The following is a 144,179-nucleotide window of genomic DNA, read 5'->3' on the forward strand; positions in this document are numbered from 1 at the left end:
CATTTGCTAATTGGAATCTTCTGAAACTCTTTCTATTCATGGCTGCTATTCTCAGTGATGTCAGTGCTTACTGGAAGAAGACTTCTCCTCTTTTCTCATCCTCCCGATACCTCTTGTTTCCCCCCTGCTTCCGCATACACACGTACTCATACCACGTGGGCGTTGTAGCTGTCTTGCTTTGCCTCTACCCGCCTATACGTTGCCATCGAGTTTCATCAGAGATGTCACGTTTTGGTCTATTGATCTTGTTATTCAACTGGTGCTGCTTATTTTTTTACTAGAGGGGTAAGGAGTTTCTGGAACTCTGCCAGTCTTGCCACCATCTTCCCAGAATTCAGTGGAAGCCTTTGTAATATTTTTGAGTGCTACGTGGCGCAAGCTGGGTCACTCTCTCACTCCACCATCTTTTCTCAGAAGATGTTGTTTATTTTCATTCAACAAATATTTATTGAGTGTCAGGCACTTTTTAGGCACAGGAGATTTAGGAGAAGAGAAAACTCATAAAGCTGAAATTCTCATCATGGATGATGGAAAACAAGAAAATAAATAAGCACCTGCATAATATGTCAGAAGCTGATAAGTGCTGTCAGAAAAAAAATAATAAATTAGGTACATGCAGAATCACGAATATGGAAAGAAGGTAAGCTTGCTACTCAAAATAGGGTGGGCAGGATGGACCTCCCTGATCGTTTCATATTCAAAAAGAGATCTGTAACAAAACAAAACAACACAAAAAAACAAGTGAGAGAATGAGGTCTGTGGCTCCCTGTCTGCACAGTGAGTGAAAATTCCAGACAGAGGAAATAGTAAGCCAAAAGGCCCCGAGGCTAGTGCATTCTTGAGGAACAGTAAAACAGCAAAATATCCAGTATGGATGAGGAAGAGGGTGTGAGAGACAGAGTGGGGGAGGAAAAGTCCTAGCTGTCAGCGTGTGAATCATTCAGGGTCTTACAGATTTTTGCAAAAATTTTGGATTCTTTGCTGATTGAAATGGGAAACAACTGTAGAGTCTTGTGCACTTTAACAACAGGATTTGGCTGATGTGTTAAAAAAAAAAAAAAAAGATGATCAGTTCTTGAGAGAATCAATCTGCTCAGGAAAGCAAGAGCCAAAGCAATGCAAAGCAGGGAAACCAGTCATCAATCCATGGCAATAAACCAGGTGGGAGATGATAAAGCTTGGATGAGGGTCAAGGGGAGGCAGAAGAGATGAGAAGGAATGGTGAGGATCTTGATGTGTTTTGAGAGTAGCACACTGAAGGTAGTGATCTTGGTCTCAGAGAGTAGAGCTGAGGGTTGGACCTTCAGACCCAAAACCCACATGGAGGCCCTATGTGGAAGCCCATTAGTGGTGTCAGGCACACAATTCCAGTCCTTGTTCTGATGTGCCTTTGAATCACTCAATCACTCCAAGAAAGACAATAATAACAATCCTTGCTTTGCATTCAGAGTAAGTCTCAAAGGTAAATAAATCACTGTGCAGCAACCCTTCTCATACCGTTTTCTTTCCTCCCAGATGCTGTCATTTCTATACCACTCTGAAGCCTCTAAATTTTCACCACTCGGAAGGCTCTTTGGCCATTCCTGGCTCCAAGAGGTTCCCTGCTTTCCTTTTGCTCTCTGCGTCAGCTCCCCACTAGCCAAATGGATAGTTTCCTTCACTCAGGCTTCCCTCTCCCGCTGGCCTTTTAACCTCCTGGCTCCTCTCTATCTTCCGATCATCGTGCATTTCTGTGGAGCCAAAGAGGGCATACTCTCCAAGGTCGAAGGTCGCAGCCATGGGAGCTGTGGGAGCCGGGCGCCAGGCACAGAGGAAAAGGGGGAAGGCAAAGTGAGATAACCTGCTTTGCTTCATGCAGGGGCTGGAGGTAGAGTGGGATGTTACATATGAATCATGTCCTTTCTTTCTTTCCTTTCCAATCTATCTTGCCATTCTTTCTGTGCGGCACAAGGAAATCATTTACGACAGTGTAACGATTTGAGAAATCAAAAAGGCATTCTTGCTTCCTCAAAATCGTCCCATATACGGACTAATGGGGGGAGGAGTGAGATTCTGCAGTGCTGTGTCAAGAACACATAGGAACTGTGGGTCAAAAAAGATTAGGGACAGCCTAGAACTCTGGAGTACCCACATCTCTGTTGGCCCCTCATGTTCCCACGTGCCATGTGTGATGTGTGTGATTAAGATCCACACATGAGCAGACAGTTTCAGGGGAGGGGCGAGAGGGAGCAGGATTGCATCTCTGGGCTTCAGATCCTCTCCGGCCAAACCTCAGGAGGGACCAAGAAATTAGGAAATATGAAACAATTCCTTTTGAAGGCAATGGTCTCCAAGTAGAGAATCCTACTCAGCGATCACCGCCGAGTATCTCATGACAATGAGATGTGAGGGCAAGGTGGTAGCCTTTTCCTGGGAAGGACACAGTGGCAACTCTGTGAACTTTAGAAAGGAAAGAAGCCGGTGTTCCATCCAACCACAGACCTAGTGAAGGAGAAAAGTGAAGTTCGCTAATGATGAGAAGGTGGCTTATGCCAAGGGTTGATGTCACCTTGAACTTTGCCTGAAAGCGTGCAGCCTAGGACTTACACATGCTACTTCTGTTCCTTCTGCAAAACCTTCTTCAAAGCCTAGCTACATTTTCTTGCTGTCAGCTAGAAGAGAGGTTCAAAAATGTAATTTCTAGCTGGCAGTTGAAGTGTCAGTTGAACTCCCGGGTCCTCTTTCTTAGGGGTTAGGAGGACAAAAGATAATAATGGGAATTTTAGCCATGTCTGCCCCAAACAGAATTAGGCAGAGAGAACCTGGTACATTCTGAATGCATGTATTTACTATATTGCTTAACTCACATAAAGTTGTGAATTCAGAATCATAAATTATGTTTAGTTCAGGAATAAGCAAAATAGCCTCCTTGCACATCAGGCAATATATGTGAGGCGCAGTCCTGGATAGACTGTTAACAGGATACATATTCTAATCCTAGGGTGTGATATTTTTATGCCAGATGATCTCTGAGATTTCTCATTTGGGGAGAAAAAAAAGATATATATCTTTAACTTCCACAGAATGTCTGAGGTCACCTAAGTGGGCATCCAGCGAAAGTACTTATCCATATTAGTCATGGAGGTCCAGTGGGAAGAACTTGGGTATGTCCACAAATGGGGTCCAAAAATACAATGGCTTTACCAGTGGAGTGGGAAGGGAATTAAATGGGATCAAAGACAAGATAATGGAGGCCCAGTGAAAAGCCTCTGTGAAGGGCTTGGCACTTGAAGAGAAAGGTCTGGACTTTCTAGTCAGAAAGGTGAGTATAAGATGTGAAGAGGCAGATGATGTGAGAACCTCTTACCAGTGAAGGCAAGTATCTTGGGCCATCAGGAAACAAGGTGAGTCATTGGTTTCTTACGAGAATTGCTTCCCACGTGAAAAGCCTGGTGGTACAGGGCTGCCTGGAGACATGAGAGCAGGAAGGAAAGCTGTGCCCTCCTGACCGTCATCCATCTTGGATTGGACTGATTCATCGTGACTTAATACATGGGGGTTTCTTCATAAACATTTGAGCTGGGAGATTTAGTTCTGATATAATGACTCTGCACCACAAATTTACCAGGGTTTCAAGTTCTATCCAGATGATCACTCCACCATCTCTGGGAGGCTGTGTTCACTCACACCGTCAGTCCCACAGCCACATCACGGGAATCAGGAAGGGGCCACAGCATGGGCCCCTGCAGCTAAAAATGTCATCCGTAGGGAAGTCTCTTCCCCAAATGCAAATATCCAGCATCAGAAAAGAGAAACACAGATCAATATCCATTCAGTAGAATAAAATAGTCTATATTCGTCTCTAAAAGAATTATACCATGAAAAAATTTCGCATATTCTGGTTAGCAGAATGTTAAATAAAATATATAAAGCATTCTGCAAAGGAGCGCCTGGTTGGCTTGGTCGGTTAAGAGACTGAACCTTGAGCTCAGCTCAGGTCTTGATCTCAGGGTCTTGAGTTCAAGCCCTATGTTGGGCACTACACAGAGCATGGAACCTACTTTAAAAAAAAAATTGGGGACGCGACTCCTAGGTAGCTCGGTCGATTACGGGCCCGACTGTTGATTTTGGTTCAGGTCATGATCTCATGGTTCCCTAAGTGGGATTCTCTCCCTCTCTCTCTCTCTCTCTCTCTCTCTCTGCCGCTCCCTCTCTTTTTCTCCTCTCTCTCAAAATAAAGAAACATTAAAAAAAAATTAAAGCATTCTGAAAAGTAAGAACTCAACCAGAGTGCTAGAAAGAGAAAGAGAGAGAGACTAGAGCAGGGGTAAGGAGGAAGAGAGAGAGAAAGAGAGGCGTAAATGTAATTGAAGGTTAAATCTGGATGGTGGGGCTCTAGATGCAAGTAGCACCTGTTTTTTGCAAGTTTGTCTTAGGACACTTTGTTTTTTCCAGAGGCCTGTATCAGTACCCGCTTTCACTACTCAGAAAGAAACCCGAAAGGGATTTTTGCTTTTACTGGAAAAGGCAAAAAGCAACGATTATGTCCAGTGTTGGTTTTGCAGCTGGCTTTGTAGAGAGGCTGTGTACACAGAACACCTAACCGGGAGTGGCGCCACCCAGCGGCTTCCCCCCCGGAACCACACCCAGCATCTCAGCGTTTAGTCCCATAGCTTTGAACTGTGTCTGTGGGCAGCTGGGCTTTATCTGGATGTATTCTGTTACCTCCATTACCGAGATGCATCTTAAGGTATCAGAAAAATCTAAGAATGGCGATTTTGGAGGGGGGGGGTCTGGAAATGCTCAAATTTTTTTCATATGCATCTTTGCTCTATGCCATTTCAGCTAATTAAAGGTTTCGTAAGAATACTCTACTTTTAGATGGTGAGGGAAACCTGCCTATGTAATTTTCAAGTTTTCTTTTTGTGAGAGTAAAAATGTGTTTCTCTTATACTGAAGATAATCAATGAGTGCTTCTTTAAAACTTCTACTTCTGCCTTTCCCCAAGATACTTGTTTAAAAGACAACATTTTTAACATGGAAATGGAAGCTTATTTTAACATGTCTTCATCATCCCGTTTCTTCATTTGTTGGCTCAGAGGTAGTAAGATATGAATATTTCATGGCAATTTTTTGGGCAATTTTTATATATGGAACAGCTTTCCTGCCTGATCACTTGACATCTATAATTTTGGACATTGTCACAATTATGGGACATTTTCAAAAAAAAGTCTCACCAAGGTATACATGTCCTACGTGTTTGCTAAAAATAAATAAATGAATAAAATGGCAAAGAGGAAAGGAAAAGGCACATGAAGATCAAAGTCAAATAAGGATACCTAAATTAGACCTTAATTCAATTTTCACAGCTGCGATTACGCTGGCAGAAGCTGAGTGATTTAAATGTTCAGGATGCATTGATATATTTGCAGAATTCAAGTGCTTCTTGTCTTGAACCCACACACATAGTGACCTTACACCATGTTTTTCCCTCTGATTAGGGCGGGCGTCAGTGTCTCACTAATAGAAATACGGTCTGAGAGAGGACCCTAAGTAATAGATAATTCCCATGCTGCCCAAATGCTTAAGTGAATTTGAGGCATGTGTTCAGCTTGAAAGCCATTTGGGTAGAAAACCAACCGCACACCATTGCTAGGACATGACACAAGGGAAAATGCAGAAAATGAAATTGTTGGCAAAGATAATTACTGTGAGTGCAGTCTGATAGCAGGATGCTTTATGGGATACCACGCTATTGTGAGCCAGTGAAGAAAAGACGTGGTGCTTTAGGTTGAATTTGGAACAAAGAGACAATAGGACGAGACTCCTTAGTGGATTGGGTACTAAAAGTGTGAAGGTTTTTTTTTTCCTGCTAAGGTCACCAGGAAATTGTAACCTGTGAGAACTGGCTCAGTGGGCCGAGTAGTAAGTGTTGAAAGGGTGATAATCCTGCAGTTTCGAATGGCATTGTTTTGGATTGGGGAATACTATTGTGCGACCTCGGGATGTTCCTTTCAATCATCTGAGAAAAGAACAATGGAAAAAGGTAGAATAGCAGCATTAAGAATATGGGATACAAACAAAAATACAGATAAGATTGCACATTTGAGAAATGATATCATACTTTTCAATATGGTGGAAAATGAAGAGAGAAAATTGAATGAATGCTGAAAATAGAGGTGGTCATGGGTATTATATTCAGAATGTGTCTATTATGAGAATTTCAGTTAAAATGAGCTCGTGGGCAAGATAAAAATAAGCTAGCAGACACATTCTAAAACCAAGGACAAACATTTTAAAAAATACTGGATGGATAAATCATGATTGATAAATGATATTTGGATTTTACCAAAAAATAATAGTTTCAGAATCTATGTTCAGTTTATTTATTTATTTTTAAATGTTTATTTTTAATTTTGAGAGAAAGAGACAGAGCAGGAGTGTGGGAGGGGCAGAGAAAGAGATGGAGACACAGAATCCGCAGCAGGCTTCAGGCTCTGAGCTGTCAGCACAGCCCCCGACCTGGGATGTGGCGCTCGAACTCACGTGTTGTGAGATCATGCCCAGAGCTGAAGTCAGACGCTTAACCAACTGAGCCACCCAGGTGCCCCTGGAATCTATGTTCAATATAGATCATCTGTCTGAAGTAAAATATTAGCAGGTCACCAATGAAAGCAAGTCCCAGATCCCTGCATAGAAAAGAGGATCATTTAAGGGCAACGTTGGGGTTACCATGATTCATAAAGAAAGAGTCTTATAAATAAATAAATTTTTAAAATATAAAAGTAGGACATTAACTCATCCCTCTGTGCTGAAATTCGATAATCCACAATTATTTATAAAATGAGAGGAATTTTTATTTTTGTTTTTGTTTTTGCATTCATGGGAATTGATTTATAAGTCAGAAAAGTGGAAAGGCTCATCATATGGTTGATAGAAGATGTTGTGATGAAATATTATTATTTTTTGCTTCCCTTAAGGCCCTATAGTGTTGAGCTGCAATGGTACAGCCTGATATATATATATATATTTTAATCCAAGTAAATGATTATTTTCAAATATCCTGTCAGTCCACCGCCTGTTTCCTACTGCCTCATCCCAACAATTTCCATTCAACATGTAGTCCAAATCTCTAGTCAAAAGCCAAGAGCCCATCTATCTTAATTATCGTATTCATCAATGAATTTGTTTTTGCCCCTATCATTATTATTTTGATTTCCCACTAGCGTAGACACAGTTGATTGTAAATTTTAGAGATGGATTTGGGACCCAGGTTCAGAAAAGCTGATGGGTACATCTTTCTTCACTACCAAAATCCAACTAAAATGAAAGAACTGTAAGAATAAGTGATAATCCATAGCCACTAGGAAACCTCCTTGGATACCATTAGTGGACCTAAAAAAGGAAGATGTACAAAAGATAGAAAGAAAAAGAGAATTGAATTGCTGAACTTGTAACCTACAGAAAATATGAGCTATGTGTGTATATACAGGAAAACCCTTAGACAGAGACAACATAAACCAAGATAAATAACCCAAGGGCAAAAGAGAGGGAGACCAGAAAGAGAAACAGAGGAAGGTCCCCAGGTAATTTCCTGCCACAGCACACAAGGGACATCACCTCACCAAAAGCCAGATCCCCTACAACTCAGAGAGATCCCGACCAGCCTCACAGGCAAGTCTGCTTTCCACAGCCAGGGCTCTAAAACCTGGTGATCTTAGTTGGATCACCAGGTAACACCAAGTACTGCAACAGCCCAGGAAGCCCATCCCACTTGCCAATAGTGATGTAGACTCTCACATATACCCATTAACAGATCAGCAAGAGTCAAAAACCATTTGAGGAGAAGAAGTAATAAAGTAAAGGTATAAAAAGAACTACCACAAGAAATAGAAAAAAAGAGAAACTTTATAAAATCTGTTCCTTCTAGTTCTATCTATTATAGTTCTAAAATGAGAAAGTTGCGGGGTGTCTGGGTGTCTCAGTCAGTTAAACATCTGACTCTTGATCTCGGCTCAGGCCATCATCTCACGGTTCGTGAGATTGAGCTCTGGGTGGGGTTCTGCACTGACAGCTGGGAGCCTGGTTGGGATTCTCTTTCTCCCTCTCTCTCTGCCCCTCCCCTCTCAAAGTAAATAAACTTTAAAAAAAAAGAAAAGAAGAAAGTTGCTAAGAAGAGACAATTGTACACATTAAATCATAAGAACTACCGTAGCCACTAAATTGAAATATTTAATACCTGAACAGATCTGGCAGAAGTATTGATTATCATGATGATGAAGTTCATTTGCCTAGAACTAAATTTTAAAAAGTGAATGAAACAAACAACCGCCCCCAAATAAAACACATATAAGAGGGGGAGTATGAGGAAACCAAGGCGCGTATTCAGAAACTGCAATATTTACTCCAGAAAGAGAAAACAAAGAATGAGAGAGAGCGATAATCAAAGTAGATATAAATTCTCCAATGTAAAAATGACTCATGCTTCAGATTGAAAGTGCTCCTATAATGTCTTCCAAGAGTCAGTCTTTCCCAGACGGGTTTTAGGTGTCCGGAGAGTTGGGGATGGGTTATCTGGTTTCCCCCAGGGCCTTTTGCTGCCTGTGTTGGGCCAGAGCTGGAACAGATGCTGTGCAGACTACCTGATAGCCAGCCAGGTTTTGTCCACTCTCCTTCTGGACGTTCTTTGATGCTCCTTGGTCAATGAGGGTAAGCTTCTCTCTCTCCGTCCATTGCTACATTTGTGCCCACAATACTGCCTTAACCACGTTCTGTTGACTCATTCTGAGTATGCTCGTGTCTATTCCTTGGTCAAAGAGACCAAACTGTGATGTATCCTACTTGTAAAACTAGTGAATACCTGATCATGATACAACAAAATGTACGATTGGAAACCGAAGGCGATGAATCGGAGGCCACTGTTTGAATTTCTCAAAAACTCAGTGCGTATAAGACACATACTTTGGGAAAATACAAACTTGAGGGGAAATCGACTCTTCTATCTGAAAAAAAAAATCCCTCAAATAAGCAATTACAAATTACATAACCCCGGTGTTTGTGTTTTCAAACAGTCAGGTTTATAGAAATGAAAAGGATAGAAATTATATAGAAATAAATGAAGGACTTTGGCCTACGGTGTATTTGGTCACCATATATTGTATTCGCAAGAAATATATTAAAATTTTGTTACTGTTTAATTTAAATCTTTCAGTTTTCCTCTTTTTCCAAAAGTGTAAAAATTTCATCGATAGCTTATCTTCTTAAGGATAAATTACATTTGAAAATTTTGCTTCATTTTATGAGGAATCTTAATGTCATAATATAATTAATGAAACATTAAAGCTATTGATAAAAATGTTGAATACAGCAGGGCTAGTTTTTTTTAATCTCTGAGTTATGATACTTATAAATTGCCTACATCTAACTATAATTGTCCAATTTGCATTGCCATCTTATTTCCAATAATATCATAACATTTCTTATTGAATGTTTTGATGAACTTAACACAGGAAGCATGCTGAGATGAAACGAGATATGAAACCACATGAATTTGTGCTACAGCATTTCCATCAGTACAACCTGTAGTACAATGTTAACATTTCCAAAACCCTTCCTTTCCTCATCTACAAATGTGAACTGGGTCTGAGCCAGGCCTGTGATTTGCTTTAACCCATAGAAATGGGTAGTAGGGATACTGGGCCAGTTCACACCTAAGCCTTCTATTCCAAGGTCATAGTATCTGACTTTTCACTGTAACATTGTACATTTCCCTTCAGCCCCCATACCTCGGGTGTAAGCCCTTTTGATCAGTTCAACAAATCTGCTTTCAAACACTTATACCCTGATCTTTATGGAAAGCACTCTGTGCCTTGTTGGGAGATTATCTCTCTGATGTCATAGACCATGGTCTAGAATATCCAATCTTGTTTCATGAAACCTACAAACATTATCCATGTGTTCCCTATATTCCCTTTCATTTTTCATCAGGAAAAAAGAAGTATTCTGCCTGTACATCTAGTCTTCTGGTTTATGAGAATCACCCTAAAAATAAATATATACTCTCCCTACTCCCGTATTTGTCCAGGGGAATCAAACATATATACTAATTGACCAATATCATCTCAATATCCTCATGATGTGTCTGTCACGTGTGCTACAGAAAGTTTTCCTATTACTCATGTCAAGTCAGCAGAGTCTTGTGTCCATGCTCCTCAGCAGGTATCATTAAACCCTGCTCTCAAAAGCATAGGAGCAGGGAGGGGGCAAACGAACCATTTTCCCAAAGTTGCAGCTTTTCAGGGAGCCTGAGTGACTCAGTTAGTTGAGCATCGGACTCGATTTCAGCTCAAGTCATGATCTTATGGTTCGTGCCATCAAGCCCCAAGTCAGGCTCTGAGCTGGCAGAACTTTAAAACTGAAAGGAAACCTAGAAACCATCTGATCATGTTCATTCTGAAGAAACTGAAGGATAGGAAGCTGATATGACTTGCTAAAATAACCCAACAGATTAGTGGAAATCGGAGGCGATTCCAGGTCTAGTGTTGATTCGAGGCTCACTATTCTTTTTTTTATTATTATTTTTAAAGTTTTATTTTTTTTTTTTTTATTTTGAGAGAGAGAGAAAACATGAGTCAGGAAGTGGCAGAGAAAGAGTGGGAGAGAGAAAGAATCCCATGCGGGGCTCGACCTCACAAACTGCGAGATCATGATCTGAGCTGAAGTATGATGCTTAACCGGCTGAGCCACCCAGGGCCCACTATTATTTAACTGTTAAGGAGCGCTTTATGGATTACCTTGTTAAAAGGGTGTAGAAACATTTTTATTTTCCAATTCACAGAGGATAAAGGGGTGACCACGAAACCTGCTCATCCTAAGGTTGTTAAAAATTCCTGGCTAGTTCAGAAAAAAAAAATGCAACAAATATCATTACAGACAAGACAATTTGCTCACTGTGTATCCTTCTTCAATCCAGAGAAAAACTAGTACCCATGGACTTCCTGCTGAACTACCAAGGTGAAATATTACCTCGATCTGTACCTGCTCAACAGATCCTTTTGAAAACTGGGCAGAGTGGATTCTTGAGAGAGCTGTCCTTAGAAAACCAGCTTACAGCCATTGCTGCCCCTCTTCTGTTCATCTCTACTCATTTTCTAAGAGTGTCAGTAATTACCAATAGCTAGTACCTACCTGGTAGCAGTTCCAGCCTCTTTCAGCAAATAGCACAACTTTTGAGAGCAAAATGTCCAAGTAATCCACTCTTGCCATTGACAGTTGGCATTTATTGCTGACCTTCTGTATTCATTTTTGCAGAAAGCCATTGTTCCTCAGTGGGTGTTTTATCCCTTTCCTTGAGACTCTTGCATTTGTCAATAGATTTATCCCCTTTTGTGGAACTTGTATGATTTTCATGTAGGATAGAATCCTAAGACAGTGATTTTCAGAAATTTTCTTTCTCGCACGGCAAATATTTTGTTTATTCATTCTTTCAGCACACAGTTGTTGAGTACGTATGGCCATGGCTTGGGACCAGAAGGAGGAGAAAAATAGAGAGCGACAGAGAGAACGAGAGAGAGAACGTGCAAGAATGACAATACCCTTGACTTTCCGTGGCTTTCAATATCTTACAGAGATAAATAGAGAGTGTCATAAGTAATATAATAGGAGAAATAAAAAGTACTAGTAAGGAATAGAGTGGTGGCAATTTACCTAGTTTTAGAAAAATTTACCTAGATGGCATGGTTTCTAAACACGCTACTGGGTCGTGTGTGTGTGTGTATGAGTGTGTGTGTGTTTCATGAATTAATTATCAACTTTTAAAATGTGGGAATGTTGGATCCACATCATCAAACATTTACACTCGGCTGCAACAGAACCCGTTGTGGCATTTGCATTCTTCATATCTAGTTTGCACTTAAAGAAGCCAGAGTTCAAAGAAGTCAAGGTAAAGGATTAAGAAGGTTAAAGCAGAAAAGCCACTGGAGTCTACATTTCAACCCAGATCTTTGACCTCAATTCTCATGTTTTTCTACTATATCCTGTGAATCCTGCAGCCATCGTGTGGAAATACTACTAAAGTTTACAAAAGCCTTGTAAGTTGCTGAATGTAGCATACTAGTCAGTGACAAAGCCAGAGACAGCTACACAAGAAATGTGTTTTTTTTTTTTTTCTAATAAAAACAAACTCCTACAAAGTCCAGGTTTATGGAGGGTCCGATCTTCCTATTTCTTCAGCTGTGGTCCAGCCAACCCTCTCTTCCTAAGGAATATTATTTTCTATAGCCAACCATGACCTCCCAAGATCTTCCTCAACCTCTAGTGTTTGTTAAGTTTAAGAATGATCTTTATTCTATGCCAGCACCAGGTCCCCAGAGAAAAACATCCTTCCCAATTAACCTCCTCTATACTGTTAAAAAAAAGTAGCCAATAAAGATCAGGATGCCTCTATTAATATTTACATCCATTCATTATTTCTTAAATAATTACATCTGGGGCTCATGAGACAATGGTTCCAGGCACTGGGGAAATGGTGATGAACAGACAGACAGTGTTTCTGCTCTACAAGGGCTCGTTTTATGGCAGGGGAAGGGAGAGAATAGAGACACAGTAAAAAAAAATTTGGAAGTGAGTATGTTCTTGCAATAAAGAAGTCAAGATGGGGGAAAAGAACATGGTGGCAAGAGCAAGTGAAATGGAAATGGAACGCAGTTGGGTGGTCAGGGGAGGCCTCATTAATGTGGCACTGTATAACCTGAGACCTGAATATAAAAGACTGTGTCATCTCTGGATGGCAGCCCAATAGCCTGGTCTTTCTTTTTCCGGGCCCTGGTTGCGTTTGGTACCATGAGATCCTGTGCCACAGGGGTCCGACCCACCACCGGTGGATAAATCTAACCTAGTTTAAGATAATGCGTTCTCCCAAACCATACACAGCCTTAGGCAATGAAATGTCAAGGGGCATCTCCTGGAGGCCTCTTCAGAACATTTCCTTCACCGCTGGAAAGGGAGGCATGTTCTGAGCATGTCATCAGGCTGCATCTGAAGAAGCTCCATCCCCCCCGTGAACATGAGGCGGGCTGCTTACAGCTCAGATGGAACACTGGGCCAGATAGAAAAAGCACCAGTTCTGATGACATCGTTAAGCATTGGAATATAGAAGAGTCTGTGTCGGATTTCTTGCTGCGGAAGAAATAAACCTCTCCTTGCTCAAATCTTTGCGATGTGAACCACCCTACCTGATGCAGAAACGATGTAATGGTTTGAGCATATATGTGCATCTTTGTGAATACATGGGAAGTGATGTCCCTCGTGGGGCCAGTCATTACCCTTTTATCTAGCGACTATAAACAGTTCTTAGGGCAGATAGACAGCATGGTATGAGAGAGAGCCAAAAGGAGAGCAGTGTTGGGGTCCCAGGGTGGCTCAGTCAGTTAAGCGACCGACCCTCAGTTTGGCTCAGGTCGTGATCTCATGGCTTGTGAGTTCGCGTCCCGCATCAAGCCCTGCGTCAACCTCCACACTGACAGTGCAGCGTCCTACTGGGCATTCTTTCTCTCCCATTTTCTCTGCTCCTCCCCCATTCATGTGTGCGCTGTCTCTCAAAATAAATAAGTCAACTTAAAAAAAACATGTAGAGAAGAATTGAAAAAGAATTAGAATATGCAGATGATGTGAAGTGATTGGAGCTACATGACTAAGGAAAACATCAGTAGATGACGCCAGCTAAAATTACGTGATCTGGTTTATAATGTCTTATGTAAGAAACCATCATGAATCTGGACAATCTCTTTGGGTCAAACAAGGATTCTTTCCCCATATTAGTTAGACCACTTAAGTAGTGGGGTTATTTGTAAGCCTGCAGCAATTAATTTCCATGAATTTAGTTGGGAGTATGCCATATTCACAATTCTACTTAAGTATGTGTATTTAAAAAGAACTAATTTTGTTTAGGATACATACATATATAAGGAACACCAGTAACTCTAAATTCCACTCCTATAAAATCTCTGAAGTCGCCAATGACAAGCACATCACCTCAGTCACTTCTGTTGACAAAAGCTGAGGCCTATTTCTAAATCAAGACCGATAGCTTTTTCAGCAGCATCTGAGAACATTCCTCATACCTCCTCCCTCTGTCTGGAGAGCTACAGAATCCTTCTCATGATTAAGAATGCTAGGCAACACCTGAAAATAGGGGTATTTATGCCATCTACTGGAGTTTTTTAAAAAATGCTTTTCCAAATACCGGATGTTCTCTTCTTTTACAAATGTGGAAACATAGGCTATTTTGATTTTTACTCAGAGTACCAAGGCACCTTTAAGTTCTCTGAAAATTTGAGAAATGTGAATGCACAGCTCAGTTTTCTCTTGGTGGTAGTGCATCTAGATGTTATGAGATGGCAGAAAGCCATCATTATATCATTTTCAAAAATGGGGATATACCTAAATCATCTCAAGTGTCACTTGCTTTTTGTCCATGTTAAAATCCTTCCCCCCGTGAAGTTGCGTATTTTTTAACTTCTATTAGCTTTTGATACAAAGAGGTCAATATGTTCACTATGATTAAATGAAATGTTACTTCCTCTGCTTATAAGCCTCACTCACCACATACCTGATCTTTATGGCTGTGTCCCCATCGATTATATCTTCCTAGCTCGTAGATTTCCAATCTGATATGTATCTTTTCATCAGGCTTTGAAAAAAAAAATCCCAAAAAACTCCTTTCCATCAAGTTGGGAAAAAAAAAAGTTCTTTCACTGGGTCTTTTTTTTTAAAGCGTAGACCAGATATTCTAGACATCATGTACTTTTGTTTTAAATAAAGGCATTGTGGATCTGATATATACCTACACTTGTGGCTTATAATCTGGTATATCTTTTCCATGTGAAAGACATTGTCAGTAGAGTGAAAAGACAATCCGTAGCTGAGATTTTCCAATCACCTTTCTCACAGAGAACTTATATCCAGAATAAAGAACACCAAAACTCAGCAATAAGAAAATTAACAACCTCCCCACCCTGAAATAAACAAACTCTTTAAACAGACACTTCAACATAGCAGGTGTACCGATGGTAAAAAGGCATATAAAAGATGCTCAAAACCAGTAGTTATTAGGTGAATATAAATGGAAGCTACAGTGATATTCCAGTACACTCTTAGTAGAATGTTTAATTAAAAAATATATAGATATTGACTAGGGTGCCTGGGTGGTTCAGTGAGTTAAGCATCTGACTTCAGCTTAGGTCATGATCTCATGGTTCATGGGTTCTAACTGTGCTGACAGCTCAGAGCCTGGAGCCTGCTTTGAATTCTGTGTTTCCCCCTTTCTCTCTTCCTCTTCCCCACTTGTGCTCTCTCTCTCTCTCTCTCTGTATCAAAAATAAATAAACATTTAAAAAAATACTGACTATAAGAAGCAATGGTGAAGATACAGGCCACTTGGGGCTCTCTCATATTAATGCTGGGAATGCAAAACGGCATAGCCATTTTGAGGAAGACAATATAGTAATTCATCATACAGTTAAACATACATTTTCTTATGACCTAGAAATCCCACACATTGGTATTTACTTAAAAGAAATGAAAATGTATGTTTATACACAAAAATTGCATGTACATATTTATAGCTACATTATTCATAATCAGTTAAAAGTGGATAAAATTCAAGATGTTGTTCTGGTGTATGGAAAGACAAACTTTATAAGGCACAACTATACACTGAAATCCGAGTCAGCAATAAAAAGAAATGAATTATTGATTCATCAAAGAACTCATCTTCAACTCATTTTGCTATGTGAAAGAAGCAGGCCCAAGAGCTACATATTGTTTGACTCAATTTATATAATTTTTTGGAATAGGGAAACTGTAGGAACAGAAAAGAGATCAGTGGTTGCCAGGGATGGGAGTGGGGCTTGATTAAATATAAGCAGTGGAAGAGAATATTAAAACAAATGGAACGCACAAAGAATGAATTGTACTATATGCAAATTAAAAAAATCAACCAGAATATGGAATGCAAGATGGAATGCAAATATATGATATTGAAAAAAAAAAAAGCAGAAAACATGACCATTGAGGGTAGCAAAGAAAATAATTAACCTAAGTACTTTGGAAATCAGAATATGATTAAATACTCTAGGGCTTAAAAAAAACTGCACTGTACATAAAATCTATATTTGGGTTAATAAATCTGTTTTTCTAAGGAGTATGGGTATCAGAATCCTGAAAATACTTTTTGCTTATATTAGGATCAAATAACTAAGTGCATATATTATATGTATTGAGAGTCAAATTTCTTACTGTTAGAGCAGATATGGATAAAAAAAGAGAAAGGCTATAATTAACCCCATGTAGGAATTAAATCAGAGGTATCATTGTAAGGCTATGATTTTTAAAGATAGGTACATGGATAATAGATAGATGATAGATAGATAGATAGATAGAAAGATAGATAGATGATAGATAGATAGGTGATGTCTGTATCTGTGTTGAATGGTATAGACACATATATTTTCTTCCTTTATCTGCTGAGGTCTATATTCAATGACACTGTATTAGCAATGAGCATACTTAGAGCCCAGACTTTGTATCTAAATATCATTCTCCAAATTAAAACAAACAAACAAACAAACAAACAAACAAACAAACAGGATTCCATGAAGAAGTGGTTGATTCCAGGGCTGGTGCAGAGTAAATGCATGGAATTAGATGTAGCTCTGGAAAGTAAGGAATTACTCAAATAAATAAATAAATAAATAAATAAATAAATAAATAAAGTTAACTATGTGAGGTGTTGGACATGTTAATTAGATTGATCTTGGTAATCATTCACAATATATGTGTATATCAAATTACCACATCGTACACTTTAATTTGTCGATTGTACAATTATATTTGTCCATCATCATCATTAGAATAAGAAAATAAAAAAGGCAAGGGGAATGTTGAAAGGGCATAAGAGTCAACCTGCAGCGGCTCCCTGTCGCCAAAGCTGGAATACTTTAATCCACAAAATCATGATGATATTGGATGAAATTCACAGAATAAAATAAGAATTTATAAGTTCATACTGATGAAAGTATATATTTTAACAACTTAATGAGGAAGAAGGGACACTTCTCACTTACAGAAAAACTTCAATGGATAAATGTAGGAAAAAATGAAGAAAACAGAAAATCACCATTAACACAGCATGGCATTGTTGCAGGAAAATTCTACCAAGGAGTGCTAAATTTGATAGGCAAGACTGTGAGTACAATCAGGATATGTATTAATTACAAAGGGAAGAAGAGTAATTACCAGTAGAGAAACCAAGTAGACACCACCTTAAGTCATCAAGATTAAAACAATCAGTATGAACATCATGTACTTCCGATGCACTGAGAAAGACAAACATTTCTATGGTATTCTTGCCAAAAGTGTATAATCTCCACCTAAGCATGAGAAAAATAAGATTAACCCAAACTGAGGGACATTCTACAAAATAATGTACTAGGCCTCTCCAAAAGTGTCAAGATCATGAAAAACAAGGAAAGACAGAGCACTTTGATGAGCTGAAAGAGACTAAGGAAATACGACAAGTAAATGCAATGTACTGAATCCTGGAACCAAAGGGTAAAAAGTGGAAAAAGTAGTGAAAAGCCAGATAAGTCTTCAGTTCAGTTTGTGATATTACATTCATGGGAATGACACAGTTTTAATGAAGTTATGTTATGGAAGAGGTTACTATTAGAGGATGCTGGATCAAAGGCATATGGGAAATTTCTGTGCTAGTTTTACAATTTTCCTGAAAATTCTAGTTATTTCAAAATTAAATTTAAAAATAGTGTAAACTCCTACTTTTTTTTTTTTTTTTTTTTTTTTTTTTTTTTTTAAGGATTTTATTTATTTATTTATTTATTTTTTTTTTTTTTTTTTTTTTTTTTAAGGAATGATTATTTTTTTTTTTTTTATTTTATTTTTTTTTTTATTTATATATGAAATTTATTGTCAAATTGGTTTCCATACAACACCCAGTGCTCATCCCAAAAGGTGCCCTCCTCAATACCCATCACCCACCCTCTCCTCCCTCCCACCCCCCATCAACCCTTAGTTTGTTCTCAGTTCTCAACAGTCTCTTATGCTTTGGCTCTCTCCCACTCTAACCTCTTTTTTTTTTTTTTTTTTTTGTTCCCCTCCCCCATGGGTTTCTCTTAAGTTTCTCAGGATCCACATAAGAGTGAAACCATATGGTATCTGTCTTTCTCTGTATGGCTTATTTCACTTAGCATCACACTCTCCAGTTCCATCCACGTTGCTACAAAAGGCCATATTTCATTTTTTCTCATTGCCACGTAGTACTCCATTGTGTATATAAACCACAATTTCTTTATCCATTCATCAGTTGATGGACATTTAGGCTCTTTCCATAATTTGGCTATTGTTGAGAGTGCTGCTATGAACATTGGGGTACAAGTGCCCCTATGCATCAGTACTCCTGTGTCCCTTGGATAAATTCCTAGCAGTGCTATTGCTGGGTCATAGGGTAGGTCTATTTTTAATTTTCTGAGGAACCTCCACACTGCTTTCCAGAGCGGCTGCACCAATTTGCATTCCCACCAACAGTGCAAGAGGGTTCCCGTTTCTCCACATCCTCTCCAGCATCTATAGTCTCCTGATTTGTTCATTTTGGCCACTCTGACTGGCGTGAGGTGATATCTGAGTGTGGTTTTGATTTGTATTTCCCTGATAAGGAGCGAAGCTGAACATCTTTTCATGTGCCTGTTGGCCATCCGGATATCTTCTTTAGAGAAGTGTCTATTCATGTTTTCTGCCCATTTCTTCACTGGGTTATTTGCTTTTTGGGTGTGGAGTTTGGTGAGCTCTTTATAGATTTTGGATACTAGCCCTTTGTCCGATATGTCATTTGCAAATATCTTTTCCCATTCCGTTGGTTGCCTTTTAGTTTTGTTGGTTGTTTCCTTTGCTGTGCAGAAGCTTTTTATCTTCATAAGGTCCCAGTAATTCACTTTTGCTTTTAATTCCCTTGCCTTTGGGGATGTGTCGAGTAAGAGATTGCTACGGCTGAGGTCAGAGAGGTCTTTTCCTGCTTTCTCCTCTAAGGTTTTGATGGTTTCCTGTCTCACATTCAGGTCCTTTATCCATTTTGAGTTTATTTTTGTGAATGGTGTGAGAAAGTGGTCTAGTTTCAACCTTCTGCATGTTGCTGTCCAGTTCTCCCAGCACCATTTGTTAAAGAGACTGTCTTTTTTCCATTGGATGTTCTTTCCTGCTTTGTCAAAGATGAGTTGGCCGTACGTTTGTGGGTCTAGTTCCGGGGTTTCTATTCTATTCCATTGGTCTATGTGTCTGTTTTGGTGCCAATACCATGCTGTCTTGATGATGACAGCTTTGTAGTAGAGGCTAAAGTCTGGGATTGTGATGCCTCCTGCTTTGGTCTTCTTCTTCAAAATTACTTTGGCTATTCGGGGCCTTTTGTGGTTCCATATGAATTTTAGGATTGCTTGTTCTAGTTTCGAGAAGAATGCTGGTGCAATTTTGATTGGCATTGCATTGAATGTGTAGATAGCTTTGGGTAGTATTGACATTTTGACAATATTTATTCTTCCAATCCATGAGCAGGGAATGTCTTTCCATTTCTTTAAATCTTCTTCAATTACCTTCATAAGCTTTCTATAGTTTTCAGCATACAGATCCTTTACATCTTTGGTTAGATTGATTCCTAGGTATTTTATGCTTCTTGGTGCAATTGTGAATGGGATCAGTTTCTTTATTTGTCTTTCTGTTGCTTCATTGTTAGTGTATAAGAATGCAACTGATTTCTGTACATTGATTTTGTATCCTGCAACTTTGCTGAATTCATGGATCAGTTCTAGCAGACTTTTGGTGGAGTCTATCGGATTTTCCACGTATAATATCATGTCATCTGCAAAGAGCGAAAGCTTGACTTCATCTTTGCCAATTTTGACGCCTTTGATTTCCTTTTGTTGTCTGATTGCTGATGCTAGAACTTCCAGCACTATGTTAAACAACAGCGGTGAGAGTGGGCATCCCTGTCGTGTTCCTGATCTCAGGGAAAAAGCTCTCAGTTTTTCCCCGTTGAGGATGATGTTAGCTGTGGGCTTTTCATAAATGGCTTTTATGATCTTTAAGTATGTTCCTTCTATCCCGACTTTCTCAAGAGTTTTTATTAAGAAAGGGTGCTGGATTTTGTCAAAGGCCTTTTCTGCAACAATTGACAGGATCATATGGTTTTTCTCTTTTTTTTTGTTAATGTGATGTATCACGTTGATTGATTTGCGAATGTTGAACCAGCCCTGCATCCCAGGAATGAATCCCACTTGATCATGGTGAATAATTCTTTTTATATGCCGTTGAATTCGATTTGCTAGTATCTTATTGAGAATTTTTGCATCCATATTCATCAGGGATATTGGCCTGTAGTTCTCTTTTTTTACTGGGTCTCTGTCTGGTTTAGGAATCAAAGTAATACTGGCTTCATAGAATGAGTCTGGAAGTTTTCCTTCCCTTTCTATTTCTTGGAATAGCTTGAGAAGGATAGGTATTATCTCTGCTTTAAACGTCTGGTAGAACTCCCCTGGGAAGCCATCTGGTCCTGGACTCTTATTTGTTGGGAGATTTTTGATAACCGATTCAATTTCTTCGCTGGTGATGGGTCTGTTCAAGCTTTCTATTTCCTCCTGATTGAATTTTGGAAGAGTGTGGGTGTTCAGGAATTTGTCCATTTCTTCTAGGTTGTCCAATTTGTTGGCATATAATTTTTCATAGTATTCCCTGATAATTGTTTGTATCTCGGAGGGATTGGTTGTAATAATTCCATTTTCATTCATGATTTTATCTATTTGGGTCATCTCCCTTTTCTTTTTGAGAAGCCTGGCTAGAGGTTTGTCAATTTTGTTTATTTTTTCAAAAAACCAACTCTTGGTTTCATTGATCTGCTCTACAGTTTTTTTAGATTCTATATTGTTTATTTCTGCTCTGATCTTTATTATTTCTCTTCTTCTGCTGGGTTTAGGCTGCCTTTGCTGTTCTGCTTCTATTTCCTTTAGGTGTGCTGTTAGATTTTGTATTTGGGATTTTTCTTGTTTCTTGAGATAGGCCTGGATTGCAATGTATTTTCCTCTCAGGACTGCCTTTGCTGCGTCCCAAAGCGTTTGGATTGTTGTATTTTCATTTTCGTTTGTTTCCATATATTTTTTAATTTCTTCTCTAATTGCCTGGTTGACCCACTCATTCGTTAGTAGGGTGTTCTGTAACCTCCATGCTTTTGGAGGTTTTCCAGACTTTTTTCTGTGGTTGATTTCAAGCTTCATAGCGTTGTGGTCTGAAAGTAGGCATGGTATGATTTCAATTCTTGTAAACTTATGAAGGGCTGTTTTGTGACCCAGTATATGATCTATCTTGGAGAATGTTCCATGTGCACTCGAGAAGAAAGTATATTCTGTTGCTTTGGGATGCAGAGTTCTAAATATATCTGTCAAGTCCATCTGATCCAATGTCTCATTCAGGGCCCTTGTTTCTTTATTGATCGTGTGTCTAGATGATCTATCCATTTCTGTAAGTGGGGTGTTAAAGTCCCCTGCAATTACCACATTCTTATCAATAAGGTTGCTTGTGTTTATGAGTAATTGTTTTATATATTTGGGTGCTCCGGTATTCGGCGCATAGACATTTATAATTGTTAGCTCTTCCTGATGGATAGACCCTGTCACTATTATATAATGTCCTTCTTCATCTCTTGTTACAGCCTTTAATTTAAAGTCTAGTTTGTCTGATATAAGGATGGCTACTCCAGCTTTCTTTTGGCTTCCAGTCGCATGATAAATAGTTCTCCATCCCCTCACTCTCAATCTAAAGGTGTCCTCAGGTCTAAAATGAGTCTCTTGTAGACAGCAAATAGATGGGTCTTGTTTTTTTATCCATTCTGATACCCTATGTCTTTTGGTTGGCACATTTAATCCATTTACATTCAGTGTTATTATAGAAAGATATGGGTTTAGAGTCATTGTGATGTCTGTATGTTTTATGCTTGTAGTGATGTCTCTGGTACTTTGTCTCACAGGGTCCCCCTTAGGATCTCTTGTAGGGCTGGTTTAGTGGTGACAAATTCCTTCAGTTTTTGTTTGTTTGGGAAGACCTTTATCTCTCCTTCTATTCTAAATGACAGACTTGCTGGATAAAGGATTCTCGGCTGCATATTTTTTCTGTCTAGCACACTGAAAATCTCGTGCCAATTCTTTCTGGCCTGCCAAGTTTCAAAAGAGAGATCAGTCACGAGTCTTATAGGTCTCCCTTTATATGTGAGGGCACGTTTACCCCTTGCTGCTTTCAGAATTTTCTCTTTATCCTTGTATTTTGCCAGTTTCACTATGATATGTCGTGCAGAAGATCGATTCAAGTTACGTCTGAAGGGAGTTCTCTGTGCCTCTTGGATTTCAATGCCTTTTTCCTTCCCCAGTTCAGGGAAGTTCTCAGCTATTATTTCTTCAAGTACCCCTTCAGCACCTTTCCCTCTCTCTTCCTCCTCTGGGATACCAATGATGCGTATATTATTTCTTTTTAGTGTATCACTTAGTTCTCTAATTTTCCCCTCATATTCCTGGATTTTTTTATCCCTCTTTTTCTCAGCTTCCTCTTTTTCCATAACTTTATCTTCTAGTTCACCTATTCTCTCCTCTGCCTCTTCAATCCGAGCCGTGGTGGTTTCCATTTTGTTATGCATTTCGTTTAAAGCGTTTTTCAGCTCCTCGTGACTGTTCCTTAGTCCCTTGATCTCTGTAGCAAGAGATTCTCTGCTGTCAGCTATACTGTTTTCAAGCCCAGCGATTAATTTTATGACTATTATTCTAAATTCACTTTCTGTTATATTATTTAAATCCTTTTTGATCAGCTCATTAGCTGTTGTTATTTCCTGGAGATTCTTCTGAGGGGAATTCTTCCGCTTGGTCATTTTGGATAGTCCCTGGCGTGGTGAGGACCTGCAGGGCACTTCCCCTGTGCTGTGGTGTATAACTGGAGTTGGTGGGCGGAGCCGCAGTCAGACCTGATGTCTGCTCCCAGCCCACCGCTGGGGCCACAGTCAGACTGGTGCGTGCCTTCTCTTCCCCTCTCCTAGGGGCGGGATTCACTGTGGGGTGGGGTGGTCTGTCTGGGCTACTTGCACACTGCCAGGCTTGTGATGCTGGGGATCTGGCGTCTTAGCTGGGGTGGGTAGGCAAGGTGCACGGGGGCAGGAGGGGCAGGCTTAGCTTGCTTCTCCTTAGGTGATCCACTTCAGGAGGGGCCCTGTGGCAGCAGGAGGGAGTCAGATCCGCTGCCGGAGGTTTGGCTCCGCAGAAGCGCAGAGTTGGGTGTTTGCGCGGAGCGAGCAAGTTCCCTGGCAGGAACTGGTTCTCTTTGGGATTTTGGCTGGGGGATGGGCGGGGAAGATGGCGCTGGCGAGCGCCTTTGTTCCCCACCAAACTGAGCTGCTCTCCTTCCCTTTGTCCTCCAGCCTTCCCGCTTTCTGAGCAGAGCTGTTAACTTATGACTTCCCAGACGCTAAGTCGCGCTTGCTGTCGGAACACAGTCCGTCAGGCCCCTCCGCTTTTTGCAAGCCAGACTCGGGGGCTCTGCTTGGCCGGCGAGCCGCCCCTCCGCCCCGGCTCCCTCCCGCCAGTCCGTGGAGCGCGCACCGCCTCGCCGCCCTTCCTACCCTCTTCCGTGGGCCTCTCGTCTGCGCTTGGCTCCGGCGACTCCGTTCTGCTAATCCTCTGGTGGTTTTCTGGGTTATTTAGGCAGGTGTAGGTGGAATCTAAGTGATCAGCAGGACGCGCGGTGAGCCCAGCGTCCTCCTACGCCGCCATCTTCCTCTTGTCTCAACTCCTACTTTTTTAAAGGTAGTTGTCTTATCAATATTTAACTACCAGGGTGTGTGTGTGTGTGTGTGTGTGTGTGTGTGTGTTGCATGTTAATTTCAAATTTAGAAGTCTGTATGTTTTGAGCCATTTCATCCCAATTTTCATACTTCTATATTGGCATACTTAGAGTTTTTCCTTAATTTTTTTTTTTTTATAAATTTTTTTTTCAACGTTTTTATTTATTTTTGGGACAGAGAGAGACAGAGCATGAACGGGGGAGGGGCAGAGAGAGAGGGAGACACAGAATCGGAAACAGGCTCCAGGCTCTGAGCCATCAGCCCAGAGCCTGACGCGGGGCTCGAACTCACGGACCGTGAGATCGTGACCTGGCTGAAGTCGGACGCTTAACCGACTGCGCCACCCAGGCGCCCCTCCTTAATTTTTTTAATTTGTCATATTTTCTTTTTCATTTAAGATGTTAATTTTTAACTTCTCTTGATTTTTCTTGACTTTTTGAAACGTCAATTTGATGTATTAACTCTCTGGAACCAACTTTTCATTTTATTGATGAATTGGTTTTGTTTTCCATATACTTAACATATTTTTACATACGAATTGGCCGCACTATATACCACTCCGTTTTGGTTTTCCTTTTTATTTTCTTAAATCCATCAACCTAAATCAAGAGGTAAACCAAGGCAAGTCCAAACTACCAGAAATTGAGGGCTTTTATTTTTTTGGTGGGGGGGATAGTAGAGGAATACAATTTGGGGAATGCATGCTGTAGCAAGCTACAGGCCGTCCATCGAGGTCTGGGGATGGCCTGTATTTATGGGCAAGGAAGGCAAAGAGGGGGAATGTCTCTCCATAGTTCAAGCAGGAAGTTCATAGGCTTGAGGATGAGGAGAGATTCTTGGTGGATGTTCATCGGTCAGAAGACAAGTATCTGTCTTCTCTAAATGAGGCATTTATCCGGCTCTCAGCTCTTAAGTTCAGTTCTCTGGAGGACACCTGTGTGAGATTCATTTCACATCCTCTGGTTCCATTTCATTATTTATTTATTTATTTATTTTAAAATTTTTAACGTTTATTTATTATTGAGAGACAGAGCATGAGCATGGGAGGGGCAGAGAGAGGGGGAGACACAGAATCCGAAGCAGGTTCCGGGCTCCGAGCTGTTAGCACAAAGCCCGTGGCAGGGCTCGAACCCACAAACTGTTGAGATCATGACCTGAGCCGAAGTCGGACGCCCAACAGACTGAGCCACCCAGGCGCCCTTCCTCTGGTTCCATTATAAGTTGAAATCTTTTCGAAAGTTAAAACTATAAATATTCCTGAAATTCATTTTTTTCTAGTCCAGAATTTTTGATGAATGTAGCGTTATCATATTGTTCTGTTCTAGATCGCTTGTCATTTCTTTTTAATTTTCGAGTCAGGCAGAATTTGGGGTATGTTGAAATTTCCAAGCATCTGACCTTTTTGATTATTTCCTAAGTTTCACATTTGATTTCTACTTTATGGCACTGTGATTAGTAAACATGGCTTACACGTATTATTTTGAGGAATACCTTAAGATTTTCTTTTTTCATCAATTGCATGAACATTTTTGCAAATATTTTCTTTGTGTCTGCTAACACACATATAATGCTTTTCAACTGTGTCGGTTAAATTGTCTATAGTTTTGTACTTGACTTTTCTTTTCCTAGAGTTGCACTTAAAGATATTTACAATGATTATGAATTTCTCAGGTTCTAAATCTAGTTTGGTTAGTTTCTGCATTTTGTAGTTGGAGATTATGTTATGTCTTAGATGTACAGTGATTCTTCCAGTTTCCTGGATGCTTTTTTTTCTAGACTGGAGTTGGTAAAAACTGGCCAGGTATAGGATTGTGGATAATACTTTAAAAATATATTTTGTCTTCAAGTCTTTGAATATATTATGTTGTAGTCTTCTTTATACAGTGTTACAGTCAAAAGTTGGATGTCAGTTTGGTTCTTATTTCTCTCTGGGGATTTTTTTTTTCACCCTAGGACCTCCTAGATTTTTTTTCCTTCCCTTATCCTTTATCCTTGAGGATCTGATATTTGCCAACATGCTGGTTGTTTTTAATCTTTATATTTTGCTTGCCTCTTGATGGACTCTTGTGATCCGAATACTCAGGTATTCATTCTTTGGAATTCTCTCCTATGATTATTATTTTTTTAATTTTTAATATCTACCACTTTCCATTTCTCTTCTTTAATTCTGTAAGGAGGCAGATTCTGGGACTTGTGAGCTTTATCTGACCCTTATTCTTTCCTTTTTACCCTTCCTTCTCTATCATATTTGTATTGCATTCTGGGAAAATTATGGTTTGATCTTCCAGATGATAATTCTTTTTATTCGTATCCACTTAGACCATCTATTCATCTTTAAAAAGATATCAGCAACACATTTGTATACGTAAATATTTTTTTTTTTAATTTTTTTTTTTTTTTAACGTTTATTTATTTTTGGGACAGAGAGAGACAGAGCATGAACGGGGCAGGGGCAGAGAGAGAGGGAGACACAGAATCGGAAACAGGCTCCAGGCTCTGAGCCATCAGCCCAGAGCCTGACGCGGGGCTCGAACTCACGGACCGCGAGATCGTGACCTGGCTGAAGTCGGACGCTTAACCGACTGCGCCACCCAGGCGCCCCATGTATACGTAAATATTGATACACAATACTTACATTATTTTTAGTCGGCAGCCTTATCTTGTTTCTTGAACAAGAAGATACCTGAAATACCTCAGTAGCCATTTTTCTGCATGTGAATGCTTTTGTTATTTTCAGGGTTCACCACACATTGGGAGTAATGTCCTATCCTTTTAACGGCTGCTTCTTCCTGGATCGAGGGCAGAAGCTACCAATCACCTTGTTGCATGACCATGGGGCTTCTCTGGTTTCCGTATCTATCTCCTCTGTGCATCGAGTAGAGGAGATGCTTTCTAGGCTCGCCCTTAGTGACTGGACTCAGCTGTCAATTCTAATCTGTTATTTCCCTTTCCTGCCAAATTCCACTTCTTGTTTGCTACTTTGGCTCTCCATGAACATACGCACGAGGGGGTACATATAAGTGTTTTATAAGTGCTTATTGTCATAGGTTTTCCAGGAATGGAGAGCTTACAGAATGTGTTTAGCTTATCATCTTGAAGCAAATATTGTTTTTCTAGAGACGACTCATAAGAAATTGCCATCTTTTATGGCTCAAAAGCAACTGAGTATTAGTAATTTCATATGGTTCTAAGGGATAATTTATTAATCGTTCCCTTCCTTGTAGCATAAATTTTCTGTATGGTTTGCATTTCTAACTCAGTTATCAGGTGGTAAAAATGAATGCTGCCAATATATACCAGCCACTGTTTTATTTTCCGAAATGCTTATTTGATTCTTTAGCAGAGTAAGTTCTTGAAAAAGCACAGCAATAAACACAAGACCAATTTTTTTCCACGTATCTGTGTGGATATGGCCCAGTTAGATTCCCACATTTGGGAGATGGTGTCTCCAAAATGAACACAAGCCTAATAAAAATGTGGGCAAGGTAGCTAGTCTGTGCTATGGTATATGGGGTTCAACTCATGCCATCTTCCACAGTGCATCTGCCTCAATTTACCAAATGTCCCAGGGCTATAAATATTTGGGGATCCTATATTTCATGGGCTGTTCTATGACTGCACTGATTATGCAGTAAGTCAGGAAAGTCGCCATTCTCTCAACCTGCGGACATTCTAGAGTGTCCCAGCCAAAGAGAATTCCTCTGTTACTTCCTTCAAGTTTTGTAACATGTTGTGTATAAGGATCTTATAAGCTCTTGGTCTCTTTCTCTTACAGCCTGGAGCCCATCTGGCCCATCTTCGCTTCTTATCTGAGGAACTGAGTTTTGGGGAAATTTTCCCAGCTAATGTTGCACATTTTCACCCTGGAGAAGTCCTGTTTCCCCCAACACTCCCTTCCCACACATGGGGAACTTAAGTCAACTGTGTACGTATTTTTCCCCGGGGCTCGGCTCACTCGCTTCTCCTTTCTGATAACGTCTTTCAGTCTCTCTGGGTCTAACTACAGATGCAGAACACTGGAGGCTGGAAAGGTCACACTTAGTAGTACCTATTTCTCTCTCAGCTCAGAGGATGCAGAGGTCTTGGTTGCAAGACTAGACTTGAAAGTAACCGAAAATCACCGAATTACAGGATCTTCTACAAGTTACAGCCCTGCAAAACAAATTTCTGGTAACATTTGCTCGGGGTTTTTGCCACTTTCCCCTTTTATCTCCCTTGGCACCAGCCGAGAAGTCTAAATGAACTCATTCCAGAAACAGAGAAATTATTTCACTTCGCATTTTCACTTGGAATTTTTCATTTCCTCCTAAAATTCACCTACTGTTTACGTAGAAAATGGTCTCAAGGGCCAGAGTCCCACATTTACAGTTCTCCTTGTCAAAAGTGGATTTTCTGATTCTAAAATGACAATAATACTACTGCTTCTCATACAACCGGGTAGATTCAGGGTTTGGGGAAGCCGGAAGCATAGGCAATATTACGTGTTCTTCTCAAGGAAAATAATGCAAAAGGACAATCAAGAAGTTAGATTAAAAAGGAGAACCTTTACAATCCGAAAAGGAAGAAGAATTACGATTTTTAAAAAGCTGACAGATTAAAAACATCACTAAGTCACAAAAATATTTTCATTTTTCACTGCCTGACCTCTCCAGTCTCTTCTCCCCTAATTCTGGGGCTCGATGCTTTCATCACTGTTCCATATGATAATTCGCATGTATTTATCATACCTGATCACAATATAGTTTTTATTATTGCTAGCTCAGAAAATTTTCAGTCGTATCTTTTTTTTTCTTTTCTTTTCTTTTTTTTCTTTTTTTTTTTTGCTTTGCTTTTTTGAAAACGCCGCGTATATTTTTAGGATGGCTATTTGAGAGGCCCTCGGTCAGGGTTTTTCCACCTGTGATTGATTTTCTTGTGTGCTGGACGTTTTGCAATTCCTGACAGGAATTCCAATTAATTCTGTTTTGCAACATTCCCGTCCAAAAGGATTTTTTTTTTTTTTAAGATGTCCAGCACATTCTTGCAGGCACCTTGTTTTAAGATGCCTTTCTCCAAGGCGAGAACTTCCATTTTGACTCGGTGTTGAAAACCGAATCCACCACGACCTGTTTACACTGCTGATGAGGGAGGATTTTTTACCAGCTGCCTCCCGACTTCACCCATTCCAAGTCTGGTTGCTCCCTCACCGCCCTCGTACGTCCGGTGCCAGGGGCTGGAGGGCGTGTTCATTTCACGGTGCATCCTTTGGGCCAGAGCCAGCCTGCTCCCCTGCAAAGTGAATTGGCAGGGACTCTAGACATGTTCACGGAAGCCCTTACACCCTGGGAAGGCAAGCGATAAATTATGTCTGCTGAAAGTAACGATGAACTATGCACAGAGAATCCACTAAACCCTAGCTCAGGGTAACCTCTCATCAGCCTCTGTTTGTCGGTTTCAGTCGTACTTCAGTCATTCCAAAAGCATTGGGCAATGGGTACGTATGAGAGCAAGGGGGGTTAATCAAACGGAGGAAGAGGACAGACTTAGTCAAGTGTGGCTAAAATACCATACCCTTGCACATTTCACATGCTCCCGGGGTATCTCCCTGGGTACCTTCGTGACGATGCACTTGAGTTACAGCAGCGTTACCTAGATTTAAAAGCAAGAGCAAAACTTTAGTGTTTTCTCGCTCCTGTCTGTTGCACCTCCCCATTCTCTAGAAAGAGCTGTTCCAGTAAGAGTGGATCACATGGGCTATAAAAATTCAGCCAAAGGGAATGTAATGTGAGTTGTTTTTGTAGGCAGCAATTTACACACTTCAAACAACTCTCTTCATTTTCTGGAATTCTTAAGTTAACGCTGGCAGCCCTTAACAAGGTATGCAGGCATTTGTTACTATTGGCTAGAGCTATGGTAGGTTTGGAAAACTCCACTTTAAGGTCCTGTCATCAATAGATTACAGGAGGCTTCAGAGAATACCTGAAGAAGTTGGGAAAATGCACAAACACCATTGCACTGTCTCTTTGAACTAATTCTCTCGTGCGGCATTTGTGATTATTATTGTGAATGTAAGCAAAGACTATTCACTCTAATGCTAACTATGTTGCTATTATTAATGGCCAGTATTATTCCAACTATGGGCCAATTTTCAGCTTGTGTAATTATACTCTATCTGATTATAATTATCATACAGATGTAATTTAACAATGCATAGTTTCAGTGCCCTTTTCTAAACTTTTGAATAGCATTGTGGTTTATGAAGCATTGGTGTGAGGTGATTCCTGATAGCCTGTGGCAACTTGAAATGCTTGAAAAGAATGTGAAAAACATATATATCTAATTTCAAAACTCAAGCTTAAGATCTTGCTGGCATTATAATAGTGTTTTATTCTTCCGGATTGCATAGTGATCCCGCGGATCCCTTAAGCCTCTGGAATCTGCAAATCTCTTCTAACAGGATCTTCATTTTTTACAAAAGCTGCTTATTCAAGGCTACTTCCAAAGGAGTATTTTTCTATGACATAATAAGAATTAAGTAATACCCTCAAATAATGAATATCTATTTTGCTCAAGGCTCTTTTCTGTTCTGTAGACAATTAGATTATCATTCTTGATCCCTAGGATCTTCTAACCAATGGAAGAAGATAATGACACAAAGGAAGATACAGATGTGCTTCCTTAACATGTGTTTATGTTGTTAAAAGACCAATAAAGAAAAGGAAAAAAGAAACTGTATTTGATAACATTCAACATAGGTGTTCTTTCTCACTTTTGCTTCTCTCCCTCTACCTTTCCCTCTCCCTCTCTCACTCTCTCTTTCACACTCACACACACACACACACACACACACACAATTACATATAAAATCAGGATCAATAAAAAGGTGTTCACTAGCACCACTCTTATTTAATATTTACTGGGCATTAAAGTCAATGCAAGGTGGCAAAATTAACATCAGAAGTTAATATTAGAAAAAAAGCCACATTATTGACTGCATATGATTTTACTGTTTACCTCTAAACTCCTTAAACAGCACTGCAGAGGAACAGGAAACTATCAGAACAATAAAATATAATTAGAACCAAGAAGAAAAGCCAACAACTTAAATGGATGCAAATCAATATAAATATCAAGTTCACTACTATTTCTAGAAATAACAAACTAAAAATATGATGGAGGCAATATTACTATATCTAATAAGGACAGAAATATAACAAATTAAAAAGCCTAACAAGATATGGGCAAAACTTATACTAAATCTTATATATATTTGAATAGTTAAGGAAATAAATGCAAAATAGCTTGTGTTTAGATAAGGAAATTAATAATTGTGTTGTCAATTTTCCTCAACAAATCATTCTTTCATGTGAATCTAAATTTAGTTCTAAAATTTGAGGACCGAAATAATCACACAATCATGAAAAAGAGTTGTAAAATGTGAGATTCATGGAAAATATTAAATGTAAAATCCTCATGATTAAAACTCTTTGCTACCGAAAAAGAAATCAGCCTTATCTCAATGGGTTACACGGAACCTAGCAATAAATTGACAGATTTATTCTGTGAAATATTGTCATCTCGCATCAGTGGGAAAGTATGGTTTACATTTTTACTTGCTTCTTAATACGAAATAAGTATTTAAAAATGAATGCATAGGGGCGCCTGGGTGGCTCAGTCGGTTAAGCATCCGACTTCGGCTCAGGTCATGATCTCGCGGTCTGTGCGTTCGAGCCCCGCGTCAGGCTCTGTGCTGACAGCTCAGAGCCTGGAGCCTGCTTCAGATTCTGTGTCTCCCTCTCTCTCTGGCCCTCCCCTGTTCATGCTCTGTCTCTCTCTGTCCCAAAAATAAATAAACGTTAAAAAAAATTTTTAAAAAAATGAATGCATAAAGATAGTTGGAGAATAAAAGGGATGACAAGGAGCGTGGAAGGCTTCTTTAACAGTACCATGAATCTAGAACAACACACACACACACACACACACACACACACACACACACACACACATCTTTGATTTTGACTACCTAAGTCCTGTGTATAACAAAAAATACTTAGGCCAACTTCAAGTTTATTGGAGCAAAGGTGTTACCTCAATAGTTTGTCAATAAATTAGAGCAATTATTCTCATCCTGTGTGCACTTCACAAATAGAACAACTTCAAACTAAAAGGTTGGTGTAAAAATTGTTTGCTAAGCGTCTGATAAACACATACCAAAAACTCTTATTTCTGAGATTTAGGTTGACTAGATCTAGATCTAGATTCTCATCAGGGAAAATAGCAATCTGATGTTCAATTCAAATCCTATTCACTGCACCTTGGGAAATTCCCTCCATCAGTGGTGAAAAGAATTATTTTCTTAAAAAAAAAAAAAGCCACACACATTCAACTACTTGTACAATTCTCCCTTTGCACCCACGACAGCTTCATTAAAGTTCTACATTTCCAATATTCCTTTTATGTGTCCTCTTCAGGTGTTTCAAACATTGCAAAAAAAGAACAAAAAAAAAAAAAATGGTAGCTGTGAATTCTTGGAGAATGAAAGATGCTATCTATCCCCATACAAGGTATATGGACAAGGTTAAATGCTATTAGGGAGTATAGATTCCTGTAATCTCTTAATAATCACCAAAACAATATGGATATGTTGTCAAGGTTGGGTTTTTTTTGTTTGTTTGTTTTTTCTGTTTTTTTTTTTTTTTTTTTTTTTTTTTACCACCAAACCCTTAATATCATAACAACGACTTCATGTTCATCAGCATACTCTCTTATCATTTCAAAACATGTTCATAGGAGTTGAGGACATCTGACGTTTTTCCAAAGAACTTTTCAATTTTCCTGAATTCTTTGGCCCGGTTTGCTCACAGTTATCACTTTAACTGAGTTTCAGTGTTGGCAAAAACTCTTTGACCTTCCAGTTAAAAGTCCATTGACTCCCTCCAGAAGACCCTTAATTCATAAGTAGGCACAATGTGTCTCTATGAAGTTGAAATGATGTTTCCATCCCCTCAACACTGTGCAAAAGTAAATGAGACAATCACCTGTAACTGCCCCATCTGCAAGCCATTATTTACATTCCTAATCCTTCCTTCCTTTTGGGCCTGATAACAGTTTCAACAGTTTAGGAACAGCCATATATGGCTGATATATCCTTGATCTAGGAACTTGCTTCCTTGATATATCCTTGGAAGATATATCCCTGATATATATCCTTGATATATATATCAAGTGATATATCCTTATCTAAGAAAGGGGGAAATGCATTAAAACAATCAGGGAGATTAAAAACAAAACACTTGTAGATTTTCCTTGAAAATTGTAGTCATATCATGGTTTCAGCAGTTTACCAAGAAGATAGAGCAATAATTGTCATTTCTGGCAGCACATTAGAAACACCTGTTCAGAGAGTTTACCTATTGGATCCCAGGCTCCACCCAGACCAAATGAATCAGAATGTCCAGCATGAGGGCTTATATATATATATATATATATATATATATATATATATATATTTCCAGCATGAGGGCTCATATATATATATATATATATATATATATATATATATATATATATTCCAGCATGAGGGCTCATATATATATATATATATATATATATATATATATATATAACAAATCATTCCTGGTGATTTTAATGTGCACTCATGGCTGAGAATCAGGAAATTAGATATATTACAGAGTTCATCATTCAATTAAGATAGTTATCCCTGTAGAATATAACCTATATCTGCTCCATACTTTCTATATCCAAGTTAAATGTCATCATTTTCTCCCTCTTGACAAACACATTGCCATTAGCAGTCACCACACCCATGTCTGTATCCCCAGCAGATGAGAAGCGCATGATGAAATTGAAGGATTCCGATTTTCTTTGAGGCAGCTCTGAGGGTAAGGAATGTGTAGGCATATTATTCTTAAGCCCCCATTTCACATACCTTACCTTCAACTTATGAGAAAGTTCTATGGGTTCTATGTAGGTGGCATGGGGTCCCACCCCCCATGCCTCAGAAAGGCTCTTTTAAGACCATGTGTGGCTGGCAAAGAAGCTGACATTACCTCCATGAAGGAACACCCTAGCCTTTTGGGTCTTTGTTCTTTATTTAGCTTCACTTTCAAAGAATTTACATCTGAGAACCATTTACTAATTTTAATGTGGATTATTTAACTCTGGATTCTCTTGTAAAAATCCCTGTGCCCCCATGAAAATACATTCCTAAATCTGTATTGTAAGAACCAGCTGCAAACTCTCCTGTCTGCCCTGGTATAGACTGGTTAAATCCAGTCTTTTTTTTTTTATTATTTTTTTTATTTTTTAAGGTTTATTCAGTTTTGAGAGACAGAGACAGAGCATGGGATGCGGAGGGGCAGAGAGAGAGGGACACAGAATCTGAAGCAGGCTCCAGGCTCTGAGCCATCAGCACAGAGCCCAATGCGGGGCTCGCACTCACCTTGTGAGATCATGACCGCAGCCTAAGTCAGACGCTTAACTGACTGAGCCACCAAGATGCCCCGAATCCGGTCTTATTTGATTAGGTTCGTTGGTTTATTTATTAGAAAGTGTGTTTCTTTTTCTAGCTCATAAAAGTCTCTTATTGCTTGTATGGAAGGAAAGGAAGATGATTTGTTAACCTGAGGTGCTGTCTAGGGTGAAACTTTAATCTTGACACTCAGAGATACCAATTCCTTTTTTTCCATCTGCTGCAAATTTTAAATTACTGCTCTGCAGCTCGAAGTTATTGCTATATATTACTTCTCAACAAGGATGGCACATTGCATAGAAGGTTGACCCAAAAGAAGGTAAACCAATATTTTCTTATCAAAATGTAAATGGAGGGCAGTTTCTTAATGGTTTAAAATACTTACGGCTTCACAAAGGGGGAATTTACAGGACACAATAAAATTTTTCCTAAAAGAAGTTCTGTTGCAATTAAGATAGACATCACTGGAATGAGTCTATTTTTTAATGCCACCCTTTCTTCCTTTCAGTGGTCATAGTAGAGTTCACTTTTCTTTTTATCACAGCTTTAGAACTCTGACATAACGGAAACAAATACAACTTCGTGTCCCCACGTTGACATGTCTAAAACATGGACATCCAAATAAGTGAAAGGAAATTGTAAAGATGAAATATTTTACCGACTCTTTGAATTACACTCATCCATAGTTTCTCTCATTTTCTGATACCTTATAAGTTGGACATTTGGGCAAGGTTTTTCTTTCTGTGCTTTGTTATGAGCATATGACAAAGTTTAGTGTAGAGGCATAGACTACTTTATGTTCATAGTAAACATTCATACATAATAAATACACAGTAAAGTATTCCAAGGCAAAATGGTAAAGTACCACAATGAAGAATATTATTGGTGAACTGAATGAACACTGATCTCTACTGCCTAGGAAAAAGCAGAAGCATTTTTAAATCCAAAAAAAAAAAAAAAAAAAAAAAAAAAAAGTGGGCCTGGAGTGAAACAGGGAATTATTTGAATAAACATCTTGATTCAAATGGTAATGTCGGGGCGCCTGGGTGGCGCAGTCGGTTAAGCGTCCGACTTCAGCCAGGTCACGATCTCGCGGTCCGTGAGTTCGAGCCCCGCGTCAGGCTCTGGGCTGATGGCTCAGAGCCTGGAGCCTGTTTCCGATTCTGTGTCTCCCTCTCTCTCTGCCCCTCCCCCGTTCATGCTCTGTCTCTCTCTGTCCCAAAAATAAATAAACGTTGAAAAAAAAAATTAAAAAAAAAACAACAAAAAAAAACAAATGGTAATGTCACTAAGAAACTTTTATTTGAAAATCACAAGTGGTATTACCATTTGAATAAAATGATAATTTTATTTTATCGGTAAAATGGTTTGTGTATATTATTTGTAATGGCTTTGTTATTAAATTATAAAGCTATTTTAATTTTCTGGACTCTTCTGGAAGCACTGCAGATTAATATTTAAAATTTCAAAAGGAAGTATTTGATCCTATGATTAATAAAATTGTTATCACTTAGCATAAGGGATTCTAACCCCTTTCTCACCAGTATTTTTAAGAGAGATCACGTTTAACAGCCAGTGCTGTAAATAACACATCTTCATATAAATTTAAAGTCTTGCTATAGTTGCAGTAATATAAATTTATAATACTGGATACTGGCATACTATTTGAAACAGTAGTTAGACACAGTAATCTGTGGGACAAAATGCTACATTTGGTTTGCAAACATTGTCTAGAGCCTTGAAAAGACACTTGGTTTAACCAGAGAAAGAGCATGGGTTTATTGAATCCAGGCTCTGTAACTGTCTAATCCCATAACCTTGGATTTATTTAGCCTTTCACCTTATTTATAAAACAAGAATGACAGGGGCGCCTGGGTGGCGCAGTCGGTTAAGCGTCCGACTTCAGCCAGGTCACGATCTCGCGGTCCGTGAGTTCGAGCCCCGCGTCAGGCTCTGAGCTGATGGCTCGGAGCCTGGAGCCTGTTTCCGATTCTGTGTCTCCCTCTCTCTCTGCCCCTCCCCCGTTCATGCTCTGTCTCTTTCTGTCCCAAAAATAAATAAAAACTTGGAAAAAAAATTAAAAAAAAAAATAAATAAAACAAGAATGACAATACCTACCTCATAAGCCTGTGGTAAGGGATTTGATAATGTCTAAAAATCCTCAAGGAACCATGAATATCAAAGTAGTTTCTTATCTAGTATTATAATCTCAGTTCTGTTGTCTAATAAAACATTCCAGTGTGGGATAATTCTGGATGGTAGTGATTTTTTTCCACTTTGTTTGTCAGCGGCCTTTCTTATTGCAAACATGACATTGTATTCTCTTGGCCTCAGAGGTAGAGAAGGAAATATCTGAAGAGATACAGTATGTATGCTCTTATCTTCTAAACAGTTCATTTACAGTGTATCCATAAGTTTCCCCTTCATGATGACAATTCCGATGAACAAAACAAGAAAACATTAAAGAAACAAATAACCCAGCAAACAACTAAAAGAGGGAGTAGGAGGGAGGTGAGAGAGAGAGAGAGAGAGAGTAGAAACCCAGTAATTTAGGGGGAACATATTAGCTGAGTCCTTTGCACTCCATCATCTTCACTGGACATCAAGTCAATAAAAGAGTGGAGGTTGCCATTTTCATTTTTTCTTACTGAGTCTAAATGATTAGCAAGATTGACACAAAGCTCTCGGTTTAATGTAGTTCCACTACAAAAGAATGATTCACATACATCTAAGGCTTCATTATAATGGGTTCCTGTGAAGCATTATATATTATTTAACTGGAGTATTAGCCATTGCTCATCTGAATTATAGAAATAGTCCAAGAATCAACCAGAGAATGAATGTCCTCCTGAGTCAGCTTCCAGCCTTTGGTGCTGGAGGGGCCACTGTTCCTGACGCCATTGTGTGTCTCTGCTCAGCCTTCCTTCCCTGGGTATGGATGACTCAGTAACTCCTGATAAACAGGGGATTTGTGGTCTTGGAGCCTGTACTCAGAGAAGGCAAGAACTCTCAACCTTCCTCAGCGTCTGATCATTTCTCCTCTAGGCCCATGAATAGAGCTGATCTCCTCTCTTGGCAAATGGATCTCCAGTCTTGTATCCACTCATAAGCAAGGCTACCTTAAACTTACATACCCTGCCCCCTTCAGTAAGTGACTGTAACAAATCCTAAGAAACCATCCCTTCTAAGGATGTTGTCTTTAGTGTCTTAAAGGTGAATAAGGAATGAACTAATAATTTCTAACTATAGCTGGACTTTCTGGATTCCTGTAATGACCCTAATATACTTTCTTTCTTTATTAGTAGAGGCTAATAGTTGTTAGTGTATTGTTTAGCTTTATCTTCTAATATTTTCTTTTTTATTAAAAAGTTTTACAATTTATTTATTTATTTTGAGAGAGAGAGAGAGAGAGGGAACAGGGGTGGGACAGAGAGAGAGGGAGACAGAGAATCCCAAGCAAGCTATGTACTGTCAGTGCAGAATCTGACACGGGACTGGATGCCACGAACTGTGAGGTCCTGACCTGAGCCAAAATCAAGAGTCGGACACTTCACCGACTGAGCCACACAGGCGCCCCTCTAATATTCTCTATTATTTTCACAAATACCTCATAGCTCAACCACCAATCAACATGCCTAAGCCTATATGTACGTAAACACATACACACATCCACACCCACACCCACAAGATGACTATCCAGAACAGCCTTGTGCTCATTTGTATAAATCTCTGAGAATCTGTACCTTGGAAAATCATGCACAAAATCTTGAAACCTGGGCCAACAGACTTGTTTCTAAAGATACAGTTTCTGTTGAAGACTTGATCAATGAACCATGTTGATTTTGTAGATATCAGTACATTTCATTTTGTTGATAAAGGAAGAGTAGAAAACAGAGTCAATACATGTCCTTTATAATGCTGGTTGCGTGAATGTTATAATTTGGGAACTTTTAAAAATATATCCTGGAATATGGGTCAAAAGCAAGACGAAGTGGGAGTTTTTTGCTGTTGTGCTGCCATCTCTAATGATGACCACCAAAAAAACACCCTTGGAACATTAACTGAGTATTATATTAATGAATATGATACATTTTTATTTAAATGTATACAAACACATTATTTTCAATGGTTAAGTGTTTAAATATCAAGATTCAAGAATACTGGATGGTATTGTGGCCGCAAAATCATTTTTAAAGACTGACTTACGATTGCATCGAGTAAATGGGCCCTTTAAAGAACAAAGAGAACAACGAGGCCGGTATGTCTGACTTTGAACGGAATCAGAAGATTCATTTGAGAGACCATTTCATTCTTGTTGGACACGTCCAGATTATTGTCCCAGCAATCTAAGCTTCTGCCTACTTTTGTTTGATAGAATATACAAACGTAAGCACATTATGGTCATTTGGTTTTAGAAGAGTCCATCCGTTACAAATGAGCACTAGAGACACAGAACATGTTTGCCCCCTGGTGTGCATGCAGCTGAATTACAACTCTATTCGAAGATGGAAAGTGAATATATGAAGTGATACAAGTAAAGAATCAAGAAAATGAATAATCAGACCACATCTTTAAAAATTTTTTTTCAACGTTTATTTATTTTTGGGACAGAGAGAGACAGAGCATGAATGGGGGAGGGGCAGAGAGAGAGGGAGACACAGAATCGGAAACAGGCTCCAGGCTCTGAGCCATCAGCCCAGAGCCTGACGCGGGGCTCGAACTCACGGACCGCGAGATCGTGACCTGGCTGAAGTCGGACGCTTAACCGACTGCGCCACCCAGGCGCCCCAGACCACATCTTTTAAAATAGTTGGTAATAACCTAAAGTATATAAAGTATTTTATAAAACGACTATCCCCTAAGGTATTCATAGGAGTCTGGTAGAGTTGATATAACAAAATATCACAGACTGCGGGGGGTGGGGGGCAAGATCTATTTTCTTACAGTTCTGGAGGCTGAAAGTCCAAGACCAAGGTATCAGCAGACTTGGCCTCTCCTGAGTCCTCTCCTTAGCTTTTGAACCGCTGCCTGCTCGCTGTGACCTCACATGCCTTTTCTCTGTGTTTGCACATCCCTGGTATCTCTTCCTATTCTTATGAGGACACTCGCCATATTGGATTAGAGCCCATTTTAACTTACTCACCTCTTTTCAGGCCTTATGTCCAACTATGGTAACATTCTGAGGTACCGAGGGCTGGGATTTCAAGATATGAATTTTAGGGGGACACGATTCAGCCCATGATAGTATTCAATTCTAAATTTAGGGTGAATACATAAAAATCAATATAAATCACCTTGTAAGACAAGACAGCTTCTCCATCATCTATCTCTTTTCAGGGAACGTAGAAGCATTGCTCTGTGTGTTGTAAGTCTCCACCAATGCACAGAGCTCCAGGCATATAATTTTTTTAAATAAAAGAATGAATACCATGAGATTATTTAAACTTGCCTAGCTGATTGCCTACTCCCATTGATATCTTCCTTCACTGCTATGTGCTTCAGAAGCAAATTTCATTCCATTTTCTGAATCTGATAGAGAATCTTTGAAAAGAGTTGGGGCTGAAGGAGCTAACAACAACACCAACAGAATTGAAAAGTAGATACAAACATACGTCTTCTTTTTTGAATTAAGTAACATAAGCACCATGGAAAGTGTAATCAGCGACCTGAAATTTGAAATGAAATTTCACTTTTAGAATTTTGAAGGCATAGGAGTACAAGATGTAGTGGGAAAGAACACGTTCTTTTAGGGATGGGAGATGCTGTCTCTTTTTTCTCCCTTTGACCTGGATTTCTGTTAAGATTTTTATTTTTTTGGGGGGGGGATTCCAATTGACATGTGACAAAAATAGAGAAAAAAGTAAAATAAAACTTTTTATTATTATTATTACTGATGTCTAAAGTGAAGGATAGAGGATTTATGTATTCTTCCCAAGTCAGAGATGATTTGAGAGGTAAAGAGACAACCGAGCGTTATATTCTTTGGGATGAAGAGAACAGGTGCACTCAGGAGAGGACCACAAGATACTTGAAAGTGTGTGGAGATATTCCTTCCCTAGACTGAATGATAGTTATATGGGTGTCCTTTGGTTATCACTTTTTTCAAGTCACATATGTGTCTTTGATATTCACTCTAAGGTGTAAAATGCTTTTTCATGTGCTACTTTTTTTTTCTGTAATTGTTGACTGAATTAAAAGATCTTAGTACTAACTCCAGAAAAATCATAAAGGAGATATGAAGACGTTGGCAGGTTTTTAAATACCTTTTGAATGTTTTAAAACGTATTTTTTTTAATGTTTATTTATTTTTGAGAGAGAGAGAGAGAGAGAGAGAGAGAGACAGAGTGCAAGCAGGGGAGGGGCAGAGAGAGAGGGAGACACAGAATCCGAAGCAGGCTCCAGGCTCTGAGCTGTCAGCACAGCGCAGAAGCTGGGGGGTGGGGGGCTTGAACTCATGAACTATGACATCATGACCTGAGCTGAAGTCAGATGCTTACCTGACTGAGCCATCCAAGTGCCCCAAATCTCTCAGGAATTTTAAGTCAAGTCATGGTGCTGCGGAGCTCTGCCAGCCCCTGTCTCTGGAGTATCCTTGATTTTTTTTTTTTTTTTCCCATCTCCCCTAGTGGGGATGGGATCACAGATATGCCCGGAAGTGAAAGTGGCACTCTCACTTGAGCCTGAGGTAGAAACAATCCTTCTATCCCTCCTCCTCTTGCCCACAGCATGGAAATCAGCTATATTGTTTACAGCACTTGGTCCATGGTTTAGAGTAAGAAATATAACATACAGAAACTCAGGTCTGCCTTTCGTTCACATCTGCTTTGCAGGGCCCTCAGCTATGCCCTGGCTTCTCACGTCGCCTTACCCACTTATAAGGCCACAGTGTGTGACAGAAGACCCTTTCAATCTGCCCACGGGCAGGATCTCACAGTCCCGGAGTCCTGAGTCCAGGTGCAAGAGAGAAAGGCCTAAGGAGAAAGCACAAAATCTCTCCCTCCCTCCATCCCACCTCGGCTTAGGATGCTTCTATGCGAGCATTCGCTCTCCACTCCCATTTCCGAGATTTGCCTCTTGGCAAAAGGTTTGAGAGCCCGTCTTCTGGGAGGACCCCTGTCCCTTCCGGCAGGTCGGAATGCACCCCCTCCTTACAGAGCAGTGCTCCTACCCTTTGGCCAAAAACGGGCAATCTCTTCAGAGCTCAAACACTTAACATGATCATGAAAGATCGTCTTCCGCTGCTTGGCAAGGCCCCGTTTTAATTTTTTCTTAAATCTCTGCCAGTCTGAATGGTTCTGAATTAAGCACCACCGTGCGGAGTAAATCACTGGTCCGGTTTGAGCTGCACCCTGCACGCTTCTGACCTCCTTGTCACTCTTCCTTCAGGGTATGTCCCTGCTGGCCTGCGCATCATCCCTGTGATCTCTGTGCTCCCAGCTCTGGGCCTCGGAGCGACTGTTCCCGATAGCAGATACTTCTCCCCACAAAAAGCAATGTGCCTGTACAGCACACTGTATGTCATAACAAGGAAGGAGAAAGAGGAGAGGGGAAGGGAGGGGAGGGGAGGGGAGAGGGAGGGGAGGGGAAGAGGAAGAAAAGTGAAAAGAAAGAAAGGGAAAGAAAAAAAAAGAAAAGAAAAGAAAAGAAGGGAAAAAAGAAAAGAAAAGTAAAGGAAAAAAAAGAAAAGAAAAGAAAAAAGAAAAGAAAGAAAAGGAAAGGAAAGAAAAGGAAAGAAAAGAAAAGGAAAGAAAAAAAAGAAAAGAAGGGGAAAAAAAGAAAAGAAAAGAAGAAAAAAAAAAAAGCAAAGAAAAGAAATGCATTTCTCCAAAGTCCGCATAGGCGGGAGATGCCACTTTGTCAGTCTAGAGCCCTTTTCACATCATCGCATCATGGTCTGGACACAGGTTTCCAAGCGTCTCTTTCACGGTCTCTTCCATTGTTTGACTTTGGTAAATCTCAGTGACATTTCATGTGACTTTCTTCAACGTGGGCTGTTGGCACTAAACAGCCCAGATTTAAGTTGTTGCACAAATCCCTTTCAGGTCGGAAATTTGGTAGATGTGCCCTGCTTCATTCACGCAGGTAAAAGTTTGAAAAATTAAGGGCTTATGCGAAAGTTGCCCTGCACCCCATCTTCCCAGCCGGCGCGAAACAGATGAACATTGCACGGTAACAAGGCTTGGAAGGAAAAACACAGCCTTGAGATGTTACCAGAAAGTTTTGTTTTGCCTCGATCAGCACTTTGCAAAGATCGCTTTCTTTTCCTTGTGTTATTGGTGACTGAGCTTTCTGCCGTGTCCATAGGCAATTGGACTGCAGGCATATCTGAGACACCTGATTGCAAAGAAAAGCATAAATTAGCTATATACATACTATCTTGTCTCCTTTTCCCTTTTATATTTTCTTGAAATATAAACAACCAGATGCAACAAAATGGCTCGATAATTACAGAAATGCGCACGTACCCCCAAAGTGCCTAGATGAAACTCTGGGCTGGCAGACAGAGGATGTTAACGTCCCACCCAATGCCCCTCATGAGGGTTAACACAGTCCACGTTGCAAGCAGCCGAGGCCACTGGTGCCTCTGTGTAGGGCTTCTGTCATCCAATCCTTTCATCAGTCCCCCTTGCTAAAGACGGTTACTAAATACCAAACACACCCATCTCCTCTACGAGTACAGAGTTGTTCTGAGGGTGACAGCAGATAAGAGGAGAAATGATTACCGTGCTGGTCAGCCTGAAGCTGGGTTTTTGCAAAGTAGGAAGGCAGGAACTGTCAGGAGTGATTAGTGTTCAGCAGAGGGAATCGTCCTAGGGTCAGAAAGCCGAAGAAGTGGAGGGGAAGAATTTCAGGCTGAGTGAGCCGGTCTACACCCAAAGGCAGGGGCGGCCGAGGGGGTGAGGGGGCATGCGGGCAACCACTGATGAAGCAGCTGGAAGACAGGACTCGTCCGAGGGGGAAGGAGGGGAAGGAGAGCCGACAGATGATATGTCTGAAAAAGTAAGCCACGGCAGGATGACGGGGTTGTGCCAATTTTCTGGAAGACAGTGAGGCATCTTCGAAGCTAGGAATTAACATGCCGGGCTGTGCACTAGAAACATTCTTCTGGGGGAAGAATGGAGGGGTGCTCGGAAGAGACAGGGGAGATATTTAGAAGGAGGAACCTTCTGCTTTGGCAGATACCCACCTCCCTGCTCAGCCGGAACGTTTCACTGATGGTGGCTGGCACCCTTAGAAGCAAACAAATCATTCCTAACATGGCTTTTGAGGCCTTTCACGGCACCGCCCTCATTAGGCCCATTTCTTACCCCTCCTAGTTCCCCTCTCTGCTTTCCTCCTACTGCAATGGGCCCCAAGTACTACAAACTCATTCAGCCGGACAGCTGTTTACACTGCTCCCTTAGCTGGGGTTTTCACAGAATATTCTCCCTTTCTTCTCTTTCCTCTTTCCTCCCCACTTCCCCTAGCTAACGTCCACTATTCTTTTGAGGTTTTAGATTGCATACGATTTCCTGCATAAATCAGAGGATTTCCCAACCCCCAGCCTTATTATTATTATTATTATTGTTGTTGTTGTTGTTAGTTTGGTGGGGTGGGCCCAGGTGACCCCAGAGTCCCCTGTCCTATCACAAAAGGTATTCAGTAATGTATGCATCTGGATCTCAATTCCTGCTAATCAAAAGTTAGGAAGAGGCCTATCTTGCTTGCCGCTTTCTATCAGCACTAACATGGAAACATGGAGCATAAATCCTAGTGGAACAGGGGCGCCTGGGTGGCGCAGTCGGTTAAGCGTCCAACTTCAGCCAGGTCACGATCTCGCGGTCCGCGAGTTCGAGCCCCGCGTCGGGCTCTGGGCTGATGGCTCAGAGCCTGGAGCCTGTTTCCGATTCTGTGTCTCCCTCTCTCTCTGCCCCTCCCCCATTCATGCTCTGTCTCTCTCTGTCCCAAAAATAAATAAACGTTGAAAAAAAAAATTAAAAAAAAAAAAAATCCTAGTGGAACAAGGATTGAACAAGTTATAGTGTTCAAGGCCTAATGAACAAGTTATAGTGTTCACACTTTATTAGAAAGGTCCCTGTCCCCACTGATTATTATAATTTAAAAAATGGCACCCTTGGTGTTAAAGTCTCCCGAGTGGTCAATGAAAGAGTGAAATAACCAACAAAGTGGGAGGGAGATAAAGGGCAGAAAGATACGTTATGCTATGATAATATGATAATGAAGATATATACTAGATATATAATAAAACATATTAGAATATGGAAACATAACAGAACACAAAATCAATTAGCTTGACCACCCTAAAAGTTCTTCTTGTATATAAAACGTTGGACAAAGAGATACCAAGTTGGATATTTATTATAAGACCACATTGTGAACTCATTATAAGACAGTATTCGGCACATTTTAAAGAGTTTCTTAAAAAGGAAAATAGAAATCAATGACTTATTATAATGCGATATTATACATGTTTTATTTAAAGTTTTAAATTTGCAGTCTAGGGTCAATGCATGTTAAAATCAAATTCAGACATTGCGGATAGTTCTATCTAGTAACCATTGACTAATTTCAACGCACACAAAATGTTAATCATATAGCCCAAATTATTTTTTTTTCTTTTCTATTCAAGAGCCTAAGTACAAAATTAGGAAAATAGACTTGAGGGTTTAAGGAGACTCTGAACCATAAGGATTGAAGTCAAAGTGTCTCAGATAAATCCTCAGCTATAAGAATATATGAGCTCTAGTGCTCAAATGGGCTGATGTTTGGACTTGTACTGCTGAACTATGAAGAGGAAGAAGCATGCACAATTTCACACTTAATCAAATTAGAATCAGTGACATTTAAAAATTTTCAAGTATTTCTTTGCGTAGTAAATTGTTTCTATCTTCATAGATAAACTATATTAGGATATTTTCATAATAAAAATTATTTTTCTTCTAAAATTTGGGATTAAAATATTTAATGCAATATATTTTATATTTATAAAGCTATTCAGAACTCATGCAGCACTGACATTATTCTAACATTTTGTCATATAATATTTTATAATTATATAAATTATATATAATATTATATGTCATATAATATTTTATAATTATATAAATTATCTAAATTATTTACTGGATTCCAGTAAATACGTGTGTAAATCTCAAAGTAGCTGAGTGCTTCAATAAATAGTGCTATCCTTTGAGTATGGCAATGCAGAAATGCTCAGATTTCATGTATATTTCCTTGTCTGTTATGTTTGTATGTGTGGGTGCATGTGAATACTGTGAGTACGTGTAATCTACTGTACTTTCATTTTGACATGTCTCATTTATTTAAGGAAGGGAAACTCTTTCAGCCTCTTTGCAAAAGTTCCTTTGTCTGGGGCTATGTTCCTGAATCTGTAGTTAAAAAATACGGTATTTTTACTTCAAAATGTGCCATGTGCAATGGTCTACGCCTTCCTGATCTGTTCCCATCAAGTATGTACTGGAGAATTGATCTCTTTTGCTCTTTTTTTTTTTCTTTTGGTCACATAAAATGAAGGCATGTGATACATTAGCATTACTGACACAACAGTTTGTGTATTTTTTCAAGTTGTATTTTTTTATGTAATGCTGCCATCTTGTGGCCACTCGATCAATTTAAAAAAATTCTGTTCCTGGACAGTGTTTTTCAGAATGACTCCCAAAACATTACATATTATATCTTGCAGCATCATGGAAGATATTTACTCTTATAAACAATATCCTCTTAACTATCTCTCAATAAATAAGTCATGCTAGTTATTTTTTGGCATTTGAACGTTTTATATAATTTACCTAAGATTCCCTTCCTTCATTTGATATTAAATTCTATGCAAATCGATATTAACATATGCTTAGAAAAAGAAGAAAACACTTTTAAATGCTGTCTTTATACTTTTAAGTACTGTCTTCACACAAATATATTTTATCATGTATGTTTTATCGTGTGCCTGTGTAAAATAAAATCAAGTATATTAATAAGTTAAACAATCTCACATTCTTAGAATGGACGTACAAGGTAAAGAAAAATGATGTCTGGATGTAGAGATATGTGGTATATTATAGATATATATAGATATTATATAGGTATATATAGATATTATAACCTAGAGCATGTAATAACCTAGAGCATGTAATAACGTGCTCTAGGTTATAAAGTAATTAAGATATTTGGCTAAATTTCCTAATTGACTATAAAGCCTACAATTAAGAAAGCGTTTAATCCTATTTTTCCCTAGATTAGGCTTTGCATAGGCCGGCCCGACCCCACCATGAACACCCTCCCCAATGTCCATGTCCTCTGGAAGAGTGGGACATGTGTGATAACGGATGGATCTACATTAACACATCATTGTCACCCAAAGTCCATAATTTACATCAGGTTCACTCCTGGTGCTGTACATTCGATGGATTTGGACAGATGTATAATAACACGTATCCACCATTATGAGATCATACAGAATATTTCCCTGGCCCCAAATCTCTGTGCTCCACCGATTCATCCATTTCTTCATCTTCACTCCTGGCGACTGATGATCTTTTTGCTGTCTCCGTAGTTTCGCCGTTTTCATTTTTCTTTCATATTACAAGCCAGATATTACACACCGTAGTTAGCAGAGCGCCTCTTCGTCACTTCATCCCGGAGACGGCACATGGAGCAGACGGCAACTTTGAGCCCAGACTCGGCTCTCCTGAAACGCCCGACGCCGCTACAGATCGTGACTTTGTTCACCTAGATTCTGGCTGCCCATGCCTCGCTCTCCATCAGGATGGCTGTTCAGTCACACCCCGGTTCAGTCCCTGGTTGGGTTTCGCATCTTTCTCCTACAATGAAGGGGCACCTACCTCGTGGGAGATTCAGCTTCAACGTTAGTTCCGTCTTTATTGCCTCCCAGTTCTTCCAAGAGGAAGCATAAGAATAATGGGCTGGTTTTGTCACATTGCTCCAAACGTTTCTAGAAGCTTCTGCTTTTCATTCCGTCAAATATGCTTCTAAACCCAACAATATATATATTTTAAAAACACAGCGTAACGGTTCATTGCAGTCAACAGGATCATAGATGATTATGCTTTATTTGGTAAGCATCGGTACAGTTGGTGGAGAGCCAATAAAACAGAAGAGAAAGAGGGGCGCCTGGGTGGCTCAGTCGGTTAAGCGTCCGACTTCAGCTCAGGTCACGATCTCGCGGTCTGTGAGTTCGAGCCCCGCGTCGGGCTCTGTGCTGACAGCTCAGAGCCTGGAACCTGTTTCAGATTCTGTGTCTCCCTGTCTCTGACCCTCCCCCATTCATGCTCTGTCTCTCTCTGTCTCAAAATTAAATAAACGTTAAAAAAAAATTAAAAAAAAAAAACAGGAGAAAGAAATCGCTAAATAGAGATCTGGTTACAGATATGCATACACACACACACACACACACACATACATATATATATATATATGCTCATGATGCAAATATTAATACTGAAAAATAGCAGCATACTTAAAATTCAGAACATATTAAGCATTAGGAACATATTAAAAAGCGTTCCAGTGTAACTTACCAATAGGTAAAAAGATATAATGTACTTGAATTAAAACAAACAAAAAGGGGCTCTGGGGCGGCTCGGTCAAAGCCTCGAACTCTTGATTTCGGCTGAAGTCATAATCTCACGGTTGGTGAGATCAAGACCCACACTGGGCTCTGTGCTGACAGAATGAACCTGCGTGGGGTTCTCTCTCTTCCTGTTTCTCTGCCCCTCCCCTACTCACACACATGCTCTCTCTCAAAAATAAATAAATATTAACAAACAGACAAAACACAGATGAGTTTACTGAACTATGTTCAGACTTTTGTCCTTCCTTAGTAGAAGTACAATAATTTTTCATTATAGGATGAAATTGTTCTGAAAGCAGACTTTTTCTAATTTGTGCTATTCAAGTTCAACTTCAGGGATGCCTGGGTGACTCAGCTGGTTGGGCGTTCGACTCTTGATTTCGGTTCAGGTTATGATCTCTCAGTTTGTGGGTTCGAGCCCCAGGTCGGGCTCTGCACTGACAGTGTGGATCCTGCTTGGGATTCTCTCTCTCCCTCTCTCTCTGCTCCCCCCTCCCACTCATGTGTGTGCGTGCTTTCCCTCTCTCTCTCTCTCTTAAGATTAACAAACATTAAAAAGCATGTTTGGTCAGTCCCTGATCATGACAAGGTGTGGCTAGTTACCACCGGCGTTCACTTGTATCTTGCTGTTTCTTGCTCTGAGAACGTAGCAAGTGAGGTTACTGTCCCCAGTACCTTAGGATTAGGCAAGACATGACCAATGGGTTCTAGACAGGTGGCTTGTCACATTTCAGGTCTGAAACACTGAAGCTCAACATGAGGTCTATGCTGCTACTGTTTCCTCTGCTGTATCGACCGAGGGTGTCACATCTTCCACCCGCTACAGTTTCAATGTGTTTGCTTGGATCCTTGCGTGGAGGCAGGGAAATCCAAGGCCATGGGGTATCGCCTGAACGAAAGAGAACTTTGAGTCAGCCCAAAACAAAACTCTGTGAGGTAAAGCCACTAAGACGTGGGGGAGTATTCTCTTCTTATAATGTAGCCTGCCGTGACTTACACAAAAGACTGAAAATTCATACATTTGTACCTATTTCCTTAACCATTCTTTACACAGTTTGACACAAACCGACATTAGGATAAAATGATTCTGTTCTCCTCTCTCCACCGAGAATTTAGCACAAAGTATGATTCATTAGGGCCTTCCTACTCAGTAACCATGTGATTTTCTCATTAAACACAGTGGCAATCGGGGGCATCAGAAAAGAAAGGATTCAGACTTTGAGAGAATAAAGGGACACTCACAAAGGGAATAGACATAAGAATGACAGTAGGAGGAAAGGACCAGGAGTCTTAGGCTGCCTCTCCATTTCCTCACCTCATTCAGACGTAAGGAATCATCCTTCCCCTGAGATCCTGCAGTGTTTCTGATGCCCAGGACCTGAGATAAGTAGCTTTGGTTCTGGGATTACTCACAATTAATTACTTTTTTTTTTTTTCCTCTTTCAGTAGGTCTCCCTTGCTCCTGAATGAACTTTTCCTTATCAACAAGGATAGTTGACCTATTTTCTTCTCTTGGACACTCCCGGAAGTCCATGAGACCTAATCTGGCCTAGCCATGAACTCTGAATATAAAAACAGCAATTATAAGTGCTGGTATTTAATATGCTATTAAATTCTGGCACATCATTAGGGCACCATCGGTTGAGCAGAGACTTATTAAGGCCGATGTTGAAGAGACGGTCCTTCTCAGTAACGATAGCAAATTGAACAATTTAACTTAGCCTCAGTGAGAATGTTTTCTCACTAGTAAACTTGTAATATAATATATGTTGCTGGCATAATACCCATAACTCCTGTGTTGCACAACTCCAAGGGATACCCGTTACACTGCAGTCTGTATTAATGGCACGCCCTGGCACTCAAGTCATGTAAGAATACATTTTTGTGACTCATATAGTTATGCCATATGGTGGCCCTAATTACTGGGCACAGAGAAAATACTTGATATGGATGCTTGTTAGTTTCTTCATGTTTTCATAGGCTTTTATTTGATGGCGGAGGGACTTACTAATATTTTCTCTTTTGGGGAAAGCAGATACCAACTGGGACATATTTGATACATTCTATGCAATCAAAAAGTTGGCTTGGGGCGCCTAGGTGGTTTAGTCCATTAAGCATTCAACTCTTGGTTTCGGTTCAGGTCATGATCAAGTGGTTTGTGAAATCGAGCCCACACCTAGGGCTCCACGATGACAACGTGGAGCATGCTTGGGATTCTTTCTCACCCTCTCTTTCTCTGACCCACCCCTGCTTACACTCACACTATCGCTCTAAAATAAATAAATAAATAAATAAACTTTAAAAATTTGCCTCAGTTGTTCTGCTAAGTGCTAATTTGCAATAATTTTTATTCTGTTCTGAAATCTTTTCCAAGTTCATAATATTAGCTCACACTTACGTAACAAAATATATACCAGATGCTGTTTTACGGTATTTATGTATAATAATTTAAAAAGTTGTATATTATTAGTATTGCTGCTTCCTAGATTCTGGAAGTGAGGCACAGAGAAATTAATTGCCCTTTTCAGAATCACAGAGCACATGAGCATTCAAGTTACCATTTGATCTGAGCAGTCTGGCTTCAGAGAGCCTTCCCCTCAGTATAAATGCAATCTTGCTTCTGATATATTTGTCTTGCCAACTGTATTCCTTTTCAAAATTCTTTTGCTGTTAGAAGTTTAGTGTTGGAAATGTGGCTATAAGGAAGCAAGTCATTTGGTTTATTTCTCCAAAATAATTAATAAACAGGTTATTCTACCCTTGTTATCATGCATACATGACCCATTAATAGGTCTAAGAAATGCCTTATGAGATTAAATTTGATAAATACATTCAAACATATAAAAACGAACATATTTTCAAATTCTCACGTTTATTTTCACTTCTCTAATCATCTGTGTTTATAAACAGAATGCATTCACTCTCTTTGTTTCCATATGCCTCTAAAATCAAATCCAATCATATGACAATTTCCTCAAAATGTGATGTTTGTACTTTTAATAATAGTAGAATATATTTACTTATAGAGTTTCCTTTTACGACCTAAAGAGATATTTTGTAAAACATTGCCGACAACAAAAACAGACTCAGCTTCGAAGGAATCACCTGCTCGTTTATACTCCAGAGAAAATAACCAGGAAAAGCTCACAGTAGGATATCCCACCAGATATCCTGGTGGGGTCAGACCCACGGCCGTCTCCAAGATTTGACACACTTGAGATGTGCTCTGTTTTGGTCAAAGGAGGCCTGAAGAGGAGAGTAGAAAAGGGGCCTGAACTCAGTACAGCAGGCAGTTCTTGAGCTCTTGTGAAGTCTTTGCAGAGAAAAAAGGAGTCATGGTCCGAGAGTTTCACAAGAAATTTCCAAGACGTTGGGCGTAGAAAGTGTGGCTTTATGTCAAGATTACAAACAGCTGCATTAAGTTAGGGCAGAGATTACTTGTGCCAATACAATTTAGAGTTAAGAGTTGTTGTGGAAACTTGAGATTGAGTGGCTTTGAGGAATATCTAGAGAGAGCACCTTTGGTGGTTGGCATTGAAGTCCATACTCTGAAGGCACACTGCGGGGCGTCATGATGCCAGGGATGGGCTTCCAGAACATCCAGACTTCAAGGAGGAATCCAGAAGAGGAGAAGCAAGTATGGATGTTTGTGGAGTGGTTTGTTGAGGCAGGGGAGGCAGGCATGGGAGTTTCTCAGACATCTTTGGTGAGGTACAGTCTACTGTGGTTAATCCAACATGAAGTCTCATTTTCTTCCCTAGTAGCACAACTCTGATTTTTGGAGTCATATTGCCATTCACAAGAAAAGATTACACTTTTCCTCTTCCTTGCCACTCAATGTGGCCATGTCACCGAATCCTCGTCAATGAAATCTAAGCAGATGATTTTTATGAGGCTTCTGGAAATGCAATTAAATGAACTCATTTCTTTAGGAAGAGGTTTCTTAAATTTCTTCTTTCGGCCTGAAAAATGAACGTCATGGCAGGAATCACACCATTTTGAAATATGAGTTGACCTTGAGAATAAAGGTCAAATACCGACTGTGAACAGAAACTCAGGTTCCCGAGTCTCTGATGAATACAATGTATTTAATCTATCTTTCTTGAGCTGCCTATCTCTGGACTGCTTTTATGGGAGTATATAGACATAATGTCTCCTGATAAGTTAGTGTAAAAAACATCTTGGAATTCCTAATGAAACAATTGGAGGACCAAGAATCAATCAGATTAATACAATATCTTGTGTAGCCACAGCCTGACTAAGCATAATAGTGTTTTGACTATGAGTATTATAAACAATAATTAGATTATAAGTCACAAAACTGGCCTGGAGGGGTTATCATTCAAACAACAATTACTAAGAACCTAAGTGATGCCCAATGCAGACATGATAGGTGTGGTCAAAGAAATGAATAAAACGTTGTGCCTGTTCCTAGGGTCACACTATGCACAAGAAAGACATGCATTTTATAAATGACAGAATTTTTTTTTAAACTAAACTTTATTTTTTTAGAGCAGTTTTTGGTTCACAGCAAAATTGAACAGAAAATATAGGGATTTCCCATACACCCCCTGTCCCGACACATGAGTATCATCATTCCCATTATCAACATACCCCCCCAGAGTGGTACATTTGTAACAATCCATGAACCTCCACTGACATGTCATTATCACCCAAAGTCTATGGTGTATATTAGGGTTCACTCCTGGTGTTGTACATTCTAAGGGTTTTGACAAATATATAATGGCATGAATCTACCTTTATGATGTCAGACAGAGTAGTTGCACTGCCATAAAAATCCTCTGGGTTCCAGCTTTCAAAAATTTTAGAAGTGCTCTCGGTGCACAAAGAAGTTATATAATGGTTGGAGATCTCAAGTGTTGAGATATGCCGGTGATCTCATTTATATAAATGTAGAGTCCGTGATGTGTCCTTGGCCTGTCTTCCTGACAATGTCAAGATAATAGAGTGTCTGCAAGTCTCTAGTTGCACACAAGCCAGGTGCCTTCAAGAATTCATGAAACAGTCTGTAATGCATTCCTTGGGCTAACTCCAGGATATTGTTGGTAATTAGGTAGTCAGTTGATCGACATAACATCTTTGCATTTACTTTCCGGATTTGGATTCCAGACTTGCCCCTTAGAGCCCATCATCCCGTCCAGTGCTCTTTCCTACAGTATGGCGCTGTGATTACTTAAACGGTATCGGTCATATTTGATCTGTGCAGTTCGAAAGAGATGTTAGCAAGCTGCAAAAATGACAGTCATTCTCAGGCACAATTTCTAAACAGATTAATCAACAAATTTTTCTGTGGTATTGGAACACACAAAGAGAGGGAATGATCACTAGAAAGCAACACAAGTTCACTGAGGATAAGACCAAAGTGCATTAATACCCTGTGAGATAAGGTGAATGTTGAAGATGTGCCAGAATGCCATCGGCGGCAGCATATTTTCAGCTTCTCTCTTTTTTTTTATTGTTATTGTTTTTAAGTTTATTTATTTTGAGAGACAGAGAAAGAAAGCACAAGCAGGGGAGGGGCAGAGAGAGAGGGGAGAGCAAGAATCCCGAGCAGGCTCCATGCTGCCAGCGCCAATGGAACTGACTGTGAGATCATGACCTCAGCTGGAGTCGGACCCTCGACTCACTGAGCCACCCAGGTGCCCCAGGGTCTTTCTATTCAGTAGCCCACACTGGAAAATCTTACACTGGATAATGGTACCAACCAGAAAGATTTACATCTAAAGGAATGATTTGCGATTTCTAAGAGACTCATTTCTTTCTTAGTCGGAAGTTGTCATTTATAGCGATGCATGGACAAGGGATACATTGTGACTAGTGAAGTAGGGGAAAGTATAATGGGAATACAGATAAACATTTTTCACAAGGAAGGGATGGAAATAGGTAACCACTCACAGGAGTGGTGGACTTGGTTACCTGAGGGTTGAATACAGCAATACTTTTCCAGTGCAATGGTTTCCTGTTATTTGCATATGACTAAATCCGACCAGAGGACTCAAAAGAGAGATATCAAGACATCAAAATCATCTAAAATTATGGTTGTATAATTTTGCCACATCTATGTTTCTGTGTTTCTGAGATGGAATTTGAATCACCAGTGGAATTTAGAATGTGTTACTTGTCCTCAGTCTCATATAACCTCTGTAAGGCTGAATTGCGATAGCCATGATTAGGCAATAACAATGGGCAATAACAATTGTTTCTAGGTCTAGATACTTGAGATGAAACTTTACATTTTAAAGAAACAAGCATACTCTTTGACTGATGTATGGGGTCAAAAGCATGCACTTTTCTTGTTAAGGTTAAAGTATTTGAAACTAATCTAAAAAAGCTATTCTTAGTTGAAATTCATTACTGTCTACCTATACCTTTCATTAAAGTATGCTTATTGGAACTTATATAATGTTATATGTCAGTGATATCTCAATAAAGTTGGGGGAAGAAAAAAAGATGTTCGCTGAAGCTTTCAACTTGTCAAACTCAATGTATGTGAGTCTCATTGTGGTTACCTTTTGTTCCCCAGCAACATATTCCCTTCATCCCCTTATTAAAACAACAAAGTATTAAAACTGGTTTGTTGTCTCGATTTTATTTTCTCATTTTGCCATTATGGGTAAACTTAACGTTGACCTCTAGTTCATAATAAAAGTTGTCTTTTTTCCTTTCTCATGAGACCTAAGCTATTTTGTTTCTTCCTTATTTCATTTGCTATTTTTGCCTTCTCTTCCCCTCAAAATACAAAAGTAAGTTTTTAAAGTAATCACCTGCATATCCATTTTTGTCATGTGCGTTTGGGCCAAATTAGGTGTTTTTCTCTTCGTCACCTTTTTGCTTTCCACTCTCCTTCATGGACATAACCTCTTACAGGGCACGGCTTTAGTAGGGTAAAACATTTCTCCAATATACACTATTTATTTATCCCACAGCATTTTGTGTGCTATTTATTGTTTCTTAAGCTTATGTTAAATAAGGTTGATAACGAGCAAATTGAAAGGAGCAAAAACTTAAAAAAAAATTGCACAACTATTTGAATTTGGAGTTGCATAAAGAGGGGATGAATGTGACCGTGCAATTAGAAGTCATTTTATGATTAACATTTTATATCCAAATGTCTCTTAAAGCCCCTGACTTTACATGACGTGTAATAAATTCTGTTAGTGTTAGGACTAAAATCAGTTATACCATAAACTGTAACATCAAGAATGAAAGCTTGGGGTGCCTAGGTGGCTCAGCAGGTTAAGTGTCTGGCTCTTGATTTAGGCTCAGGCCTTGATCTCCCCTTTCATAAGTTTGAGCCCCATGTAGGGCTCTGCACTGACATTGCAGAGCTTGCTTGGGAATCTGTCTCTCTTTCTCTCTCTGCCCCTCCCCTCTCTCAATAATAAATAAACCTTAAAATAATAATGAATAAATAAATAGCTTAAGAAAAGAATGAAAACTGAGAGGTAGGCAGTAAAGTAAGTTCATCGAGAATCAGCATATAATCCAAAGAAATGAAAAATTGTTTTCTCACAATCAATACTTTTTTCCAAGTATCTTTTTTCTCTCTTTTTTTTCTTCAGTTGTTATCAGGTTTTATTTTATTCTGAAAGTAGTTGAGTGTGAGAGGAGAAATAGGTCTTAACTTCATTAGGAAAAAATTCTTTGTGAAGTTATATATTCTGGTGGAAAAGCTGATAGATCTGAAGTTTATAATAATTTCATTTACACTCTGACTTGAGTAAAAGGTATGTCTCTATAGTTCCTGAGCGCACACTATATAAACATGTAGGAAGGCTACCAAAATCTGTGTGAATTTTTTCTCCACCTTGTGTCCTCCCTCCATTTAGCTTAATGTTTGCAAAGATCAATTTTGCATTTCTTGTAGCATAAAAGATAACGTGTAACCCCTCTGGATGTGACGTTCCTTCTATAATAAGACAATCGGTTATTGTCCCTTCACTCCGCGTTTCTGCCTGCCCTTGCTAGGACCTGCTCACACTGACATTTTGGGATGCGTTCACTGCTCAGTTGACTCCAAAAATAACACACACTGCCTGTGCATGAGGTGCGAGGCTTGGCTTTTTCCAGAGGCCTGCATTTCCATGGAAACCAGACAGGCAGAAAAGAAAGGATAAGCACATGAAATCACTCAGCGCTTAGAAACAAAGCTCAAGGCAGACCAACCGCCTCATCTGAATTCAGCCGGTCAAAACGGGAGCCACCTGACCCTGGACTACTAAAGGGAATCGTGCCCCATGCTGGCTCCAGTCCATGAGAAACACAGCTCTTCCTTACGCTGGGTATTTTCAAGGCTAGAAAGGCAGGATTTGAAATCCAAAAGCCTGGTTTGTTCCTCCTTTATGCCCTGCTTTGGTTTTTTGAAGCTCACACATCCATTCTGTAAAATGCAAAACCATAAAAAAAAAAAAAATTCTGAATTGCTTATCATTTCAAAAGAATGTTCAAGATTATCTACATCTTAACCTTGATGAACAATGCTGTGAAATCCTCACAAAACCCTGTTTAAAAAAGAAAAAAAAAAAAAGAGCCTTGCCCTTGGTGGCTTCCTCCAGCCCTGGGTATTTGTCAAATGTCTACGTAGGTCTTGCTAACAGCGAGGGAGAACGCCTTCTATTCAGAAACAAACAGCTAAAGATCCGGGAGAAGAAAAGTATGCCTGTCTCTCGTGTCAGCGCTTCCCAGAGGAGTCTGCAATTTTGATTTAGTTGGTACGAAGAATACTACTAAAACGACATGTATGTTGGGAGATGTAAGTTGGTTCTGTCTGTTTGTCAAAAACACCCAACTGTTTCTCTTCATGGGAGAAAAAAATGTGCTATGATGCTGCTGAGTAACTTTTGCCCCTCTTCCCACTTCCACTTGACCCCCACGCCATAGCATTTTGGTCATATCCCTCCAAGGTTAAGAGGAATATTGCTTGCCTGGTGTGTGTACTCAGGGCTCCAGAAGAGAAAACACAGATGTGGGTTGGGGTCATTCAGTTTGGGTTTATCTCCATAGCCATATCTGATTTTGTAGTCCGAAGATTAGTTGAGAGCCTATTAAATGTATTAATCTGTGTTGTACAAGTATAAACTCTTCTTCTTTGGTGGGGGATAGAAGTATGGGTGTATCGAGGCTATTTCGCCACCACAGAATTTAAATGTCACATCCATGAGTGACAAGGAGGCCACTAGCCTCAGGTGGCTCTAATGCCATGGCTCCCTACATAAGCAAACCGTAATCTAAGTCTGTAGAAGCATCAGGGTTATGAAATCAAAATGGTTGGGGCAACCAATCACAAACAGCCAACTGGGCTTTAAGCTGAACCCAAGCAAATAATTTCCTTTTTTTTTTTTTGCTTCCATACCTTCTCTATGTATCTTTTCCCTGGCTCACCTCAGTGGAGCTCTCCTAACCACGTCAGGCTCGGCATTGCCTGGTTGGAATAACTTTTTGCTCAAATAAACACTTAAAAGTTTTAATATGCCTTAGTTTATCTTTCTAACAGCCAGCAAGTAAATAGGTCTAGTATCTGACATGATGAAATTCACCTCTAAAAGGAAAAAGTCAACGGGGACAAATGTGGCCCAAGTACAATGGATAATTTGAGTAGACCTTGGTATGTGCCACTCACATACATCCTCCAAATTGGAGTCCAGTTTTCCTAGACTCATGGAAGGTTCTTACATTTTGGAGGTTATAGTAAAGAATGAGACATATAAAAAACCAACTTAAAACAAAACTTTAAATATAGAGCAGGGACGCCTGAGTGGCTCAGTCAGTTAAGTGGCCCACTCAGCTCAGTCATGATCTCAGGGATCATGAGTTCCAGCCCTGTGTCGGGCTCTGTGCTGACAGCTCAGAGCTTGGAGCCTGCTTTGGATTCTGTGTCTCCCTCACCGTCCCTCCCCTGCTCTGTCTCTCTCTCTCTCTCTCTTTCAAAGGTAAATAAACATTTTAAAAAATTAAAAAAATAGAGCACAAGGCATGCCTGGGTGGCTCAGTCAGTTAAGTATTTGACTATTGATCTCAGCTCAGGTCTTTTTTCTTTTAATATATGAAATTTATTGTCAAATTGGTTTCCATACAACACCCAGGACCCATCACCTACCCTTCCCTCCCTCCCACCCCGCCATCAACCCTCAGTTTGTTCTCAGTTTTTAAGAGTCTCTTATGCTTTGGCTCTCTCCCACTCTAACCTCTTTTTTTTTTTCCTTCCTCTCCCCCATGGGTTTCTGTTAAGTTTCTCAGGATCCACATAAGAGTGAAAACATACGGTATCTGTCTTTCTCTGTATGGCTTATTTCACTTAGCATCACACTCTCCAGTTCCATTCACGTTGCTACAAAGGGCCATATTTCATTCTTTCTCATTGCCACGTAGTACTCCATTGTGTATATCAACCACAATTTCTTTATCCATTCCTCAGTTGATGGACACTTAGGCTCTTTCCATAATTTGGCTATTGTTGAGAGTGCTGCTATTAACATTGGGGTACAAGTGCCCCTATGCATCAGTACTCCTGTATCCTTTGGGTAAATTCCTAGCAGTGCTATTGCTGGGTCATAGGGTAAGTCTATTTTTAATTTTTGAGGAACCTCCACACTTTTCCAGAGTGGCTGCACCAATTTGCATTCCCACCAACAGTGCAAGAGGGTTCCCGTTTCTCCACATCCTCGCCAGCATCTATAGTCTCCTGATTTGTTCATTTTGGCCACTCTGACTGGCGTGAGGTGATATCTGAGTGTGGTTTTGATTTGTATTTCCCTGATGAGGAGCGATGTTGTCAGCTCAGGTCTTGATCTCAGAGTTGTGATCTCAAGCCCTGCATTGGCCTCCATGCTGGGCATGAAGCCTACTTAAAACAAACAAATGAACAAACAAGAAATAAATAATAAGAGGGAGCACAAGTTTTGAGGAGAGAAGGTAACATAAGTTGGAGGAGAAAGCATTTTTCCAATTAATCATGTGATTCTGTAATATATTAGAGAATAATAGCTCCAGAGAGAAACCTCATATGTGATATTTCAGAGACAACAACTGCAGTGAAAACAAAATGCATGTCAATATCAGATGGGGAGGGCAGTATATGGTACTTTTAGAATACACCTACAAGATATTCTAGAAATCACAACTAATTAGAAAGTAAGGATTTGGACCCGAGGTCCCTGAATTCTCTGGGTACAGGAGATAATCTTTTGTTATTTTTACCCTTGCTACAGTGATAGGACATTATGAATTATTTGTTGTTGTTCTCTCAACCCCTGTGAATCTTTAACTCTCTTACAACCCACCTCTCCATGGGAAACTGTCAAGTCGACTAGAGAGCAAAAACATAAAACCATTGGATTTTAAACTTTAATAAAATTTAGCTCACTTGTAAAACAGATCTAGAAGGAATACATGTTAAGGCATAGCCATCATCCCTCTCTTCTATGCCCCACCTTCAACATAGCTGGGAAGAAAATCCACAGAAGGGTGGGGAGGTCAGTGGTTCTTTGAAAAGGGTCTTTGTACCTGGGTTCACACCTGATGCTAGATCCAACAGGTAGGGAAAATGGAAGCTTCACATAGTTTGGAGACGTGAAATGATAGGAGGTCTGTGTTCTACTTCCTGTCTTGCCCTAGGAGGCAATTCCCATGGAATGTTTATTGTTTTACCAGGGCATGGAAATGGAGCATAGACAGAGGCATATGGATACCTGGTTTGGGGGGGCTACATTCCATACAAATGACATTTGACATTTGACAGAATGCACGCACACACACACACACACACACACACAAATGACATTGAGAGGCTGATGACCTAAAGGACTCTTGTGATCTTCCCAATAGACAGCAGCAGTTACAAGATAATGGAACTAGAGACAGGTAGGGGTGGGATGGGCAGAGTGGCTTCTGTGATGCCAGCATGAATAAATATACGTCGACCTCCAAGGACTGATGGGGCTGTTTACCTTGGGAAACTATAGAGGCAGTGTATTGTAGTGACTGAGTTCAGTATTGGGAGCCCATTCTAGCTGTAGCATGTTAGGCAAGTAACTTAATCTTTTGTACCTCAGATTCCTTTGGTCTAAAATCTAAGGAAAATTAGACAAATTGATACATAATAAAATGTGCAGAACGGTATCTGGCATAGAGACTTTAGATATAGAAACAAATATTACTGATGACCCAAAATGACATGGCCACTTAGGATAGAGGATCACTGCTACCTCCAGAAGCCTTGTTACAACCTCAGTTTCTCAACTCACGCTATGACATTGTATAGACTCTCAGAAATGGACTCTGACTGGGGTGCCTGGGTGGCTTGGTTGGTTGGGTGGCCGACTTCAGCTCAGGTCATGATCTCGCGGTTTGTGAGTTTGAGCCCCGTGTCAGGCTCTGTGCTGACAGCTCAGAGCCTGGAGCACGCTTCAGATTCTGTGTCTCCCTCTCTCTCTCTTTGCTTCTCCCCTGTTCATGCTCTGTCTCTCTCTCTTAAAGATGAATAAACATTAAAAAAATTTAAAAAAATTAAAAAAAAAAAAAAAAGAAAAGACATTGACCCTGATCTCTGAGGGAAAGGAAGAAGCAAGGGGATGGGAAAATCCAAATATACTGTGTTCATCTGGAGTTGATTTGGATTAATACAGTCTCTCTTTTAGAGAGATTAAGATGATTTATAGAAAGGTAGTCATATTATTTAATAAGTTTGGGTTCATAAAATATGCAATGGTAGAAGATTTGATCTTCTAGGTAGTGACAAAACTCAAAATCAATACAAAATGGTTCCAAATGTGGTCTACAGGCTTAGAGAAGATTGGTCAATACAAGGTGAAAATCATGATCTATGCATTGCTGCTGGGGCCTCGGCCCGTGTGACTGACCTCAGTCACTCAGATTCCGGCTTCGTTTCCTCTCTCCCAGGATCCCAAAACTTGAACAGAATAGCACTTTTATCAGAAATTACATCAACAGGATAAACTTGTTTGGTCAGACAGATACAGCTTATCTCAAACCCTCAAGCATATAGAAATATTCTCATTAAACAGAAAAATCCAAGGGCTCATAGGTTACCTCTTAGGAGCTGGTCAAGGTCTAGTTCTGCTTTGCATATTCAAAAGTTTGAGCAACTGAGATCTGTTGAGTCAACAATTTCCTGTCCACTTCTGAATCTACAAATATATTTGTATCTACATCATTGGTTCTTTCTTCCTTATGCTGCAGTGGAAGCTATGCCTCTTGAGTTATGATCCAATTTTCCACTTAATTATTTTGCTTTTGCTTTGTCACAGAATGTACTAGCATGTTCAAATGTTATCAATACATGTGCAACTGTAACAGCGTCCCTGAGCATCAGAGCGAGAAACTGCATTGATGTTTGTATATTGGTTAAGAACACGATGTAAAGATCAATGAGTTTTCTATTTACCTTCAAACAAATTAAAAGAAAATTTCCGTGTTACTAAGATCATGATATTATTGATACACAGCTTTTCATAAAATCATCTATTCTTTATTGATAAGAGCAATAAAATATTAGATACATAATTTGGCTGGATTCTTATATAATTGCTTCCATAGTTTAAAATCACAAACATGCGCCAAAACCTAATATCAAACCCATACTAACGGAGTGTTCTAGAATAGCTTTAAATATTTAAGATAATATTATAAAAAGAAAACGGTGAGTTAAGCATTAAAAAGATTTTTAAAAATACTTGACAACTTTATTTTCCAGTTAAAGAATATAAATGATTGTCCCAAGGTCATGACACGCTATTTTAAGTGATGAATTATAACAGCTCTATTTTTGACACATGCCAAATGTTACCAGTGTCTTCCTTCCTCTTTCTTTCTTTCTTTCTTTCTTTCTTTCTTTCTTTCTTTCTTTCTTTCTTTCTCTTTTTTTTTCATTTTTGAGAAAGAGAGAGAGCAGGGAAGAAAGGCAGAGAGGGAGTTCCCAAGCAGACTCCAGGATCAGTGCAGAGCCCGATGCAGGGCTTGATCCTATGATCCTGGGATCATGACCTGAGCCAAAATCAAGAATCATCAAGAGTCAGACACTCAATCGAGTGAGCCACCCAGGAGACCCAAATAAAATATTTATAAGTTTTTATTAATCTGGGGGACCTGGGTGGCTCAGTCGGGGTTAAACATCTGACTCTTGATTTTGGCTTAGGTCAACACCTCACAGTTTTGTGAGTTCAAGCCCTGCCTTGGGCTTTGTGCTGACAGTGCAAAGCCTTCTTGGAATTCTCTCTCTTTCTCTCTCTCTCTCTCTCTCTCTGCCCTTCCCTCACTTGTGCTGTTTCTGTCTCTCTCAAAATAAATAAATAAACAAAAAAAGTTTGTATTAATCTGTACACTTTGCTAGCATTAAAAACATTTTGTACTTTTCGACTTAACATTGACCCATGCCATATATTTATTATGTGTTCATGTAGCTAATATACATATTTTATGAATAACTTGTAGTTTTTAGAATTTTTTTCAAATGTTTTTTTGTAATTTCTTTCTAAACTGGTTTTCACTGCTACCGTTTTTCATTGTTCCCCATCAGAATTCTTCTAATCTTGCTTGCTCTCATAAATACAACTTTTAGGTCTCATTTTTTTCTCCAACTTTCTTGAGTCTATTATGTACTCAGTGCTCACTGTCAGCACCTCCTTTCATAAGAAATCTTTTTTTTTTTAATTCTTAAAGTTATCTTCCCTTGAGTTGAATTTTGTAAAAGTGGAGACCAAGAGATAGTAACATTGACAGCCCGCGTTGGCAGTAATTTATATTTTGTGATGTGTCGACACAATAAGTTATCTTGTTCAGCCAGTTATTCTGCCACGTTTAACTAAGTAATACCTAATTTTCTGATTTTAAATCTCAAATTTAATTCTGTACGGAGACTCAGGAGATTTTTTTTTCTTTCTGTTTTTCAGATACTTTCTCCTTTTATATTTATTGCTGAAAGAAGACTTTGGTTGTTCAGTAGATGTCACTAGAAGGCTGCTGTACTGTCATTTTGTGCTCTTATCATAACAAAGCCGATCAACAGATAGATATTTCCAATTGCTTTAATATTAAGTATATTTGGATGTCGTAACTTTCACTGACCATAGAAGAATAGCCTTTAAATAAAAATAATTATTTAAGATAATGAGATACGTATTATTTGTACATTTTCATATGGTGTATTTTTAGATGGCATTGAATATGTATTAACATATGGCAAGTTCCTGTTAAACTATCGTACAGACTCAGGTTGATGAATCAAACTTAAATGGTGAGAGGAGATCTGATGGCTTGTTCTCTGTTGTTATCTATGTAAAGGTTTGGTATTAAAGAAAACCGCGTGGCTATATTCACTATTTCTCTGCTCTTGTGATAAGAAAGGAACATGTCTTTATATTGTAAATTCTGTTTAAGAACAAGAAGTTTATGCAAAGAGCAAGTTGACGCCATGGCCCTTTTCCTTCAGAAAATTCCTTTCAGACTTTAATTTTTACACTGTGACCTCCATTCTTTAATCACCATTATCTAAGGTTTCCATACATCTCTCAGTCAATGAGTATCTTCCGTGTGATCCCAGTCCTCTTACTTTTAGCAACATTGAAACACACGTTCACTTTTGGGAACGTTCCTTCCAATGCTTCATGAAATGGCTCCCCAGTCAAGACATTCTCAATACCTGATTTCTTCCTTTATTATTATTAGCTTTAGTCTCTCTCTCCCTTTTTTTTTTAATATGAAATTTATTGTCAAATTGGTTTCCATACAACACCCAGTGCTCATCCCCACAGGTGCCCTCCTCCATGCCCATCACCCACTTTCCCTCCCTCCCACCTGCCATCAACCCTCAGTTCGTTCTCAGTTTTTAAGAGTCTCTTATGTTTTGGTTCCCTCCTTTTTTTTTTTTTTTTTTTTTTTTTTTTTTTTTTTTTAATCTAGTTCCTACAGGGTGAGTTTAAATTGAAATGATTTACTGCCCAATGCAAATATTCTTTGTCTGATATCTCTTCTGGGCAACTTTACCCCACGATTCAAGGCTCCTTCCATCCTGACACAATCGCTCTCAACAACTGGCCCCAAACTCGCCAGTGTCGGGAAGGGAAAAGAGGGAAGGTGGGTCAGATAGTGAACCATCTTGACCATCTCCCTTGTGACATCCTTTCACATTTGGCCAGAAAATATCAAAACACCTCCAAGTGAAGTAAGAGAGGCAAGAAATGCAATATGACTTACGGTTTTCCTCTTCATGACTTCTATACCGCCATGTTATAAAATATGCATTCAAAAAGCAATGCTCAGCTTTCCTCACCGCACTTTAAAAGCTACCCACTGTGCTATCGAAATTTTGTACAAAAATCATAGATTTTATACTACCATTTATAAGATTTTAAGATTTAAACATTAGCTCCAGAATGTTAAAAAATAATGGTAATTATCAAAATACAATATTCCAGAGATGTAATGTTAAAATATATTAATATAGATGATTCTTATGTATTGATATCTTTTATAAAATACAAAGTGAAATTACACTGAAATAAATTTCTCTGGTAGGCCGAGAAGTAGTTTTTGGTTAGAAATGGGATAATGTGGTGGTGATTTATGTCTATTATGATAATCATGCTGATTTTGCTGGGGCACAATTTTGTCAGCAATTACTTCTTAAACAATATTTTTCCAAGTCATTCAGCTTCCCCTTGGCCACACCGAGACCAATTTTACTTCATGTTTACTTCTAAAATTTTATATACTTTTGTCTCCTTTGTAGATTATTAGTACATGTACTGGAATTTGACTGTAATATTTAACTTCATTAAAAAGTAGGTTAAATTTGTTCTATTAGAAGCCAAAATATATAAAGTAATGCTTAGTATCATTTAAAATAAATTAATTTGATAGTTACGTCAATCGTGTAATTTTGAAATTCTATGTTATCTTGACAGAACAAGAATAGAATGCTGGAATTTAAAATATAAATTCATGGAAATTATTTAACTCCAAATATATTTTAATTTTTTTATGTTTATTTACTTAAAAAATTTAATATGAAATTTATTGTCAAACAAGGTGCCCTCCTCAATGCCCATCACCCACTTATTTACTTTTGAGAGAGAGAGAGAGAGAGAGAGAGAGAGAGAACATGAGCAGGGCAGGGGCAGAGAGGGAGACAGAATCTGAAACAGGCTCTAGGCTCTAGCTGTCAGCACAGAGCCCAATACGGGGCTCAAAGTCACAAACCGTGAGATCATGACCCGAGCTGAAGTTGGATGCTTGACTCAGTGAGGCATCCAGGCGCCCCCCAAATATATTTTAAAATATGCAGTCCTATGCATCTATTTAAGATGCTTGACTATGTATGTATATGTGCATAACTAAAAAATAGCAACAAACTAACTAACCTAAGGTAGTCGGTTTCCCAGATAATTAAGTAGCAGAATCCATTCTTATTGTTTTATCTGTGTGTGTGTGTGTGTGTGTGTGTGTGTGTGTGTGTGTGTGTCTTTGTCAGCAATAAGGTGAAGACATTGCTTAGCGCACTCTATGTGCCATAAAAGAAACTGGCAAAAATTTCTCAAGTTTCTTACCCCTAGTTCAGGAACACAAAACAATTTATAAACTATTATCTCTATGATGAGAAATGAAATGAAGTGTTTGTTCTGTCTGGCTTTTAGCTGATTGTAGCTTAAGTGTATATTATATTGCTGATGTTGAACAGAAGACACTTTCTGTAACTGCTCTCACTTGGATAGTCTCCAAAAAAGGATGCAAATATTTCCCAAGAGTATTCCAGGAGGCAGAAGAAAAATGTAAAGGAAAACAAGGAAAACAAAATATTTAAGGCATGTGATTTTCTCTCTCGTCCACGACTCCTCTGTCCCCAGGATACTGCACTGATCTGGTCCTGGCAATGGAGTAGCGACTGCCAGGCTCTCCTGACCTCTTGTTGCCATGCAGCTGGTAAGACGGTGCTGAGCTGTGTTGTCTCCTTGAGGCAGTGAGACCTTCCTTTGGTTCATGGTACAGATATGTGTTCTTTTGAAACGGATGTAGCCAGAGTACAGAAAATGAGCTCTTTTGACCACAGTCACAAACTCTAAGTTTATGTATAAAGAGTACTTTTGAAGTTTCTCTCTCCATAATATTCGCACAGATATAGACATAAGAGATATGCGGTGAAGATACGTATTTGATAATAAAGGAATTGTTTAAAAACTGGTGTGATCCTTATACATTTTCATATTTGCTTTTCATATAAACTTGCTGAGTTGGGCAACTTAGTATGCCTATTCGATTGATGAAAAGAACGAAGATCAGATCTCCAAGACCACAGAATTTATAAGTGAGAGAAATGGTCAGTTACTTCCGTGCCATATACTTTTGGACTGAAGGTGATTCGGTGGTGTTACTTTCTATTCTGTGAACACACTGGGAAACCCCAGGGTTTCCTGTGCACTTAGGAAAAGCATTGTATCTCTGGGGGCATGTCCATTCATGACTAATCACTCATGGGGTGGGGGGGGGGTGGACAAATTTGAAACCTGATGGATAGCACTGAGTTTTATACCCTTTTCTCTAAAGCAAAACACAAGGAGAAACTTGAAAAGTTATAACACTCCAGTGTCACTTCTGAAATTACCTCTTCCAGAGGCAAACATATCTGTAATGTACAAAAAACACAGTAGTGTCGTCCAGAGGGAGTTGTTTTAGGTCACTGAAGCTAGTAAAAACATTTGACTTTGTACATCTACATACTCTTTTATATTTGGGATGGCCGCATTCAAACTTTGGGTTTAACTAAAAATAAATGGTTGTAATAAATGTAATCTAAAAATTCATCTATTATATTGCCTATTCAACCTGTGTTTAAAATATACATATGCAGTATATATTATGTTTATTAAATGAACGAATAAATATTTTTCAGCCATTTTATTGAATTTTAGAGATCAGAAGACAGCATTAGACATATAATCAGTGATCTTTTATCTTCTAAGGTGTTTTTTTACTTAATATTACTTTACATATCTTATGTTTCTAGTTGCATTTCAATAAAGAAGGAATTAATATTATGTGTACTCTTCAACAGAGATTAATAATAATAGACGAATGTGGGCAGTGTCTGTTGGTTTTGAGTTATCAGATCCTTAGAAAATACTAGAGACTCAGGAAATGAATTTGTGGTCGTCGTGTGTCCATATCCTTGAAGTGTTCATCCACTTTGAACCGGAGGGCAGAGAGAGAAAAAGAAAGTTTATGGAGCATTTTCTTGCCTCTTGGTCTCATGGGATGTGAATTTATCTACCATGTATTTATTTTCTTGTCCAGATAAATTGTAGTTCCAAGAAATTTATTATGTTTGTATTTTTAAAAGCATACAAGGTCAGGTTATCTGATTTTGGTATATATCTTCAGAAGTGCATCCAGGCCGCCAAATATGCCAGAAATCCAGTCATCAACATTAGTCATAGTATCTAATGAAGTGAAAGAAACTTCTGCAGGGGGTCAGGAACTCAAGCAGGAGAAATGCTCCTGTTAACAGAGACTTGTTAGCAAAGTGACTCAGTTGTCTGTAGGTGTATCCAATTGAACCAACTCCCACCCCCCAAAAAATAGAATACATAATCCTTTATTTCTGTTTTCATAATATTCAGACATTAACTACTGATGTAATATCCTGGCTCTATTATAAATTATTATAAAACATATATACTCTTTTTTTTTTTTTTTTTTTTTTTAAATTTTTTTTTTCAATGTTTATTTATTTTTAGGACAGAGAGAGACAGAGCATGAACGGGCGAGGGGCAGAGAGAGAGGGAGACACAGAATCAGAAACAGGCTCCAGGCTCTGAGCCATCAGCCCAGAGCCCGACGCGGGGCTCGAACTCACGGACCGCGAGATCGTGACCTGGCTGAAGTAGGACGCTTAACCGACTGCGCCACCCAGGCGCCCCAAAACATATATACTCTTTAAGCATCAGAACTTATATAATTATTGTCCTCTCTAAGAAGAATACATGAATTTAGTCATTGAAATAAAAAAACAAAAACGTTTATATAGTCCACTTTGACAAAAATACTGAAAGAACAGCTCTATGTATGGGTGATATAAATGCCTAAGGTCTTTTGAGCAGAAAGATACAGGTTTCATTCATTAAAACTTGATTGAGCATGGCGAAATCAAAATAATGACACAAAGGGGGTCCTGGTTGGCTCAATAAGCATCTGATTCTTGATTCTTGATTTCAGTTCAGTTCATGATCTCAGGGTCGTGGGATCCAGCCCTGAATTGGGCTCCCCACTGAGCATGGAGGCTGCTTAAGATTCTCTCCCTCTCTCTTTCTCTGTCTTTCCCACTACCCCTCTCCTCTCCTCTCTCTCTCTTTCTAAAATAATAATAAAAAAAGAATAATGACATCTAACTCAATGGCTTCTTAAGTGATGTTAACTTGAGTTATTCATGAAAACTACATGGAATATTGGTCAAAAGGCAAATTCATAGTTCTGAGACAATCTTATTGAATCTAATACTTTAGAATGGATGGAGATTTGAAATCTGAATATAAAAGAACGTGTCCCATATAATTCTTATTTATTTATTTATTTATTTATTTATTTATTTATCTTTAAGGTTATTTATATATTTTGAGAGAGAGAATGAGAGCACAACTGTGAGCAGAGGAGAGGCACAGAGAGAGGGAGAGAGAGAATTCCAAGCAGGCTCCCCCCGGCAGCTCAGAGCCCAACAGGGGGCTCAATCTCATGAACCCTGAAATCATGACTTGAGCTGAAACCAAGAGTCATATGCTTAACTGACGGAGCCACACAGGTGCCTAATCCCATATCTATCTATATCTATATCTATATCTATATCTATATCTATATCTATATCTATATCTGTATCTGTATCTATATCTATATATCTATATATCTATATATCTATATATATCTCCCTCTCTTTCTTCCTCTTCCCCGCTGTGCTCTTCTCCCTCTCAAAATAAATAAATGAACTTAAAATATGTATATTGGGGAAGGATCCACCCTGTCAGCACAGAGCCTAATGTGGAACTTGAACTTATGAACCCAAGATCATGACCTGAGCAGAAATCAAGAGTCCGGCGTTTAGCCAACTGAGCCACTCAGGCGATCCCCATATAATTCTTATTAATATTAAAGCTTAAGAACCTTTAACTCCTATTGTCTAATATGGCTATAAAAAATTAAATGAGATATTGGGAAAATGTTTTGTCTGTATTATAGCATACATGTGAGATATATGTATATGTAGGTTTTAAATCAAGTCAAAATAAATATAATTGAACTAAAATATAAAAATTAATCATTTTAGATCTGATATAATAATATATATAAAATTATGCTTGCTATGAAATTAGTTAAGGTAAGGCTAAATTATAATTTTAGAGACGGTTATTTCAAATTTGAATTATTTGGCAAATTATCTCAGAGTCTATATCAAAGACTGATTTAATCCTTATGAGCTAGGTTTTAATAAATATTTGTTGAATAAATGGATAGGACAGAACTGGGCATACTTTGTACTATACCATGTTAAGCCTAAAATACTTTCACATATTTCTATAAAATTTAACTACACGTGCTGTATCCTATTCTATAGCAAATTTTTTCGCTGTTGGTAGTGTCTATCATTCTAGTTTGTATTAGGACTATTGTTTAACATCTCCTAGTGAATTAGTATAGGGTGTGCAGCGAATCTGTGATAGAGAATATTGAATTTCTTCCATTGAATTTTTGGGTTTAAAGGGCTTCATTTTTACCTGGGAAAGTGTCTCTAACTTCCAAATGAAGTGCTTTGGGGGGACTGCTAGGGTTTGCCAGAAGGCCGAGATAGCCGCTGGTGTGGTAAGGCTTTGATGACTGAAGTAATGCTCATAAGCCTCAAAGACGGGCGAGTACGCTGTGAATTGCGTTCATGTGCCCGCCCACAGGGGAAAATACAGAAATACCATCAGATTCGAGAAGGGTCAGATCCGAATGGTTGTAGTTGATTTTGGGAGCAGGAGCCAGCACCTTGAGACTTTTCTAGAAGAGTGTGTGTTAAGCCCTGGGCCGATTGTTTTCACAGACCAGCGTTCTTATCTGTGGTGCAATTTAAAGAGGAATGAGTATACTTGTCTGCACAGATCCTCCAAAAATTTTTCAAAGTCAGTAACCTGTGGCTCCAAGAGCTGACATTGAAAGACAAAGTGTTTAAGAAATTATGTTACAGTGCTGAGTTCAAAAAGAAAAACCTACTTTGAGTTCCTTCTGTACTAGCATCATTATTTTCAAACTATTTTGCAGGCCATTTATCTACCTGGGCACCAGATTGCTCAAATAATTATAATTCATAATGTGGCCACAGGGTCTTTTAATCTTTTAATTGACTACCCTAGGAATTATTCGTACATCAAAGGGTAACATTACAGGGAATAATAATGCATCTTAACATAGAGATTGCATTTTAAAAGATTGTGTTTTCCCCCCCTTGGTGCTTTCTCATTCTGACATCTGAAATTGCTTTTCTCAAATCCGTCGACAAGTTCACATACAACATAGTTAAATGAGTTTCCCAGCATTTGAGGAAATGATGAAGTTCCGTCTGCAATAAGTTATATAACTTTAAAGAAAAAAAAAATACAGCCAAGAGTCCCATGTTTCATAGTTTTGCTTGAGAATTTTTTAAAGTTTAATCTCAAAAGGTTCCATTTAAATGAAAATAGAGTTAAAAAAAGATTTTTCTCTTGGCTTTTATTCTGTGAACATGTGAAATCATAAAGAAAATTGGAAGCTTCGAGAATTACTACCTGGATATAGTGCTTTACACTACCTTCTTTAGCTTCCATTTTTTTTCGCCCCAGAAAAACCACTTGGTGCAGCTAAATAATCAAGCTGTTCCTGCTTTTCATGACCTTTCTAAAGAGTAAAAAAAAATAATGCAACTCTTGTACAAATTCGGGTTCTCTAAAATAGTTAATCCGGAGATGAATTTTGTTAACTAAATCCCAAGATTTTAAATCTTAACCTGTCGGAAACAATTTTCATAGAACTAATGAAGGAAAATCCTGGTGTCTGTGTTTGGTTCAACAACCATAAGAAGATTCGATATGAATGTCAGGCTACTTTTCAGCTTTACACAAGATAGCTACACAGTCCTTACACAAAATAGCTATAGACTTCTGAACTCCAAAAGGTTGATATTTTTGTTGCATTTTGTTGCCTTCTTCTTCAGCAGGTGGTCCTTGAATTTCACCAAGGAATCCTGACCCCTTGTCATGGTATTAAATTCAATAGAAAAGTAATCATTTCTTCAAATATTTATGTAAGATTTAAGATTATAGGCATGAACATGTTATATGTAACTGCTTTTGTATTTACCTTGATGAGAATAGCATTTATTTTACAGACTAAAACCTATGATTTATGACAGAAACTTCCTCGCCAAAAACACATACCCATCTATCTGAATTCATTCAACACAGTATCCATGGTTATGCAAATTTCACTGCAGACCTAATCAAAGCTTGTGATCAACACTGGCAAAGAAGACGAAATATTTTACAATCTGGATGAAGCCATTGTTGTCGAGTGAAAGTTTTAATTTGTCTTTTGATTAGAATTTTACAATTAGAATAGCAATATCAGAAACAAACATCTACATGTTTGCCTGAAGTGAAGAATAAAATTTGGTTTATTTATTTTGCCCCTTAGCTTGTTGTTACATAAAATTTCAAAAATTATCGATATAAAAATGTTAGGAGATTAGAAAGAAAACATAACAACTCTATTTCCAAGTCACTGACTCTTCAGTTCAAAGCATCAGCTTTGAGGTTTATCAAAGGATTATCGCCTTTGACTTGTCTTTGAAGAAACTGTAGTGAAGTACAGTGTAGAAAACTTCATCAGTATCAGTAGTGAAGCTTGACAGGTGAGAATCTAGAATGTGTAATACTTAACGACCTAAAGTAAAATGATTAATTATTCTGTAACACATATATGTGGTACATTCACGATGCCATGCTTTTGTTGAAACCCCAAACTTCCTAACACAAAAGGTGAAACTTAACCAATGCAAATTAAAAAAAAAAAAAAATCAACTAGGAGGTCTGGGGAATCCGGGGGTGAAATACAACCTGTGACAAAGTCCTCAACTGGGTTACAAATGTGACATGACCCTATGGAAGGAGCTAAAGGGGAAAAAAAAAGTGCTGACAAAAATAACTACTGGTTATAGGCTACTGAGCGAATATTACCTGTTCTCATTCTTCTCTTTCCCGTGCTTATTTTAATCCCTGTTATTTAGTGGATACGTATCAAGTGTCTCTTGAATGAATGTTGAATACGACCAATCAGGTATTTGTTAAAAAGTCCTCATCAAGTGAACCTTTAAATGGTACTCTACTGGCATGGCATAAAGAATCCGGCCAATTTGCCCCCAGGCATGACATTCTCAGTGAGTGATTTTCGGCATTTTGGTGAGTAGGACTAGAGGGGCAAAGGAGATATCTGTCTTGGTTCTCATGTTGAGAGTAAAGAACTCAATGTCTCATGACTAAATATAAGGTAAACTGCAGGGTTTGGGGGACACATCTTTTCTTGTGTTAAGAAGGTTAGGTTCTATTGCCAGATTTTTAGTGGTTTTATCACGGATGGAAGTTGAATTTTACCAAATGTTCTTCTGACATGCCTTGTAATTTTGGTTGCTGTTGTTGAGAGCCAGACATGTTCTATGGGGTACTAGATACTAAGGCAATAGTGCTTTCATAAGAGAATTGACGTTAATGTCTGCATGGGTTGCCCTGATTATTTGCTGTGCCCATGGTCTCCAAAGGCATCAAATGTCTATAGTGACTTTGTTTCTTTGTCTTTTTGACATTAGGGATCTCCTTTGTGCTTCTCCGCCAAGACAGTCTATCTGTCACTGCTCTTCTGGCTGTAATTCGCTGTCGTTCTGAAGCCTTATTGGCATGGTCATAAGACGTGGGGAAGGGAAATTAATCTCTAATCTTTTGATTGGTTCTCAGTTTTTGGAGTGCATGGTAGCCTTGTGTCTTGGAGTTGTGACCTTCACAAATGTGTCTGTCCCTCCTTCGGTAGTAGAACTTTTCTGCCACACCACCTGATTCCTTCCCTGGCTGTGGCACATGCATTTCGATTCTTTCCATCTGGGTCCTTGGAGCCTTTTCCTCTGTGGTTACGTTCTTTCTTCTTCTTTTAATTGAGACGAGAAGGCTGAACAGGGCTGGAGTGTGGCTGGAAAGGTAGTATTTCTTGTGTGCCAGCCAGAATGGGACATTCCTGGTGGCCTCTGATGATGACCTTCCTGAGATTAAATTAAACCCTAGGTCCATGGAAGAAAGGTCTCGGTGAACTTCACAATGGCTGCTCTTTCTATCCCTCTGTTGGAGTCATAGCAGTTAACCTTGCTCTTCACATTGAGAAGCTGAGAAACCTGGTGTTAAAGCCTGTGAAAGCCTCTGGAGAAGGAAGAGTATGACTGTTGCCCTAGAAGACTATCCTGCTTGTGAACACTTGGTTTCCAGAAGTTCATGAACATCTCTACGCTAATGTTCCGACTGGCTCCCAGCATCCTGCCACTTCTGCATTAGGTAAGCCAAGCTTAGGTCCTTGTGTCTACCTGGAAATAACTTCTCTCTAGATTTCAGGGAGGTGATTTTCTCTGCAACTTCTGTTCTTGGGTGGGTCTAAGAAAATAATGGCTTTTCTGTTTGTCTGACTTTTGTTGTCATTGTTGTGGTAAGGCAGGAATGCTGCATTCAGAGTTCTGTGCGTTGGAAGGGAAACCAGAAATCGTACCAATCCTCCTGGCTGTTCTTACATGTTCTTTTATGAATTTCATTTATTTAATATGACAAAGTATTTAATGCCCCTCTGCAAAATATTGACTACTACTTACACCTTGCATTCTGGACAGCTTACTTCATTAATAAAATTCTTATTTAACATTGATTTTTTTTTTTTTTTTACAATTTGTGCCATATTAGTGTAGTTAGCATATTCTGTGTAATTGGCAAAATAGAAAATGGAGCAGTTAGTCTAAGACACTTTGGATGCCTCCCTTGGGAATTGTTACCTCCTGTTATTCAGATAACTGAAAATTGAATCATGAAAGGAGGTCTTGTGAACCTCTAAAACTTGATTTTACTTTATCCACACGAAGACAGAGGTTATGTTATGGCTTATAACAACGACGACAAAAATAATACAACAGGACAGCACACATACTTTAGAATTATTTTAAAATTTCAAAAGATGAGAAATTATGGTTGCAAAGGTTACAGGGAAGCCGGAGTAAATTATTGGCGAAAGCAGTATAGATCAGCAAGTTTGCAAAAGCATAAATCTGTAAGGTGAGACAAATGCCTAATAGTAATTATAAAATGAAATTTTACATAAAATAAAACTATTTCCATGACTCAGGTCTTAGGAACACAAAGGTATGATTTATTGTCCCGGTGTGGCAGAATGCTGGAGTGAAAAAATGTTCTCCATGGGCTGATGGCTGGTTGAGATGGGCTTCCAAAGGCAGGAAAGTGAGGGTATTGTCCCAAGTTATTCACATTTAAGATGTTCACAATTGGAGAACTGGGACTTTTTTGTTATGTGTCCGGTTTGAGACTCATGAGTGAATGCAGGTGCTGTGAGAGGACTCGTAGTTTTAAAATGACATCCTTGTGTGAACCACCACATGAACCTTTAAAATAAGTCTTAAGCTGCCTTGAGTGGCAGTTGCTATAGGCAACAAGATTCTCAGTCTCTGCTCTGGGTTTTATATACTTCATAAAAAAGGGCTAATGTGTATTGGCCACAGGATGACCAAGCGTCCCAGTTTCCCTGTGACCGAGAAGTTTCCTCCTCAGGAGTCTTCCAGTGAAGAAAACAGTAATATCACAAGCAACAGGCACAGTTGGTCACCTTACCTGTCACTTACCGCACCCTGGGTATCATTACGTCTCCTCCCACATCAAACCCCCACAAGGCCCACGTGCAGGTTCCAGGAGATTGTAATCCACAAGATTTGCATCTCTGGGCCTGCATTCTTTCTCACGCCTGCACGTGACTCTGCGGTCCTTGCAATTTGGGTTCTGAATTAGTGGGAAGAACATGACGCTTGTTTGTGTCAGCGGCCAGGGCTATCCCCGTTCCATTTGTCTTGTAGATACAAAACCCAGGAAGCAAACTAAGGGGTGAGGGCAAAACAGACAAGGGAGAAAGTCTAGGGGAACATCTACTGATACAGATAAACAGTGTTTCTCATGAGTAGGGGTCCCTGGGAAGCAGCGTCTCAGGTAGTCAGGGAATTGCCTGGGAACGAATACCTGTGTATGGGAAGGTAAGGGGACAGGTGAGGGGTCTGGGAGAGGGTGGACTACCCTGTGGTGACAGCCAAAAGAGCCCAGCTGACCTCTTGGGTATTTTGAGGCCGACATAGCCTTCACTAATGGTCTACGATAGAGCGAGTCAGGACACTGGTCGTCGGTGAAACCAGATTCATGCTTGCATGGGACCTGTACATGCAGCATATGCCTACTCAGTCACTGGACACAGACTGCCCAGGAGGTAGCTACAAGAGGGGAAATAAATTAGGGCTATTTGATGAAGAGAACTGAGCCTCACTAGGGAGACCAACTTCCCTTAAACCGGTGAAGTTGCAAAGATTTCAATTATCAAAGATGATACCGGGTCGGTAGAGTGCTTTTGGTATCCCTATGTCTAAGGAAGGTGCTTGATTCTTTAAACAGGTCAGTGAATGATGGAGTAACATATTACTGGGCTTTTGCATCTCTGAAATTTTCGCTTCTGCACAAAACTCACGTCTCTAGTAAGGCGTGTTCTCAAGCCAGAAATTCCACTGAAAGCCTGAATCAACTTGCCGTGTGCGGGGCCCATGCTCTGCAGTGACGCTTCCTGGATCCTCGGGGTTTGATGCTGACTTCATGATCAAAGTGTTCAAATTCCAAACATCTTCAAAGGAACCAGCAGGACTCTGGCTTTGAGTGGCTTGGTCATCCACATCCAGTCACACTCTGCGGGCTCTGTCCCCGAGTCCCGAGCTTTCGGAGCGGTGGCTGTGTTAAAGTTGTTAAATGTGAGAGCAATTTCTAACCCAACACACACACACACACAAAGTGAAAATGTATACTACAGATTTTGGTCACATTCAGCTACCAGTGTAGGTTCGTGAAAACAAAGGTTACCACTGGTGGGTAAAATATATAACGTTGCTAAACACCAGGACGTGTGGCCCCTCCCAACATCCTTTACTATGTATATTCACTCTTTGAAACATTCTTTCACGTCGTTTTTAACCAAGGGCTTTATAATTACCTAGAGGTACCCTGTGGAATGGAATAATGGTCTTGTATTAATTGTGGTAAAAATCCGCTGCTTCATGAGACAGAATGATAGACATGTCATTGCATACACACGCCAATGCGATGAGTTATTTCAGAATAATTTCTGGCCTTTAAACAGAGTTGATATGTATTGCAGTATAGGATAGAGTTTATGAACTAGTCCATCTCTAAATCAAGGTACAGCCAAGAGCAGGTTGGTTTGTTTGTCTGTTTTGGTATGGAACAATTGAACAATTTAGCCTTCATCAAAGTCAATATAAGAAATGCATTATGTATTTTTATGGCTCATTTTGGTTTGTTTTATTCAACTTTATAAAGAAGCAATTTCCTAGCTTATCACCAATTACTTTCTTTGTGCTTTATACTTATATCCTCTGGAAATACAGCTCTCCTTTACTTTTTTTTTTTTTTTTTTTTTTAATATTCAGCATTTAACAAGTGGCAAAATGTGACTAAGTGCTACACATTTGTTAATGAAAATTGTGACTTTTATTTTTCTACCTGTCTAGTTTCCTTGTTTCAAGCAAATTTTATAAATTTGGATATATAAGTGGGTAAAAGAATTTCGGAGCCCTTAGAGAAACCTTTTAACTGCCATTGAAATCATTGAATAAACACTGGTATATAGAGTTGAAAGCAAGCTTGATAGGGCGATTTATCAGAGGCATTTATAGAGAACCCTATTTATTTCCTAAACATTTCCATGGTAAATTTGTAAAGCAATCTGGCAGGTTTTTACTCTTAACTTTCCTCTTGATTCAAATAGTCCATTGATTTGCATAAATTGTAATGCAATAAATGTATTAAATCAATGGTATTTGTAGCCAAAACATTATTTCTGTAATGGTCTTTCATTCAGTTTTAATTGACCTTTTATGATTTTTTAAAACAAATTTTTAATTATTTTTGACAGAGAGACAGAGTGCAAGCAGGGGAGGGGCAGAGAGAGAGGGAGACACAGAATCCAAAGCAGGTTTCAGGCTCTGAGCTGTCAGCACAGAGCACGACGCGGGGCTCAAACCTATGGACCCCGAGATCATGAGCTGAGCCAAAGTCAGATGCTTAACAGATTGAGCCACCCAGGCGTGCCCTGACCTTGTATGATTTTGAAAACTTTATGCTTTTTCATAAAATGTGTTTCATTTTTGATGGATAAGGAGTAAGTAGTTAACAAAATTTTCTTCATTCTTTATGAAAATAAGGACAACTTTGACATGAGCTATGTGTTATTCTCTCTCTCTCTCTCTCTCTCTCTCTCTCTCTCTCGTTATCTATCTTTCTATATCTATCTATCTAAAACCTATTTATATGTCAAGAGTATTTCATTTGGTCAGAGTGGTAGTAGAGGTATTTTTATGTTAAATTTTCACATTATTATAATAGTTTTTGTGCTTCATTCCATGTTGTTTTAGGATGGACAGAGAAGCAGCTTATACTGTGTTTTAAAAATATAGAGCAGAGGCGCCTGGGTGGCGCAGTCGGTTAAGCGTCCGACTTCAGCCAGGTCACGATCTCGCGGTCCGTGAGTTCGAGCCCCGCGTCGGGCTCTGGGCTGATGGCTCAGAGCCTGGAGCCTGTTTCCGATTCTGTGTCTCCCTCTCTCTCTGCCCCTCCCCCGTTCATGCTCTGTCTCTCTCTGTCCCAAAAATAAATAAACGTTGAAAAAAAAATTAAAAAAAAAAATATAGAGCATGTTCAATTCTGAACCTGAATGACTTTGAGTAATTGCCATATTCTTATTTAGTTTGCCTAATTACTACCTGGCAAGAAATCTAAGGTTTGTATCCCCACGCTGGGAAATATGTTGAAATATTTTGTTTGCTGCAGAAGGTTTAGGGACTTTGGGTTAAATGTATATTTTAGTTGTACAAGTATCATTTGAAAGAACAAGTATCATTATGTTACTCCAAATCCCTACTTTGGGTATACATTGTATTTTCTTCTTAAAACCACAAATCATTTCCACACGTATCATTTCATTTGCTGTCGGATTGTCTTGAATTGAATCCTTTTGTATAATATTCCCTCTGGACCTGCGTAAAAGCTTTCTCTATGTTCTTGTTTTATTGAGCAGAAACATGCATATTTTTCTTTTACTGTAGAAATTACAATTGGAAAGTCTACTTCCTCATATCAATTATCTCACCTTTTGCGGGTTTTGTGATATATTCCTCATTATAGTAATACTCACTAAAAACAACTTAGAAAAGACTAATTTCTCTTTGATCTTTAAAAAATCACATTTGGTGGCTATTTACATTCTGAAATATCTTTATCGACTCTTCATCATCGCAGGGCTGATTTTTTTTTTCAGAATAAAAATGCAACACTTGTTTATAGACTTTCCCCGATAAAACTCTTTTCCTAATGGATTAGCTATTTCTATTTTAAAAATCTTGTAGCCTCCTTTTATGAACCTTTTATTTTTTTAAGAAAAATGTGGATTATAGTGACTTTTGAGAGTGGGTACAGATGGTAATGGGTACACATGATTGAGACTTAGGCCACTGTTCTTGTCTAATGCACACCTGAGAGCTTTAGTGTATTAATCAGATTGGAAACATCTTTCCTTTTCCCACCCCCCCCCCCCCAGCTGGATTAAGGTTATTTAGCCCAGATTCTCCCTAGGGTCTTTTAGAGAGCAAATAGCTTCATATAAACTACACATAAATTAATATGATTACACTTGAAATTAATGTGGTCAGTGTCAATTATGCTTAAGAAAAAAGAATTTAAATATACAAAGCAGAATAATAGAAATTAGACATCAGAATTCTAATCTTTGTAACCTTGTCTGATAGTCTGTGTTCATATTTAGTAAAACAACTTCTACACAGTGTAAAAAGAATGAAGGCCATGTAGCTTGTAATATGCAACGTTACTTCTAGAGTGGCTCTCAGGACATTGAAATGCTGGAAATTGTAACCCCCGATGATGCTATAATGACATGTTCTGAGTATTTTAGAGATGCATAGCCTGGAGTAAAACCTTTTTATTTTGCTAGAATCTTATAGGTGGGAGACACAGTGAATGATGCAGATATAAAATTAAAATAATCTTAATCTACAAAAAATCAGATATTGTGTACTTGGAACTAGGTTAAAAGTGTAGCACCAACCTTATAGGAAAAAATATATATATACATTACAAAGTTTTCTACCAAATGAACTCCTAAGAATATTCTCTTTACACAGATGTGAAAGGAGGGTTTCATGGTATCTATAATACATTTACCCGTTCCTCTTCTGCATTTGCAGACAACTTGAAACAATTCATTACCAACCTGGTTATCTTTTGATCATAAGAGACTGATTTTGTGGTATAGATGCCCAATGTTATCCCCCCCCCCACCTTTTTTTAAGGTTAGTCATTTTACTTATCTAGGTTTTTACTGTCACGGAATGATTTTCCTAAATATATAGCGTTCATTCCGAATATGTGAGATCAACTATATTTTTTAAGAAAGTTATTTCACTGTCGACATTACCATTTGATATTTCCCCTTGTGTCAGTGTTCTTCTGTGGTGGTTGATTTTCCGTGCCCTTCTCTTATATCCTTTCTTTCCTCTTAAATCTGTTTAATCTCAGCTCCGTCGTGTTGTATTCGGTTTAGTATTTTTTTCACAATCGGTTTTTTTCTTCTCTTTCTAAATCTTTTCTACTGAATCCTAATTCTTTCCCTTTGTCAGTTTCCCTTTTGTGTTCTCATTTGCATGTAATTATTCATAATTACGTTTCTCTTATTGTGATTATACTGTTCTTCACAGCTTCTGTTGTGCTCTCGATTACTTTTAGTTTGTTTTGAAATATTGTATTTTTGGTTTTCATGTTTTTTGAGCATGTCTTTCCATTCTCTTCATATTCATTAGGCTGATGTCACCTAATTATTATTTTTTTTAAATCTTTGGGTCAGCTTGAGTTGCACCTTACTGGTATCTTTTCTTTGAACACAATGACTTTTCTACGCATTTACAGGGAGGTTTCTGTGTAGGCGACTGGAGGGGGTGGGCCACATTAAACTTTCTAGCTTCATGATTCTAAGGTTCTTTACTTTGCTGTCACCAAAAAGTTTTTTTGTTTTTTTTTTTTCTAAGAATCTTCCCGGAGAAGATGGGTGGCTCAGTCAGTTAAGTGTATGACTTCAGCTCAGGTCATGAGTTCGAGCCCTGTGTGGGGCTCTGTACTGACAGCTCAGAGGGTGGAGCCTACTTCAGATTCTATATTTCCCTCTCTCCCCTACTTGTGTCCTGTCCTTCTCTCTCTCTTAAATATAAATCAACATTAAAAAAAAATAAAAGTAAAAAAAAATACCTTCTCTTACCTTTGCTGTTGGTCTTCCTGTCCACAATTCTGGTTCTCCTTGTAGAAGCTTCTCCTCTTTGTTGATCTATGGTTTGGAACAGCACATGAGCTTTGCTTTCCTGAGCTCTTTCCTCCTAAGCTAGGCCAGCACCAGTGGCCCTTCTTTACCCGACTCTTCCCAGTTTTAGCTGTTGACCTCAACTGATCCACTAAGATGAAAACTTCTCCCTTTGTTAGGGACTTTAGGGTCCCCTGGGTCTCAGGATGATCTGTGATTTCATCCCACAGAGCTGCTTATATCATGTCTTCATGGTTTCCAAGAGTGGCCTGGCTTCCTAGATTTTGAGGTTTACGAGATTTTGTCACTTTCTTTTTTTGTGGATATTATTTTAAGCTTTTCTTTTTTCTTTTTTTCCCCTAGTTTTTATAGTTGCTTAGTTGTTTTGTTGTCTTCTGAGGGATTTGCGAGATTGAAAAACTATGTTGACATTGCAAACTTGTCCTCAGTCACCTATCCGCCCATTCTATGACTTCTTCCCTAACAGGGATTTTAGCAAATATCTAACAATGTAAAGAATTTTTTAGAGGGAGGAAATGTCTTATGGCTTACATATAGATACATATAGAGATGTCAAAGACCTAGTCATGTATGTCTTTGTTTCCAGTGTCCTGCCCAAAAGTTCTTTACATGAGCTAACTCTGAACACTATTTTTTTTTCTCAGTTTCATGTTTCTTTACCTCAATCTGATGGAAGCCACCTTGAAGAGATTGAAAAACAATAAATGAGAAGTTTCCCCCTAAATCTGGACTTTACCCTAAGACACATTATTTACCCAAAAATTTTTTCTAGGTTTTGTTGTCACAGTGTTCTGAAATCAGATCCCTCACTGTTTAGGATCTAAAAGCATCCAGTTTTTCCAGTCCTAAAAATGCCCACATTTCTGGATAATTTATTTCCTTTTATTTACACCAAACAAACAGCAAATCATTTCTGGAATCACCTACTCTTGCAATTAATGTCTTCTAGGCCACTGCAGGAAAGAGTTGCTATGACAAAATATTGGCTACTCTACAGAAGAATCATCACAAGTTTTAAACCTGTGAAATAAGTTACCTTATTAGTCCTCACTGTTTAAGATTTTTTATTTTTATTTAAAAAAATTTGATAGCAGCTGGGGCGCCTGGGTGGCTCAATCAGTTTAGCATCTGACCTCGGTTCAGGTCATGATTTCATGGTGTGTGAGTGCATGCCCCGCGTCGGGCTCTGTGCTGACGACAGCTCAGAGCCTGGAGCCTGCTTCGGATTCTGTGTCTCCCTCTCTCTCTGCCCCTCCCTGCTCATGCTCTGTCTCTCTCAAATATATAAATGTTAAAAATTTTTTTTTTTTTAAAAATTGATAGCAGCATCTCTGCTCAAGATACCTCTTTCTGCCCTGGACAGAAGTAAGTAGGAAGAAACAAGTCTCACCAGAAATATCAATGGCTTAATAAAATAAAGGTATACGTCTCACTTGGCTTGCTGTGTGATGCGGGACAGTCAGTTCTTTCCACACTTCTCCTCTAAGCACTGGCTCTGAGATCTGAATTCCTTCCATTGTGTATACACCTGTGCCCACTATAACAAGTAGGTTTTTGGTTACATGGCAGGGGAACAGAGGAGTGTATCTTTTTTAGAAGGACGAGGTTTAGAAGTGACATATCACATCTGACTATATTCCATTGACCAGATCTCAAACATTTGGCTTCAAACTATATTGGAAAGGAACCTTGGCAATGTAATTTTCCTTTATGTTCAGGAAGGTACTAGAGCATGGTGAATATATATATGTAATATTATATAAATATTATATATTTATATATGTAATATAATATAAATTATATTTTTAATTATAATATAAATAAATTATATATAATATATAAAATTATATTATATAAATTATATTATAAATTGTAATATAATTTTATCTATTATATATAATTTATATATATTAATATTATATATTATTTATATAATTTATAATATAAACTTATATAAATTATATATAATATAATATAAATAATATATATAAATATATATAGGTAATAAATATATAAAACATATATATAGGCATATATATATAGGTCATAAGTACCTTTAGTTATAATGTAATGAACTCATATGTTTAGGTCATTGCAAATTCATAAAATACTCTCTCTTGTTCATTCTCTGTAATTTTAATAAAACATTTTTCCTAAGTCAGCTCAAAAGTTACTTCAATATCAATTTTTAAAAAAGATTAGATGCTTTAAAAGAATACAGTATATGCAGAAAACCCTAACTTGAGGCCTGAGAAAGTGGAAGATGGAAGGAAATTAAACGTGTGCAGTGCAAAATGATATTTCCAGATAACTTGAAAGCGAAGGCAATAACTAATGCTCAGAATAAGATCTCAAAGTTCTCAATGCGGTAAGAACCTGAGGTAAACTAAATATTTAGCATCAAGCCAGGAATAGAATTTAAATCTTAAGAAATATGTGCCATATATATGTATACTTAAATAGGGCTGAAAGAACAGAAAATGTGACACTTGAGACGAGGCAAAAATACATCCATAGACAAAGTTTGTTTTAGAGCTTTGTCAACCTTTAATAATTATATACAAAGTGAAACTTATCTTATAGGATAAAATCTAATGAGATTTCAATGATAGAAATTTTATCTCTTATGGTACAGATGAAGAATTTGTCATAAATTAACTTAAAAAAATAACATCAAGAGGAATGCTGCTACTAACATTTGGAGAACAGAAAATTTAGTTAGGAATAGACTCCGTTTTAAAATAGCACACAGATAATGCAGGTGAAATATATTATCCTGCTTTATAAATGTTTACGTTTGGTGAAATTTTATTTTGTGCCACATATCATATGTATGTAGAAGGAAGTATTAAAATGTATTTATGTTTTTAAGAATAACTGTAAAATGAGGGCTGTATAATTAGCATTCAGGTTCAGCAGCAGAAACTTCAGAATCTTTGAAAGTACTTAGGCTTATGATACACTTTCAACCACATCTTCTTTCTCTTTCTTATCTCAGAAAGTATTCTGAATTTTCTGATAATAATTACTTTTGCTTTTAAATACAGGAGCACCTGGGTGCTTCCATTGGTTGAGTCTGACTCTTGATTTTGGCTCAAGTCTTGATCTCGGGTTTCGTGAGTTTGAGCCCTGCATTGGGCTCTGCGCTGAGTGCAGAGCCTGCTTGGGATTTTTCTCTCTCTTCCTCTCTCTCTGCTCCTCTCCTGCTCATGTTCTCTCACTCTCTCCCTCCCCCGCTCTCAAAATAAATAAACAAACTTAAAAAAAAAAAAGAAAAGAAAAAGCAATACCTGTATTAGATATATGTAAAGGTGAATATCTCTTGACTTTATTATGAGACTCCCAGCCCATCATCCCACAGACAATCACTGTATTTTCTTTTGTAAACTTGTGACACACTACATTTTGGTTCAGGAACTAAAGAGGATATAGATGTATTTTTTTAGTTTTGCAAAAATGATAATATCATATACAGGGCTCCGTACTTTTCCATCTAATATATTTTGTAATGCTTTGTAGGTCACAGCAAATGGATCCACTTCATTCCATCTAAAAGTGAAGTGTTTCATTATAGAGCCAAATGACAATTTATCCGACCCCTGTTTTCAACAACCTCGTTGCTTTCAGGATCTGTGTTTGATTGTTAAGGATGCTGCAATGCACATCCCCATACATACCTCCCTGGCATGCTGATTTTAGAGTACAGTATTCAAATCATTTCCAGCAGTGGACTTTCATAAGCACAAGTTTTAAAAGATTGTTGGATGGAGCATATCAGAATCTCCAGGGAGTTATTTTTAACTGCAAATGGAGCACATTTTTAAGTAAGCACTATCCTCCTGAGCATACACATTTTTAGTAATTGGAGAATTTCCAATGGAAATGGTACCATGTATCTTGTTGGAGATGTAATGTAATACAAAACCTAACAGAATTATATTTTCGTAAATTGGCATGTAAACTAGGGTCATGCTGTCATGGAGAAATAAATAAATTATTATTAGCTCCAATTTAATCTAAAATACTGCATAACTAAAAATACAACTATAAAACTTCCTTAAGTTCTCACAAATAATATACTTTTCTGAAACTTGATGGTTTCCTTACAATCCACTTTACTATTATGTAATGAAGGCCCAATTAATAGCTAACTAAATAAAGCTAATTTTTCATATAAATTCTGATTTCAATGCATGCACCCTTTTTGTACAGAGTAATTAAAATAAATTACTTTCATGGATATCTGCGGAGAAGCCAAGATTTACTCAATATGATTGCATTGTTTTTAATGATCAGGTAACAAACACCAAACATAATCCCCACTGATTTGTTGTTTTTCAGTAATATCATGTTTTTCCAAGGAGTGATACCATCAATAGGAAGAGAGAACCAAGTGATTCAGCGTGTATAATGACCCTTTCAGCTTTCTCTGCTAAACTGAGAGTTTAATATGAAACAAGGTCCTTTACAGATACCAGGCAAATATTCAACACGGGCTAGTCCAAGTAGTTCTAAATCAATTTTGTCTTGTTGGTATTCATCATATTCTGAATCAATGCCCTTCTTGCTCAAGGAGAGAAATGGGAGATTTGTAGATACGGGAGAAATGGAGATAGTTGTTAGAAATGTTCCCCACCAATTAGTGTAGGACAAGAAATATGGCCTGTACATTTCGGGCAATAAATTTTATACTTTCCCTTTCAACAAAAATATAGTTATTTATCTAATGGTGTAGTAAAGAATCATAATAAATAAAGACTTTGAACACACCGAACCTCAATGATGTTGCTGCTAGACTATGGCCCTAAACAATGTTAATCTTTCGGCTGTTGGGTGATTGCAATAAAAAAGTAATGGGCATCACTATCCCCCCTTTCAGGGTGCCAAATAACACCTGATATCCCTCCGGTCCTGTTCTGTTCTAAGCAGCATGTTTCCTTCCTTCCCTTCTTCCTTCCTCTCCCTTCGGCCAATTTGATGGTCTGGCCTGTTGATGAACATGAACCACATATAAGACTAGGACTGTGAAAACCTTAGTATATGCTACCAGTCATTACTTTATCTATTTCCAATCTTGATCTTTAAAGGATAGTATACATTTAATCAAATCTCTGTGCTTAATGGATTCTCATCCTGAATAATGATGTTTGATAATGACTTTTTAACGTACTTATGTTGTAGAACCAGAGTGGAGAGTTTAGCACAGTGTGGCAATGGAGAGAAATTTAGAATTCTTTTTCCTTCACGTTTTATCTCTTTTGGTTGTTCGGGGATAAAGCTTAGGTCGATATTTCTCCCGAAGTGTTGTTAATTAATGTTAGCAATCTTGATTCAAGCCAGCTAAAATTTTCTTGATTGTCTTGATGTAAAGGGATGAATCTGAGATTATGCTCAGACACGAGGATAGTTGACTTGTGTTACAGTGCTTTTTCAAGAGGTTTATGGAAGCTGTTTTGCCCTCGTTTGGAAAATGAATTCTATAAGAATGAAAAACACATGAAAACAACTCTAAATCTTCATTACCTAAAATCTCAGTGAACATGCTACTTTTTCCAACCTCCCTGCTTCATTTTCTTTTCCCCTTACTATGACCAGTCAGCATCACTTGTGTAGATCGCCCATTGTCAAAGGAAGGCTGAATTAGATTTTGTTTTGTTCTGCTCTTTTTTTATTTTTTATTTTTTTAAGTTTCTTAATGTTTATTTATTTCTTTTGAGAGAGAAAGAGAGAGAGAGAGCATGAACACGTGATTCGGGGGTGGGCAGAGACAGAGGGAGAGAGAATCAATCACAAGCAGGCTCCACATTATCAGCCCAGAGCTGAGATCAAGTCAGATGCTTAACCAACTGAGTGACCCAGGTGACCTGCCTTTATTTTAGATTCTTATTTTCCTACAGAGAATACAAGATTTTTAACCATATCCTATGTAAGGGCAGTAATGGGAGCCTTTGTGCTATAACCTGAAATTGAAAGGATTTAACTGATCTAGTGCACTTATTAAAAGTGTTAACTTCATGGGGCGCCTGGGTGGCGCAGTCGGTTAAGCGTCCGACTCCAGCCAGGTCACGATCTCGCGGTCCGTGAGTTCGAGCCCCGCGTCGGGCTCTGGGCTGATGGCTCGGAGCCTGGAGCCTGTTTCCGATTCTGTGTCTCCCTCTCTCTCTGCCCCTCCCCCGTTCATGCTCTGTCTCTCTCTGTCCCAAAAATAAATAAAAACGTTGAAAAAAAAATTAAAAAAAAACAAAAACAAAAACAAAAAAACTAACAATATTGCTATCTTTCTTGAGGCTTATTGTTTTCTGGTTTGCTTTTTTCAGCTCTTGAAATTTTTTAAATTTGTAGGGTGAAACAATCAAAGAACAAAATAATAGATTGCTGCGGCTTAAGAAATATGTTTGTGTATTTATTTTACACAGAATGTGGTATAAGCTGTGTGTTTTATAAGCATGATGCAGGTTGTGAGCATGACGGTACTTTTTGTTCTGTTTTTTTCAACGTTTATTTATTTTTGGGACAGAGAGAGACAGAGCATGAACGGGCGAGGGGCAGAGAGAGAGGGAGACACAGAATCGGAAACAGGCTCCAGGCTCTGAGCCATCAGCCCAGACAGAGCCCGACGCGGGGCTCGAACTCACGGATCGTGAGATCGTGACCTGGCTGAAGTCGGACGCTTAACCGACTGCGCCACCCAGGCGCCCCCTTTTTGTTCTGTTTTTAAGCAGAATCAAATTTCACAAGGATGGGATAGCTGGTCACAGACACAGCAATGGCTCAGAGCGGTGTTATCAGCAGAGCCATAGAAATATTAGATGAGGACACTCTGAGGTCATAAGTGAATGGTGGTCGGCATCTTGTAGATAGTGGATGACAACCTCTTTCCCTTCCAATTGATGAAGCTTCCGATTGAAAAGCCCCACATTTAAAAACTTAAATTGCAAATTTCTAATATTTCTATTTGTCAGAATGTAGAGCCTTAGGGGAGGTAAGCGACCATCACTGTAAAAAATGAGATGATGCAAAGGAGCATGGAGATCATAGAAGATCATCGCCGGGGGGTGAGAGAGGCAGAAAAGTATGGAACCAAACAACAAACAGAATTTATTCTAATTGCTATGGGACCACTGTCTTACACTAACACAGAAGTAAATTCAAAATGGATTAAAGATCCAAATGTGACAGAGGAAACTCTAAAAATCCTAGAGAAGAATATAAGCAGTAATGTCTTTGACATCTGCCATAGCAACTTCTTTTTTTTTATTGTTTACTTATTTATTTTGACAGAGACAGTGACAGCGGGGAGGAACAGAGAGAGAGGAAGGCAGAGAATTCCAGGTGGGCTCCTCACTGCCAGCTCAGAGCCTGATGTGGGACTTGATTTCAAGAATGCTGAGATCATGACCTGAGCCGAAATTGAGAGTCAGATGCTTAACTGACTGAGCCATCCAGATGCTCCCACAGTAGCAGCTTCTTACCAGATACGTTTCCCAAGGCAAGGTAAACAAAAGCAGAAATAAACTATTGGGACTTCATCAAAATAAAAAAAAAAAAACTTCTTCACAGTAAAGGAAGCAACCAACAAAACCAAAAGACAAACGATAGAATGGGAGAAGATATTTGCAAATGACATAATGCAAATGATAAAAGGTTAGTATCCAAAATATAAAAAGAACTTATACAACTCAACACCCCAAAAATGAATAAACCAGTTAAAAATGGGCAGGAGACATGGATAGATATTTTCCCAAAGAAAACATACAGATGGCCAACAGACACATGAAGAGATACCCATCATGACTGATCATCAGGAAATACAAATCAAAACTACAATGAGATATCAATCACCTCACACCCATGAGAATGACTAAAATCAACAACACAAGAAACAACATATGTTGATGAGGATATGGAGACAGGGGAACCCACTTGTATAGTTGGTGGGAATGTAAACTTGTGTAGCCACTGTGGAAAACAGTATAGAGATTCCTCAAAAAGTTAAAAATAGAATTACCCTATAATCCCCTAATCACACAATTATATATTTACCCGAAGAATACAAAACTAACTAATTCAGAGGGGTATATGCACTCTGATGTTTATAGCAGCATTATCTACAATAGCCAAATAATGGTAACAGCTCGAGTGTCCATCTACTGACGAAAGGATAAAGACACAGTGGTGTACACACACACACACACACACACACACACACACACACACCCAATAGAATCTTACTCAGACACAAAAAAGAGTAAATCTCGCCATTTGCAATGACATGGGTGGAGTTAGTAGGTATTATGCAAGCGAGATGTCAGTCAGAGAAAGGCAAACACCATAAGATTTCATTCATATATGGATTTTAAGAAATGAAACATATGAGAAAAGGGAGGGAAGAAAGAGAGTGGCAAACCAAGAAACAGACTCTTTTATTAAAAATTTTTTTTTTCAACGTTTATTCATTTTTGGGACAGAGAGAGACAGAGCATGAACGGGGGAGGGACAGAGAGAGAGGGAGACACAGAATCGGAAACAGGCTCCAGGCTTCGAGCCATCAGCCCAGAGCCCGACGCGGGGCTCGAACTCACGGAGCGCGAGATCGTGACCTGGCTGAAGTCGGACGCCCAACCGACTGCGCCACCCAGGCGCCCCCAGACTCTTAACTGTAGAAAGCCAATGATGGTTATCAGAGGGGAGGTGGGTGGGGAGATGGGTGAAATAAATGATGGGGGTTGAGGAGTGCACTTCTTGTGATGAGCGTTGGGTGTTGTATGTAAGTGTTGAATCACCGTGTTGTGCACCTGAAACTAATATTACAACGTACGTTAACTAACTGGAATTTACATAAAAGCTTTAAAAATAATATATTTAGGAAAAAAATTTTTAAAAGAATATAATTTTCTTTTTTTAATGTTTTATTTATTTTTGAGAGAGAGAGACACAGAGCACGAGTTGGGGAGGGGCAGAGAGAGAGGGAGACACAGAGTCCAAAGCAGGCTCCAGGCTCTGAGCTGTCTGTCAGCACCGTTCCTGATGCAGGGCTCGAACTCACGAATCGTGAGATCCTGGCCTGCGCCGAAGTCAGATGCTTAGCTCATTAAGCCACCCAGGCACCCCCCCAAAAATATAATTTCCATAGTTAGTTGCTTATAATGGCAGTTGGTACGTGAGAAAGGATATTTTATCAATGTGAACCCTGTCAGGGCTATCAGTAAGGACTGTTTGGAACGGCTCTGACAGCCATTAAAACTAGATGATTCCAAAGGTCCCCTTGGAATTTCCTGAAGAAAACGTCAGAGTTACAGAGCAGAATCCATTCCAGAAAATCCCCATTCTAAACAACAACGACTATCAGAATTCTATGGATGATGGTATACCTTTATTTTTAAGCAAACACTTCAAAATAACTATATATTAGTTTTAAAAGACAATGTGATAATATTATATATCATTTGAAATCACTGGAAATAAGGGGATGAGAACAATATGACACAGGGTCTGCTGCACAGATCTGGGGCCCAAACCAGGCCATTAGGTTTGAATATTTCCATTTCTTCCATCTGCTCTTTTTCATGTTGGCTTCCTTCCCAGGCAATCCTTCTGTCTCATGACCCCCTGGCAGCTCAAGTGTAATTATCATAGTTCTGAGTCCTAGGCAGTTATAACATTTATGGAATCATTCTCATTGGACCAACTTGGGTCATGCTTCCATCCCCACCACAATCTTTGCAGAGACTAGAGGGATGCAGTGATGAGGACTCGTCACTTCGGGGACAAGTACTTCTCAGCGGAGTGGGGCGCACGCCTCCTCAAACCACATTGACTGCGGATGAAGTAGACAGGTGATTCCTTGTGGATTTGCAGGAACATGTCACCCAGAGAACTGGAAGTGAATAAATGCAAAAACAGTAAATTGCCTACTAAAATTTAACTAGGCAAACACGGTGGGGGAAGTTTCACGCAGAGGAAACAGCATATGCTGATGCTCTTGAACATGGAAAATACCGAAGAATGAATGAAGGCTAGTAATATTGTCCTTGAGAGACAGCACATAACAGGTACAAGGTAGCCTGCATAATCAAGCAGGTCTCAAATTGTGTAAAGATTTGTCTGGCTCGTGTGAAGGAGACTTGATAAGCGATGGAAGGATTTTTTTGGAAGGTTGCTTAGCATATTAATTTTAGTATTTTGTTAATGGCGTTTTTCATCAATCACATTATGTGATTATATTTAGAAAATACTTTTGGAAATAGATCGGTTTTGTCTTTAGAAAACAATGGACAGAAAAGTAGTATTCCTATTAATAGTAGTTCTAAATTAGTATGTAATTTTAAATGTAAAACTCAATGTTCCTGTCATATCATTGGAGATAATGGAATGTGATTATATGTTTACAATGTTGATTGTATTCATTTTCTCCCAGAATTCTAAGAAAAGTACCTTATAAATGTACCCTTAGATGAAGGAAAATAATATACGTTCTGCCAAATTATTGATTCTGTAGATGGACTTCGTGTTCATATATAGTGGCATTTATAGAAACTGGTTTAGATATTATTGGATTGTATTATCAATAAACCTTTTGGGAGGAAGAGCTGGGGAAAATGTTAAGAACCCTCAAAATAAAATTCTTCATAAAATTATGAGGATGCTTGATTTTTCTTTTCCAAAGGAAATTCACAACATAAAAATAATAAAAATGCTTTCCTTGATTTATTTAATATGCTGCAAGTTGAAGCTCAGGACTTTGTTTAATTATGCTACTTGAGATCCAATGTGGTGGCTGCAATGTTTGCTTTAATGCAAGCTTTCTTGAGAAGGCTAATTATTTAAGCTTTACTATAGATAAAGAATAATATCATTTTTTAATTAAAATAATATTGGCTTATTCAGTTAAATCATTTATTCTCTTAAATCTTAATAGCACAGCTTAGAATCTGTGTGAGAATTTACAAGTGACCCAATGGGTAGTTGGAACTTGTAAACAACAGATGTTGCACAGCATCTAGCCATATCATTAGCAGAAATTGCATGAATTTGAAAAAAAAAATCCCACCTTGGTGCTGGAACAGGTTTTGTTGTGAATAAAGACTTTTACCTAACAATTCAAAATGAAGATGGTGATTTGTCATATTATCTTTGTCATCATATTTTACATAAATTATCTAGTAAATATCTATTATGCAGTATGACTTTTAGATGGTGCATAATCAAATAATTATGCTGATTGCGTGTGTCTACAAATTCACAAATGCTTGTGTGAGCTCAATAGGTAAAAGTTCTTCCTAGTCAATTCTCGGACTTCCAGAATCTGTAGGATTTCTTTGGCTTATACTCTGGGTGGTCATTAACACTTTCCATCTAATATTTCTGGTTGCCTCCATTCTGGACAAATGTTGCATTGAGCTTCTCTGCCTCCTTGGGATTTGGTGGAGCCGTGTGACTATTTCAGGCCACTGCACTGTGAACTGACCAGAGTATTTAATCACTCAGCTGGTGGGAGCCCTTTCGGCATCCCCTCCTTTTCCTGGCTTGGCAATCAGTAATATTCAAGATGATGGCGGCCGCTTCAGCCTGACTGCTTGAATAACAACAATGAGTAAAGACTTCCTCCTGTCAGCTTGTGACAGCTACATTGTGTGGATAGAAATGAAAAATAGCCAAGCCTCTCTGTACTTTTGCAAAAATTAGTACAGAAAGAAGAGCCTTGCCATGAATAAAAACCTCAAACCCATGCCATTGGCTTAGAGGTGAGATTGAAGGTGGTGAGAGCAATGTTATCACTGGCTGAGGGAGAACCAATGCGTGCTAGTTTGTAGACGAGAATACAACATAATAGAGAAGTCCACGCGCTGAGGGATGTTGTGGCTTGATGTACAAATGTGGCTTGATGATACAAATGGATGCTTTAAGTAGCAAAGGATATTTAACGTTCAGACTTGCAAGAAAGCATATACTTTCCAATCAAGTGTGGGTGAAGAGGGTGATGACAAAGCAAAAGCCCTAGCGTGGAGCCAAACTTCACAAAGAACAACAGAATATGGAGAAATTCAAGGACAGAAGCACAGGATCAGATGGGATCAGGTATGTTTAAAAATTTTGAGATTTTCAAATTTTACAAACGCAATACGGTGCATATCATTTTCATTGCGTCAGACCATGGAGAGGCGATTGGAACATTACCCTGTCTTCAAACACACACACGCCGCGCGCGCGCACACACACACACACACACACACACAGTTCTACACTTAGACCCATCCATGTTTTCACTAGGTCAGGTTTTGTTGTTAAAGACTTCTGGTTTTTGAGACTTCGGGGAGTTTCGGTATTATGGAAAGAGCTGTGGACATAGAATTCTCCCAGGCAAAGCAGTGGCTAAGACTTGGACAGAGGAAGAGCCAGTAGTGAAAGTGTAAAGCCCCAGATTTTTCACACATGCCAGACAGGTGCGATAATACACCAAGAACTTGATCTCTTCCAACACTGTATTTGCCTGAGCTTAGGACCATCGAGGCAGAGAGGCATGAGGCAAGGATCATAATTCGATGGCACCTGGGTGAGAAAAAGTACAGCACCTTCCCTCGACATAACTTAGAGTCTTAGGAAATTCTGTTGCGTCTCTTAACGTTCTTAAAACTCAAAAAAGCACGTAAGGACTTTCCTTTAGAATATAAATATACAACTTCAACCCAAATCATTTTCTTTTTTGAATTTTGTCATTAATTTTTTAATGTTTATTTTTGCGATAGAGAGATAGAAAGAGAGACAGAGAGAGAGAGAGAGAGAGAGAGAGAGAGAGAGAATGAGTGGGGGAGGGGCAGAGAGAGAGGGAGACACAGAATCCGAAGCGGGATCCGTCCTGAGCAAGGAGCTTGACGCTGGGCTCAATCTCATGACTGTGAGACCGTGACCTGAGCTGAAATCAAGAGTCAGCCGCTTCACGGAGCAAGCCACCCGGGCACCTCTCGAATTTTAAAATACATCAGTCAACATACGGCCAGTAAGGTAACTAGATAAAAAAAAAAAAAAAAGAAATGAAGTGGAGTTCAAACAAGTGTAAAATCATCAGAAGTAAAACCCCCCAAAAAAGTGTGGAATTAATGAGGGATAAGAGGATTTGTGCAAGGAGAACAGGCGACAGATGACAGAGTGGCAATAGTCGAATGGGGAGAAGAAAACAATCCCGGACAGGTGTAAGTCTCCATTTTGGATAGGTAAACTAACCTCTCTGATTAATAAATGGAAAATGGAGCACATTTAGACATACTCTGGAAACTTTCTGTGTTATTTTTGGTAAAGTTTAGGAGGTTAGGTCAGCAATTCTCATACTACTGACCTCAACAAACTAATGGTTAAGTGTTCAGGAAAACTTTACATTCTTAAATGCTGTTAATGATCTGAAAGGACGTTTATTTATGTGCATTATGTCTATGGATATTTCTTCTATTAGGAAATAAAATGGAGGTTTAAAATAACAGATTCATTAATTTATTTAAAAATAAAATAATAGATTAGGTACATGTCATAAAAACATACTTTAATAAAAAAAACCTATATTTTTCTAAAATACAAGTTAGTGAGTAGAGTAATGTAATGTCACATTTTTGCAAATCTCTTTAATGTCTGGCTTATCAGAAGACAGCAGATTTCATGTCTGCTTCCACATTTGATCTGTTATCATACATTATTTTGGTTGAAGTACACGAATAAAAATCTGAGTTCACATAGATTGAATTCGGAAAGGTGAGAGTATTTTCAACCTTTTCAAATAATTGTTGATAGCCTTTATTTGTCATTGTACCACAATTTGACGAGTGATAATTTCTTAAAGGTTAGTTTCTATGTAGAATCTGAATCTGTATCAACGAACATTTTCTTTTTCTCTTCTTTTCTTTTCTCTTCCATTCTTCTTTTCTTTTCTTTTTGGTAGGGGAAGAGAGAGAGAGAAGGAGAGAGAGAGAGGGAAAGAGAGAAAATTTTAAACAAGTTCCATGCCCAGTGTGGAGCCAGATATGGGGCTTGAACTCATGACCTGGAGATCATGACCTGAGCTGAAATCATGAGTGGGATGCTTAACCAAATGAGCCGCCCAGGTACCCCTCGATGAGCTTTTTGTACTCTTTTACATTGCACAATCATGCACTTTGAATAGATCTTTTATCCAGGCACAGATTTATAACATCACACATTGATCATTTGGAAAATACTTCTTAACTGCAGATTTTCTAAATAGTGACACCATTCATCATACTCTATCAAAACATGCACATACTCACACACACACACACACACACACACACACACACATCCATTTATGTTTGAACTATCTCTGCCCATTCTCACCGGGGTCACCCGTTTTCCAAAATTATAATTTTCCCCGAAAACTGAAATTTTATTATCATCAGTAAATACAGTCCCTTGTTTCTTTGGCCAAAGGTTCAGGTTTCATAACCAGAGTTTGTATTTCAGGCGTTGTCTCAAGTGAAAACAGTGTTCCATGGGAAGAGCATCTCGTTCATCTGCCAGCTCACACAGTTGTGTGAGTGGTTTTGCTGGAGGTCACGATTATATTAGTATGAAGTAGAAATGCTTCATGCACATTTCCTGTATTCACACAGAAGAAGACTTTCTGTGTCATTAAGTCATAAGTCATTAAGAAGACTTATACACAAGGGTGAGTTTGAGAGCATTAGTAATTAGTACTGTTTCCTCAAGGATATTCTTAACTGAACTTGGCCTTTTTTTGTCTCCTTGTGAGTGCTTAGCAGTGACCAGTTCAATGCCAATCTGTTCAGTTTGGTGCTCACGTTCTTAAATGCCACTGTTTAATACGAGTGGCATCTTAGTATCATTTGGAAAAATGGTTTGGCCTCACAAACACTCTGAACATATCTTTGGGACCCTCAGTGTTCCATAGACCCCACTCAAAACCATCAGGAGGAAGACATCTTCCCCACCCTAGAGCAAAGTGAAGTTAAATGACACAGTAGTTTATTCATCAACTTATTGGTGTCACCACTGTAATCTGTAAGGGGAATTCTGCTTCCTGAGATAAATCAGGAAGCTGGTTTTTGCCGTATGGTGGTTAACAACATCCTCAAAGAAGTTGTCTTCATGAGCATGACTGCCACGCTCTCCCTGTTCTAGCTCGTGTGGAGGAAAGAAGGAATCAAGGGAAACCGTTTTCTTTGTAAGCACATAAAATGGAGATTGAACACAACTTGCCAACCGTGTTCCATTGTAAGAAACTTGGCTCAGTCTAGTCACTAGCAGAGCTAGAAAACTAGACGCTAGTTAAACAAGCATATGCCCAAAGAAAAGGAAAGGATGGATATTGAGTGTGTGCATGTGTGTGTGTGCACTGGTGTCTTGGTGGAGGAAAGGAATAACATGACAATCTCTCATGATTTTTTTTTAATTTTAAGTATTTTTTTTATTTGAAGCTTCCAAATAGCTGGAATGATTTATTTATATTTCAAGGAAGTATACTAAAATTGATAGTTCAATAATATGGGTAAGTTACTAGGGAAAAAGGATCATAGAATTTTATAGGCAGATAAATATCATTCACTTGTTGAGTTGGAAGAAAAACTAGAGACTCTAAGTTTTAGTTATCTTGTGTAAGGAAAAAAGCCCTTAAATAAGGTAAAAGATCATTTTGTATAATGATAAAAGACAATTCATTTGAAGGACACATTCCTCATAAAACTGTAAGCACCAAACCCACTTAGCATTCCAAACATAAAGCCCAATCTATTAGAAATGCAGGGATAACTTAATAAAAATAGAATTATACTTAAGGCATGTAGTATATCTTTTTCAGAATTAGAAAGGTCTAACAGAAATAAATAAATGAGAACATATAAGCACTGAATACTGTAATAAACTCCACTCAAACATAAATATCTTATTTTGCATTCTATGAATATTGAATATGTATATATTTTATTGGTGTCTGAGGAACATTTACAAAATTGATCATGTACTTGGCTCTAAGGGAAGTCTTAAAGTTTCTTTTTAAGTACATATTTCAAAGGCTATAACCACTGCCATAAGTTCAATAACCTTAGAAATAAATTATAAAGATATAAGAATTTGAACTACTTGAAACGAGAAACATGTCATTAGTAATGTTTAACTCCTGAGGAAATACTCTTGAAATTACAATCTTTAGGAAAGTTGATGAAGGGGAGTATACTTCATAACAGCATTGACGGAACACTCACTTGAAAATGTTTTAAATGCCTTCATATTCAAATTGACCAAAAATAATTGGCATAAACCCTCATCCTGTGTTAGCCAGCTTTGCTGCATAACAAATAAACCTAAAATCTTAGTGACTTACAACATCACAGATTTCTTTCTTGCTTGTGTTGCACGAGAGCTGCGTTGATCGTGGCTCTTCTCCAGGCTATTGGACTGAGGTCAGGGACTCAGACTGAGATATCAGTAACTACATGAGGAGTGCTATTTTCATGGCCCAGGAAGCAGCGAGCACCACACAACTGCATTTAAAGAATTTGCTTGCACTTTTCCACTCAGATGTTATGGGCCAAACAAATCACATGGCCAAGCCTGATGACATGGCCAATGAAATACACATTACTTATCCAGAGGCACTGAAATTCACAGGACAAGGGCAGGGACACATCATCCTTTTGTACAGATAGGAAGGGGGGAGATAATTCTAAAAAAAAATAAAATAATCTTCATATATCTTACATACAAATTTTAAGTAAGCTATTACCAAATGTCAGATTGAGTCAGAATAATTACAATCTATTTTTTTAATGGAATGATAGAGTCAATATTAGAAAAATCATCAAAATAAATTATTATATCATCAAAGCGTATCATCACATTGGTTTAAAAAGTCATGATCCGTTAATAGACGCTTAAAGGGGGCTTGGCAAAATCCAGGTATCATTCTTAATAACAGTGTTAAGTAGCATAGAGATAGAAGAAACGTATTACATATTATAATTCTAAACATTGATATTAGGCTACTCTTGCAAAATATTTTTGCAAGTTTTATTAAAACTCACTCCAGGGGCACCTGGGTGGCTCAGTTAGTTGAGTGTCCGATGCTTGATCTCAGCTCAGGTCTTTGTCTCATGGTCATGAGTTCAAGCCCTACGTTGGGCTTTATGCTGGTCATGAACCCTACTTAAACAAAACAAAATAAATCAAAACAAACAAACAAAAAAACCCCACTTCACTTCAAATGTCAGTGGCTTCCAACAACCACATTTATTTTTTTACTGTTATGGTTAATTTTCTTGTGTTAATTTGGGTAGGCTATGGTTATTTGGTTGACACTAGCCTAGATTTGCTGTAAAAGTAATTGTAGATGTGATGAACATTTATAATCCCCTGACTTTAAGTAAAGCAGGTTAGTCCCCATAACATGAGTGGACTTATCCAATCATTTGAAGGCTTTACTAGTGAAGTCAATTCCAAAGAAATAATTCTGCCTCAAAATTGCCATAGAAATTTGTCTGAGTTTCCAGCCTACGGGCCTGCCCTATAATTTCCATACTTACCAGCACCCACAACCTCTTGAACCAATATTTACAATAAATTTCTCTCTCTCTTCCTCTGTCTCTGTGTCTGTCTTATATATATCATATAGGTAATTTATATATGCATGTACGTATAAATGATTTTATTACAAAATTATAAAGAATTTCTAAAATATTTAGACTTAAATTCAATAGTAAGTCTAATTGATTTTAAAAAGTATTAATAGTATTGGAAGTCTTAGCCTCTGCAATCAGACAACACAAAGAAATAAAAGGCATCCAAATTGGCCAGGAGGAGGTCAAACTTTCACTCTTCGCAGATGACATGACACTATACGGAAAACCCAAAAGATTTCACCAAAAAACTGCTAGAATTGATTCATGAATTCAGCAAAGTGGCAGGATATAAAATCAATGCACAGAAATAAGTTGCATTCCTATACACCAAATATTGTTAAAATGTCGATACTACTCAAAGCAATCTACATATTCAATGCAAACCCTATCAAAGTAACACCAGCATTCTTCACAGAGCTAGAACAAATAATCCTAAAATTTGTGAGCAACCGGAAAAGACCCCAAATAGCCAAAGCAATCTTGAAAAAGCAAACCAAAGAAGTAGGCTTCACAATCCCAGACTTCAAGCTATACTACAAAGTTGCAATCATCAAGACAGTATGGTAATAGCACAAGAACAGACACTCAGATCAATGCAACAGAATAGAGAACCCAGAAATGGACCACAAACGTATGGCCAACTAATCTTTGACACAGCAGGAAAGAATATCCAATGGAATAAAGACAGTCTCTTTAGCAAGTGGTGCTGGGACACCTAGCTGGGACAGCTAGCAAGTGGTGCTGGGACACCTAGCTGGGACAGCTAGCAAGTGGTGCTGGACAGCGACGTGCAGAAGAGTGAACTTGGACCACTTTCTTACACCATACACAAAAATAAACTCAAAATGGATGAAAGACCTCAATGTAGGACAGGAAGCCATCAAAATCCTTGAGGAGAAAGTAGGCAATAACCTCTTTGATCTTGGCCTCAGCAACTTCTTACTCAACACGTCTCCAGAGGCAAGGGAAACAAAAGCAAAAGTGAACTACTGGGACCTCATGAAAATCAAAGCTTCTGCACAGCGAAGGAAACAATCAGCAAAACTAAAGGGCAACTGACAAAATGGGAGAAGATATTTGCAAATGACATATCAGATAAAGGGTTAGTATCCAAAATCTATAAAGAACTTCTCAAACTCAACACTCAAAAAATAAATAATTCAGTGAAGAAATGAGCAAAAGACATGAATAGACACTTCTCCAAGGAAGACATCCAGATAGCCAACCGACACATAAAAAATGCTCCACATCACTCATCATCAGGGAAATACAAATCAAAACCACAATGAGATACCACCTTACACCTGTCAGAATGGCTAACGTTAACAACTCAGACAACAACAGATGTTGGCGAGGATGCGGAGAAAGAGGATCTCTTTTGCATTGTTGGTGGGAATGCAAGCTGGTGCAGCCACTCTGGAAAACAGTGTGGAGGTTCCTCAGAAAACTAAAACTAGAACTACTCTATGACCCAGCAATTGTACTACTAGGCATTTATCCACAGGATACAGGTGTGCTGTTTCGAAGGGACACATGCACCCCCATGTTTATAGCAGCACTATCAACAATAGCCAAAGTATGGAAAGAGCCCAAATGTCCATCAATGGATGAATGGATAAAGAAGACGTGGTATATATATATATATATATATATATATATATATATACACATATATACAATGGAGTATTACTTAGCAATCAAAAAGAATGAAATCTTGTCATTTGCAACTACATGGATGGAACTGGAGGGTATTATGCTAAGTGAAATTAGTCAGTCAGAGAAAGACAAAAATCATATGACTTCACTTGTATGAGGACTTTAAGAGACAAAACAGATGAACATAAGGGAAGGAAACAAAAAATAATATAAAAACAGGGAGGGGGACAAAACAGAAGAGAGTCATAAATATGGAGAACAAAGAGGGTTGATGGAGGGGTTGTGGTAGGGGGAATGGGCTAAATGGGTAAGGGGCATTAAGGAATCTACTCCTGAAATCATTGTTTTACTCTATGCTAACAAATTTGGGTGTAAATTTAAAAAAAATAAATAATAAAATTTAAAAAAATTATTAAATTTTATTGCAACTGAACAGAATACCTAAACAAGTAAAAATCTAAACCACCATTTTGGAAGGGAAGATTTAATGTACATAAAATATTCAATAATCAGTATATAAATTAGATCTATGTATTTGACCTATTCTACCTAGCATCTCAAAGTTTATTATTTTATTTATTTATTTATTTATTTATTTATTTATTTATTTATGTTTATTTTTGATAGAGAGAGAGCACAAGTGGTGGATGGGCAGAGAGAGAAGGAGACACAGATTCCAAAGCAGACTCCAGGCTCTGAGCTGTCAGCACAGAGCCCGACGCGGGGCTCAAACCCACAAGCTGCGAGACAATGACCTGAGCCAAAGTTGGATGCTTAAACCGACTGAGCCATCCAGGCACCCCATCAAATTTTAAATTAATTAACGATTTCAATTACATCTGGAAATTAACTGGAAAATTGCCAAAAATATTTTAGAACAAAATACGGTGGAAAGATTTATTTTACTAGTTTAAATTTAGAATAATGAGGATATGATATTAACATTGGCCAAAAGATCTCTAGGATAGAATAGAAATGTTTATGGTGGGGGTAGGCCATATTAAATTTGTTAATATATATTATCCCTCCTTATTGCCTTGTAACTTTAGGGACAATGTAGGGAGGAATTTAGAAATGCAATGTTTTTTAAATGATAAATGCAAGATATGGAAACAGATACATAATATAACTACATATTCTTATTATAATTTTTGTAAAATAGAAAATGTCAAGACATTTATGCACTCCTAAAATTAGTTGCATTGGATATATGTGAGTATTGAGAAAGATGCATGATATTGAAAGATTTGGGTTGTGCTAGCTACTTTGATGGACACAGAGAGGATGGAGTTAATCAAAACCAATAGTAATAATTCCTAATGTTCTGAGTAGCTCATTACATGCAACCATGAAGTGAGGGTGACTAAAGAAAGGTAAGGCCACTCACTGAGTTAAGGCCAGGTTGAATAGAACTTTTGAGAGACACCTGGTCCCCATTTAAATATCCTTAACAAACAACTTAGACAATGAATGGAAATAAAAGTTCTCTTCTAGATTTCCCTTATCCAAGGCTTTCCCAGCTGCCACATAAAACAAGTATCTTTTAATTCAAGTCAGTTCCACTCATGTTCACACTATGTCCTGAGGGGTCACAATGTTCCAGTCAATGGAGAAAGCATGGGTGATAGAATTTTGAATAAAAGAAGCACAATTCCTGCTACCATGGCATCATTCATATTATAGGATGATAATAATCAGTCAATTATAAGAGGAAGGCTCAGATAGTGCAAATGCAGAGTTCAAAAGCACATATCTCAATTTCAGAGATCAATTTCAGTGGGTCACTGAGGTTTTCCCAGAAAGAGTGGGTCAAATCCAATTCCTAAATGAGACATATCAGTACTCTGGTTATTGAACATGACATCACAAATATTGTTCATGAATAAATACCACAATTGGTGTTTCCCTTTTATTCTAGAGTGAGAAATACATTGATTTCAGGCCATGAAAAAAAATACAGAATATCAGAATAAAGTGAAGTCAGGATTCTCATTTCAGGGAAAGACTATAGGTTAAAGACTGATAAATAGAACTTTCAAAGCCTTTGCTTTACCTTATTATAAGAATCAAGTGAATGTGTAATTCAAAACCAAGAAGAAAATTGAAAGTATGAATTCACTTATTGAGGTGAAAGATATACAAATGGGAAGAATTTCTAATATGCAGTAGAAATTAAAAGGTGCCTATTAATGATGGAAATTATAATAGCTACATTAAAATCTTTTATATATTTTAATTATTTAACCATCTCAAAAATCCCATGGGGTACATTATATGTTAGGAAAATCAGAATTCAATAGTAGAATTTAAATATGGGCCAAAAGACCTGGAGACAAATTAACATTACAGAAAAGTTAGTGGAATTTAGTTCAACCTCAGGGTTCTGCTCCCTTTAGGTGAAGTGTAGGACAAAGAAGGAAATAATAAAATAAGTAATTATAATTGCACAGAATGCAGTAAGACATTCCACAAGATGAGGCCAGACAGATGGGACTGAAAAATAATCATATATTTTATAGAAGAAAACTTAAGACACCTGAATTTGGAGAGGAAAGGAATAGTTTAAGACAGGAGGAAATATTCTAAAGCTCTATAATAAATAATGTGAATTGTTGAAAACCTGAGACAGAGAACCCTTCAAGCATCTAAATAAGGAACAATCTACACACATGTAGGTATTTATACTTACTAACAATAGAGGAAGAGTAATTATTATGTGTCCACTGGTCAGATTTGAGAAGCACACAGAGGCTGGGACCAATTGGTCTCATTTCAAAGTTAATTAAGGCTGCTATCAGCAAGACTGTAAGGAGGAACATTGATCTCAAACACAACCCTTCCTGGCCCCTAGGGTCTCAGTCATTATAATAAGTTGCAGGGGAACCAGTAGGTCTTACTTCAGTCAATCACGTCTGAGGTCAATCTATATTCATTATGACCCAAGGAAGAGTGTTTAGAGACCTGATGATCTTTGGGCCAATGCCAGTAATTATGAAAAATAGGCCAACTAACAACACCCATCCCCAGTGGAAGCGGTCCCTGGATTATTTGCTCTATTATACAAACATAGAACCCAGGATTTGTCATTAAACTTGATTCGATGTTAGGTAGTCAATTTGCTGGGACTAGGTGGTGACAATGCTCCATGTGGAGACAATGCTCCATGCTGACCACACAAAAAAATGAGCTAACATTTTGCAGAAGTCATAAGTCTGGGATACGGTGGTAGACTTGCATCAGAAATACTGAGTCCTTTACTTTGTGACCAGCCTGGGAAGGGGGCATGTTGCCATGTCAAGTGTGATGATGGCTTCAGCAAGCAATTGTAGCAAAATGGGCAGGACAGTCATGATCACCACATTGGTTCCAGTTCGTCTCACCTCTATCCACATATGAGCATCTATGTGAGCCATCCAGACTTCTCAGTCTATAATCCTGGTTATAATCCCACAGAGGGATATTTAAAACTGATGGTCTATAGACTTCCACAGATGTCTGTGAAATTGACCAAACCCCAAGGGTTAATAATATTACCTGCCAGATCTTGAGGAGTTTTCTGTAAGGCAAAGGAAATGGCTGAATTCATCCCATTGTGCTGACTGGCTTTTAGCATAGTCGCATTCCAGAATTCTCCTTGAGGCTGGATTATTACTACCACCCACATGACAGCAGCAGGCTTTATTGTAACCGCTCCATTAGTCAACCAGGACCAGGTATTTAGGAGGATCTCTGCAAATCAAGGACCTCATGGAGCTAATGGTTTTGCTTTAGAAAACTGAGGAAGGGGTAAAGTTTCCCCAAAGACCAAACTGTCACTTGTTCATGTAAAATTGAGATGATGCTAGATCCAGGTTGACTATGCTCTTGAATGTACAATTTCCATTTTACATAAGGACTATTAGTCCTTTCCTTTGTTAGTTACTGAATCGATTTGCCTCGTCACTAAATGGGCTTCTTGAGTCAGGGGATCAGTTTCATAAAGCAGGGTAAAAACTGCTTTTTTTGTTGGTTTTTACGCGGCGTACTTGGTGACTTCGTCAAGCAGGTGGTGCTATACTATTGGGGAATGGCTTCTCTGAGTTTCCCCAGCAATTATAGCCTCAAAGTTGTGATTCCTCTTCCTCCTTCCTCCCAAGATTCTATGTTGCTTTCGCTGGACCAGCTTGCAGGGAACAGAGATCACCTCTCTACCTGTCTACGTGTGGAAGTCCTTGAGTTGGGAGAATTTCCTCTTCTGTTTAATGGATGGGAAGGGCAAATGTGTCAACAACAGTTAACACATCCTATTATGTTCAAAGTAGCATACAACACAAGTACTTTCAATATGCTTCCAGACTCCACAACAAGACCACTTAAACTTCTCTTCACATTGCAAATCACCATTCATTACATTTGAGCACTTTATCCCTACAAGCACGTAGACCAAATTGTGGAACATACGTGTGAGTTTGGGCTAATCCCTTGCCCAAACAAGCATCCCTTGCAAGCATCCCTTGCAAGATGCTAATCCCTTGCCTCGGAATCTGAGGAGAAAAGGGTATGGGGAAGGGAACTAAAAGGGTCTCAACCTTTGACTACTTTTTCCTGCCGTTGCATAGGTCACCTCAGCTTTGCCCTGTGGCCTTCAGCCACTCCTGTTCCCTTCAGCCACTCCTGTTCCCAACACTCTCCTTTTACCTGAGACCTGGTGGGAGGGGGACAAAGGACCCTGAATGTAACAGACACATAAAAGTTTGACTCCTTGCCTTCTCAGTGGATAGCCAGAGGATGTAGGCTTTCAGTTTACCTCAGAAAAAAGGAAGATCTTGGCTTAATCATCTTGTGAAATTAGCTGATGTCAATGTAGATGATCAGAGGGAGAGAGTGATTCGATGCTACATTTACTTTATGTTTGGAATGGCTGCTTACCTGGTCTCTACCAAAAGAACGTCTTAGGTATTTTACTCATAGTTCTTTACTGGAAATCATTAATAGTGTTTTTTTTATTTTAATGTTTATTTTATTTTATTTTTTATTGTTTTGAGAGAGAAACAGAGTGCTAGTGGGGGAGGGGCAGAGACAGAGGAAGACACAGAATCTGAAGCAGGCTCCAGGCTCTGAGCTGTCAGCACAGAGCCCAATGCGGGGCTTGAACTCATAAACCGTGAGATCATGACCTGCCACAAAGTCGGATGCTTAACCAACTGAGCCACCCAGGCACCCCGATAGTGTTTTCTTTTTTTAAAAGATGAGGTTATTAATGTATATTGAGGATAAATTGTCTTATATGTGTCTCATATGTTCTGGTGAGTTTGAAATTTGTATATGGAGTATCTAACCACTAAAAAAGTTCTAAAGTTTTTTTTTTTTTCTTTCCTGGAATACTAGGAGTTTTATTTGGACATTATGAATCAGTTATATTTGAAAGAATATCAGCAGTCTATAATCATTGCAAATATCTTCTATATTTTTGTCTCTTAAATTTTTATTTTATTTTATTTTATTTTTTTTTTTAATTTTTTTTTTTCAACGTTTATTTATTTTTGGGACAGAGAGAGACAGAGCATGAACAGGGGAGGGGCAGAGAGAGAGGGAGACACAGAATCGGAAACAGGCTCCAGGCTCTGAGCCATCAGCCCAGAGCCCGACGCGGGGCTCGAACTCACGAACCGCGAGATCGTGACCTGGCTGAAGTCGGACGCTTAACCGACTGCGCCACCCAGGCGCCCCTGCCTCTTAAATTTTTAAAGTCATTAATTCTAGTCATTAATTCACATGCATCCTAAACACATGACCATGTGTATTTTGCAATTGAAAAATTCCATGAAAGAACTGATTTAATCTGTAATTAAAATGTCTGTTGCTTTTGTTTTTTATTTTTAGCATTGGGTCACATCAAAAACAGAATCTCCAACACTTCAAAAGTAGATACATTACCTCTAGATCAGCTAGTTTCGATTTTTACTTGTTTTTGAAATTCTACTTTATACTTGCTCAATTTCTGTGCAAAAATAAAGGAACATCTAATTACAATTCAACAAAGAAATAAGCACTGTGCACTGATTTCTTCACAGTAGAAAGTGTAAATAGCCCCAATTTTCCTGTAGCCTTTTACAGAACTAGATAAACTTTGGGAAACTTTCAATTTCCATTGTTTGGTATGTATTGAACTCAATAACTAAATTTAAATGCAGAAGCAAAGGCAATAGCTGACATGTAAAGTGAAAATAGCATTGTAAAATAGCAATTTATAGCTAACTTATTCACAAAAAATGCTAATGATGGTTTACCATTTCAGAATCTATTTCTCTGCTTCGCATTGTACCTCACAAGTAACACACATTACCGAATTTCCCATTTGTTGTTTTTTTATAGACTGCAAAATGGATTGCAAAATTATAGGGACATTAATGAAAGAGGGTTAGAAAAAGTCACAATATCAATTTTAAAGAAAACTTCAGTTGAACAGGGCACTTTTATAGGTAAGGCAGACACATAAGCAATGAAAAGCCCATGGTCATTGTCTTCATGAATCTACTAGGAAAACAATGGAATAAAATAAAAAAATAGTGAAATATACTAAATGGCACAAAGTGGTAAGTGCTATAAAGAAAAATAAAACTGAAACTCCTAAGAGTAGGTTAATGGAATTGCATGTAAATGGGTGGCCAGAAAAATCCTCATGGACAAGGTGATCTTTGAACGAAGAATGAAAGATGTTAGGTAGTAAGCCATTTAGAAGTGAGGCAAAGCATTCCAGGAAATTCCAACTCTTGGAGGCAAATTGCCCAGCGTTTTGAGGTCAGCAAATGGCTATGGTAAAGTTAGACAAAGGGTGGGAATTAAAATCAGAAAATAATGGTGGTGTTATTTGCTGATCACTCAGGTAAGTTAAAGAAAAGGAGTGAAGAATGCATTTAAGACATGGCTTGAACAACTAGGGCCGGGTGGTTGCCATAAACTGGGATAAGAAAGATCATGGCAGGGAGCAGAATTGGAGGCAAAGATCAGGCATTTGGTGTTGAGAACGCCAAGATTAAAAGATGCCTGTTAGATTTGCAAGCAGAGATAGCAAGGGCACAGGTACACATAAAATTTGAAGTTCAGAGACAAGGTATGGGGAGAAGACATATATTTTATTAAATACAGATTTCCATAATAGATTTATTTATTTATTTATTTATTTATTTATTTATTTATTTATTTATATTTTTCCAAGGAGGATTTGGCTCTAAACATTTCATCAAGTCACATATGTTATCTACAATATATTAGGTTATATGAAATATATGTGTGTACATAGGTATATATGTGTCAACGAATATTTTTATGTTAGTTTTTGCCTACTAGGAAAGTAATGTATAACTTTTATTGGGATTCAGTGATGGTTCATTTTAGGGTTCAGTGATGGCTAGGCTATGATTCTCAGCTGTTTGGTCAAACAGTAGTATAGACGTTAATGTGAATGTATTGGATGTATTTTGTATTTGTGATTAGCATCAACAAACGGTTGACTTTTTAAATGTTTATTTATTTATTTTGAGAGAGAGAGAGAGAGAGAGAGAGAGAGAGATGAGCTGGGGAAGGGCAAAGAGAGAGGGTGAGAGAATCCCAAGCAGGCTCCACAATCTCAGCTCAGAGGCTGACTTGGGGCTCAATCCCACAAACTGTGAGATCATGACCCTAGCCTAAATCAAGAATCAGATGCTTAAACAATTAAGCCACCCAGGGACTCCATACAATCAGTTGATTTTTAAGGAAAAGAAATTACCCTTGATAATGTGGGTGAGCCTCATCCAAATAGTTGCATGCTTTTAAGAGCAAACACTGAGGTGTCACAGGCCAAGAAAACGTTTTGCCTCAAGACTGAAGCATAGAAATTCTGCCTGACTTTCCAGACTGCAATATTTCTGACTCAAAGCTATATCATATCCTGTCTGGGATTCCAGTCTGAGGGTCTGCTCCAAGAGTTTGGACTTGTGACCTCCAGAGCTGTGTGTGAGACACTTCCTTAAAATCTCTTTAAATATGGATACATACATCCTATTGGTTGGGTTCTTCTGCCATTCCATGACAGATACCAGTAAACAAAAAACCTGATTTTTTTTTTTTATTTCTTCTATCGCTTTTTTCTTGCATAACGTAATGCCTGATGCATAGTGTGCCTTCAACCTCAACAAGTAGTTGAAGAACACAGGATTGCTTTTAGGAACTGTAAGGATTTATGATGTTGGAGATTCAGAAAAGTCTTACAACTCTACATTGTTATGAGCTTCTAGACTAAGAATAATTCTTCGTATCTGTCAAGCCCTATATAATGTCCAGCATATAGGGTGTACCAAGAGATATTTTTGAATGCTAAATGTTACTAATAACTTAGCAAGAGAATGATGAGTAATCCTTCTCATTTTGTTTTCTCCTGAGAGCATAGCATGTTAAAAAATGAAAGCAAAATTATGCATACATAAAGTCAGGATCATACAACAAACAACAAAACAACAACAAAATTTATTCGTGTTGTTTTAAACAACAACAACAAAATTTATTCATGGACAACCCCAGTAAAATTGTTCATGAAATATATTCACAGGTAATGTGAGTAATATCACACAATTTACAAAAAAATAAATTACTAAAATGAAATATTTTCCTTATAGTAAATTACTTATTTAATATTAAATATCGTAGTAAATAATTTTAGGTAAATCCCCTGCTTATATGCTACATAAATCTGTTGCAAATGTAAATCAGTATCACTCTATCTTATTTAGAATATGATTTTGGAGTAATAATAAGTTTTGAGAGTCGCTGAAATAAATGCATTTTATTTTTTTTTTAATTTTTTTTTTCAACGTTTATTTTTATTTTTGGGACAGAGAGAGACAGAGCATGAACGGGGGAGGGGCAGAGAGAGAGGGAGACACAGAATCGGAAGCAGGCTCCAGGCTCTGAGCCATCAGCCCAGAGCCCGACGCGGGGCTCGAACTCCCGGACCGCGAGATCGTGACCTGGCTGAAGTCGGACGCTTAACCGACTGCGCCACCCAGGCGCCCCAATAAATGCATTTTAAATGACCTTTTTAAAAATATATTTTTCCACCATTTATTTTGCTGCATTGTTTGAAAATGAGAAACTTAACAGAAGACCACGGAGTAAGGGAAGGAGAAAAAAAGTTACAAACAGAAAGGGAGGCAAACTATAAGAGACTCTTAAATACAGAGAGCAAACTGAGGGTTGATGGGGGGGGGGGGAAATGGGTGATGGGCATTGAGGAGGGCACTTGCTGGGATGAGCATTGGGTATTGTATGTAAGTGATGAACCATGGGAATCTACCCCCAAAACCAAGAGCACCTTTACACACTGTATGTTAGCCAATTTGACAATAAATTATATTAAAAAAAAAAAGAAAAAGAATGAGAAACTCCTAGCAACAACATAATACCTATTGAATGTTCCTTTTACCTGGTGTTTTATTCATTTCATTTTTCTTTTTAACCCAAACAATTATATGCCGGCAAATGTTTTCTAAAGTATGTTTAGAAATACTATTGCTCTATCTAAATTAAGTCTGACTGTAACACGTCGCCATGGCACATTAAATCAATTTTAATATTGAATGCTGTATATTCTTTAATATTTACAGTTGGTTTATAGCTTTAATCTTTAAATATTGGATCTATATAGCAAAATAAGCAACTTTTGTTATGATTGTTCTTGAACTTCTTATAAATGGACAGCAGAAATATCCACCTACATTTCTGAGAGAGTAATTTTGAGGGGTATATTTATAGTCAACTATTTTTTAACATCTTTTCTTTTTATAATTTTTATGCTTATTTATTTATTTTGAGAGAGAGAGAGAGAGAGAGTGCACACCCATGTGGTTGGCGGGGGCGGGGGGGGGAATCCCAAGCAGGCTCTCTGTCAGTACAGAGCCCTACACAGGGCTCAATCTCATGAATTGAACCATGAGATCATGACCTGAGCTGAAATCAAGGGTTTGTTGCTTAACTGACTGAGACACCCAAGCACCCCACTGACATCTTTTCATTTGCTCCCCATTAATTGTACCATCAATAATAATAAGTTTACAACTTCTGAAAGTATATTTCATTTAAAGACATTTCTTGTGCTACAAAGAAATTTTATTCTAGATTTTAAAAGATTAGATAAAATGAGATTTCACTTTCAAAGTCGGTAACTTAGAAATGGCACGTGTTTCTTTGTGAGCACGTAACAGATTTTATTGTGATAAAATATAAATAAAACTGTGCCTTTTTTTCTATTTGGAAATTACATACTATATTGTATTTTGCATAATATGGGATACTTGATTAAGCTATACCCTTGGTGAAATTTACACCTGATGTGGCTCCTCTATTTTGAGAGGAAACAGCTGTTTTCCTAATGTTCCTGTGGTTTTATGAACACAATGTTTCCTTTACGAGACAAAGTGGATTCAAATGAGCTTTCTCAACTCCCTCCAGAAACAAATTTCTCAAATGTTTTGTAACTTACTATTGCTTGATGAATGTTATAGTGCAGATTATTCTAGGTGTTATGCCTAGGGCTCCTTAAGTGCTGCCATTTGCTTGTTTATTTTCTTCTCAGGCTAGGGAATTGCTTTATGAACTCCAAGTCATAAAGGAGAGCAACAGAGTGGGAAGAAAGACATTTGGTATAACACTTCGTTGACTGAAAAGGAAATTGGATTTTACCTCTTGCAAAGGAGGTCACAAATTTTATTGTTAAATGGGCTCAAGTATACTTATTTAATAAGATGTGGGCCTAAAATGGAAGCGTTCTTTAATCCCAGGCCTCCAGCAAATATGCAATAATATATTTTTTCATAGAATTTCCACATTTGGTAACTTAAACTTTTATTATAACTTTGATAGATTGTTTTCCATATTTGTTTTTGACCTTGCTATATGGATAAAGTACACTTGTTTAAAGACAGTAATCCTTATGTGGGAAGTAGAGTTATTTATATTTGACATAAATTCCTGGAAATGATTTATAAGGCAGCTAAAACATATTAAGCCAATGTTGAAAGGGGAATGTAGTTAAACATATGTGCACTGGGCTTGTGCTGGCAAGAATTCCAATGTAGTCTTTGTCTGAACTACTTAAGAACGTCTGTGCTTTAGAGGAATTGCATGGAAAGGAGAGAACAAAAATTTGAAGTTATAATTGCCTAATACTTTAGGCAGCATGCGTTTTGAATCCATATCCCTAAATCTAATGAAATAGAATTATCTGGTACCAAACCTGTTTCTTTTAATAGCTATAGAAGCATTATTGCATACGAACTGCCTGTATGTTATGTTATGCATATATTATAGTTGTCTTTACAATTTATTCTAAGTGTTCTGAGATTATATTGAAAAACATAGGAGGAGAAAGAAATTTAGCAGGAAGATATGAATGTCAGGATTTCAGAGTCAATAAGTGAAATGTGTGTAGATATATACCTCAAATTGAAAAAAAAAGATAATAAATATGGCATGACTAACAGTGCCTAGTTCTTAGTGACTTCATGATAAATTACTATAAGAATCAGCTTTTTCTCCTTTAAGAAAGTACGAGAAAGAAGTATGAATGAGAAAATAAGGGTATGGAAGCTGTAAATTTCCATAAATAACGGTGGTGGGTGTGAACACCCTCCTTAATGAAATTCACATGCTGGATCAGGCGACGTTATTTGTCCCGTGAAGGTGTATATAACTGAAGGTGGCCTATGCTGCATTTTTCACAAGCTTTTAACCCACGAGTCACTTGTGGCATCCTTACTTCTGTAACTACATCACAATTTCCAGGAATTAAAAAAACCTGGGAAGTCCAATGGACACATTCTCTATCCTCTTACCACTCTGTGCCCCTCTGTTTCGAGCTGTCGATTTTTCAACCAAACCGGAAACTCTTGGAAGAGGATTTGCCTCCATCTGCTTCCATCAAAATCCCTCCCACGGCTCGTTCGTCTACTGTCTTGCGGAAGCTAATTCTTCTCTGCTGCTCCAGCTGCTGTCCTATTCCCTTGGTAAAACCACCACCTCTTTACCAAGCACCTAAAAAAAGCATATTACTACCACACAGCTGTTGTGTGTAACAGGTTTTATTGCAAGTTTGTGTTTACTCCGTGGTAGTTCTGCACAGTTTAGCAAAGAACACCATTCAAAACCGGAATTGCTATCGAGAAATAAACCTGCTATCGAGAAATAAACAGGAGATTTCTCATGGGGGCTGGGATGGTATTCATTTCCTATACAGTGACCTTGATCACTTCCCCTCTTTCTCTCTCTCTCTCTTTTTTTTAAGTTTATTTATTTTGAGAGAGACAGAGCGTGAGCTGGGGAGGGAGAGAGAGAGAGAGAGAGAGAGAGAATCCTAAACAGTTAGCGCAGAGCCCGATGTGCGGCTTGCACTCACAAAACCATGAGATCATGACCTGAGCTGAAATCTCAAGAGTCAGACGCTCAACTCTCTGAGCCCCCAGGCTCCCCAGTTCCCCTCTATCTCTATGAAAACACGCTTTCTCTAAATTCCTCTTCTCTCTGATTCAGTGTCCTGAAACTCTGTTCTTTAAAGCCCGCTTTTGGGAGACACTCAATTTTCATTAATTTCTTTGTTTCCCACTTATACAATGTTTGGGGAAGTCTGTTTATTTCTATCAAAAAGTGTTTTTCTTATTAAAATAGTATTGTCTTCCTACAGATATCAATTAAGACAGTATATTTCTTGTTATACTTATTTATGGATTCATAATTTAATACAATTGAAAAACCAAATGCTAGAGCCAACACGCATAAGGTACTTGTTTGCAAATAAAAAGCAACTATAAAATGTTCAGTAATCTCTATGATAGCATTCATATAAACATCAATAGCAACACCTGTTTGCTGATGTTCATGACTATAAATTTAGGGAAAGTGAGATACTTTGCATATTAACCTTACCTAATCATATCTTTTGTTAACATCATAGTATTTCTTGTAGAGTTCTTGCACCCAATTCCCATGTGGCCAGGAGGTGGGTTCCACCGCTCCCACCCACCCCCCCCCCCCCCGCCCCCACAACAGCAAGCAATTCTTGGACACACCAGCAGGGTGTCGAATAATTCAAATCAATTCTGATGTTATCTGCCTGAGGGTGACATCAGTTCCACAGGTTAAGGGTTCAGTCCTACAAGATTGACTCCCAACCCACCATTTCAGACTTCAGTGACAAGCCCCAGATTATTATTCCCTTTGCTTCTGAATGAGCGGCTACAGATTGGAGGTTACAACAACCTCCTCCTTGGGTTTGATTAATTTATTAGAGCAGCTCACAGAGATCAGGGAAAAATTTATGCTTGCTAGTTTATTAAAGGATATTATGAAGGATGTGAATCGACAGCCAGATGAATAGAGATACATAGGGCAATGTCTCAAACAAAGGAGCCTCTCTTCTCATGGAGGCTTGATGCTGACTTGGTAGTATGTGGGAGCACTCTGCTTTCCCAAGCAAGGAAGCTTTCCCAAAAGCACCAGGAAACTGTCCTGTGGGGTTTTTATGGAGATTTCATTACGCAATCATGATTGGCTAAACGGTTGGCCATCAGTTGATTCAACCTCCAGCTCCTCTCCCCTCGGAGGTTAGGGAGTAGGACTGAATTTTCCAACCTTTTAATGACCTGTTTGGTCCTCCACGCCACCAGCCCTTGACCTCAGGTGGGGTTTAAAAGTCACTTTCACTGGGGTGCCTGGGTGACTCCGTAGGTCAAACATCGGATTTGGCTCAGGTCATGATCTCATGATTTGTTGGTTCAAGCCCTGTGTCGGGCTCTGTGCCGACAGCTTAGAGCCTGGAACCTGTTTTGAATTCTGTGTCTCCCTCTCTCTCTGCCTCTCTCCCACTTGCACTTTCTCTCTCTCTCTCTCAAAAATAAACATTAAAAAAAATTAAAAGTCATTTTTATTAATAACAAGACACCATTTACCTTTATGGCTCTGAAGCATTTTCAGAGACTATGGATAAAGACAAAATATATCTGCAAAATATATATTATAAAACATTATATCACAGTATTATTGTGGGTAAACATAATAGGTTCAAAGTTATAGTAATTTTTTATGGCATGTTTTTCATGAATCTAGATATTAATATCAATTACCAAGATTCTTTAATCCTCTAAAAGGTAAGTTGTTTTTAATTCACAAAATGACACTTAGAAGTGCACGGCTTCTCATAGTGCGCAGGGGTGTGACTTTTAATTTTCCTCTTCATAACCCTGGGCCAAATATTCTTGGAAGGCATAACCACACCTCCAAATCTATTTAAGGCCTTTCTGTATTCCAAGTACCATCTATATCAACGTGGGACAAGTACAGCATATCCCATCAGGAGGTGAGAGGGTATCTAATGGAAAGAGACACATATGTAAGGAGATTTTTTTATTGGTTGATTTTGGGCTGCAACTTCCCACAATGGTATTTTAAAAATAAACCTTATTTAAAGAAATAAATCAAAAAAAAATAAAATAAAATAAACTTTATTTTACATTTACAGAAAAATTGAGACGATAGTGCAAAAAGTTCCCATATATGCCATACCCAGTTTTGCCTATTAACATTTTCCTTTAATGTGGTTAATATGCTAGAATTAATAGACCAATATGGGTATATGCCTATTAACTAAAATCCATTACTCAGGCATATTTCCAGTAGTATTTTTCCTTTTATAAAACATATTTGAAAAAAATATATATATATATTTGAATTTCCGAGGAGTTAAACATACTTAGATTATAATAATGCCACTACTTTTTAAATAAGTTGTTGCCTATATATATATAATATATAAATGTATTTTAACCATGTATATTGGGACACCTGGGTGGCTCAGTTGGTTGGGAGTCAAACTTCACCTCAGGTCATGATCTCACGGTTCTTGAGTTTGAGCCCCACATGGGGCTCTGTGCTGACAGCTCAGAGCCTGGAGCCTGCTTCAGATTCTTTGTATCCTTCCCTCTCTGCCCCTCCCCTGCTTGTGCGCGCGCTCTCTCTCTCCTTCTCTCTCTCTGTCTCAAAAATAAATAAGCATTAACAAAGTGAAAAAAAAAAACGTAGTTTGCTTTAAGAAATATTAGGTTATTATGGTAACATGGCACCAGTATTTTATCTTTAAATATGATTTAGAAATGACCATAAAAGATCTTTCAGAATCTGAAAGATAGAAAATGTGAAGGGCATCTTGAGAACTACTACAGAATTTATTTTTAATTCCTCAAAAAGTTATTTTATTTTTTTTTTAAATTTTTTTTTCAACGTTTATTTATTTTTGGGACAGAGAGAGACAGAGCATGAACGGGGGAGGGGCAGAGAGAGAGGGAGACACAGAATCGGAAACAGGCTCCAGGCTCTGAGCCATCAGCCCAGAGCCCGACGCGGGGCTCGAACTCACGGACCGCGAGATCGTGACCTGGCTGAAGTCGGACGCTTAACCGACTGCGCCACCCAGGCGCCCCTCAAAAAGTTATTTTAAAGTGCTTCTGTCTATCAAAAATTTTGTTTCTGGTTTTGTTCTGTCTTAATGTGAGACTGTATCCACAGGAAACACAAACACATGTTATGTGCAGGATAAAAGTGACTCTAAACCACCCCTTATGGAGCCTCGCCCATGATGAGATAGAACGATGCAACGTGGCTGGTCCCCCAGTCGACTCCATGTTTCCATTTGTCACTCCATTTGTCACACTTGCCCTTTCAGAAGTATCCATTATCATAACTTTGGTGATATCCATTTCCTTGCTATTCTGTATCATTTTGTTTCCCTCTGTTTGGGAACTTAATATAAATGTAATAATATTATAGGGTTATCTTTACTTCATTTGTTCAAAGTTTTCTTAGAGACTTTGCTGTGTGACTGCATGCAAAACTTTCTCATTTCCAATATCTGAATATCCCACAATGTTTGAAAATGCAATTTGGTTATGTATCATGCTGTTGATAAACACGTATATTCATGATTATGGCTGCGATTATATCTATGATTATGATTGTGATATATATGATATACATATAATTATGTTGTTGGTGTGTGTGTGTGTGTGTGTATGTATGTGTGTGTTTAGGTTGGAAAGTGGCTTTCTTGCGATCTCTTTCCCTCCAGGAAGGAAAGAAGGCCGATGATACAGCCTTAACTTCATGTAAATATGTTGAAAATAGAAATTCTGAAACACTAATGATTTTGTTCAGTAATGAGTCCTTATGCATGGGATGCTTTTGGCCAGATGTCTCTATGTTAGGATTGCTTGTGTCAACCTAGTATCTGTAGATTTACAAGGCATGGTTCCTGGGAAAATTTTAAAGAACTCTGCAAATATCCATATATAAAATAAAAAATGTGTCATAGTATCAACTGATTCCTTCTGTGACATGCCTGCTGTGCTCATTTAGACACATCATCTTTCATTCTCAACAATCAGCATGTGTCTGATGGAGAAACTATCTGGGGAGTTGTGTGGAGTCTTCTGGATCGTTCTCTGCTTCTCCTGGGTCTCTTCATTGCTTGTATCCTAGAAATTATTTGTAAAATGTGTTATTGGGTACGATCTTGGGTTTGTGTGAGTCTGATTGCCACAGTCCTATCTGTTACGCTATCTCAGGAGTAGACACAGCTCCTGGGCCTACACATGTGCATTCCAGCTGCTGTAGAAGTAGCTGAGACTAGCTCACCGCATCCTGCTCTGTAAAACCGCCCTTGGCTGGTGAGAGCCACTTTGCTTGGAAATACCTGGATGGCTTTGCATTGTATAGCTACCCCAAAGCTTCTCCCTCACTCTATTCTCTTGAAACTTGACATACCCAGCTTTATAAGCTACCTTCTTTCTTCCTTCTGCCCTTCTCCTAATGACTAGGCAGAGTAAATGAACTTTGATGAATTTGTCCCTTCTTTCCCTGTTCACCGAGCTCCTCATGTCTGTGTCTCATTTTTTTATTACATTTTATTTTTTTAAGTTTATTTATTTACTTTGAGGGAGAGAGAGAGAGAGAGAGAAAGAGGGAGAGAGCACAAGTGGGGGAGGGACAGAGAGAAAAAGGAAAAGAGAGAGAATGCCCACTGTCAGCATGGACCCCGATGTGGGGCTTAAACTCAAGAACAGTGAGATCATGGCCTGAATTGAAACCAAGGGCTTGCATGCTTAACTGACTGAGCCACCCAGGGGCCCCTGTTTCTCTATATAAGGCTTGCTTAAACTTTTAAAGTTGCTTCACAAGCAGGTAGTTTTAACTTAGTAAATACCAATAATTGGTGATTGTGCTGATAGTGCAATAGTGGGTTTGGCTTTGGGCTTTGTCTAGCAAGGCCAAGGATGGCAGAAAGGATTACTCAAGACTCCATGCAAGTCAAGAGAGGTGACTGGGAGGCTAAGGGAAGTCTTCCCGAACTGCTCTCAAGCTCCCATATTTATTAAGGATACATTTAGGGAAACATTGCACAATATGTCAGTGGGCTACATGCCAGAAAGAACGTACAGAAAGCTTGCAGAAAAACAAGTTAAGGCATTCCCAAGACTACAAGAGAGAGGACCTTGAAGGCAGGGTGGAAAACAAGATAAGATAAGATAGTCCATAGATAATATTGTCTAAGGAATCCATGAGCACAGGCAGAACCCAACTCCTAGAAACATTAACTAGACGATCAAAGCAGGGCTCTCTGTTTTCAGCAAGGCCAGAAAGCAGTGTTCTGTTTTGCAATGCCTCTCCTGTAATCTCTTACCCAGGACGTAGCTATTTAATTTCCCACAGATAGAAGTTGGTAATAATAATAATTGGTAAATAATTTTTAGTTTTTCATTATAAATGCAATGGCACTATAATTTCTTATTCATGCATTTTGCTAATTTTTCTATTAAGGCCCTATGTTTTCATTAGTTTGTACAAAGTACAAAGTATATGGTAATGACTTTAATTACTATGTTATATATCTTAGAGATAACTCCTTCATTCTTTACTTTCAGTGACTGATTTTTAATATGTTACCTCTCTTTCTCTTCCTGTTGTTTTTAACCTATGTAAGCATGTTCAAGTTTGAGTTTATGAGGAAGTATCCCATCAATATCCCTGTGTCCCCTATATTCCCAACCTTCCTTACAATTAAGCTGATCATGAATTTATCCTTGTTAATGGGGTGAGCCAAACTATCAAAAATCACTTCCAGTTGCTTCGCTGGGAGGAGAGCTCTCTGAGATGGTGGAACCACAGAAAACAAGAGGCCCAGGCAGCAGCCCAGGAGAGTTTGGCTTCTATTTGAGTGTTACCTGAATGAGACACATGCAAATACACAAAACTTTCCACTATGCTTGAGATTTCAGGAGTCAGTGGCTAAGCAGGTAGCTTCTCATTCAAGCTACAGGTCAAATGTGAATTGTCACAGCTTTTGAGAAATGGCAATGCTTATGAGAATTAGTTGCCTAGATTCTCATTATTCTCACCATATGATTTTATAATATACATACAACACAGAAATGCATATAAGTGCATTTATTACAGTCCTACTTGTGGTGATATAATGGAAACACAATGAATATGTATCAATTGTTTAAATATGTGTTGATGTTGCAAACTGTGGAATATTACGCAACCACTAAAATAATGAATTTGATCTGTAACAGCCGAATAGGAGACATTTTTATGATATTTTAGTAATTGAGAAAATGAAGGCACTAATTTTGCGTGTAGAGAGATGCACTACAGTCAAACAAAGTGTGTGTGGTATCTATAGTTGCTGGGTAATAATGCGCTTTTGTGACTATGTGATAAGGATAAAGGGACCGGAGGATGTGCGTCAGATTCCTGAAAGTTGGATGGAAAAGAAGAAAAGGATGAAATTCAGGAGGCGAAAAAAATAATACTTATTGAGACAACTCTAAATTAGTGCCCAAATAAAAAATAGAAAGGGGGGGAGAGAGAGAGAGAGAAAGAGAGAGAGAGATGGAAACAGTAACTTAGCTCTACATTCCTTGAACCAAACAGTAAGAAACTAAATCACTCATGCAGTTCTGCAAGCTAGGTATTTTATTACTAGTTGGGGGTGATCCAGGGGAATAAAACAATCACTCGACATACAGGAGGGAGAACACAGAGGTGTTTGTAGGAACATACATACACGTCTTCTGAAGGCTCCTTTCACTTACCTTCTTGGCCTTTTCATCATTTCATGGAGGAAAGCATACATGCCTCTAAACTCCCTGACCTCAAACTTTCTACCTGTACTAACTGACTCAAATTTCCCGCCGCGAGTAAAACCGATTTTCCTGGTGATGGATATTGCCGTAGTCCATTAGAGCTGCTATCAGGAAATACCACAGCCTAGATAACTGAAACACAACAGGAATTTATTTCTTACAGTTCTGGAGGATAGAAGTCCAGGATCCGGGTGTGAGCTTGGCTAGGTGAGGACTCTCTTCTGGGTTGCACACTTCTTATTCTAGCCTCACGTGGCAGAGGCAAGGGAGCCCTGCCAGATCTCTTTCATAAGAACATAATCCTATTCGTGATGCTCTACCCTCATGATCCAAGCACCTCCCAAAGGCCTCACCTCCAATATCATCCCACTGAGGATGAGGATTTTGACATATGAATTTTGAGGGAACACAAGCATTCAGACCATAGCAAATATTATCTCACAAAACATGTCAATTCTGTCCTCTGCTTCTTGAATGATGTCTTCCTTTAGGTTGACCGTGTAAAAATATATTTGTGAATTTATTTTATTCCTGAAAACAGAAACAGATTTCTAGTCATAGAATTTATCTAGAATGCCCACTTATTTGTTTGTTATTTACGTATTAGGTGCCTATGATGTTGGAATAGAACTGTACATGATAGCGAAAACATTCTGGGCAGGGAGACCATGAGTGAATTCTCAAAAGTCATCAGGTAGTGACACATGATATGAATAAAACTGCAGTAGGTCAAAGGAATAAGAATGCCTTGGATGGAATGTGTTTATGTTTTAAATAGACCGGTCAGGGAAAGACTCCCTTATAAGATGAATTTGGCAGAAACTTGAAGGTACAGATGAGGTAACCACAGACTTCCTTGAGAAAGAAAATTTCAGGTGGGAAGATTCAGAAATGTAAAGGTCCTTTGTTAAGAGATTACTTGGCCATAAGGAGATTAGAATTGCATGAGGTGGAAGAGATTATGGAGTGTACTTGATGAGGTCAGACTTTTGAGGTCATTTTAAGGACATTGTGTCTCACTGTTACTCTCATAGGAAACCACTGGAGGTTTGACTGAAGATGTATGATCCAACATATTTTAAATGGGTCATTCTGCATGCTGTATTAATAATGAGGTATAGAGAAGCAGATGTGAAAGCATAGGGAAAGATGTTTGCAGTAATCTAGAAGAGATGTGATAAAGACTCGTAGCAAGGTGTTAGCATCGATGGTGCTGAGCCCTGAGGAGAAATCATTCATTTCTGGATGTATTTTTGAAGGTGGACGTTACATATTATTGATATATTGCATAGGGGTTGGTGGATCAATATAGGAACTCAGGCTGATTACAAGGATGTGTAGACTGGCAATACCATGTACTCCAAGGGAAATATACCAAAAATACCAATTTTGGGAAGGAGCGTAGGAGTTTTGTGGGTATTCATGTAAAATTTATTAGTGGTGAAACTAATAACACAGTTGAGTCAAGATAGAGTTAATGGAAGGAGATATGGAGACGATTAGGAAAGTTACACAATGGATCAGAAAGGAATGAATGTCAGAGAGGAGAAGGGGGGTAAAGTCTGCGTCCTGGGGTATTCCTGTGTTTAGAATTTGAGGAGGTGAAGAGGCACCATTTCTTTGTCTACAGAAATACTCATATGGAGAGGACTATAGGCGTATGGATTTCGTACTGCATAGGTGAATTTCTGATACTTCCTTGTAATACTCTTAAACTATTAATTATTTCTTTACGCAGTGTAATCGTTCTTCTACTGATTTTTTTTTTTTGCCAGAGATTAGTGATTGTCTTTTTAATTTTTCTTTTCCACCCTTAAAATACTTAGCTCGCTGCCTAACATATAGGAAGAGTTTCATCAACGTTTGTTGAATGGGACCTCTGGATATTTCGCTTTAGCCTGAGTGAGTTAAAGGTTACGGTGACAATGAGTCAAGAAAACCTGGGTTATATGAAATATTCAGAATCTGAGCAGGGAACGTAGATGCAAATGAGTGGTTCTTTGGATGCTATGAAGTCATCAGATTGTAATAAGAAAAGTAGTGAAATTGTCACTGACAATAACACCAGCTGGTATGAGACACACTAGTTGGCCAAAGCTAAAGGGAAAGATTTTCTAGGCCAACATTCTGCTCCTTTATTTTAGCAACAGCTTATTATAATGCTAATAACATGCATTTGTGAAGAAAACATGTAATAAAGTATAAATAAACTAGCAAGTTGTGTTTTATAATGCTCAAGCAATGTATCCAAATGTGCAAAGCATTTGGCTACTTTGTTACAGATTTTATTTTATTTTATTTTATTTTATTTTATTTTATTTTGCAAACAAGAGCACAACATTCATCAAAGCCACCGATTCCTAGCAGACCACAATGACTTTTGAACACAAACAGAAGATTGTATGCAATTCCTTTCTTTGAACGGATACTGATTTTTCCTCAACCTTCCTAAAAGTCTTAAGAGAAAATAGGCTATTAGCTTAGAGAGATCGATATATTTTTGGATAATTTACACGTGTGGAATTATTTCTGTGAGAAGAGAAAAATCAGTGTTACAAAATTGGTATCTTAATTTAGAGAGACAAAGAAATTCTATGAATAGGTCTTGGTGTTTTATCTCCTTTGTGTTATTTCAATGAAACTTATAAAACTTAATAGTGCATTATACACAGGGAAGCAATTTTTCTTTATTAGGCTACAATGTTTTATGGATGCTGTAGGTTAATTGTGTCAATGTTTCAACTTAAGAACTATAATTAATACGACCCTTCGATTTCCCTGTGGGCACAGGTATTCCTGGATATACAGATAAAATGCTGTGACTAGTTTCATAATTGAGAAGCAAACTTCATAATAATGAAATGTTCAGAAACTGTGAATAGAATAACAATTACTTCGTGAAAAATATAATTTTTAACACAGCAGAGAGAGGACTATAATACTGTGTGCAATTTTTGGATATAATAGCGGGTACAAGTTTCATTTGAATTTAAGTGGATGAAAGAAATTTAAAGGAAAAATATCTTTAAAAACTTTTCACAGGAATATGGAAAAATAATAAAATGAATCTGAGTTGAATGGTACCCCCTGCGAAATGAAAAAAAAAAAATAAATAGAATGAAAAAAAAAAACCTCACTTGTGCAAATTACTTTCTAATTTGAATACTGCTTGTTGATTGGTGTTTCCCCAAACACTGGATGAATCTTTCAGATTTTGGGATGCCCTGGTGGCTCAGTCAGTTAAGACTCTGACTTCAGCTCAGGTCATGATGTCATAATTTCAAGCCCCGCATCCAGCTCTGCGCTGACAGCTCAGAGCCTGGAGCCTCCTTTGGATTCTGTGCGTCCTGGTCTCTCTGCCCCTCCAGTGCTCATTCTCTGTCTCTGTCTCTGTCTCTGTCTCTCTCTCTCACACACACACAAATAAATAAACATTAAACAATTTTAAAGATTTCTGCTCATACACTTTAAAATTTCAGAAAATCAGGGTGTTCCTGAAGAATAAGTGTAATTCCAACAAATGCTAGAAGGAATGCCAAATCCAAAACAGACTTCATGAAAATATAAACTGCACTTTAAATTATTTCTATCAAAAAGAGGTGGGAAAATGTTCTAAATAGGTTCTTTGCTTTTTGTTGTTGTTGTGGGTGAGGTGGAGTCTTGTAACTCCCTCTAAGTTCTTCTTCATCCTTCTTTAACTTAGATACACACACACACACACACACACACACACACACACACACACACGATTTGGACAACAAAATGAAGCCTTAATTTTAATGATAAAATAAGCTATAAACTAGCAACAGTGCTTTAGATAACTCACCAGACCCGAGTGTTTTGGGCTATTCCTGAAGTTCTGTAGGTCAGAGATTGTTTATTATTATTACTTCTAACACTTCCCCCACCCCACCCCTTTGGCTGACAGGGAGACAATTGGCACACTTTGTTTCCTCTACGTCCACCTAAATTCTGAATCTAGAATTTTCTGCAACACCCTGCTGGTAATTGGAGAATTGGAACATTCTGAACTAGGCTACAATCTATGGAGATGTGAGTCAGCTCTCAGTATCCCGCCTCGATTTGGTGAAGCGTCCCTGTATTTGGAAGTTTTATTTCATGGATTGCAACTTGGATCTATGGTGTTTTTTAACCAAAGGCAAATGGAGCACCCTAATGGGAAAGGAATAAGCCAGGAAGCATAACTGTGTGAGCAAGAACATTCTGAGGCAAATGACAAAGGTCAGTGTACCATTTACTGTAACAGATTGCTAGCCTATTTTTCAATGTATTTTTTCAGGAAAGAGCTGATCGAAAAAAATAAAGTAAAAAAAAAACAAATACCAAACCAAAGCACATTCCCACACAAAACTATGCAAAAATGAGAAGAGCTGCAGCATGAGACCTCTACAGATATTGCCAACATTTAATGAAGTCTGTTAATTAGGACAAAAACCCAAAAACCAAAAAGTAGAGAACAGAAAATTTAAGTACCGCAAGATGGAATAGAAGGAAAAAAGTGAACAAATATATTCGGGAAATGATCCCAAAGAAATTTTCTTAATTAAAAAAATTTGTTTTGATGTTATTCATTCAGCACAGAGCCCAATGCGGGGCTCAAACCCACAAACTGTGAGATCGCGATCTGAGCCAAAGTCAGATGCTTAACCGACTGAGCTACCCAGGCTCCCTGATCTCAAAGAGATTCTTAAAGTAAGCACTCAAAAGAGGATCTCAAGAAAGTCATTGGCTTCTAAAACACAAGCCTAAGATCCAGCAGTCTTTCAAAGCGGAGAGGTACCCACGCAGAGATCAAGTCCTTGCAAGGAATCAGCTAATTTTGAGGCACAAAACTTCCCTATCATCAATTTTCATGTCTACTGCTTCCTGAGTGCCTCCCTTTCTCCCCCTCTTCCTTCTCCTCCTCCCTCTTATTTGCAGGGGTGCTCTTAACCTCTTAATTCCCCACCCCCACCCCTGAGTCTGCAAGATCAATTTTAAAAGTATGTGTTCAATACACACATAATTGTTGAACTTTGATCTGAGGATTTCCCCGTTTGTGCCATAAAATACAACTCACTGCTATTGTGCTCCCCCTAATCACCACTGATGAGGGTCTTTGGGAGCCTGTGCTGTAGATGTCCTTGAATGTCCAAGGCATCTTGACATACCTTCATGTTAAAATGTGATTGCCTCATACAAATACAGTTTGCACAGTTTGTTAGTTTTAGTAGAATATATTGTTGCAAAACTAAGGTGATTATCAGGACTGCTACCTCTCAGGGTAGTTTTGTCTAAGGCACCTGCTCCCTGGATGATACATACTCACACAGTGTTTTGCAATTTTCAAGAAAAGAACAAGGTTTTCATGAAATAAATGGAGCAGACTTGGTTGTATTTGGGAAGGAAATCAGAGTACCATTTGTGATTCTTTTAATAGGGAGGTACAGAAAATGCAAAGGATAATTCTTTGATATGGAATATGATCACTGCTTTTCTGAAATACAACATTTAGATCTGCTACGAGACTGTCTTGAGAAGTGGGAATAAATTTGTTAAGACTTGCTCCCTAATAAAAAAAAATATTTAAGAATATGTTATCAACCCGCTTTTGAAAAAGAAAACCTGAGCTAACTTAGGTCAAAAGTTATTGCATATTTTTATTAAAATATAACGAGAAAAGGAATGCATACATATATGCTGAAATTTTTATATTGTAATAATGACTAGGAGAAAGAACTGTTATGCCAAAGGAAAAAAAAAAAACTATTAAGATTAAAATATGGCTGTCAGAAATCTTATTCTAACCTATCTGAAGAAATAATGAGTATCTCCAGGCACAGACTCACGTAAACATTATTTCACCCTTGGCAGAGGGTATCTAGGATACTAATGGAGGATACCTACCTAATAGAATACAGAAGGCCTCACAGAAAAAAATCATATAGGGCACCTTTATACATTGTTTTAATTAAAAATCTTAACTGAAAATGTGCAGCAACATCTCATTATATTTAAAGATGGAAGCTTTACTCTGTTATATAGATGATACATGCCATTCTAGATACTTTCTGTATGTCTAACAAAGGTAGTTTTTAAGCCGGCAAAGAGGACAGACAGAGCTTCAGGATGTTAATCCCTGTTTATACCCATAAAATTTGTCTTCTCAGAGGTCTTATGAAATTTGAGAGAATTGGGCCCATGAAACATACACAGACACACACAAATACATATGGCATGAAAGTAACTTTGTAGCAACATGGATGGAACTGGAGAGTGTGATGCTAAGTGAAATAAGCCATACAGAGAAAGACAGATACCATATGGTTTCACTCTTATGTGGATCCTGAGAAACTTAACAGGAACCCATGGGGGAGGGGAAGGAAAAAAAAAAAAAAGAGGTTAGAGTAGGAGAGAGCCAAAGCATAAGAGACTGTTGAGAACTGAGAACAAACTAAGGGTTGATGGGGGGTGGGAGGGAGGAGAGGGTGGGTGATGGGTATTGAGGAGGGCACCTTTTGGGATGAGCACTGGGTGTTGTATGGAAACCAATTTGACAATAAATTTCATATATAAAAAAATAAATAAAAAAAGAAAAAAAAGAAAGTAACTTTGGAAAAAAATATGTTTAGAATTTTCAATGAGAAAAAAATCAAAACCCTACAAAAGGAAACAAGTTAAATTTTAATTAATTTACTAGAAGTTATACTTCTTTCTCTTCCCATGTCCTGTATGTGTGTCCACACAGCCCTATGCTTATGTATAATTATTTTGAACAGTATGTAAATATAAAATAACAACTCAAAGTTGACTTCCCTGATAATCACAGACCAGACTTCTCATTGTGATTCAAAGCCTGAACCTCTCTGCTTCCTATGTTACCAACTTCCAGTGATGTCTATTGATGCTTTTCTGTGAAAGATATAAAACTTATCTCACAATAGAACTTCTCAGAAGTATGTTCTGTTACATTGCCAACGATTGTGCCGTTATTTTTAGCTGTTTCATTCATTGTGTCAATGACTTTAAATATTGTAAGTGAAATTGTCTTACCTTTTCTTCAATTTGAAACAAAGTCTCATCTGTTCACATTATGGAAGATGAAGAAACCCATGCCTTTATTTTTCTTTCGCCTGTCTTTTCAGCGTTATCTTTCAGCCTCTGTACACTATATTTTTCTGTACTTTTAAGTTAACATTATTTATAATTATTACACTTACATCCTTTCCCAAGATGCTTTGACCAGTGGTAATGACATAACTCAAAAGCAAAGACTAGATTTTGTAATACAGGGGTTGCCCAAGGTACAGCCAGGGAGTGGATTAGAGCTGGATAGAAGAAATATGACATTATACCACTCAGCCTGTGTCACTTGATGGAAAATATCAATAATAAAAATGGATAGTCAGTGGGAGATAGAAAACCAAAATATATCGTCATAAGAGGTAAGGCTCCAGTGAAACTTTCCAAAAGGCACCTTATTAAAATAAAAAAGGACACTTTTTTTTTTTTATTGCTTTTATCACTTAGGAAATTCCAAGACTTTTAGGATTTCTCTGCCAGAAACAAGGACAAAGACCAGACACACATATATATTTTTTATTATAAATCACAATATCACCTCCATATTATGAGTTTGTATGATTTTTACTGGTGGTTAGAATGATCTTATGAACATTTGAGAAAATGCTTCAGAGCCTAATTGTATCATATCAGAGGATACAGATAATAAATGTATCTTATTACTGATGACTTTAATCTTGATCAGTTAGTTAAAGTTGGGCCTTCCAAGCTTGCTCACTGTAAAATTACTGTTTTTCTATTTCAATACTCTATTCCTTCAAAATGAGCCACTAATTACAGCCCACACTCACCCTAAGAATTGGGGGATCAAACTTCACCTCTTGGAGGGAGAAGTCAGAGAAACTGGAGTAACATGTGTTAACAATCACAGAGATTAGTAAGGATTTTGGGGAGATACTTTGCGCATAAAAAAAAGATCTTCAACAATTATTCGCAGATGTTCTAGAAGCAGTTTTCTGTTTTTCTTATTCCCTCTACATTTTTAAATTAGAATTTTTCTAAAAGGATGAGCTGGATTTTCTTCTCTCTTTTGGTCCTTATCATAGGCCTCTTCGGAAAACAACAACAACAAGTTTTTTTCCACTTCCCTACTTTTTGGAACCTCAAGAAAATTCATTTTGCTTTTCCCTGCCTCTGTTTAGGGGTAGTGATTTCTCCAAGGACCCGGGGCTGCTGTTACTGGAGAATGATATTTAAAAGCCGGGATCAGCATTTGTTACGTGTCTTTTTGCTCCTGAGATGTTGTTTTTCTAAGCCCTCCAATCAGACAGTGCTATGAAATGTAAGTATGTAGACTAATCCATGTGTACACATATACATGTATTTATCTGTGTGTATGTATACATATTTTCCTATGTGTGTATGAATGTATAATAGTATGTATATATAGTGTGTATGCATACATGGTACATATTTGTGTGTATACACATAGTTAAAGATGAATTTATATCTCTGTCTCCAATCTAGCTTACAGGACTCAAATTGGGTCATTTTTAATAATAAATATAACTTACTTACTATGTACCATATTATTAGATTTCCTATATCTTCCTGATTGAGTTTTGGTAATAACTGCCTTTCAAGGAGTCTTCCAGTAACTTAAACTTATCAGGTTTAATGACATAATGTTCTTCGTAATATTCCCTGTATTATCCTTCAATGTCTGTAAAGTCTGAAATTATACCTTCTCTTTCATTTCTAGTATTGGAAATTTGTATTTTGTTTTTCTGATGCTTATAGCTAGAGGCTTATCACTTTTATTGATAATTTCAAGAACTATCTTTAGTTCATTAATTATCTCTACTCTTTATCTGTTTTGTTTCATTGATTTCTGTCTGCTTGTGTTTAATTCACTTTCTTCTATTGTGATTATCTGGTTGGAAGTAAAAATCATTGATTTGAGGCTCTCTTCTTTTCTAACGTAAACTTTATGCTATAAATTTCCCTCTAGAGACTGTGTTAGCTGCATCCCACACTTTTTAGTATATGATGCTTTCATTTTCATTCACACCAAAATGTTTTATAATTTTTCTTGTGCCATTCTCTTCTATTTGTGGATTATCTGGAAGCATGCCACTTTATTTCTACAGAGGTAGGCATCATGCAGATATACTTTTGATAATGATTTCTTGTATTTTTATTATTTTAAATATATTGAGTTTTGGTGTCTGGCCCACAATATGGTCTGTCTTGTTCACTCAGTCATGGATACTTAATAACATACATTTTCTGTGTTTCTGTCTGTGAAGCTTCACTTAGCACAGTGCCTTTTGCCCCTCAGCTTTATTGAGGTATAATTGACAATAGAAGTTGTGTATACTTAAGGTGTGCAACATGAGGTTGTAATTTGCATATGTATTGTGAAGGGATAACAAAAATCAAGCTCATTAACATTTCCATCACTTCACACAGATATCATTCTTTTGTGTGACTGGGGAGAACACTTAGGATCAACTATCCTACCAAGTTGCAAGTGTACAATTGTATATATTGACTGTAGTCTCTGTGATGCACCTCAGGGATCTAGAATTTAGTCTTCTTGCGTAGCCGAAACTTTGCATCCTTTGACCAGCATTTCATTATTTCCCCCCACTCATTCTTTCTGTTAGCAAGCTCACTTGTGTCCTTTGTTCAAATTAGGTAAAGTATTCTTTTGGGAGGAAGTTCGATGCATAGGACTTCGCCAGTGGAAGACAGATTAAATTTTATACCCCACTCACTGAGCAACTCTGCAGAGTTTACGAACAATAAAACTGGTTTATGGTTGTCTCATAAGCAGTCATCTGTGTCCCCGATACTTTATTAAAATTTATTAAAATGTGAACAATCAGAAAAGCACAGAGTAAAGAGCAAAGATGTCTTTAATTTACCCACAATTCAATGCGTTCAAAAGACTATGAGTAAACAGTAAAGATCTTCTATTGTTAATCGAAGAGTAATTGACATACAGTGTTATTTAGTTTTAGGAGTAAAACATGGCGATTCGACCATTCTCTACATTATGCAATGCTCAGCACAGTAAGTGTAGTTACCATCTGCCAGCAGACATAGTTGAGTAAAGATCTTTAAACTCAAACTGTAGCCTTTTTAATTAGATGTAATTCTGTGTTAACTGTTTTGTGAGTTTTATCCCAGACATTTTTTCTGTTACACATCAATTAAAAAATAGTTACATAGCTATCTCTTCTGTACATTTATTTCTTATACTCTATCACATTACAAATAATTATTTATTCCCAAAATATTTATTGAATTCCTGTTGTGTGCCACTGTTACAGGAAATTAGAATATATCACTAAACACATGCACACACATACACATACACACATACAAACTTGTTCTTACCGAACTAACATTTTAGTGGTGAGATATGGACATAAACCCTAATATAAAAATATTTAAATGTATATAATTGTTATAATGTACAAAATGCTACAAAAATAAATCTGGGTATGGAGAAACACAGGACTGAGGATATAGGTTTTGTTTTGAAATTGTAATTTACTTATTTTACAGATTATTTGGAATAATATTTTTTATTTTATTCAATTATGTTAATTTTTCAACTTAACTTTTTTGGGAGAATCCTTATTAATTTTCTACCTCATATTTTACTTTGTTTGAAATTGTTTCTCTCGTTCTTTGTATGAAAGCTTAAATAATTTATATGAATTTAATCCATTTCATATTATGGATTTCTCTGATTGGCAGTTTAGCTAAATCCTATCAATATTCCTGAGCAGTATCCGTTTTGTTGTTTATCTTAAATAATTTGAATTCTTCATCAGCTAGAGTCATGTTGGAATGCATTTTTAATATTTAAATGTAAAATGTGTTTATATATCTGTGTATGGTATTTTTTTGTCATAATCTGGTAATATTGCTTTGTGGTCAGTGATCGTGACTTGCACAAAATTTGTTTTGGAAAAGTAGAGAGTTTTCCTTAAAGATATATTCTGTTCAGAACTTCTTAACTGTCTTTCAAACATTCCTCATCTTTTTACTATATTTTGTAATCCGTTGATTCCCAGGAGGTGTATGTTAGATTCATCTGTCATAGTACTATATTTGTTAAGATCATCTTATGTTTACTCGCTCAGTCTTGTGTACCTGGAGCTTGTGTTGTGATAAGAAAAATTCTCAGCTATTGTATCTTATTGGTGGATTGTAAACTTTATGATAAGAGGTATTACTTCTCCCCTTTGTATCAGTTGTATTGAATTCTATTTTATTTGATGTTTCTATTAATACAGGTTTTTGTTTTTGTGTTTGCCTGTTCCATTCCTTCTCATCACTTGTCTTAAGAAATCCCCAAGGTGCTTTATTTAAACTAGTAATATCTTTTGGCGATTACTAATATGTGTGCCTTACTACGGGATGTCTGAAATCATCTTCTCCATTTAAGATGTGTGTGGTCCTGAGAAACATGAACTTTTACATGCCCCAGCTTCTGCATGGGAAGTTATGAGAGTTAAATCATTTAACATAGGTAAAACTGTAATATTATTGTTTGGCAGGTTAAAAGCATTCAAAATCATGACTCATTTTTAATATTTGAAACATATTTTATCATATTTTAATTGATCAACATTTCATCATTCAATATTTTAAAATATATTCACCCTTAAAATGTCTATTTCTTTCGAAGTTACAACCAAATTTACAATAGAGAAAAGAAAAGCCATCTTGACCTACCAGAGTGGCATTAGCTGTGTAGCCTTTGAAAAGGAAGGAACCCTGTCTTCCTTTCACCTTTCTTCTCCAGAGGAAAGTGTTGGGCTGCAAGCACATAATCTAAAAGCATGCAGCGACATTGCGAGGATTGTTCAAATAGTTGACACAAACTCCAAAGGGACTAGTCTTGTCAAGTGTAGAAGATGCCTCAGCACATAATTTTTTATAGGGAGAACTCTACTTCTTGTTTTCCAGAATTGTTAGATTTATGTTTAAAATAAGTCTGTCCTTAAACTAAGCCTTGGGATCTTGAACTTGGAGGTACATTGGAAGGACGCTTGATCTCTGCTACTAGGCACTGAGGCTACACACGAATAAATACTTTATGAGCACCTGTCACCCACCGCCGTAGCGCAGTGGCACCCATGGCTTTTCCATCTTCATTCCGTCTACAACGTCCAAAGGTACAAAGTCTTTCACTCACCACCGCCATTTAAAAAAATAAATAAATAAACATTTTTATTCATTTTTTGAGAGACAGAGGCGGGGTATTAGCTGGGGGTGGGGGGCAGAAAGAGAAGGAGACATAGAATCTGAAGCAGTCTCCAGGCTCTGAGCTGTCAGCACAGAGCCTGACAGGGGGTGGGTGTGTGTGGGGCGGGTGGTTCAAAGCCACAAACTGTGAGATCATGACCTGAGCCATAATCCGCCGCTCAACTGATGGAGTCACCCAGGCGCCCCTCACCACTGCCAGTTCTAACTCCGCGACTTAAACACTTAAAAATCTGGGATTCATTTTGACAGTGTTATGCTTCTGGAAGTATGCCATTGAAACATACATCCAAAGAGAGTTTTTAAAATTAAAACATCGGGGGTGCCTGGGTGGCTCAGACAGTAAAGCCTCCGACTCTTGATTTCTTCTCAGGTCATGATCTCACGGTTGGTGGGAGCGACCCCAGCTCCCTGTCTGGCTCTGTGCTGACAGACTGGAGTCTGTTTGGGACCCCTTCTCTCTTTTGATGCTCCCCTGCTCATGCTTGTTCCCTCTGTCTCTCAAAAAAAAAAAATTAATTAAATTAAACATATGAGAACATGGTAGTCATATTAGTCTGAAATGTGTTTCTTCTTTCCTGAAAATATTTTGAAATTCTTCCAAATCAGTCTTCCTCCATTAGGAATCCATCACATTCTTTTAATGTTTTTAGTGGTTACATGGTATTCAATAATATTTAAATGTATCCCTTTACCACATTAGTTTCCATTTTTTTATTATAATAACAATAGCACTTTAATTAATACACACATGGATTTCTCTTTTATTTCTGTAAGATAGACTCCTCAAAATGTAATTAGGACCCTAAAGGTGTATATATTCTTTGTCAAATTATTTTCTAAACTTGCTGTGGTAATTTTTGTCCTCCAAGAGAATAACAAAATTCCTCTCTCTGTGAACTTTTCCAAGCACTCAAAGTATAAAGCTTCTATAGGAAGTCCTACGTCTGAGACAATGTTACTTAATAGAACTAGCTGGTTGTGTGATGTAAAGCCCATAAATGATTTTTCAATTAGATTTACTTCATCAATCATCTCTGAAAGCTATATATCACAGTCACTCATTATGTTGTGGTTTTATAACCTTATCTTTGTAGCTTAAGAGTTTTGCTTTATGTATTTCACTACTATTGTCTTTGGCTCATTAAGATTTATAGCTGATCTGGCTTTCTCAGAGTGTGGAGATTTGTTGAGCAAAAACACTCCTGGGATTTTCTTTAAAGGCTGCTGTCCCTTCATTCCTATTTATTGGGTATTTGTTTTACCAACCTTACAAATTTATTTGCATTTGTCTGATGTATATTGGACTACCCCATGACTTTTTCACTTTGCTTTATCATTGAGTTGATGCATGTGTGTGTGTGTGTGTGTGTGTGTGTGTGTGTGTGTGTGTTTAATGTTTACTTATTTATTTTGAGAGAGGGGCGGGGGGAAAGAATCCCAAGCAGGCTCCTTCCTGTCAGTGCGGAGCCCAACACAGGGGTCAGTCCTCACAAACCACGAGATCGTGACCTGAGCTGAAATCAAGAGTCAGATGCTTACCTGACTAAGCCACCCAGGCACCCTTGAGTGGTTGTATTTTTATTATGAAGCATATAGCTGATATTTTTTCTTTAATCTAACTTAAGGATTCATCATTTGACAGGCAAATTCAATCCAGCTTTTATGTTGGGTTTTATTCCTTGACTTTTAGGTTATCACTGAATAAGTTCTTCCTTTACCTCAGCCCCACTGTTCAGGCCAGGAAGCAATGATTACCCCAAGCTGCATCACCACTAAGTATGATACTTGTCATAAAAATGCTGTATGTCTTTGCTCAGATTTTTCTAGGCAGTGACCAGAATTCACCATATAATACCTGTGTCCTCCAGTTACCTGCAGATCAATCTTTCTTGTAGATCCTTTATCACTTAAACCCTCTGTAGGCATTGCCTTATCTTTTGCCATCCATTTCCCTATCCTTTCCAAGCAAACTGTCTGCCGTCCATCTTGAATTCCCTCTTTGTTTGACGAAACTGTGTCTCAACGCTTTCGTGAAAATATCACTTCTACCTACTTTGTCGAAGTCGTGTCTTGATGTTTTCTACGTGAACCCATGCATATTGCTGCCAGCTCAAACAGAGCATGTCTCCATCATACTCCACCTACTTTAAGGACAGAAGTTGGCGCATGAGGATAAAACTTCCTGCTGTTTTGCAGCTTTTATTATGCAGCCATATAATCTTCTTTCTATCTCAAATCTATCACCTACAGAATCCCCTTTATTTTCACACCTTATGGATAATTTGAATACTGACCTTGTCTTCCTATCCACTCCGATTTCTGCCAAGACTTTGAAAGTATCAGAACCCATTGCATGATCCATTTAACACCTTAGCCTCAGTTTTTGACATTTTCCCCCTTGCTTTGTTAATTTATTCTCACAGTCATGGCTTAAGTTGCAGCTCACTTTCACGTAACTATAACTTGGGGATATGTTAGGTAAGATAAATGTAGACAAAATATGTCTAAGACCAAAGGACGTGGTAGGAAGTGTGGCAAGCAGAAGACAAAAGAATAAAATAATTAAAATTCAGAATTTGTATAGGTTTGTTTACCCAAGATAAATAAAGCAAGTCTTCACGTGGCTGTCATCCTTTACGTAATTAGTTTGGATCTTTTGACGAAGAACAATGACTTCTGAAAACACCTATTACAGATATCTTACACATCAAACTCTGCCTCCTATTTTTGCAATCTCCTAGTTCTTGCATACTTACTTGTGTAATTATTGGATTTCAGTGGGCCTTCCAATGAATTTACTGCCCCGATCCCACTCCCCACACGTTCCTTCTAATCTCATTTGCCTCTAGTTTAAACTCACTTGCCTAGTGTAGTTGCCATGGTCCACTATTAACTTGCTTCCTTCAAAATGTATATAATCCCTGTCTGTGTCTTTCTCTCCATCCTAAATAACTGGGAACCCTTCAGGGCAGTTGATCATATTTTCCCTTTTCTGTGTTTTCTCTAAAAAAGTTGAAGGTTCCACGCAGGTTCTGCTTTAAGATGAACTGTACAAACCTCAGATGGCCATACCCCACCCCAGCAGTTTTAATTAGATGACCTAGTAAGTTATGTTTTGATATTCTGGGGTAATAGTATTAAATTTTCTCTTCTCTCCTCAAACCTTCTACTTTTCCAAAACAATTGTGTGCAAGTATCATTCAATTTACTACCAGGAAAGCATTTTGGGGGCGCCTGGGTGACTCAATCAGTTTAGCGTCCAACACTTGGTTTTGGCTCACGTCATGATCTCATGGTTTGTGAGTTCGCGCCCTGTCTTGGGCTGTGCACTGTGCACTGACAGTGCAGACCCTGCATGGGATTCTCTCTCTCTCTCTCTCTCTCTCTCTCTCTCTTGCCCTTTGCCCCTCCTTTCCTTGTGCTCTCTCTCTCTCAAAGTAAATAAACTTTTTGTTTTTTTTTTTTTAAAGGAAAGCATTTTTCCTGGTCTTGTAAATACTTTGATTCCTTCCATACACCTTCTTTCCACCTCATTATCAATTTTCTATTCTAGCAGATAATACATAACCACCTTTTTCAATCTTATTCTTCCCCACACATTCCCTTCTCTGGCAAGAGAATTACCAACCACCTTCCTGTCCAATGCCAACACCTAGGAATCATATATAATTGTGATCATTCTCTCACATCCCAAATACAATCCAGCAAGTCTTGTAAAATTATTAGAAATTATTGTAAATATAGTCAATATCTCAACTCTTCCATTACTATCTACCTAGTTCAAGACAATGTCTTTTCTCATTGGAGAACTACTTGTTCTAACTTGTAGTTAGAAATTCTAGTAACTTGTAGTTACCAGTTCTAACTAAAACTCCCTATCCACTCTTACCTCCTACAATCTAATGCCAACAACACAGATGGAGTGGCCTCTTAAAAAGATAAGTGACAATAGGGGCTCCTGGGTGGCTCAGTGGTTAAGCGTCCGCCCTCGGCTGAGGTCATGATCTCACCGTCGGTGAGTTCAAGCCCCGCGTCGGGCTCTCTGCTGACAGCTCAGAGCCTGGAGCCTGCTTCCGATTCTGTGTCTCCCTCTCTCTCTGACCCTCCCCCGTTCATGCTCTGTGTCTCTCTGTCTCAAAAATAAATAAACGTTAAAAAAAAAAGGTAAGTGACAATATAACATTCTCAGGCTTTAAAACTTGCCAATGATTTTTCATCTTAATGAGGATAACTTTTCAATTTCTTTCTATTTTCTAACAGATTCTACAGGTTTTAGCCACTGTTACCTTTCTGATATCACCTCCTGCTATGTTTAACTTCATTTTTTATATTCTAGCAATCTTTTCGCTATGCTTTGATTATGCACACAAATTCAATAATCCCAGGAAATCAAACAAAAGTTCAAATTTATTGCTTGTTTTTTTTTTTTTCTTGGACGTGTTCTTCCTAGTTTTTTTTTTTTTTTTTATAGATACTTACTCCCCATGATTTTGGTTTTAGATCAAATACTCTATTATTAATGAGACCTTTCAAAACTATTCAAGCTAAAGCAACATCCTCCCTCTACCCTAGGAATTGTCTATCACATTGCAATATTTTATTTTGCTCCATGACACTTTTAAAATTTTAATGATTTTTATTTGTGAATAAATTGTGCCTCCTCTTAAAAATATGCTCTCTGATGTCAGGGACTTGTCATCTCAGTATCCTCAGAGCTTGAAATGCATAATAGAAAAAAAATCAATAAATATTAATCTCATTTGCACGAAAGCATGCTATCAATTAACAGGCAACCCATAAAATGAAAAAAGAAAATATCTAATAAGCCAAGCGCCACAGATGTGGTCAATAGAATATGAGAAAATCTGTCCTGGAAGGTGGAGAAATAGTTACTTGCTTTCCCAAGAGCAAACCAGGAGAGGCGTCTCTGTGAGACTGTGCTACACTTTGGGATGCCACTTCCCATCTGTAGACACAGAGCAGTTTACCTGTCGAAATTATTTGGGCAAAGAGCTGTAAATAATTCAAGTCTCAATGTTTGAGCCACTAATTTGCCACGCTATAGACCCTCTCCTTCCAGGAATCTATTTCCAAATAGTGTTTCTTTTAATGCTTAAGCTTCTTTTAATTTTCTTTATAGTTAAGCTTCTTTTACTTGGTTTTTATGTTACCAGCAGCCAAAAGTATCATAACAATCATGAACTCTCTTATCTGCTCTCCTTCACAATAAAACTTTTCAAAACAACTGCACCTGCTCTCTTGTTTCTAATTTCTTACTTAAAATTTTTTTTTTTAACGTTTATTTATTTTTTTGGGACAGAGAGAGACAGAGCATGAATGGGGGAGGGGCAGAGAGAGAGGGAGACACAGAATCAGAAACAGGCTCCAGGTTCCGAGCCATCAGCCCAGAGCCCGACGCGGGGCTCGAACTCAGGGACCGCGAGATCGTGACCTGGCTGAAGTCGGACGCTTAACCGACTGCGCCACCCAGGCGCCCCTTTTTTTTTTTTTTTAAATTTTTTTTTAACGTTTATTTATTTTTTTGGGACAGAGAGAGACAGAGCATGAACGGGGGAGGGGCAGAGAGAGAGGGAGACACAGAATCTAATTTCTTACTTTAGTTCACTTTTAGCACACATCAATCTTGTTACCGCCTCACTACTCCAGAAATCTACATATTGTGTTGTCATTAATGACCTCTATGTTATGAAGTTCAATGAAGAACGTTGTATTCTCATTACTTTACAAATTCCAGAACTTCCAACTGCAGATAGCTATCTTCCCCTTCCTTGCCTTCTTGATTTCCTTGGAAATTCCATGAGCATTTAATCTCAGTTTCCTGTTCTGGATATTTCTTCTCTTTAAATTTAGGAGTGCCCTTACGGCCAGTTTCTGCACCTTTAAAAAAGCTTCTAACTCTCCCCTTTTGTCCCTTCCCATGACTTTAAATAATATATTTTGTGCTTGACTTCAAATACATATCTGAAATCTCTCCTGGGAAATCTGCCTACTTGGCAGGTCAGTTTGGATGTTTAATAGGATCACAAATTTAGTAAATCTAAATCTGAACTCTTTATTTCACCCTCTTGAACCACATCGGTTCTTGTGCCTGTTTCCAGTAAAAGGCACTGTCATATGCTGGGTTATAAGGAAGAAAGAAAGAAGGAAAACAAGAAAGCAAGAAAAGGAAAGAAAGGAAAGGAAGGAAGGAAGGAAGGAAGGAAGGAAGGAAGGAAGGAAGGAAGAAAACAGTGAGTTATTGACCATGTTTGATATAAACACCCTAATTTTCAATTTTATAGTAAGTCTTGCCAATGTTAGGCCATTATCACAGGTGTCTCCTCTGCTTTGCTCCATCTTCTCTGGCGACATCTTGTTTCAATCTCCCATAATCTTTTACCTGAAAAATCAATGCCATGATGATTCTGGATATAACTGATTTGACTGGAAGTTGAATTGTGAATCAAGAACAAATTACGTAGATTAACAAAATAGGTGATGAAATGAGCCCCAAAATTAATCTGGGTAAATTATATTTTTGCGCTCATGAAATAAAACTGGAAAATATGAATGAAATGACATATTTGACAATAGGAGCTGGACATAAAAGAGTGAATAGGACAAAAAAAAGTGCTAGAGTCAATCCAATGAAGCGTCATGGTAAGATACATTTATAAGGAAATAGTTATAAGTAAGCAGGCATTAGAGAATAAGAGATATATACAGACCGGAAGAAAGGCCAAGCCAATCAACCGTAGAAGAAAAATGCGAAAAGTAAGTAAAGAGATAACCTTGTGAAAAAGAAACGTTATGTGAAAGAGACTGAGAAAGAGAGAGGGAGATTTCTCTACCCAAAGTAGTTTCAATATATCGACTTTTTTTTTAATGTCTTATCAGTTGAATGTTTGCTTATTGGCAAAAGATAATAATTATTGTGTCCTTTTATTTTCAATGTAACTCTGGCACAACGTTCAAGAGGTAGGCTGAACCTATCCATATTTGCTGCCGTGTCTCTCCCCAGACGTTAATCCAGGTTGCTCTACCTTCCACATCACCACTCAGGATGTGCCATTGCTAAGTGCTTGATTAGAGACATTATGGATAGCATTAATTTCCTGGATATTTTAAATAACTAGCATATAATTATCTTTCTGCACTTAAAATTAAATACGTGCATATGAAATAGTTTTGATTTATCACTTTAAAATCTCTTAATATCATCAAACTAACAAAAAAACTAAAATAATCCAAGATTAAAACTCAATATATATCACAAATCATGTGTGAGTGTGTGTGTGTATGTGCTAAATGCATGTACCTTATAACCAAAACAATTGTTAGACTAAGTTTAGGTATATGAAAGTTGTAAACATTTGAATTTAAATTTGGCCAAAGTGAGGGGCGCCTGGGTGGCTCGGTCGGTTGAGCCTCCGACTTCGGTTCAGGTCATGATCTCACCGTCTGTGAGTTCGAGCCCCGCGTCGGGCTCTGTGCTGACCGCTCAGAGCCTGGAGCCTGTTTCAGATTCTGTGTCTCTCTCTCTCTGACCCTCCCCCGTTCGTGCTCTCTCTCTGTCTCAAAAATAAACGTTAAAAAAATTAAAAAAAATAATAAATTTGGCCAAAGTGACCTATAATCTCAATAATCATATTTTAAAAATATTTTCCTGGAGCTATGCTTTAGTAAAGTAAGATGGTAGCTGTCAGGGAAATTGTTGGTGTATTAAAGGACATGTGTCTTTTTTTTTTAATACATGTTGCTGAATTTTTTCTTCCTGCGTGGTTTGCCCAAGAACATATAACAGGACATTTTTTAAAAAGATACTGTGAACTGGGGCTCCTGGGTGGCTCAGTCGGTAGAGTGTTTGATTCTTGGTTTCTGCTCAGGTCATGACCTCCTGGTTTGTGGCAATGAGCCCACAGGGCTCTGTGATGACAGCTCCTCAGATCCTGCTTGGGATTCTCTCTCTCTCTCTCTCTCTCTCTTTCTGTCCTTCGCCCACTTGTACTCTCTCTCTGTCTCTCAAAGTAAATAAATAAACATTAAAAAAGAAGAGATACCATGAACATATTTAAGAAACATATTCATGTTGTAGAGGCTCATTAAGGAAAAATCGGCTTCCAGTTTCTGCTCCAGCATATAAAGAGCTTGAAAATAATCATTCTATCTGAAGAGTAAAAAAATATCTGAACAAACTGAACATTAAGTTTTTCTCAAACCTGTCAGAAAATTAAGATCACAGGGGAAACCACTATGCCCCAAATCGGAAAGACAGACATATGGAATCACAACTTACTGGAGCAGAAACCTCTGTGGGGATCAGGGTAGGGGCAGGATCTGAGCTGTAATTCACGCATTGCTGTAGACTCAGGGTGTAAATCTGAGAGCTACTCCGTCTCCAGCGGTGTCCACTCTAGAAAGAGTTCCTCACACTTGTGTGACTTTTACCCCCAGGATCACTACCAGGTTTTCACAGTGAAGATCGGAGGAAAAGCCCCCATGCTGCCCCCCAGAAGAAGGGAAAAGCAGTTATTCTGAAATATGCCCGAAGTATTCTGTCCTTAGCAAGGCCTACCCTAAAGAGAAGCTGTTTATCAGAGCCTGACCAAAAAGGTTTCATCAAAGGGGCACCTGAGTCGCTCAGTCAGTTAAGCATTTGACCCTTGGTTTTGTCTCGGGTCATGATCTCACATGAGTTCAAGACCCCCATTGGGTTCTGCGCTGACATTGTGGACCCTGCTTGAGATTCTCTCTCTCAACTCTCTCTCTGTCCCTGCCCCACTCGCACTGTTCCTCAAAATAAATAAATCTAAGAAAAAAATAAAGGTTTGTCAGAACCTGACCAGCTTGGGTGAGCAAGTACTTCCCACCCTCCGCCCGTTAGCCATCCTATCCCACCTAAGCAGGGGCAGGGGGATGGAGTAATGAGAAGCACTTTGGAAGTTCACAACTCAGAAGTAGGGCTCACTGAGACAGAAACCTACTTATGATACTAGAGAATGTTTCCCCTCCCAACATACCTTCTAACCATATCCCCCCAAACCTATTAACCAGAGTTCCTTTTACCCAGTACATCATGTAGAGTTATCAAGAATAAATGACAATGCATACTAAAAGACAAAATCATAGTTCTAAGAGACAGAGTAATCTTCAGAATCACACTAAAATATGGCAAGGATGTGGGGTTATCAGACCCAGGAATTTAATAACCAGGTTTAATATGTTAAGTACTATAATGGAAAATAAGACAACATGCAAGAACATATGTGTGATGCAATTAAAGAAATGGAAATTTTAGATAGCATCACAAAGAAATGAGTGAAATAAAAAAAAAACTGTAAGAGAAATGAAAAAATGTGTTCTGATGGGCTCACTATTACACTGGGCATTGCAGAGGGAGGAGTCTGAGTTTCAGGTTATGCTAATAGAAGTTTCCAAACTAAAAAGCAAAGAGAAAAAAAAAAAAAAAGAAAAGAAAAACAGAAAAAAAAAAAGGAAGACAGAAACAGGACATCAAGAACAAGGCATGGGGCAAGGACAGAAGATGTAATACATGATAATACCAATGCCAGAAGGAGAAAAGAGGAATGAACATATGTTTTGAAGCAATAAGGACCAAGAATTTCAAAAATTCATGGCACCAATGAAAAACCGAAGATTGTCAGAATGGGTAGAAAAATAAGACGCAACAACATGTTGTCTACAATAAACCCACTTTAAATATGAAGACTAAAAATAAACGGATGAAGGGCTACCTAGGTAGCCTACCTAGGTAGGTGGTTCAGTTGGTTAAGCATTGACTCTTGATTTCAGCTCAGGGCATGATCTTACGGTTCGTGGGTTTCAGCCCCACATCAGGCTCTGCACCAACAATGCTGAGGAGTCTGCCTGGGCTTCTCTCTCTCCCTCTCTCTCTGCCCCACCCCTGCTTGTGCACATGCTCTCTCTCTCTTTGAAAATAAATAAATAAGCTCAAAAGAAAAATAAAAAGTTAATGAATAGAGAAGGGTACATCACACTAACACTAAATGAAAAGAAAGCTGGAATCACTATAGTCATTTCAGACATAGCAGGCTTCAGAGCAAGGAAAATTTTCAGGGAAAAGAAGGTATTACATAAGAAGGAGACACAGCAATCCACAATGTGTATGTGCCTGACAACAGAGAACCAAAATATGTATGTACCTGTGTGTGTATTTAAGGATTCCCGTTAAAAGTATTAGAATAAAAAGACACAGAAATAGATATTACATATTATCTCACATACAAGTGAATATAAATGCTTAAGATGCATTTAATAAGTTTAAGAATATACACCTTCAACAAATTATGAACAAGGGGACGCTCTCTTAACATCATATAAAATACTAATCTCTAACCAATATCTCACAATCTGAATGCAGAAACAGATATGCCTATTAAAATCAGAATTCACAAGGATTTAATAATTCTCTGATTTTTGAACAAGTTCAATCAGAACTTAACACAAAATAATAGGAACAGATATTTTGTAGGAAAATGGATGGTTGAAAATACCAATTAAATTAAACATTTTTCAAAAGACGGTGCAGGACACCCCCGCCCCACAATCAAAACAAAACAAAACAAAACAAAAACAAAAGAACTGTATAACTTTACTTAGGATTTGAGTAAACATGAAAATAAATGCCATTCTCCTTAAAGGGAGAATTCAATAAAAAAAAAAACTATTTTTTTTTTGTAACAGACTTAGGTTCACAGCAAAATTAAAAGGAATATTTCCTATCTATTTCCTATATATTCTATGTATTTATCCTATATGTTCTATATATTTAATATATATTCTATATATTATCTATTCTTAGATGTTTCCTATATATTCTTTGCGTTCACATATGCATGATCTCCCCCACCACCAATATCCCTCACCGGAGTGTTGTATTTATTCCAACTGGTGAATCTATATTGATGCATCGTTATCACCCAAAGTCCACAGTTTACATAGGATTCACTCTTGGTGAGGTACAGTCTGGGGGTCTGGATTTGTGTATAACGACATGTGTTTATCATTATGGTACCAAACTGGATAGTTTCACTGTCCTAAAAGACCTCTTGCTCTATCTATCCATCCCTCCCCTAATCGCTGGCAACCACTGATTTTTTATTGGCTCCATAGTTTTGTCACCGCAAGAATATAATACGGGTGGAATAATAGAGTATAGCCTTTTCCAATTGTCTTCTTTCTTCTAGTAAATGTATATAAGGGTCCTGAATGTCTTTTCGTGGCTTGATATTTCATTTCTTTTTAGCACTAAAGAATACTCACTCATTGGATGTACAACAGTTTATTTCGCTATTCATCTACTGAAGGGCATTTTGGTTGCTTCTGAGTTTGGCAATTATGAATAAAGCTTCTATAAACATCTGTGCACAAAATTTTTGTGTGGACATAAGTTTTCAAATGCTTTGAGTATATACCAAGGAGTGGAATTGCTGGGTAACATGGTAAGAGAATCATTTTGTAGGAAACCTCCAAATTGTATTCCAAAGTGGCTGTTCCGTTTTGCATTTTCATCAGCAGTGAATAAGGTATCACCAGCATTTGGTGTTGTCAGTGCTCTAGATTTTGGCCATTCTCATAGTGTGTGGCATTATTGAAGTGTTCTTTTGATTTGTGCCTCCTTGATGATACATGATGTAGGGCATAGTTCATATGCCTTTCACCATCCGAAGATCTTCTTTGGTGAGGCATCTGTGAGAGTCTTTGGCTCATTTTTTAAATCAGGCTATTTGTTTCTTACTGTTGAATTTTAAGAGTTCTTGGTATAATTTGGATAACAGTATTCTATCAGATGTGTCTTTTGCAAATATTTTCTCCCAAGCTGTGGCTTGTCTTCTCATTCTTTTGACATTGCCTTTCACAGAGCAGAAATTTTTAATTGTAGTGAAATACAGCTTATCAATTATTTCATGGACTGTGCTTCTGGTGTGTCTATAAAGTCATCACCATTCCAAGGTCATGGGCATTTTATCCTATGTATTTTCTAGAAATTTTATAGTTTTTAAGTTTACCTTTAGTTCTATGATCCATTTTGAGTTTATTTTTGTGAGGGAGAATTCAATTTTAATTATTTATCTTATTTTATTTTTTTACATTTTGTAATTTTGTTATTTTTGAGAGAAAGAGAGAAAGACAGCGAATGAGCAGGGAAGGGGCAGAGGGAGAGGGAGACAGAGAATCCAAAGCAGGCTCCAGGCTCTAAGCTGTCAGCACAGAGCCTGATGTGGGGCTTGAACTCATGAACTGTAAGATCGTGACGTGAGCCAAAGTTGGACGCTTGACCGACTGAGCCATCCAGGTGTCCCTAATTTAAAATTTTCCATTCCCCTTCCAAAATTATTGATAAATTTCAGAACGTTTCAACAAAATATCTTTGGAAATTTTAATAGATTGACATAAGAATCCTTTTTCTTTCTTTGGGAAAATACTCATAAAGTAACACTTTTTATAGTTTGGAAATGAAGAATGGTGAGAACCCAATGCCTTTTTTGATTGTATAACAGAAATATTATGTTTGAAATAGGCATGATAATAAATAAGTAAAACGAAGGACTATGTCAAGAGA

The sequence above is a fragment of the Puma concolor genome, chromosome A1 (genome assembly GCF_028749965.1).
Source record: "Puma concolor isolate L17-30 chromosome A1, mPumCon1.1.hap2, whole genome shotgun sequence".
Lineage (NCBI taxonomy): Eukaryota > Metazoa > Chordata > Mammalia > Carnivora > Felidae > Puma > Puma concolor.